General features: G+C 36.0%; 1 protein-coding gene across 1 annotated transcript; it reads left to right on the top strand.

Annotated features, from left to right (window-relative positions):
* The first annotated feature begins 134,714 nt into the window (after positions 1–134,714).
* Positions 134,715–135,182, top strand: LOC109120701 (uncharacterized). The gene has a single exon (XM_019214717.1). It carries the CDS (start codon positions 134,715–134,717, stop codon positions 135,180–135,182), a length of 468 nt encoding a protein of 155 aa, XP_019070262.1.
* Positions 135,183–144,179: the final 8,997 nt, after the last annotated feature.

The following is a 144,179-nucleotide window of genomic DNA, read 5'->3' as shown; positions in this document are numbered from 1 at the left end:
TGAGATCCGGTTGTCATCAATTGAAAATACGGGCAACGGATGTGCCAAAGATTACTTTTCGAACCAGGTATGGGCATTATAAATTTGTAGTAATGTCTTTTGGTCTTACGAATGCCCCTGCTGCTTTCATGAGCTTGATGAACGGGATTTTTAAGCCATATCTGGATCTCTTTGTGATCGTATTTATTGATGATATACTGATATACTCCAAGAGTAAGAAGGAACATGAGGAGCATTTGAGAATTGTGTTGGAAGTGTTAAGGGAGAAAAGGCTTTATGCCAAATTCTCCAAGTGTGAGTTTTGGCTAGATTTAGTGTCCTTTTTGGGGCACGTGGTTTCTAAGGATGGAGTGATGGTGAATCCTTCCAAGATTGAAGCAGTGAAGAATTGGGTAAGACCTACTAATGTTACAGAGGTAAGGAGCTTTGTTGGCCTAGCTAGCTACTACCGTCGATTTGTCAAGGGATTTTCTTTCATTGCTTTCCAATTGACAAACTTGACTAAGCAGAGTGTTCCATTTGTATGGTCGGACGAGTGTGAAGAAAGCTTTCAGAAGCTCAAGACCTTGTTGACTACTGCACCAATCCTTACCTTGCCAGTGGAAGATAAGAATTTCATTGTTTATTGTGATGCATCCTATTCGGGTTTGGATGCAGTGCTAATGCAAGAGAAGAATGTAATTGCTTATGCTTCGAGGCAATTAAAGGTGCACGAACATAATTATCCAACCCACGATTTGGAGTTAGCGGCAGTAGTGTTTGCATTAAAGCAATGGAGACATTATCTATATGGGGTTAAGTGTGAAGTCTACACGGATCATCGTAGCCTACATTATGTCTTTACTTAGAAAGATTTGAATCTGAGACAGAGGAGATGGATGGAACTACTGAAGGACTATGATATTACTATCTTGTATCACCGAGGAAAGGCTAATGTTATGGCAGACGCGTTAAGTAGAAAAGCAGGGAGCATGGGAAGCCTAGCTCACTTACAGGTTTCTAGACGCCCATTGGCTAGAGAGATTCTGACTCTGGCTAACGACTTTATAAGGTTAGAAGTAAATGAGAAGGGAGGATTTTTGGCCAGTGTGGAGGCGAGATCTTCTTTTCTTGACAAGATCAAGGGAAAACAGTTTGATGATGAGAAACTAAGCCGAATTCGGGATATAGTGTTGCGAGGAGAGTCTAAAGAAGCAATAATGTATGAGGAAGGTGTTTTGAGAATTACGGGAAGGGTATGTGTTCCCCGTGTTGATGATTTGATCCACACTATTCTTACAGAGGCTCATGGTTCCGGATATTCTATACATCCTGGTGCAACCAAGATGTACCGTGACCTAAAGCAATGGAGTAGAATGAAGCGCGGCATTGTTGATTTTGTTGCCAAATGTCTAAATTGTCAGCAAGTAAAGTATGAACACCAGAGGCCCGGAGGAACACTTCAGAGAATGCCCATTCCTGAATGGAAGTGGGAGAGAATTGCAATGGACTTCGTGGTTGGTCTTCCAAAGACATTGGGGAAGTTTGACTCTATTTGGGTAATTGTGGACAGATTAACTAAGTCTGCTCACTTCATCCCGGTCAAGGTGACCTACAATTCAGAGAAGTTAGCCAGACTCTACATCTCAAAAATTGTTCGATTGCATGGAGTTCCACTTTTCATCATATCAGATAGAGGTACGCAGTTTACTTCTAAGTTTTGGAGAACATTGCATGTTGAAAATTAGGTACTAGGTTGGACCTTAGTACTGCATTTCACCCTCAGACTGATGGTCAGTCTGAGCGAACAATTCAGGTGTTCGAAGATATGATTCGTGCATGTGTGATAGAATTTGGGGGTCATTGGGATAACTTCTTACCCTTACCGGAGTTTTCATATAATAATAGCTATCACTCAAGTATTGATATGGCTCCTTTCGAAGCATTGTATGGGAGGAGATGTAGGTCTCCCATATGTTGGTTTGATGCATTTGAGGTTAGACCTTGGGGTACTGATCTTTTAAGGGATTCATTAGAGAAGGTGAAATCTATTCAAGAAAAGCTTTTAGCGGCTCAAAGCAGGCAAAAGGAATATGCAGATAGAAAGGTTAAAGACTTAGAGTTCATGGAGGGTGAGCAAGTCTTGCTGAAGGTTTCGCCCATGAAAGGGGTGATGCGGTTTGGAAAAAGAGTTAAGCTAAGCCCAAGGTATATTGGACCATTTGAAGTACTTAAGCGAGTAGGGGAGGTGGCTTATGAATTAGCCTTGCCCCCAGGACTGTCAGGAGTGCATCTGGTATTTCATGTGTCCATGTTGAAAAGATACCATGGGGATGGAAACTACATTATTCGATGGGATTCAGTTCTGCTTAATGAGAATTTGACTTATGAGGAGGAGCCTGTTGCCATTCTAGATAGAGAAATTCGCAAGTTGAGATCAAGGGAGATTGCATCCATCAACGTTCAATGGAAGAATCGACCAATTGAAGAGTTCACTTGGGAGAAGGGGGCTGATATGCGAGAAAGAAACCCACACCTGTTTACAGATTCAGGTACTCCTTTTCGCCCTTATTTTTCTTCTTGTGAGCGTTCGAGGACGAACGATGAGTAAATTGGTATCTATTGTAACGACCTGTTTAGTCGTTTGGAGCAGCAGAGTTAATTTCTGAAAATCACTGTCTGGGTCGACGGATCCCACGACGGACCGTCATAGGCACGACGGACCGTCATAGGCACGACGGACCGTCGAGGGTGTCTCGTTCCAAAATACTTAGAATTTAGAAATTTGGGTACTGAGATCGACTCTCTGAACTTCACGACGAAATGGCAGGACGGACCGTTGAGGGCACGACGGACCGTCACAAATCCTTCCGCAGAATTAACTCTCTGAACTTTGTGACGGACGTGCAGGACGGACCGTCATAGTTGTGACAGACCGTCACAGGCTGCGTGACCCTGACTGGGTCGGATTTCTGTTAAATATTTTAAGGGGCGTTTTGGACTATTCCTGCTTATAATTATAAAGTTAGTGGTTTAATGTTAATAATTTAATTACTTGGGGGTTAAAAGAGAGAACCTTGAAACAAGTAGTGGAGTATTTTATCATCTTTTATACTTAATTATATGATAATTAGGGTAAAAGAAAGAGGGTTTGAATAAGAAAAAAAAATGAACAGAGAGAGAGGGAGAAACGATCGATTGAGAGAGAGGAAGAACGCAGCTTTGGGAAAGTAGATTGCTTGATCGCAATTCTTCGGTGGAGGTAGGTTATGGTTTATGCTATTTCATAGTAAACTCTTAATAGCGAATGATATGTATTGGGTAGTAATGTAAAGTCTCGTATATTGCTTAATTGTGTGTATGTATGATATGATTACATAATTTTGATGAATTAGCATGATAAGGCTGTTGAATCTTAAACCCTAAAATCTTTTTGTTAATAATGATGCCTTGGTATAAAAGAAGGCTTGACGAACTAAAAGATTGAGAATAGTAGATGGATCGGGAGTCACGTTCCGACACCAGGATAGTATATGGATTGGGTTTCACGTTCCGGCACCAGGATAGTATATGGATCGGGTGTCACGTTTCGGCACCAGGATAGTATATGGATCGGAGTGTCACGTTCCGACACCAAGATAGTATATGGATCGGAGTGTCATGTTCCGACACCAGGATAGTGGATGGATCGGAGTGTCACGCTCCAACACCAGGATTAGTAAAGAAAATGAATCTTGAAATATGTTAATATAATCAATCTAAAGAACCTGTTTCCCAAAAAGAGTATGATGTGGAGGCTTGAGTCCTCATAGATGTGTTTGGTGATGTTGTAAATGATTCTTATACTTGTTGCTATCACCTGTTAAGAATATTAGTTGATTTTATGTTATTATCTGAAATATATTGCTTTCTATTTTGAGTTGGCCGATGATACCTACTCAGTACTCACGTTTTGTACTGACCCCTACTTGTAATTGTTTTTCTTTGTTATTTGTGGAGTGCAGCAAACGTGCCATCGTCTTCAACTCAACCGCAACTCTAGCCAGTCTTCATCACGTCGGATCTCAGGGTGAGCTAATGCTTGTAGCTTGGACTGGATCTTCTTCTTCATGTCTTGAGGCCTTGAAGTTCTCGCATGGACTAGCTGTTTATTATTTTAGCTTCCTAGATATTCTTAGATTTAGTATCGTGAGGGTAGATGTTCTTGTGGTGATGACTTCCAGATTTTGGGAATAATAAGTATTGAGTTTTTAGAAGTTAATTAATCGATTTTCATTAATGAGTTTAAGTCTTACCGCATTATATTATGTTATTTCTGGTTGAAATGTTGGGGTTTAGATTGGTTGGTTCGCTCAAATAGTAGGATAAGTGTGGGTGCCACTCGCGACCCGTTATGGGTCGTGACAGTAATTGAAGATAAAATTATGGAGACAATATATCTATTTATAGATGTCATGTGGTGGGATAGAATCCTTCTCCTAGTTCAATTACAATTTCTTATTAGCTTGGACAATAAAACGTAATATGAATATGAAATTGAGTAGGATTACAATTCCTAGTTCAATTACAATTTCTTTTTGGCTTGGGCAATAAAACATAATATGAATATGAAATTGAGTAGGATTACAATTCCTAGTTCAATTACAATTTCTTTTTGGCTTGGGCAATAAAACACAATATGAATATGAAATTGAGTAGGATCACAATTCCTAGTTCAATTGCAATTTCTTTTTGGCTTGGGCAATAAAACATATATATATATATATGAAATTGAGTAGGATTACAATTGTTAATTAAATTATAATTCATTTTTTTAACTAAGGTGAATTTAGTAACCAGTTAATGCTGAAGCCTAGTCTCTAAAAGATAAAATATCTCGACAAGACTTGTAGCAGGGGACATTTGTAATCATTTAAAATTAATTAAATATAAATTTATAAAATGATTCGGATTATATTGAATTCTTTAATATATTAATCCAAATAAATATTGTGGATTGATATAATTGAGTTAAATATTTAAGTCCAATAAATATGGATTTAATTAAAGTCTAAATTAATTGATTTGGGCTACATTGGATGAACCCAATGTTAAACCCAATCTCATCTCATTCTAGAGCCCATCTTGGCGCCACGTGTGTAGATGATGTGACATGCCAAGTCAAATAAGAAAACCAATAGAATCATGACATGTGTCAAAGATGACAAGCCCGCTCCATAAAGCCCAAATGCCATGTCACTTTAATCTGATTGGCTGAATGGAATCCTTTTCCAATCGCAACTCCTCTATTCTAAAACTATAAATAGGGGTCCTCATAATTCAGAAAAGAGACAGAAAATTCTAAACAAGAAGCTAGAGAAACTCCGTGGTACAAACACCATTTAATTCTCTACAAAGCTACAAGTTTAAGAATTCAAGCATTCAAGTTCAAGAACGATCAAGATCAAGACTACCGAATTCAAGAACAAGCTCGAAGCCCTTGAGTTCAAATAAAAGTCAAGATGAAGATAAAGTTCAAGTTCAAGTTCATCATAGATTTAAGAAAAAGCTTTAAAGCCCTTGAATTTATATTTGAAAAGGCGAATTCAGAGGAATTATAGAGATAGTAACACTCGCACTTGAAATAATAAAATCGATTGTTGCTATGATTTTCCATTCTTGATTATTGTTTTCTCGACGCGAATTTTATTGTCTACAAGTACCTAATTACAAAGTCAAATATTAAAAAAATTATTTCTTCTTTTAGGATCTTTCAACTTTGTTTTTCATTGGTCTCTTTCTTCCGTTGTTGTTGCCTGTTGGCTTGCTGCTGTTGTTGGGAAGGACGATACTAATCTATTCCGTCTCCATTAATAGTTACCGCGATAAGTTCCTGCTTTTTTTTTAAATAGATTTTTATATATTTTATTTTATTATTTCTTTATGTGCTTTCTCTTATTTGGCAAATTTATTCGAGCTTTTATGCCGTTTTACATTTTTTATTTTTTCATAGAAAAGTTTTGACTTTATTTAGCAATGTGATTTCAATTATTTTACTGATTTTTATATATATATTTCTTAATCTAAAATTGGAGAGATACATAAATCTAATTTAATAATCAAATAACCACTGCTTAAACTTTTTTGGTAATAGTTTTATTATGTGTTTATATTTCTATTAAATTCTAGCTAAGTTCTTACTTTAGGTTTCAGTCTCAATATTCAAGAAAAAGTAATTTATCAAAGTATCGAAAGCAAATTTAACCTCTCATAATTACAGTCAATCTAACCAAGAAGGTGTTGAAGAAGAAGGAAGCTAACAATTGAAACATGTCAAAGGAATAGGTCCAACACAACTGACTTATGTATCTGCAACAAGTGCTGAAGAAAAAGTAAGTTGATGATTGGAACATATCAAAGGAAGAGGTCTATCACATCTGACTGACGTGTATTCAACAAATGTTGATGAAGAAAGAAGCTGACATTTGGAACATCTGAAAGGAATTAGAGTTGCACTAGGATTAAACTACTTATATTGATTAGGATTATATATAATTAGAATTATATTATGATTAGGATTAAATTATGACTAGGATTAGATTATTTATAATTGCATTATCATTATTATGATCGTAATAGGTATTGTAGTAGGTTATCTAAGTATAGTTAACTTTGGACTTCATAATTCTCTCCCTGTATAAGGATTCTGTACTTAACAATCTTAATCATCAATACAACCTTAATTTTGCTAATCTTAGACGTGAGATTTCTGCAAAAGAAAATGTCAATCTCTAATGACCCGAAAAATCACTTTTGAAAAATTACTAAAAATAATAAAATAAATTAAAGTAAAATAGGTTTTAATAAAATAAATTAGAGTAAAATAAAGTTTAATAAAATAAATTATTTAGGGTTTAATAAAACAAATTTCTTTTTCTTTTCATTATTTGCACGAGTTCATGCGACGTCCCACTATCAAAACTAAAATGGAGAAGAAGAAAGCATTTAGCAAAGATTGTTCACCCACAATCAAAACTAAAACGGAGAAGAAGAAAGCAGTTAACAAAGATTGTTCACCCACTATCGAAAATAAAACGGAGAAGAAGAAAGCAGTTAACAAAGATTGTTCATGTAAGGTTTAATTAGAATTCTCATCTTTGTATACGTGTTGGTATATTTATATAGTAGTTTCTTATAAAATTTTTAGAATCTTGAAGTCATACGTGGTTGTCACATGTGTTGGTCGGTTTGGTGGATTTACAGGTGATAATTATTACTACGAAAGGATTTGCTATACTATCTAGCTACTATTGAAATAGTTCTCTAGATTAGTAGTATTTTATTCATTGATTGCAACATTAGCTAAACGATTTTGGGGATAACTGTTTTGGATAATTATGACATAGGGGAGGACATAATGAAAAATAATTAAGGATAGTATATATGAATGGAGATGGTAGATTAGGATGGGAAATTGGTATAGTTCTTGAATCCTGGAAGTTATTTGGAGGCTAGGTGAGACAAATTAGAGGCTGACATTAGAGAAGGTAATGAAAGATTAAAATTATTCGATATAAGTATTGGATGAGAGAATAAGGTATATTGTTGTATGTTTGTACAGTGAGCTTGTTCTGGAAATTTAAAGGTAAGTATTGGGAGTTAAATGAATAGGTAATGGTGGACCAATGATTGGCCATCATGAGCCAATCATTGGTTGGAATAAAGGGTGTCAAAAAAAGAAAAAAAATATATGATGATGAAATGTTAATTGGAATCAAGAGTTATGAACTTGATTTTATAAAGTCTAGCGAATTTTTAGGTCAAGGCTAAACACATAATAATGTGAGTATTGTTATTTTCAAAATCTTATTGTGAATATGTACTTGAAAGATTGAATTGATTTGGAAGCTCAACGAAAAGGGAAGGCTCACGTCCCAGAGTGATTGTTCGGTTATTTGAGGCAAGTGAATTTTCTAAACCCTTGTTAAGTATATAAAATTCGTGTATTTCCTTGTGATATATGTTTGGGAGTAACGAAACTTGATGATGGGCTGACTTGTCCATGTTGAATATTTCTTATTATAGAAAAAGGGTAATAAAAAGGTAATGTTAATAAATTATTGTTGTGTGATGTTTGGGAATGATTTGAAAGACTTATTGTTTAATTGTTAATGTTATATCAAAGTTGTATTGTTGTGAATTGTGCATTGATATTAAAATGACCATCTTTCATTATTTGTGTGAACATGTCATTTGCATCGGTTATGAGACATGGTTGTGATATGTGTTATATGAAAAGAGGATGTACCATTTCAAGGGACATATCGCGGGCCACGATGGATACTATATTTCAAGGGACATATCACGCGCCGCGATAGATACTATATTTTGAGGAACGTATTGCGTGCCACGATGTATTCATGGACAGATAAATCCCCTATGGGTCCCAGAATGAGAAAAAATAGGTGTTTATCATTAGGTTAGACATGCATCACTATACTTGATATTACATTTCATCGCATTGCACATTTTTATCATTGATTAACTTGATCTTATGTGTTTCTGATCTTCTGAGTGTCTTTCTTTGAAACATCTTATTTATGAATATTGAGTTGTTATTTAGAATATGTAATCTGTTATAGTGTTGTTGTTGAGGTGTGTACTTTGAAAATGGTGAACTGTTAGGTAGGACTAGTTTTATGCAAGTTGTAGTTATGGAGGTTCGGATAGGGTGTAAGGAGTACTCGTATTCTGTTCCCTTAGCTTGTGTTTAGAATTTTTTTATTTGAGTACCGTGTAGTTTGGTACTCATCCATTGCTTCTACAATTTTTTTTGTTACATGCACAGATCTTCGTGATACCTTCTATTCTCTTCGTTTTTGAGGCTTTCTGTGGAGATTTGTAAGGTAGTTGTTTGTCATCTCATCTGACCTTCTTACTCTTATTTATGATTTTGTTTTTGAGACTTGCATATTTTATTTCAATTATAATATTTATACTAGAGGTTTGTGCACATGACAATCAAATTTTGGGGATTGAATTAAGTTGAGTAGTTGACTTGTTATTCGCATTAGTAATTTTTATTGGACTTCTATTTTATATCAACACTTTATCGAAATGATTGAGTTTTAGGATTACTTGTCTTAGTGGGATAAAAAGAGTGCCATCACATTCAGTTTTGGTTGTGACAAAATGATATTAGAGTTCCAGGTTCATAGGTCTCACGTGTATACGAGTTGATTCTATATAGAGTCTCAAATATCGATACTAATATGTCTATAATTATCTCTGAGAGTCTATGTAGACTATTACGAAACTTATTTTTGTTCATTATTTCTCATCGTGCGTGGTAAATTTCATTAGTACTGAGCTATCATATATTCTTTTGACAAATGACGAGGACTAGAGCTATTGTTATTGGTGTTAAAGGAGAGGCACTTTCCAAGGCAGTTGTTAGGGCACCAACTAGAGGTAGGAGTAGAGAACGAGCTAGAGGTCGTTCTTATGGAATGACACTAGCCAAAGGTCATGCCCATGGAGCAGCACCAAAGCACCAGAAGGCTACAGTTACTCAGGATGCGGTGAGGCAGCCACCATTTGATCCCGTGGTTGAGAATGATCTTGCAACAGTTGTTGGGGGTCAATTTGCACCATTGGTTGCTCTAACAGACATTTTGGGAGATTTCGAAAGGTGTAACCACCTCAATTTCAGGGTGGGAAGAGTGAGGACGCTCACAAGCCAAGAGTTACTAGCGTTGGTTGTGTTGGTGAGTCATATAGGGTTTAGTATGCTACCCTTCAACCTCGTGGGACAGTGAGATAATGATAAAGAACTTATTCAGGGTCCTTTCCAGTTGGATCTCCTCTAGTTACTTGGTAGATACTTTACAGTACATTCCATGATTGATTTATCCCTTGGAACGTGATAGAGGAGATTCGTTTGAGATTTGAGAATTTGAGAAAGGATCCTTATCTGTGACAGAGTATGAGTCCCGTTTTAGCCAATTGTCTAGGCATGATTTGACCATTATTCTAGATGAGATAGAGAGGATCTATAGGTTTGTGAGGGGCTTGACTTTCTCAATTAGATCAACCATGTTTAGAGCATCCATAGAGGGGGCTTCCTACCTGTTCATTGTGAACGCCATCAAAGAGGTTGAATTGATGGAGAGAGAGAGGAGTTTGGGGACCTTAAGAGGGTCTGTACATCAAGTCAATTTCATGGTGCCTTATAAGGAGGCAGTGCATCTTATAAATGGAGTGGTTTATTTCAGCACCCGGAACCCGTTCATTCGTCTATGCCAATATTTGAGGTGGTCAGATACCTTGGGATTCCTATAGTGCGGGTCAGGGCTCATACGGTTCACAGTAGTGGCCTTCAGGGAGAGGAAATTCAGGGTCTTCACAACAGCTCCCGGGTCAGAGATTTTGCTTTACTTGTTGATATCCTGATCACCTAATGCAAAAGTGTACTTCCTAGAGGGGTCGTAGAGGACCCTAACCTAATTCTTCATTTCATACTAGACCAAACTGGTACAACAGAGTTGAAGCTGGGACAGAGTTCAGTCAAGTAAAGGCGGTAGAGCTTCTACTAGCGTTGCTTAGCAAAATAGGGGTAGAGGTACCATCTAGACTGGAGGTGGCAGAGGGGGCCACTGTTATGCTTTCTCATGGATACCCGAGACATAGACTTTTGATGTTGTTATTACAGGTATCATCCTAGTATTCCATCAACCTACGTCTATATTGTTTGATCGTGGTCTACATTGTCTTATGTGTCTACCTATTTTGCTGCTGAATTTGATATGAAATATGATAGCATGATTGTACCTATTTGTGTTTCTACACCCGTGGGTGAGCCCTTAGCGGTGGATCAAATGTATTGATGTCTTGATTTTTGGCGGGGGTATGACACTTATTTAGACTTGAGCATTCTGGGGATGGTAGACTTTGATGTTATCTTGGATATGAACTGAGTTTCTCCTTATGATGTTGTCCATTGTACTGCTAAGACTGGGACCTTAGCAATGCTTGGTGTTCCGAGGGTTGGGTGGATGGATGTAAGTTACTCTTATTTATCCATGATCAGAGATTGGTGGAGAGAGGGTGTTTTTCTTACTTAACTTTAATTCAAGACACTAGTGTTGAACCACCTTCCATGGATTCTATTCCCGTGGTTTAGGAGTTTCTAGATGTATTTCCTTCTGATCTTCTTGGTGTTCTTCCAATAAGAATTATAATTTTACTATTGATTTGGAGCCGGACACTAACCATATTTCTATTCCTCCTTACTATGTGGCTCCAGCAAAGTTGAAAGAGTTGAAGGATCAGTTTAGTTTCAGTATTTGTTGAGTAAAGGGTTCATTCACCCAAGTGTATCACCTTGGGGTGCCCTTGTCTTGTTTGGGAAGAAAAATGATAGGAATATTAGGATATGTATTAATTACAAACAGTTGAACAAGGTAACACTGAAGAATAAATATCATCTTCCACATATTCATGACTTATTTGATCAACTACATTGAGCATCATTATTCTGTAAAATTGATTTGAGGTCGGGGCATCATCAATTGAGGATTAGGGTATTAGATATCCCTAAGACATTTTTGAAACTCGGTATGAGAATTATGAATTTCAGGTAATGTCTTTTGGGTTGACTCATGCCCCTACAATATTCATGAAGTTGATAAACGAGGTGTTTCGACCATACCTTGATTCTTTTGTGATTGTGTATTTTGGTTTACTCAAAAAATGAGGAGGACTATGTCTGACACTAGAGCATTGTACTTTAGAGGTTGAGGGAAAAATAGTTGTATGCTAAGTTCTCAAAGTGAGAGTTTGGGATTAATTTTGTGGCATTCTTGGGACATGTGGTGTCCAAGGTGGATATTAGAGTAGATATGACCAAGATCAAGAAAGTTAGAGGATGGACGCGACCTACTTCTACTACCGAGATTTGGAGTTTTGTGGGATTGGCAGGTTATTATCGACGATTTGTTAAGAGTTTCTCTACTATTTTAACTCCATTATCCAGATTGAATCAACATAGGTGGGTTTTCTGTGGTCTTTATGAGTGTGAGGAGAGCTATGAAGAGCTCAAGACCTTGTTGACTTCAACTCCTATGTTGGCTCTACTTGAGGAGGGTGTGGACTTTACTATGCATTATGATGTTTTCAGAGTCATTTTGGGTGGTGTATTGATTCAGAAGGGGAAGGTAACTTCTTATGCTTCTAGGAAGTTGAAGACCCATGCGAAGAACTAGCCTACTCATGATTTGGTGCTGGTATTCGTGGTCTTTGTACTTAAGTTATGATGTCACTATTTGTATAGGGTGCATTGCGAGATGTCCACCTATCATTAGAGTTTTCACTACATCTTCGGTTAGAGGGATCAAAACTTAAGGCAACGTAGTTAGTTAGAGTTGTTGAAAGACTATGACATGACCATTCTATATCATCCGGGAGAGGCCAATGTTGTGGCCGATGCTTCAGACTCCCAACATGGGGAGTCTTGCAGCGCTTAGTATTGAGGAGATACCGTTGTCTAGAGATGTTCAGATTTTAGCTAACAGTCTTGTTTGGTGACAAATTTCAGAAGAGAGTGATGGTTGATTGCTTTTATTGAGGCGCGGTCTTCCTTAATTGAGCAAATCCGTGAGCACCAATTTGACGATGAGAGAATATTTATTATTCTAAACAAAGTGTTGAGAGGGGAAGACAAGGAGGTTGTACTTGATTTTGATGGTCTCTTGAGGATTGGAGGCAAAATTTGTGTGATCAATATGGACGAGTTGATTCTTCAGGAGGCTCATTGTTCTTGATATTCCATCCATCTGGGAGAAGCGAACTTGTATCCTGATTTGATTCACCATTACTGGTGGTGTGGGATAAAAAGGGATATTTCAGACTTCATTTCGAGGTGTTTGAGTTGCCAACAGACCAAGTGTGAGCATCTTTGTCGTGGGTGTGTATCTCGTAGTATGCCTATTTCTACTTGGAGGTGGGAGATGATCATTATGGACTTTGTTGTGGGTTTTCCTAGCACAGGAGAGGAATGTAATTGCTTATGCTTTGAGGCAATTGAAAGTGCAAAAACGTAACTATCCGACCCGTGATTTGGAGTTGGTTGCAGTTGTATTTGCATTAAAGCAATGGAGACATTATCTATATGGGGTTAAGTGTGAAGTTTATACAGATCATTGTAGTTTACAATATGTCTTTACGTAGAAAGATTTGAATTTGAGGTAGAGGAGGTGGATGGAACTATTGAAAGACTATGATATTACTATTTTGCATCACCCAGGAAAAGCTAATGTTGTGGAAGATGCTTTAAGTAGAAAAGCAGGGAGCATGGGTAGTTTAGCCCACTTACAAGTTTCTAGACGCCCATTGGCTAGAGAGGTTCAGACTCTAGATAATGACTTTATGAGGCTGGAAGTACTGGACAAAAGAGAATTTTTGGCACGTGCGGAGGCAAGATGTTCATTTCTTGACAAGATTAAGGGAAATCAGTTTGTTGATGAGAAGCTGAGCCGAATTCGAGATATGGTATTGCGAGGAGAGGCTAAAGAGGCAGAAATTGATGAAAAAGGCGTCTTAAGGATTAGGGGAAGGGTATGTGTACCCCGTGTTGATGATCTGATTCACACTATTCTTATAGAGTCTCATAGTTCAAGGTTTTCTATACATCCTGGTGCAACCAAAATGTATCGTGATATAAAGCAACATTTTTGGTAGAATAGAATGAAGCGTGACATTGTTGATTTTGTTGCCCAATGCCCAAATTTTCAGTAGGTAAAGTATGAACACTAGAGGCCTGGAGGGACACTTCGGAGAATGCCTATTCCTGAATGGAAGTGGGAAAGAATTGCAATGGATTTCGTAGTTGGTCTTCTAAAGACATTAGGTAAGTTTGATTCTATTTGGGTAATTGTTGACATGTTAACTAAGTCTGCTCACTTTATTCCGATTAAGATAACTTACAATGCCGAGAAGTTAGGCAAACTCTATGTCTCTGAGATTGTTCGATAGCATGGAGTTCTACTTTCCATAATATTAGATAGAGGTACGCAATTTAATTTTATGTTTTGGAGGACATTTAATGCTGAATTAGGTACTAGACTGGATCTTAGTACTGCATTTCACCCTCAGACCGATGGTCAGTCTGAGCGAACGATTCAGGTGTTGGAGGATATGCTTTGTGCATGTGTGATAGAATTTGTTGGTCATTGGGATAAATTTTACCTTTAGCAGAGTTTTCATACAACAATAGCTATCACTCGAGTATTAAAATGACTCCATTTGATGCATTGTATGGGAGGAGATGTAGGTCCCCCATTTGTTGGTTTGATGCATTTGAGGTTAGACCTTGGGGTACCGATCTTCTGAGAAAATCATTAGAGAAAGTGAGGTTTATTCAAGAAAAGCTTTTAGGAGCTCAGAGTAGGCAGAAGGAATATGCAAATCGAAAGGTTAGAGACTTGGATTTTCTTGAGGGCAAACAAGTCTTGCTGAATGTTTCACCAACGAAAGGTGTGATGCGGTTTGGTAAGCGAGGTCAGCTTAGTCCGAGGTATATTGGACCATTTGAAGTTATTAAGCATGTGGGGGAGGTGGCCTATGAATTGGCCTTGCCTCCAGGGTTGTCAGAAGTGTACCCGGTATTTCATGTGTCTATGCTAAAAAAATACCACAGTGATGGAAATTACATTATTCGTTGGGATTCAGTTCTTCTTGATGAGAATCTGTCTTATGAGTAGGAGCGTGTTGCTATTCTAGATAGGGAGGTCTGCAAGTTGAGATAAAAGGAGATTGCATCTATCAAGGTTCAGTGGAAGAATCGGCGAGTTGAAGAGTCCACTTGGGAGAGTGAGGTTGATATGTAAGAAAGATATCCACATCTTTTTACAGACTCAGGTACTCTTTCTCGCCCCTGCCTTTCTTTCATGATCGTTCGAGGTCGAACGATGGGTAAATTGGTATCTATTGTAATGACCATTTTCGATCGTTTTGAGCAGTAGAACTTTTTATGTCAAAAAATACTTTCTGATATATTTAAATGGGTGTTTTGGACTATTCATAATTATAATTGGTGGTTAAAGAAGATAATAGTGAAAGAAATAGTGGGTTACTTTTATCACTTTTTATAATTTATTATATGAAAATTAGGGTAATAAGTAGTGCAGAAAATAAAAAGAGCGGACAAGGGTAGTTTGTCGCATCTCAAGAAGGAACACTATAGGTACATAATCTATGCAATTTCCCTACATATTGGTTACAAAGATTTTGTCCTTAAATCATGATTAAGCTTTCAAGATTATTTTTCACATATTAATGGTTGGGAGAGGGGAATTTCCATTATTTTAATATGAGATTGATGATTATTAAAATGTTAATAATTACAAAAGAAAAAGGCGAATTGAAATTCCTCTCTGCAACCACGTGAGGATTGATTGGAAAATTTAGGCCAAACATTAATTGTCTGACAGAAGGGAGGTTTGATTATTTAATTAGTAGGTTAGTATTTAGTGTGTATAGATTTCATGTATAATTGTCATATATGGTCATATGAGTGGCATCAAATTTCTATTGGGTTCTGTTTGAAATTTGTGTCAACCAATATATGCATTAATATTGATAAATGCCAAGCTGGATTAAGGTAAGGGTCATATTATTATTATTAATATTATTATTATTTGTATTAGTATTATTGAGTTTAGACGAGAGAGAGAGGAAATTGGCTTCAAGGTGTTGCTATTCTGCCATTGGTTTCGTAACCAGTGGCCTAATTTTAACATTATAATTTTGTTATGATATAAGAAATCAAAGTTTGATATATTGAGATAGGTAATTAAATATTTGGTGTATTATATTATATTATTATTATTAAAATTGTGCTAAGTGGAGGAATTAAGACTTAATCTTAGGTTTGAATTTTAGGAAATATATATATAAAGTTAGGTGAATTTTGGGTCTAGTCTAGACATAGAGTAATATGATGTCTGTAGACTCGTTAACTTATGAATATGCATATATATTTGATAGATTGGAAAGGTTCAGAAGCATTGAGGAAAGGAAAAGTATTGTAAAAGTAGCTTGCGTGACTTTGGTTCTTCAGTGGAGGTAGGTTATGGTTTATTTCTATTTGATAGATAAACTCTAAATAGCGATTGATATGTATTGAGTGATATTGTAAAGTCTCCAATGTACTTGATTGTGTGGTTGTATGTTTTGATTGTGGCTTGTGGTTGGCCTAAAATTATGAGAGTGTTGAATTTCTAATATTGAACCCTCTGTATTAAAATGACGCCTTGAATAAAGAAGACTTGTTGAAATAAAATAATGAGATAATTGGATCGGAGTGTCATGTTCCAACACGATATTATGGGACCGGAGTGTCACATTCCAATACGGTATTATAAGATCGGAGTGTCACGTTCCGACACAATAACATTAAAGGCAAGGAATCTTGAAGTAACTTAATATACTTAATCTCAAGGAACCTATTTTCCAAATTAGTATGGTGTGGAGGCATGAGTCCTCATAGGTGTGTTTGATGTTGTGATTGATGGTGTACCTAGTATGGTGTTGTTGTCAATGGTTCATGTGTTTGTTGCTTGCCACCTGTCAAGTATTGTAGTTGATTTTATGATATATTCAATATATATTGGTTTCTATTTTGAGTTGGCCGATGATACCTACTTAGTACGTGTTCCTTGTACTGACCCCTACATGTATTTCTTCTCTGTTCTTTTATGGAGTGCAGCAAGTGTACCATCGAATTCGATTCACCCTCAGCTCTAACCAGTCTCCAACACATCAGAGTTCAGGGTGAGCTATTAATTCTAGCTCGTGCTGAATTCTCTTATTCACGTCTTTATGTCTTTAAATTTGGACATGGACCATCTTTTTGCTTATTTTGGTTTTCTTAAACACTCTTAGACTTGATAATTTTAAAATAAATGTCCTTGACGTGATGACTTTCATATTTTGGGATGATAAGTATTAAACTTTAGAAACTTATTTAAATCGGTTGCTTAGTATCTTTTGGAGCTTCCGCATTATTTATATTATTTATAGTTGAACTATTGGTATATGTTGGGGTTTAGATGTGTTGGTTCGCCCACCTAAGGAGGTAAGTGTGGTTGCCACTCACGAATCATTTTGGGTCGTGACAGAATGACATGATGACATAGAAAGATTTGGAATAAGGCTTTATATTGCTTGGAAAATTGCTTGCAACTTGTTGGATGATTTACAAATAAGACTCCCTCTATTTATACTACTTCTTAGGAGCTAAAGTGTAATTTATAATTACTTACAAGTCCCTAAGTTATTTACACTTTGATCCCCTTTCTAGAGAATTCTACACTTTTTGATTCTCTAAAGTTTTCCTAGAAAATATCTAGCCTTTCTTGTAGAACTCTCCAAAGCCTTTTAGAAAAATCTTGGGGCTTCTAGGCTTTTCTATAAACCTCTCCAAAATTCTAGACTTTTCCGCCCCTATCCCAATGCAAAATCTTACTGAGAATTGGTGGGATGTGACACAATGCTGTAATGAATTAGCCGACGGGAAAATTAAATTTCTTGGCCATAGAGATTTCAAGAAACTAATTCAAGAATATCAAGAAAGGTTTTTTTGATCATTTACCTTCAACATAGGGTTTGAAGGTTTCTATTCAAGTTATTATCCAAGTTCTTTCAAGATTCTTCAAGAAGCTTGTTGTTTCTATCTAAAACTAGTCCTAGAAATCATGAGATGTTTCCTGTCACAAATTATTATCTTCGAATCCATAATTCAATTTAAGGAAATTCAAGAGTGAAGTTAACAAGTTAAAATTGAATCTAAGAAGTTAAGAGTTAGGTTAAGATAAATTCTTAAAGTTCTTTAAAAGTCTTTTACAAACATTTAAACTTGTTATAAGACTTACGTTTCAAAGTTAAGTAAAAAGTTCAGATTTGAAGTTCTTTTCTTCAAAGAAATATATTGGAACTGTGTATTCCCGAGATGTTTTAAATATTTTTCACATTTAAATAAGAACGAAAATTGATACTTTCAAAGAGCCTTTGAACTAGTTTTTAGCAAAGAGTAAATGCTTTCACAATAAAGCAAGAGGAAAAACTTTGATTTCCAAGATAGCCTTTGAGCTACGTTTTTGAGCAATTATCTCAAATTACATCAAGAATTATGTTTTTAAACATACGAGCTAGATTATATTTTGGGAGTAGTATTGAGAACCGATATGGGGGAGAGTTAAAATAACTCACAACCTCCATATACTATGTAGCCATCATGGGTAGAAAGGATCATTCTTTTTAGATTATTTGTTAGTTCCTTTTAGCATAGAGTAGTGGATCCACTTAGTAGTTAGGTCTTATACCCTTGGAAAGGTATATGATAATTTGTCAGCATGAGAAAAATCGATGTATCATAACAATAGCTCTTACGTGATGGTTTTTGGTTAGAGAAACTCCCACATTAGAATTTTGCATTTTGTTATACATCAGAAGTATTTTATTTTTATATACAAACATAGTTCATATTGTATCTTTGCGTACATACAAAGTTATTATTGTATTTCTAAATACACAGAGTTAAAAATCATATTTGAAAGTTTTTCTTTAGAGTTTAGTTGAGTTAAGTAAATCCCATGTAAGTATTTTTTTCAGAATCTTTTCAAGCCTATGTTATGTTTAGCATTCCAACTCGCATACTCGTACGTTCAATTTATTGATGACAGTTCGTCTGCATTGTCTTATGATGCAGGCACATGTAACCATCTAGCACATTGTTGATCTAGTGAGAAGTTCATAGTCTGTTGGTGAGCCTCTTTGCAGTCCGGAGGACTCCCTTTATTACTTGTAGTTTTATTTTCAGGTCACTAGGATATTTTGGGGTTTGTCCCAACATATATCTTAGTTGTTTTAGAGGCTTCATAATAGTTAGAAAATTAGTTATGAGTCTTTTAGCTTTGTATTCCAGATGTTTTTATGCGAGACTTCAGTAGACTTTTTTGCCAGTTGAATGTTTCTTTTAAGACATTCTTAGTTTGTTTTACCAATTCTTTAATTAGACTATTCATGTGTTTTAAAGTCTTCAGTTGAGTAAGTAAGTGGGATCAAGGTTTTGCTAGGGGCCAACAATGGTTCTTGAGTGCCTGTTCCACCCATGGTGTAGGCTCGGGGTGTTACATGATGGTGACTAAACCTTAAATCAATCTTACATAAAAATGATGCACCTTGCAATTGGTCGAAAAGATCATCTACTCGAGGCAAAGGGTACTTGTTTCGAATAGTGACCTTATTTAATCACCGGTAATCTATACACATTGTCATACTACCATAATTTTCTTAACAATTAAAACTGGAGCACCCAACGAGGAAGAACTAGAACTAATAAATCCTTTATCAAGAAGCTCTTGGATTTGAGCCTTAAGCTCTGTTAATTCGGCTTGGACCATGTGACATGGAGGGATAGAAATGGGACAAGTACCAGGTTCTAAGTCAATGCAAAAATCTATATCCCTATCCTAAGGCATACCACACTATTCGATAGGAAAGACTTCTCTAAATTGTAAACCACAGAAATAGACTTAGTAGATGGAGTAGAAATGGGACAAGTACCAGGTTCTAAGTCAATGCAAAAATCTATATCCCTATCCTAAGGCATACCACACTATTCGATAGGAAAGACTTCTCTAAATTGTAAACCACAGAAATAGACTTAGTAGATGGAGTCTCAACCTCAACATCCCTAATATGAGCAAAATAAGTCAAACAACTCTGCCCAATTAAATTTTTAGCCCGAATGGAGGATATGATCTTAGCTTTCTTAGACATGTACATTCCTTCCCACTCTAACTTTTTCCTTTATGGAATTTCTAAAGTTACAAACTTAATATTAGAATTAACCACAACATAATAGGGAACAAACAAGTCATCCCTAAGATTATAGAAAAGTCTGTCATATCCAATCACCAAATCAGCCAAAGTCTATAAACCCTTAAATAAAATAAACCAAGCACGATAGACATGAGTGACTATGACAGACTTTCCAACTGGGTAGAAACATGAATGGGGGCATAAAATATACAGAAATCATAGCAAATGTTGCGGCGAATCACATGAATACATAACAAGTAGTTACTAGATCAAGTAACACATTAGTAATCCGGTCATAGATAAGAATAGTACATGTGATCACTACGTCAGATGTATCTGGTTCATTTTTACACGAAAAAGTGTAACATTGAGCCATATGCTCATGTCGAGCGTCTTCACTATATAATTGCACGTTATCTTGATTACCTCCACGGCCTCAATGATTACCTTTTCGTCCACATTGTGGATGCCCTTGACCATTATCACAGTTTCTCGCGGGTACCATTGGTCTAGACGACTGTTGTGCGAAATATAACACTCATGGGTGGGGAAAATATCTCCTTATATGCCCAGGTTTTCCAAAATTTTAGCAAGTACGATCAATAAATTGCATTCTTCCTGTCGAAGGTGTGACTCCCTAGCTATCCTGAATCAAATTATGAGGTGGAATTCCCGAGTAATTACTTGTAAAGGTGGGCATAGCAGACTAAATTGGTCTAGCTGCAAGCGTTTGTCTCCCAGCCTCTTTGGAGTAAGAACCTTGAAAGTTACCCGAGTTTTTGGCCTTTTCTGGCAATGTCATAGCCTGACCGTCTCGCCTAAGCCCCTACCGTTTCATAAAAAAGTTTGCTACCTCATTAAAATTCCTCTCTGCAGAGGTCATATGAACAGATAATACGTGCAACTCAGAATTCAGTCCCTTAATAAATAAACGGATCCTCTCTGTCTCAGTAGTCATCAATTGAGTAGCATATCTAGACAAAGCATGAAACTTAGCCTCATAAGCAACCACAATCATACTACCTTGATCCAAACCCATGTACTCATGCTTCATTCGATACCTCAAAGTCCTCTGCACATATTTCTCAAAAACAAAGAATAAAATTGGGTCCAACTAAGTGGAGGTAAAATTGAAGACTTGCATCCCATATAAGCCCTCCACTTATATTTGGCCTCACCTTGAAGCTGAAAAATTACAAGCTCAACCCCCATGTTGATGGACAATTCCCAACTTAAGAATCCTCTCATAGAAATCTAGGATGAACTCATATGCATCTTCACTCTCAAAACCATGGAACATAGGCGGTTTCAACTTCAAAAAGTTGATCAACATCTCATGTTCATTAGAAGTCATCATAGAACCCAATAAAAGATGTAAGAGAGCATCATTACCTTGAGTTCCACCTACCTTAGGGAAAGTGATAACAATAGGAGGATTGACGGGAGCTTGAGTTGCTTGAGTAGAAGGAAGCACTCCAGGACCAAACCATTTCAAGAATGACATGAGTTGTTGAGCTAGCACTGAGTCTATGGGAGGAATACATGTAGTCCCAACCCCTAGCTCTTCCTCTACCTCTGCCTCAACCACAACCTCTCATTGTAGATTCCTTAGCTTGAGCATTGATGGGAGCTATGAGCCTGATGCTGCTGAATCTAGTGTTAGTCATCTGCAGATAAAACAGTGAAAGAGGTTAGATACCAATTCAAAATTATAGATAACAATTGGAATCAAGTTACAACATAAAAAGAGACGAATCGAGACAAGAGAAAATCAAGAGATTTCCTTAAGTCTTATAGCCTCTCGAAGAAAAGTATAGACGTCTTTGCACCATTCCGCAAAACTCTGCTAGACTCATTTTGGTTCATCGAGATCAACGAACCTATGCTCTAATACAAACTTTGTCACGACCCAAACCATCGTGAGCGGCAGTCACACTAACTCTATTGTGGGAGAACCATTTATAATAATTACCTAAACATTTAATCAAAAATACTGAGACAGTAAAGTTAAAGAAGTAAGTTAAATTCTAATGAAAGAAATAGAGTTCCCATAAATTCCAAACTAAATTTTATTAACAGACTGACATTGTGGAAATAATTTATAGAAACTAAAATTCAATGTACTAAAACATTTAACAACATCCAAAATTCTAACGAGAAGGGTTACAACCCCACTCTAATGATACCAACTAACTAGAAAAGCCTAAGTCCCAAAATATGGACATAGACAAAAGGAGAACTCATGGCAGCCCATAAGAGCTATCTCACCGTTGAATTCAATCGTCGATCACCAATCTTCTAAATGAGGTTGTCAATATCCGCCTGAAAATGCTTTGTACTCAATAAAAAAAGAGAAAATGCAGTATCAGTACACAACCACAGTGTACTGGTAGGATCACGTGGCTGTCCCTCTAAGTGCAACATAAATAAGTCATTATAACAATATAATCACATTTATATACCGAACATATAAAATATTATCAACATATACGAATAAGTTACAAGTTTCAACATTTCTCAAGATACACAAATTTAGAAAATCATTGGTCCTCTCATGAAATCCAAAACCAAGCTATTAGCATACCGAAACATGGTACCCGTTGAAACTAAATTTTGGTCTAATATTTCTAAAGTTAATACTTTTAAAAGTATTTTATTTTTAAATAGTTCACAATAAATGTTTTGTCATTTTAATGAAATTTGTTGATAATTATCTTTATTCTCAAAGTATTAAGATCTTTATCGGTTAATTTTTTTTATATTATTTTATGACAAGATTGAATACATTTGAATATTTATTCAGTTTTTTTATAAAATCATTAGTTTTGTTAAATTGCATTTTTTACATGTCATTAGTTACGTTGATTAATTTCTTTATATTCATTTTATCTGTTACATTTGTTAATATTCATTTTGATATTTTGTACAGTCAAGAAATTCATTCTGATAGAATGGTATTTCACACACAAATACTTTATTAACCAGTGATTTAACCCACGGTTTAAGATAATGGTATTGTACATTTAGTGGTTTTCAATTCCCCATTTAAAGAATAGTTTGTTCATTACGTTAAGAGGTGGTGAATAAGCTTTTAGGGGTAATTTAATCTTTTAGTATTTTTTTAGTGTTCATAATTTTTCGGTGACAGTCTTAGCGGAGTTTCGCCGGAATCTGGCGAGTCCACCGCCATAACCCCTTTCATTTTTCTCCTTTTTTTCCAATGAAATTGTCATCATAAGCAACTCTAAAACAAAAATTAAACAACCCCATTTTATGCCTCTCTTTCCATCGCTACTATCTGTCAGCCCTCACCTTCTCCGACCAACCCAAACCAGATGGAATTCGGCGAAACCCGAAGACCCAACCTTAGTGTCTTCTTCACAAGTGAACACCACCACAATAGCTTTCCACAAGAGAAACTAATATAAATCAGCCTGTTTTGTTCATGTTTGAAACTGCCCAGACCTCGCAAAAGATAACCAGACTCAACAGCCATTCTTGTTGTAACTCATTGAAACAACAACCACTACAACCGAAACCCCACCATCAAAACCACCAGAACAACAAGCAAACAACCTCCAAGCACATTTAGATCCACCACAAAACAACCCCTATAAAAAAACAGCTATTAATGGTGAGTTCGAAGCTAAGTCATTTCAAGCATGAGCGCTAAGCTCCAGGAACACAAGAAACAATCACCACAGCCAAATGAACCCAACATCTAGTAAGCTCTAACTTGAGAGTCAAGCTCCCCCAGAAAAAGAATAATGAGCTCCAAGATCTAGTTCAGATCAACAAACCAACCCCTTCTCTCTCTCTTTTATGATTTATTTTTTTGAAGATCTAATCCAACAACCCTCTTTCTTTTCCGAAACTCGTGAAGCTCAAGCAAACAAATAGTCTGCAAAACCCCATCAAAGTTCCAACAACACATCCTTGTTCCAACCGCAAATCATAGTGTCATATTGAAAAAAAATAAGATTTAGAGCTCGTTTGGATATGCTTTTAAGTTGGTCAAACTGACTTAAAAGTCATTTTTTGACTTATTAAAGTATTCGGCAATTATCAAGTGACTTGGTGTAAGTAACTTATTTTAAGCCAAACGTTAAAAGATAGGTTAGGGGTACTTTTATAAAAAAAAAAACTTAAAATCCCTTTTATGTTGACCAAGTATATTGCATTTTTGCCCTTAATGTTTTTATACAGTTTCCAAATTGGCCATGTTGTTTTAATTCTAACATCTCTTTCTCCCATTTTTTACTTGTGGCTGTTGGCTGACCTTTTCTTTCTTTTCTCTGAATTTTAAAGGTGTAGATCTAAAGCTTGAAGTAAGTTTCTTTTGATTATATTTTCATTAGATTTTTTCCTTTTATCTCGATTGATAGCAATAATATCTAACGTAGGGAAAAATAAATCAACGTGAAACTTTAAGTTTTATTGATTATCTTTTGATTTTTTTATTATTATGTATTTTTGTGAAACTTTAAGTTTTCTTGATTATCTTTTGATTTTTTTATTATTATGTATTTTTGTGCATCCTCTGTAGTTGATATCGTTTTGTGTATTTTGTGTTTTAGGTATTTTCTTGGATTATGTATATATAAGTTGATTGTGTGTAGTATATATTTGTCATCTATATAAAATTATGGAAGATTTATTTTTAATTTTCTTATCAATTCTAATCTTCAGATCAATTACACCATGTCGGAAACACAAACTAGTTCTAAGTGGAATGATGATGCTCGTCTCAAATTTATTGTTTTATGTGAATTAGAGATTAGGAGAGGAAATAGATCAAACACTCATCTATCTAAGGTTGAACCTATTGACAAGCCCTTAAGTTGACACCAATTTTCACTTAAACATCTCAAGTAGATTTTGTTCATTATAAAACCTCATGTAGGGGTTCGCTATGTTATTTTTACACCTTTGTGTCAATCACCTAAAATTACAAACTGTGCATAATAAATTAAAAGCTAACATGTGACATCTGAATGTAATAATAACTTTAAAATAAATTATTAAGAAATATCTAATTTTTCAGTAAAAATAAATAAATAAAACTATCTATTTTCTACCCTCCCACCCCACCTTACATCACCCCACCCCTATCCATCTGTCTTTCGTCCCTTTTTCCTCCCCAACTCTACAACCATTTTTTGGTTCTTCTACCAATTTTATTATTTTTTAAAAAACTTAGATTTTAGTTTTTCTTTTTAATTTTTTTGTTGTGAATTTATTTTGAAAAATTATATATGTCATCTTCTTCTACTTTTTTGAAGAAAAAATGTATTTGCTCTATAATAATCTTTTCAAAATTAGTGTGATGATTTTTTTTCCTTATAAACATTTTAAAAGTTAGTGTTATAGTTTTTCTTTCTTCATATTTTGTAAGTTTTATTTTTCATGAATTTTCATGGTGTAAGGTGGAATAAGTGATAGGAATAAAAAGTGAAGAAGAAGAAGAAAAAAAAATTAAAATCCAAAAAAATACCCTTACACACTCAAAACGGGTGCAACATAAAAAATATATCAAGTCGGCAAAAACAGTCAAAATAACACAGCGGGACTCAAGTCTAAAATGAACAAAGTTAATTGAGGTGTTTAAGTAAAAGTTGATGCCAACTTTAGGGGGCTATTGATAGGTTCAACCTTTACCTAAAGATGGATGAAAAAATATGATTAAAGCATTCTATGAAAAAAATGGGAATAAGCAATAAAAAAAAGACAAATTAAAAATCATTGGGATGACATGAAAGCCGAGTGACTCTTTTTAAACAATTGATGAGAGAATATACAACTATCGGATGGAATACCACCAAATATACAATTATGGCAGATGATGATTGGAGGAAACAAAAAATTAAGGTACATTTGTTATATTGTTTTATGCCTTTTTATTTCTTTTATTGTTATAATTTTACTTACTGAATTTGTTGTTTCATCTTTTGTTAACAAAGGATGTTCGATATAGAAAATTTAGGAATAAGGATCTTTTACTCATATGGTTTTGTTATGATGCATTATTTTCTGATATTGTTGCTATAGGGGAAAGATCACGTGCCTCAAATCAATCCCAATTTTTTTTAAAAAGTGAGATACATTCTAATGAAGAAATACCAAACTATAACGATAATGATGACATGGAGTGGAGCACTTCTTTAATAATAATATTAATGAAGGGGGGAGGGTGCTGAAGTGGTGATCCACAAGATATGGATCCTACTATGTTTCCTAAACCATCATTATAAAGACCAAATTCAACTGATTGTATTGGAACTACTAATCAAGTGAAAGAAAAGATAAGACAAAATCTACAGCTACATCAATGAAAGAAGATATTAACTCTTTAATAAAGTTAATGTCTAACAAAAGTACTACTAGATCTCATGTGGTAGATGTTCCCACCATTAATAAGTGTATGGATTTTTTGGCAGACATTTTTGGTATTTTTGAAAGGGATGAAATGTACAATTATTTTGTGAAACATATTTCTTAAAAAAGACATTCGACAAGTGTCTCTTTAGATGCCTATGGATGAAGCTTGAAAGTTTTGGTTGGAATATAACTATGTGTTATACATTAAGAAAGTGTGAAGAATGTGTTGTTATGAAAAAAATAATTTTATTATTTTATGTTTGACATTATGCTTGTAAGCATGAACTTTATTTATTATCTTGAATTTTGTTTAGACATTATCATTGTATGACTATTTTTTTTTAATTTAAGTCCTAATTTATACAAATTTTTTTGTTGTGTTGAATTTATGTAAATATATTTGTTGTATTGAATTTATATATAGGTATTTATTTTGTTGAATGTATACATATGCGCTTGTTGTGTTGAATTTTATAGATGTGTTTGTTGTGTTGAATCTAGGTAAAAGCATATGTTAGTGTTGAATTTACATATAGCTGTTTGTTATGTTGAGTTTATATCTATGTTTTTATTGTTTAAATTTATATAAAAGTGTTTATTGTGTAGGGTTTATATAAAAATGTATGTTTTGATTAAATTTATACAAATGTCTTTACTAATATAAAGTAATAGAATTAAAATATTTATTATGAATTCAAAAATGTTGTAAGTAAAATATGTGTCATTACTTCTGAAATAATGAAACGTTTATACTTTTGACTTTTATTAATTAGAGATATTTTTATTTCTAGTTAAATGGAGGATTTGGACTTTACCATATCACCCCATTCAAGTTATTTGTTAGATGAAGAAGATGAAAAACTAGAAGAATGTAGGAGAGAGTAAAATGAGAAAGAACTGATGACTCTATGCCAGATAGCAAGTAAATACATTTTAATATATTATGAAAAATACATATTCAAAGAAACTTGCCGTACATCAAGGCGTTCTGAATATATATTTATTGAAGCGATATTGCAAGGAAATGAAAATCGTTGTTATGAAAATTTTTGATTAAAGAAGGTGGTATTTGTTAATCTATCCAAAGATTCAAATGAAAAAATGGACTTAAGCCCACACGTGAAATTTCTATACATGAAATGTTAGGCATGTTCTTAATGACTTGTGCACATGGAGCGGGAAGCCGAATGAAATACGATATCTTTCAACATTCGGGAGAGACGATTCATAAATACTTTCATAGTGTTTTAAAAGACATTTATAAATTTGATAGAGACATTATTAAACCACATTTAACTATAATGATGGTGTTGGAGCTCACAAGCCATGTAATGAACAATATTTGCCTTTCTTTTAAGGTAAGTAACAACCTTTTAGGATATTGATTCCTATATTTTTTTAGTATTACTTGTTATACTCATTTAGCTTACATGCCTATATTATTAGGATTATATTGGAACACTTGATGGAACACATGTCAAAGCTAGATTGTCACAAGGTCAATAAATACCTTATATTTGACATAAAAGTTATTCTTGCCATTGTGAATTTTAATATGTGTTTTATATTTGCATGGGATGGGTTGGAAAGAGAGGCTCATAATAGTCCTAAATTTGGCGAGGCTCTTCGTAGAAGTGAACTTAACTTTCCACATTCTTTAGAAAACAAATATTATTTAGTGGATGCAAAATATGAACATATGAAGGGACTTATGGCTCCATACAAAGGAGACAATGTGAAATATCATCTTTGTGACTTTCGTCGTGGTACAACAAGATGATTGCGTTAGCCAAGAGGACACAATGAAAATTTTAATTATATGTATTATTCATGTAGAAATATAGTAGAGCTCACATTTGGTGCTTGGAAAATTAAACAAGGTGGTCTATTTTGCGAGATATGTCTTGTTATAACATTGACACTCAAAGGGACATCGTACTTGCTACTATGGGCATTCATAATTATATTAAAAAAAAATGCAACGTGGATGTTATATTTCAAACGGCTAAGGATGATATATATATATATATATATATATATATATATATATAGATCGATTGACTCAAAATTTGGTACAAGTTCAAGAACTAACAATATAGAGAAAAAAATATGGAAGAACAAAGTGATACTTATTGGATGGGGCTTCATGACATGATTGCTATTGAAATTGATATCGTTTGATGTATGTATTATTTTAGTATTTCCACTTTTATATTAGTGAAGTGTTCTCTGTCATTTTGATATTTGTATTTGAATCAAACAACTTCATTTCGAAATATGAATTTATATTCCTCTTATAAGTAATTTGTGGTGATAAAGAAGTATGTGAATGATAGAAAATTATTATTAATAATGAATGAGATTAAAATAAATCTTAAATTTTTCAAGTGATCTATTCAAATTATATACTTTTAAAATGTAAATTAAATTGCACATTTAAAATCAACTTACATAATAAATTTATATTCCTCTTATAAATAATTTCTGATGATAAAGAAATATGTGAATAATAGACAATTATTATTAGTTATGAATATAACTAAAATAAATCTTAAATTTTTCCTTTGATCTATTCAAATTATATATTTTAAAAATCTACAAATAAGTTGCGCATATAAAATTAACTTAAACAATATATTTATATTCCTCTTATAAATAAATTATAATGATAAAGAAATATGTGGATGTAGCAAAATATAATTACTTATGGATGTAAAATATAAATTAAGTTTGTTACACTTTTTTAAGTATAAAAATCTTAAGTCAATCAACTTTTATCTTATTACGATCTTTATGGGTATTTCAGACATTTTGATTAGAAATAAGTGTTTAACACTTATTCGCCAAATACATCAACAATTTTTGTTAAAATTGCAACACTTTCATCTAAACACATAACTACTTATTTTAAAAATAAGTTTCAACACTTTAAAAAATTATTTTTTAAAAGTTACTTTTTTGAGCCAATCCAAATGGAATCTTAATGCTCCTCCAAGGTGACATTTTTTCCTTTTCAAATTTGTATATATGTGCGTATGTATTTTTTTAGTTGTTCGTTGTGATTATTGAGAAATATTTTACGATGTGTAGTCTGGTAGAATGTATTAAAAAAGTAATGTATGCATTAGTGTTGTGTATTATTTAGTAGTTTATTTGGTACTCTTTTTCTACCTAACTATAACTAATGATTGTGTTAGTTATAAACTCTGTTGTGTATTTAGGTGTGTATTGCTAATGTCATGAATTTCTAGGTATTACCAAGACAATGAATTTAATGCATGCACTAGCATAATTAAAGATCCAATTGTCCCTCGCAAATTTTTTACTTCTTTTCTACCATAATAGTGGAGGGTATCTTTGTAAATTAATTTTTATGCAATGCATGCTATTATTTTATGTATCAAACCAAAAAACGCATAAAAATAATCTTTGTACAATTAATACAAGCATATAACTAATACATGCATTGATAATGCAAGCATTACTAATACACTCTCTTTAACATTATTCTTATATATTCTACGATACAACCCTTTACTTTTCTGATTGGACCAAGTTGAGTCTTACTCTTAGCATGCATTATTTTTTTTTCCGATAAATGTGTGCGACTATTCGAATTTGATTTTTAATTTGTTGATCCCTTCATTTCTATTTAGTGACTTGAGAATATTAATTTGGACACTTCCATATAATTTTATATTGATGGTGTGCAAAATTTTTCATTATTGTGGTTATTAGCTCCTAATTTAGTTACTATTTCAACTTTCTTGATTTATTTTCATCATTTGTATATTTTAGTTTATCTTTATGTTTTTTCTCTTTTCGTTTGTAAGTGTTAAAATATTTCCACAAACTTCATTTTAATTTGTGATGACGCATGATGTTCTTATTTTTATTTTAACCATTAATGCTATTATCGAGTTACCCTTAGGGAATCTCCAATCCTAATTTTTATTTTGCCCTCTAAATATAAAGTTCTTGATTTCTTCACACAATTAACTCTAATCCAATTCTCTATTTTACTCTCTAACTATGAATATTTTTTCACCCTCCTTAATATTATATTATTAAATCTATTTCATTCTTATTTTCTTATTTCAAAATACACATTTTTTTCTTTTTTGTTTCAAATAATCACATTATGCAATATTCAAGTAACATAAAAATTTATTTTTTCAAATTCTTTGTTTATATAAAACTATATTTTTCTAAATTTATATATGACATAAATTACAAGTTAATAGTATATAATATACAAACTAATGGACAATTTAGATAAAAAGTGAAATTATTAGTGAAATGTAATTATATAATACTGTTATTTCAAGATTATTACATTGCTTTCATAAATTCTCTATTAATGCGTTACGAAGTTCAAAATAATATTTTTATCCTTAATCATTTAATGTCTAGCTAAAGATTGTTCAAATCCGATATTTAAATTCAACAAGAACTACGAATAAATGAAAAAAAATCAACAAGCACAATCGAAATTACAATTACACTAATTATGTGGATCATACACTATTTTTTCCCCTAATATTCTTAAATCTGAAAAATGACCTACCAAATTACTAAATTATTAATGTTTTAAATTATTATGTCATGCATTGTCATCTTGTATTTAAATTAGTATGTCATATATTATATTTTTTAAATTAAAATTTTCTATTTATCATTTTAATTTGTGCATTCTTCATAGTGAAAATTAATAATGATATCAAACTATATTAAAAAACATAAAACTTTATTAATTCGGAATGAAAGTAGTATATATTAAATAATATATTTTAAAAAATGTTATATTACATTTAAATGAGTTACCAATACTAAAGATATAATTAATGGTCTTATAAGAAAAATAATACTTTAACCACAAAATAATAGAAATAATAATAAAATAATGAAAAAGTGAAATAAAGAGGTGAATAGTAGTTCTCCAAATTGGAGAACTATTATTCACCTCTCTTTCATTTCGAGGGTGGTTGGAAAGCCCATTTTCTGTTTTACTCTCCAAATATAGAGAATAAAGAGTAAAATAGAGTGAGGTTGGAAATGATTTATTTTGCCATTTTTATTTTTGTTGTTATTGCTATTAGTATTAATTTTATTGGCCAATGAGAAAATCTCCCCGTCAGTTTTGGAGGCCTCTCTAATGTTAAAAGACGGAAATTTAATTTATGTTCATATATTTTGTTAGTTTAATTGACCCCGATGAAGAAGTACAGCCGATTTACATGCCTCCCATGTTAATAAGACATATTTTTATTTTTTCAATTAATATTCGATTCATTTATTTTTCTTCATATTTATTCATTACAAATACTTTTACTAAGTGTCTTTACAGGTACTGGAGTTTCTTCTCAATGAAGTCATTTGAATAAAGTACGAATTACACTCTGTATTCATTTATTGTGTATATTATTAACGTTACAAACTTAGGCCGTTTCTTATATTTATTGTTTTATTTTAGTATTATTTTTATATATCACATGTTTCTTATGCTTGTATATTGTTTCTATCTCCTTCTCAATTTGAAAACAAATGAACTCAGTTGGGAACCATAGTTGTGGATTTCGAAGGATGCTGAACACTTTTTCTTCGAAATAACATGAACCCCTTGCATAGAATCAACTGATTTCGTATACATTCTTTTAAGTTAATTAATTGGTTTCCTAAAATTAGGTGGCGGCACCCTTATTTTAGTGAGTCACCGTGACGTCGCACCCTCTCACGGAATGTCAATAGTACCCGATTCAATGCTTATGGCGGAATGCGAAAATGGATCCCATAATTATGTCAGAACGTGGCAACAGATCCAAGTTAGTGTGTCGAAACACAACACCCGATCCATTCAACAACCACAATCACAATCATAAGTATATTTTCAAGTTCATACGATTAAGTCATGATTCATTACATTCATCATTCACCTATCTCATTTACAATAAGTGTGATCAATAATGCAAAATTCACATACATACACGTATTACAATCAGGCAATAACAAATATACATCACACAATCATAGAATCACAACCATCACCTACCTCGAAATGTAGCTTGTATCCCCTAAAAAACTTGATTCTTTCCTTTCAAGATTCCTTCCGCTTGTTCTTGGTCTACAGACGATCAATATAACACGAGACTCAATAAACAATAACTAATGACCTGAATTAAAAACAATTCTATCAACCCTAGATCATACCCTTGATCCCCATATCCAAATTAGGGTTTTCTTCACCGTAATTTTCAAATCAAAATTCTTCTCGATCGATAATTACCTATTAGATTACATTCTACAGATTGAAAAATAAATTCCGCGAGTGAAAATCTTACCTTCAGCCTCAAGAATGGTGGAAAACAATCAAGCAAAGACCTGACTTCATTCCTTAACTCTCAAGTTCAAAAATTATAAATAAAACATTTGAAGGGTTTATTTACGACTTAAACTTTAAGTCGCATTTGACCCGCCATGGCAGCAAAAATTCCGCCTCAGTGGCTTGCACGAAACTAGTGAGCAAATTTAACAATTCCAAGACCCCATTTGTAACATCTCATAAATTGAAATAACTAGGAAGAAGTTTAAATTTGGAAACAGTTATTGCTGGAAAGAAATAAAAATTTGGAAATTTAGTTAAGTTAGAAAAAGTGAGTTTTTGGTTAACATTAACAACCATAACTTCTAGCTCAGGATGAGTTACATGTACTTCCATATATGGTTGAATAGCCCTTGGAACAATCTTCCCGACCCACCGAGTTTGCTAAATTTTGAGTTTGGATGAGTGAGTTATGCCCTTTGAAAATTGGACTGCTGGATTAAGAAAATGTCCAATCAGGAAATTAAAGGGGTAATATAGTCATTCATAAACCAATTAATTGGATCCATTTTTTAGTAATTAATAGGGGTCAAAAACTGAGTTATTTTGGTTTACGCGCTAAGAAAAAGAGTGGAGCTTTTGGGGAATGAATGTAAGAAAAAGAGAAGGGAAAAATAAGAATTTTTAAGAATGATTGGTTTGGGTTGCGGATTTCTTCAATATTTTGATCCTACCATTTATGTGACTCTCATAGTATTGGGTTTATTCACCCACGAGTCAAACATGTTTAGTTTAGCGCAATTTGTCCTTAAAGAGTTTGAAAGTTTATGTTCTTGACATGATTTCTTGAAATTGAATGTTGTTCCTGAATTGGGTTGAATTCTGGAGTTTTTGAGATCTTTAAGTTGAGTTTTGTTGTTGCTTTTGGTTAGATTCGTGAGTACTAATGCTGGATATCGGGATCTAAAATTAATTTGAGGAATACATTTGAGTGTCAATCACGTCCGGGGTGTAGGATCGGGGAATCATACACTTGGTATCAGAACATAAAGTTCAAGTGTCCTAGGGAGTCTATGAATTTGGGTCTGTAGAGTCCTATTTATCGGTGTGAAGTGCTCTACATCTACAATTAGGAGGCTGCAACATCTAGAAATTTCTTCACTTCTTTCATAATGTTTACGTGTGCTAGAGTTTAATCTCTATAAGGTTTCTCTCTAATTCATGCTTGCACGTGTTTTTAGATAACCATGCCTCCAAGAAGAGCAGAAAGAGGTCGTCCAACTAGGAGAAATGTAGAGGAACAAGGGTAACTAACGCACCTGAAGTGTAACCCCAAGGAAAATTTACAAATATTGAGTTCCGTGAGGCTATAAAGATGTTTAGTCAAATTTAGACCAGTCAAACTGGTCAACAGAGAGGATATCGACAAAAGGAGGTTGACTTATCAAGGATCGTGAATTTTTGAGGATGAACCCCCCAAGTTTCACTGGTTTGAACACTACTGAGGACGCAGCGAACTTCATTAAGGAACTGAAAAATGTGTTCGAGGTGATGCATGTTGCTGACACTGAGAGAGTTTATCTAGCTTCTTATAAACTCAAAGGTGTTGGTAGAACTATGTTTCATAAGTAGAAAGGGGGTACACATGAAAATGCACCATATGCAAGTTCGTCTTGATTTTATGAGGCCTTCTTGGGATGTTTCTTTCCCCGAGAACTGAAAGAGGCTAAGGTACATGAGTTCCTGACACTTAAGAAGGATTCTCGAAGAGTGTATGAGTATGGGTTGAATTCCACATAACTATCTCGTTATGTTCTGGAAATGTTTAAGGACATGAAGTGTAGGATGAGTTTGTTTGTTTCTGGATTGGGTCGCCCTTCAAGCAAATAAGGTCGGCAAGCAACACTTGTTAGGGACATGGACAATTCGAGGTTGATGATCTATGTGCATCAGGTAGAGGAAAAAAATATAAGAGATGGGGAGGACTTCAAGAACAAGAGACCTAAGAAAGGGAATGAGTCCAGGCAGCAAAAGAGTAATGTCAACCAGTCATCCTTCGAATAGAAATGAAAGGGTCCTAATCTATCATCTGCTAGTGCACCTGCACATAAAAAAAGGGTGAGTATTATGCTCAGAATTCCAGAGTTAAATTTGCATATTCACATTGTAATGTAGCGTAAGGGGGTAGTAAGCCTCCTACATGCGCCAAGTGTAGTAGAAACCACTCCGGTGTTTGTCGTGAGGGCTCCAATTGTTGTTTGAACCGTGGTCAAACTAGAAATTTCATGCGAGAGTACCCAAGGAACGAGAAGGGAAATGGTAATGGTGGAAATAGAGCCAGTCTCCATCAGTTTCTCAACTAGAAGGGCTGCCTAAAGGATCTAATTTCGATACTGGCGGAGGACCAAATAGTTGGTATGCTTTGAATAATTGCCAAGAGCAAGAGGATTCACCAAATGTTATCACTGGTATGATTCAAGTCTTCGACTTTACTTTTTATGCATCGCTAGATCCAAAACCGAGTTTATATTTTGTAGCTCCATATGTTGCTATGAACTTTGATATTTCTGAGCAACTTACTAAACCATTCAGTGTTTCTACACAAGTTGGTGAGTCCATTCTAGTAGAGATAGTCTATCATGATTTTCCCATTGTTGTCAATCACAAGAGTACCATGGTTGATTTAATTGAGTTAGACATGGTAGACTTTGATGTCATTCTTGGTTGGATTGGGTTTATACCTGTTATGCCTCAGTTGATTATAAAACTTGATTTCACAAGTTGTAGTTTCCAAATGAGCCAGTCTTAGAGTGTAAAGGCGGTTCAATAATTCCTAAGGGTCATTTCATTTTGTACCTTATGGAAGGAAGTTAGTTTCTAAGGGGTGTATTTAACACTTTGTCAAAGTTAATGAATCAAATCTTGAGATGCCTCCTATTTGGTCAGTTTCAATAGTACTCGTTTTTCGTTGTTCAAGACTACAGATTCAATAGAGGACTATGCCAAGATTTACATTAATGAAATTGTGAGGTTGCATGGGGTTCCTTTTGCTACCATCTCAGATAGAGGTTCTCAGTTTGCCTCTCATTTTTGGAAGTCATTTCAGAAGGGTCTTGGTATCAAGTTAACCTTAGCACATCATTTCATTCGCAGACGGATGGACAGGTAGAGCGTACTATTCAGACCCCAGAGTATATTATGAGAGCTTGTGTGATCGATTTCACGGGTAGTTGGGATGATCACCTTCATTTTATTGAGTTCTCCTACAATAATAGCCACCATTCCTACATTCACATGGCCCCTTATGATGCACTGTTTGGGCATAGATTAGATCTCTTACTGGTTGATTTGATGTAGGTGAAACAACTTTAATAGGGCCATATTTAGTCCTTTAAGCTATGAACAAAGTGCAACTCATTCGAGATAGACTTAAGATAGCCAAGAGTTTTCAAAAATCTTATGTAGATGTAAAGAGAAGGGAACTAGAGTTCCAAGTTGATGATTGGGTTTTCCTGAAAGTGTCACGTATGAAGGGGGTGATGAGATTTAGCAAGAAAGGGAAGTTCGGTCCTAGATATGTAGGACCTTACAATATCTTGAAAAGGGTTGACAAGGTTGCATATGAGTTCGTGTTAACAGCAGAACTAGCAGCAGTGCATCCAGTCTTCCACATCTCGCTCTGGAAGAAGTGTGTGGGTGATCCAGCCTCTATAGTGGTATTAGAGAACATGGTGGTGAAAGATAGTCTTTCTATGAGAATGTACCAGTTGAGTTTTTTGACCGTTACACTAGAAGGTTGAAAAACAAAGAAGTCGTTTCACTCAATGTTCTATTGAGGAATCAATCCGTAGAGGGAGTTACATGGGAAGCAGAAGAAGCCATGAAAGCCAAGTATCACCACCTCTTTCCTTCCGATTCCACTCCATCTTGAAGTAATAGTTCTTCTTCAGTTTTTCAGTCGTACATGTGTGAATTAAACCTTAGAATCATGTTCCCTCAGTTTGTACTTGCATTTTTAGCGTATTTGCATGTTCTTCAAACTCCATTTAGTCAGAAATTCAGTTCTTAGTGTTAAGTGGTAGGTATTGTAGCTCTCTCCCTCTATTTTCAGCTAGTTTAGTCTTCATTCGATGACGAATGTTCCCCAGAGGAAGATAATGTAACACCTCATATCCAAAACAGACCAGAAATTACCTTTTCCAAAAAATTGCAGGTGCAATTGACGGTCACCATCTACGGACCTTAATCTGATCTACATCCCGTACTGCGGGTCCGTGGTTCACCACTGTAGCCCTTCCAAACACATATCAAAAAATCAAATAAGTCTCGATGCACGAAAAGACCTACGACACATAAGTCATACTACAAACCATGGTCTGTATCCATTGATCAAAACCCTATTACCCAGCCTCTAACATGAACTACAAATGACTTGCACGGACCGTTGTTCTAACTACGTTTCGTAAGTCTGACCGTAGGTGAAGGTTAGAAGTCAGTTAAGGGGAAAATGTTGTTTGCTTAGTTTCAAATGGTCATAAATTTTAGTACAAAATGAATTAGGTTTCTTGTTACCTATGTTATCATAGATAATTGAATTATCTTTCCAAGGCCACCAAGTTTGATAAATTTTGACCTCTGATTAAAATGTTATGCCCATTTAGTGAAGATTTGTCGAATAGACTCAAACTACGGTCCGTCAATCCGGGTCGTCGATTGCTCTGAAATTAATTATTTCAGGGGTCTTTTGGTCTTGTCCTAGTTCGTTTAACACTAATATACCTTTTTTAAACCCTAAATTGTGAGATTTTAATCAATTTAAGCCTAGAAACGTAACTAAAACTTACCTAAGTCAAATCATTAATAAAAAATTAGAAAATTAAGCAAGAGAAAAGAAAAAGGTCAAGAACCCTAGTTCAAGAATACAACAAGTTTCCATCAGTTCCAGCCCCGAAATCTAAAACAAATTCTCCTTGGATTTCATCACTAGGTATGTGAGATTTCACTAGTGGGTTCCTTTCATCCATTAGATCCCTAGTTTTCAGTCAGTTTCTTGATTCCCATATCATGACTAGACTTAGAGTTTCTAGAAATTCATCAGATTACCATGAATTAGTTAGTCATATGTTCCAAATTAGATTACCATGTTATTTTTAGTTACTTCAGATATACAAGGCTCAGTTATTAATGCATCATTATCACATTAATTATTGTACTCTCATTTTGCATGTTCAGTTTTGAGCTGTCACGAGTGGAATCTAGACCCAGATGAGACCAGCGTCATTGACCTCTCAGAGGTCACAAACAGGCCTATGTACGTCATCCTTACTTTACATAGGTTAATTTTAGGGCAAAATTTGAAACTTTTGATTCTGTAAACATATTTGATAAACATTCTTAACATTTCATAATCATTCATCATCAGCCATCTAACATTAAAGAGATAAGCAACTGAGAGAAATAGTTCATTAAGTCTTAATTGTATAATTGCCAAAATGGCACAAATACAAAGTCTAAATTAAAACGAGAAAGAAACGCTAGTGGAACATGCTCCGCTAGCTCAATTATAAAACTACAAAAGAATGTAATACAATAGCATCCTCGAAAGCATGAGGACCTACCAAACTCTGGATGAATGCTGACGTCCGGATAGCTGCAACAACGAACCTGTAGCTCTATCGCCCACCTGTGCCTGCACCTAAAAGTAGATATTTGTATGGAATTAGTACACACTTGTACTAAGTATGGGTATATGCAATTACACACCAAGGACATGCATGAGAAGAAATAACTCTTTCATAACAACATTATTTTTGGAAGGTCAAGTTAGTGGAGTTGCCAAGTTGAGATTAGGAAAGTCACTGAACTTTTCAAGTTGAGTTAGGAAGGTTATGCCATGAGAGTAACATGCATCACATAAATATCGTAGTGCGTACAACACATAACATCTTCATATAGCACATAACATATTACACATAGCTTCTTTCATATCATTCATGCATATGCAATGAGACCTAGGAGTCATGGACTTGACATTAAAACTCGAGAAAATGAGGGCTCAACATATGGGACCTCAACTAGGAAGCCTTCTTCAGCAAACACAGAGCCTGCTTCATTCATTCATGCGTACTTCATATTTCACTTTTTCATATACTAGTCTAATCACCAATCATACCTAGGATGTATTTTAAGACTCTCATCGGGTTTGCTGTGCAATGACCAAGAATAACCTAGAGTCATTACTTAAGTCTACCTCACCTCTTGATTATCCTATCCTTACACCTTTGGTATCGCTCATTTCATTATGTGCTTCATTTGAGGCTGGCCTCAATCATTCATTGGAACTTTAACTTTAAACGACATAGATCATGTGAGAATCATGAAATCTAGTGTCTTCCCCACACCAAAAAGAGGTGGAATCACCGGCCAAAGTGACTCAATAACATGCTAGCGTATATGGGAATTTAACCCCGCCATATCCCAATATTTGAAGTATAGGTTCAAAGACTAGGAGATGTATGGAGACCCATACCTGGCTAGACAAACAGTCTCATCTCATGAGAGTTACATGAACCTTTGCCCTTCCCGAAAGAAGGCATCACCACTCATAGCTAACCTATCGGTGCTCAGTATAAAGTTCCATTACATTCAAACTCATACGATATGGAAGTTGGCTTCTAGTATGAGAACAACATAGATCATTAGATCATTTCTCATATCACCATTAACATTAAGTGTGTTAAACTCAATAATTTCATTAGAGTTCTCATAGACACTGGTCTTATCATTATATTACACTCTCATTGGTGAGTACGTATGGGTAACATTTAGGTTCATTTGAGATTGCTCTCATCATATACATTAGCCTCATATCATGTTGTGAGCACATTCTTCATTATTAGCACCTTTGTTTTTCATAGTTACTCACCTCTTATTAAGTGAATGTTCATTTCTTCATTTCATAGTTCATCTCATCATATGCCAATGCACTTGAACATTTAATGTGTCTTACACACATACTTAACCCTCCTAGGGTTCATCATTTCATTACGTACATCTTAGGTTCACTTTCTTTTGAACGTATGTTAGACTTATGTGTCTAAACATACAAGTCATGGGGCTTTATTAATAGTTTGCTAAGTGATTCTTACTTTCCTAAGATTATGTAGTATAAGACTTATGTATCTTGTATATATGCTAAGATCTTGATTTTTAATGTAAGTAGATGGCATTACTCTTGGATATTTTACTCCCGTATGACTTATGTATCAATACGGAAGTTTGGGCATGGGAACCCAAATCTTGAATCACTTGGATATCATTTATAATTTTCATTGATTTTATTTATAATATTCATAACATTAGAACTCTAAATTAAATCTCAACATTAACATGGAAGGATTAATTTTCTATTTTAATAAGAACTCTAAATTAAATCTCAACATTTACAAGAAAGGATTAATTTCTATTTTAATTAGAACTCTAAATTAAATATCAAAATTTACATGAAAGGATTAATTTTCTATTTAATTAGAACTCTAAAATAAATCTCAACATTTACATGATAGGATTAATTTTCTATTTTAATTATAACTCTAAATTAAATCTCAACATTTACATGAAAGGAATTAATTTTCTATTTTAATTTTACTCTTAGTTGACCGAAGGGTTGGGGGTTCGAACCTCCACAATTCCTTTTTAAATATTTTTACTAGTCTCCTGTTGCCCATTTTTTCCTAAACCAAGAGGTTGTGGGTTCAAACCCCCACAGCCTCTTGATTTTTCCTTTAATTTTCGCTGGGGAAGGGAGGTTGTGGGTTCAAATCCCCACAACCCCCTTATATTTTTTCTTTTTTTAATTCGCTCGTTGCTTCAGTTCCTGAGGTCATGGGTTGGATTCCCATGCGTCACGTTTTCTTTCTTATTATTTTCCCTTTCATTCACGCGCACATGGAGGTCATGGGTTTGAATCCCATGCCTCCCATTTATTTGCTGGATAATTTCCTCCTCCTATTTCCCCAGGTCGCGAGTTCAATTCCCCCCCAACCCCATTTTCTTTTTAACTTTTACGCGAACACAGTGGCCAGGGGCTGGAGTACCCAGATTTCAACATTTTCATAGAGTACCCAAATCTTGAAAATTCTTTTCATTATAACTTATTTTTAGTCACATTGTTCATAAGTTTAGGTGGCTAAAAGGTTGTTATTTCAATCCACTATACATCATGGTAATGAATATCATATTGTACACATAAAATACACAAGAAATACATGATTCATACAACCCCAAAATAGTGGCCAAAGCCACTGCCCACATGCATACACACACACCGACTTTCCGATCACACTTTGAATATTAATTTTTCATGATTTCCTTCACTTAAACATGTCCACAATAAATATAAATACATCATTCATGCCTAAATCTAGAATCACAACATACCCATCCTACGAATTCGTTTGGGAGCAAATGACAAGGACATACAAAAGGGAATAACCTTAGTTTTCAAGACTTGAGAATCGTTCAAAGGAAAATACTCTTGGAGAAAGATTTCAAGGAGCGAAACCCATTCCTTTTGATGTTGTTCAAGTGTGAAGTTTCTTCCCGGAAACTCCTCCAAACCACGCCCAATTTACTTCAACGTACACCTCACTCGACGAACCTCTCTTAGCCTTGACGTTTTGATTACTTTGTCTTTTACTTGAAAATTCGTGTGAGTTCTTCAAGTGTGAAGAATTCTTGATGAATTTTATGGTTTTGGTTGTGTTTGGCAGAATAACGTGGGAGAGAGAGATTGAGAACGTGAGAGAGTTGAGGAATGTGAGGGAGATAGTTATTAGAATTAGGAGACTTATTTCAAGACTTAGTCAAAATAGGATTTAATTTAGTTAATACAAAATATAATTAATTTTAATTAATACGTGAAAGGACCATTATGCCCTTAAAATTTTAGATTTTTAAATAATAATTAAATCACCTTAAGTAATTATCTATTCGATTTTCAGGATCGTTACGTTACCCCCCCTTAGGAACATTTGTCCCCGAATGACACTACCATTACACATCGTAATGCCAATCAGATCATAACATAATCTCTATGCACAGTCAACCAATAGCAACAAAATACGAAGAGATGAGGAAACATAGGCTTAAGAGTGGCGAGTCTAACGTCAAGATCTTAAAAGATGAGGATAGCAGGGTCTTATGTCGGCCTCAGCCTCCTACGTAGCACCTCAACAAGATGATTTCTCCACAATACCTTCACTGTGGCAATCTCCTTGTTCCTCAGCCGCTTGACCTGTCTGTCTAAGATCTCAACAGGTACCTCCTTATATGACAAGTCTTCACCAACCCCCAAAACATCAACAGGTAGGATTGATGCTGGATCACTTAGGCACTTCTTCAACATAGAAACATGAAAGATTGGGTGAACAGAAGCTAGCTCCGCAGGCAATGCTAACTCATAGGCCACCTCACCAAAATGTTATAGGATCTCATACGGCCCTACATACCTCGGAATCAACTTCCGTTTTCTACCAAATCTCATTTCCATTTTCATAGGAGATATCTTCAAGTAAACCTGGTCACCAACGTTAAATTTTAAGGGTCGCTTTCTGTTGTCTGCATACGATCTCTGTCGGCATTAAGCAGTATCCAACCTGTAACTAATCACTCTAAATTTCTCCAAGTCCTCATGAATGATCTCTGGACCCAAAATAGATGACTCTCCAACCTTGAACCACCCAACTGGAGATCTACACCTCCTACCATACAATGCCTCAAATGGTATCATCCCAATGCTATAGTGATAGCTATTATTATACGAGAACTCTATCAAAGGAAGATGGTCATCCCAATTACCTCTGAATTCAATCACACACGCTCTCAACATGTCCTCCAATGTCTGAATGGTGCGCTCTGCCTGCCCATCTGTCTGAGGATGAAAGGCAGTGCTAAGTTTTACCAACGTGCCTAAGCTTTTATGGAAAGATCTCCAGAAATGTGAAGCAACCTGAGCTCTTCTATCTGAAATGATAAACAAAGGAATCCCATGCCATCTCACAATCTCATCATTGTAGAGTCTCGCATTATCCTCGGCTTTGTAAGTAGACTTCATAGGGATAAAGTGGGCAGACATAATCAATCTTTCCACATTAAATAACCATATGGATTCATGCTGCCTTCTAGTCCTCAGAAGACCAACCACAAATTCCATATTAATGGCCTCCAACTTCTATGTCGGAACCTCAATAATCTGAGCCAGACCACCAGGCTTAAGATGCTCTGCATTAACCTGCTGACAATTAGGACACTTAGCCACATATTCTGCAATTCCTTCTTCATGCCATCCCACCAATAATTCTGCTTAAGATCATGATACATTTTGGTGGAACCTGGATGTATGGAATACCTAGAACCATGGGCATCTGTCAAAATCCTGGTCCGTAAATCATCCATATCTGGTACACACAACCTATCATGGTATCTAAGTATTCCATCATCTCCCAAACCGAAAGACACATTCATTTTAACAACACTAAGTCCTTCAGCTTCATCAACACAAGATCAAGATGCTGACCCTTTTTGACTTCAACTATCAGGATGATTCAGAACTTGGGTGAACTAAAACACCCCTACTAGTAGAGTTAACCAACCGCACACCCAGTCTTGCCAGTCTGTGTACCTCTTTTTCCAACTCCTTCTTCTCGTCATCAATGTGGGCTGTACTCCTCATGCTCATCGTTCTCAAATCATCAACCACAACATTAGCCTTACCTTGATGGTAGTGTGCATTCATGTCATAATCCTTCAATAGCTCCAACCATCTGCGCTGACGTATATTCAACTCCCTCTGTGTGAACACGCACTGGAGACTCTTATAATCTATGAACACATCCACATGCACTCCATACAAATAAAGCCTCCATAGCTTCAATGTAAACACCTTACTAGCCTTCATAAGAACACATACCAGACCTACCCTAGATGCATCAGAATAAACTGTGTAATTCTCACCACACTTAGGTAGAGTAAGCACCGGGTCTGAAGTGAGTCTGTCCTTGAGCTCCTGGAAACTCTTCTCATAAGTCTCCGACCATTCAAACTTGTCCTTCATCTTCGTCAAAGCTGTAAGTGGGGTAGCAATGGAAGAAAATCCCTCCACAAACCTGCAGTAATAAACAGTCAATCCCAGAAAGCTACAGATATCAGTGGGAGTAAGAGGATTTAGCCAGTTCTTAACAGCTTCAGTCTTCTTGGGGTCCACCTCTACACCTTGATCGAAACACAACATGACCTAGGAAGGTCACTAATCTCAGCCAAAATTCACACTTGCTGAATTTGGCATACAACTGATGTTGTCTAAGTACCTGAAAGGTCAGTGTCAAATGTTGTTCATGCTCTTCCTTGGTCTTAGAGTATATGAGAATGTAATCAATGAATATTATGACAAAAGAGTCAAGGTATTCATGGAAAACTCTGTTTATGAGGTCCATAAATGCAGTGGGTGCATTTGTGAGACCAAATGACATGAGTAGAACTCATAGTGACCATAACGGGTACGAAAGGCTGTCTTTGGGATATCTCCATCCCAAACCCTAAGTTTATGGTACCCTAAATGAAGATCAATCTTAGAGAAGAAACTAGACCCTTGAAGTTGATCGAACAAATCATTTATTCTAGGGAGTGGATACTTATTCTTTATAGTGACTTTGTTGAGCTGCTGATAAATGATACACATTCTAAGGGTCCCATATTTCTTCTTTAAAAACACTGGAGAGCCCCAAGGGGATATGCTCGGCTTAATGAAACCCTTATAAGGGAGATCTTTTAAACTGCAACTTCAACTCTTTGAGTTCTGCTAGAGCCATTCGATAAGAAGGAATTGATATTGGTTTAGTATTGGGTTTTAAGTCGATAAAAAAGTCAATATCTCGAAGGGGAGGGACTCCAGGCAAATCTTGAGGAAACACATCTAGGAACTCATTCACTACGTACTCTAAGACTATGGAAGGAATATCATGATCTAAATCATTAACACTCAAAAGATGACATAATAACCCCTTGGACATCATTTTATTCGCCTTAAGATTTGCGAAAGTCTGTCTTTGGGATATCTCAATCCCTAACCATAAGTTGATGGTACCTTGAATGAAGATCAATCTTAGAGAATAAACTAGACCCTTGAAGTTGATCAAACAAATCATTTATTCTAGGGAGTGGATACTTATTCTTTATAATGACTTTGTTGAGATGCTGATAATTGATACACATTTTAAGGGTCCCATCTTTCTTCTTTAAAAACACTGGAGAGCCCCAAGAGGATATGCTCGGCTTAATGAAACCCTTATCAGTGCGATCTTTTAAACTGCAACTTCAACTCTTTGAGTTCTTCTAGAGTCATTCGATAAGGAGGAATTTATATTGGTTTAGTATTGGGTTCTAAGTCGATAAAAAAGTCAATCTCTCGAACGGGAGGGAATCCATGCAAATCTTCAGGAAACACATCTAGGAACTCATTCACTTCGTACACTGAGTCTATGGAAGTAATGTCATGATCTAAATCATTAACACTCACAAGATGACATAATAACTCTTTGGACATTATTTTATTCGCCTTAAGATTTGAAATCAAGGAATTAGGACGACTCGAATTGTACCCCTCCTAGACTAACTCTTCTTCATATGGGAAGCAAAATCTCACCACTCTACTAGGACAGTCCAGGCAAGCATAACAACGGTAAAGCCAATCCATGCCAAGAATAATATCAAAATCATACATGGGTAACTCAATCAAGTTTGCACACATAGTCTTACCACTTACAACTATTGGGCAGTCCTTGTATACCCTATTAGTTCTTACATTTTCTCCTAAAGGCGTACTAACCACTATAGGATCATGCAAGACTTCAAGTAGTATTTCAAAAGTAAGGGCAAGCAGAGGATTCACAAAGAAAAACGTAGCCCTGGATCAAGTAGAGCATGCACAGAAGTTGAGAATACTTGCAGCATACCTGTGACCACATTAGCGGATTTCTAGTGCTCCCCCTACCCTTCAGGGCATAGAATTTGTTCCTCTTGGGAGGCTTCTCTGCTGCTACACTCTGAGGGTTAGGCCTAGGCTGAGCATTACCTCCAGCGTGACCTCTGTTATGTGGAAAGTCTCTGACCATGTGTCCACTCACAAAACAACCGTAGCAGGCATTAGGGCCCTGTCTACACTATCCACTATGAGCTCGGCCACATTTAACACAGTTCTTCTTAGGATGTTGCATCTCACCTCCATTGCCCCTCTTGGGTTCGGGTCTACCTCCTCTAGGTGTTGTACTCCTCTGAAGGTTAGAATTACCAAAACTTTGTTGCCCCTTCTTGAACCTGGGATGCTCACGGACGCCAAAATTGGTTCTGTGGCCTCCATGACTGGGACCTCAAGATCTTGAGGCATAGGCCTCCTAACATTAGGAACACCTCTCCTCTTGAGGTTGTCCTCTACCTGCTGGACATGCACCATTAAACTTGAAAGGTCTATATTATCATGGAGCATCACAGACCGACGCTCCTACTCCAGGTCTCCATTGATTCCCGTTAGGAACCTGCTCATCTCATCCCTCCTATTCGAAACCAGGGAAGTAGCATACCTTGACAATTACAACAAAACTAAGTACTCTCCTTATTCTTGCTATTAAATATTAAGGAAAGTAAGATATCCTGGCCATCATAGATCCTTGTTTAAGGTTCATGAACTCCTCAACCTTGGCCTCCCACATATCTCAGGGGAAGAATCTCCAGAAATGTTGTCTTGAACAGCTCCCATGTGACTGGCACTCCACCTAAGACACGACTATCTTTGCCACATCTTGCACCAAGTATTTGCAACATACTTGAGCTGGTAGGAAGCTAGCTCAACCTTCTCAATATCAGTGGCCCCCCATAGCCACCAGGATCTTATGCACCTCGTCTACAAACTCTTGAGGATCCTCTTATGTTTTAGCCCCTATAAATATAGGAGGATTCATCCTCGTGAAGTCTCGCTGTCTGTCAGTCATGCTGCGAACCGGTGGGTTCTTCTTCTGAATATCATTCCAGTTGACTTGGGCAGTCATAGCCTGAGCCTGCATCATGATGGACTGTTCCATCTGGGCTAGAGATTCTCTCACCACAGCATTAGTTAACCAAGTTGGGTTGACTGGCATGGTCGCTCCTTCAACTATAGTTTTGGGTGGTTTCTGAATACACCTAGCTGCTGCTCCTCCCCTCTTCAGACCCTTAGTTCTCAAAATGTTCATTCTCTGAAAATAACAAGGATTGATATTATACACGTTCATAACACCAAGAATTCAGACATAAGGAAAAGCACAATAAGATCAGAAGAAGAGAAATTTTTCCTACACATCATACAGTCTGTAACCCACGATAGTGGTGCACTTCACTGCCATGACTAAGAAACTACTCAATGTGGTTGATACAAACTCATTATTCTCAGAATTTAACCTAGTGCTCTGATACCAACTTTGTCACGGCTGGAATCTAGACCCCAGATGAGACCGACGTTGTTGACCACTCAAAGGTCGCAAACAAGCCTACTTACGTCATCCTTACTTTACATAGGTTAATTTTAGCAGAAAATTTGAAACTTTTGATTCTTTAAACATACTTGCTAAACATTCTTAACATTACTTAATCGTTCATCATCAACCATCAAACATTGAAGAGAAAAGCAACTGAAAGAAATAGTTCAATGTCTTAATTGTATGATTGCCAAAATGGCACCAATACAAAGTCTGAATCAAAACAGGAAGGAAACACTTGTACAACATTCTCCGCTAGCTCAATTCTAGAACTATGCTAGAATGTAATACCGTAGCATCTTCAAAAGTATGAGGACCTACCAAACTCCAGATGAATGCAAACGTTCGGATAGCTACAACAACGAACCTGTAGCTCTATCGCCTACCTGTGTCTGCACCTATAAGTAAATATTTGTATGAAATTAGTACACACTTGTACTAAGTATGGGTATATGCAAGCACACACCAAATATATGCATGAAAAGGAATAGCTCTTTCTTAACTACATGATTCATAAAAGGTCAAGTGAGTGGACTTGCCAAATTGAGATCAGGAAAGTTAGTAAACTTTATAAATTGAGTTAGGAAGGTCATGCATCATTATAAATATTGTATTGCAGACAACACATAACATCTTCATATAGCACATATCATAGCACACAACATATAACACATAGCTTCTTTCATATCATTCATTTATATGCCATGAGACCTTGGAATCACGGACGTGACATAAAGACTCGACAAAATGAGGGCTCAAAATATGGGACCTCAACTAGGGAGCCTTCTTTAGCAAACACAGAGTCTGCTTCATTCATTCGTACGTACTTCATATTTCATTCTCTCATAAGTACTTCATATTTCTTTCTTTCATATACTAGTGTAATTACCAGTCATACCTAGGATGTAGTTTAAGACACTCATCAGATTTGATGTGCAATGACCAAGAATAACCTAGAGTCGTTACTTAAGTCTACCTCACCTCTTGTTTATCCTATCCTTACACCTTTGGTATCGCTCATCTCATTATGTGCTTCATTTGAGGCTGGCCTCAATCATTCATTAGGAATTTCATTACGTATATCTTAGGTTCACTTACTTTTAAACGTATATTAGACTTATGTGTCTATACATACAAGTCATGGGGCTTCATTCATAGTTCGCTAAGTGATTCTTATTTTCCTATGATTATGTAGTACAAGACTTATGTATATTGTATATATGCCAAGATCGTGATTTTTGATCTAAGTAGATGGCATTACTCTTGGATATTTTACTCACGTATGACTTATGTATCAATACAGAAGTTTGGGCACGGGAGCCGAAATCTTGATTCATTTGGATATCATTTATATTTTTCATTGATTTTATTTCTAATATTCATATTATTAGAACTCTAAATTAAAGCTCAACATTTACATGGAAGGATTAATTTTCTATTTTAATAAGAAATCTAAATTAAATCTCAACATTTACACGAAATGATTAATTTTCAATTTTAATTAGAAATCTAAATTAAATCTTAACATTTACATGAAAGGATTAATTTTCTTTTTTAATTAGAACTCTAAATTAAATATCAACTTTTACATGAAAGGATTAATTTTCTAGTTTAGTTATAACTCTACATTAAATCTCAACATTTACATAAAAGGATTTAATTTTCAATTTAAATTATACTCTTAGTTGACCGAAGGGTTGGCGGTTCGAACCTCCACAATCCCTTTTTAAATATTTTTTATTAGTCTCTTGTTGCCCATTCTTGCCTAAGCCAAGAGGTTGTGGGTTCAAACCCCCACAGCCTCTTGGATTTTCCTTTAATTTTCGCAGGGGAAGGGAGGTTGTGGGTTCGAACCCCCACATCCCCCTTATATTTTTTTTAATTCGCTCGGTACTTCAGCCTGTGAGGTTGTCGGTTCGATTTCCACTCCTCGCGTTTTCTTTCTTCTTATTTTCCCTTTCTCTCACCACGCACTTGGAGGTCATGGGTTCGAATTCCACACCTCCCATTTATTTGCTGGATTAATTTTCTCCTCCTCTTTCCCGAGGTCACGGGTTCAATACCCCCAACCCCATTTTCTTTTCCCCTTTTTCGCGAACACAGTGGCCAGGGACTCGATCCCCCCTTCCAGCCTTTTTTTTTTTATTTCTCTTCCGCCCTCGCGACAACCAATAGCTAAGGGGTTCGATTCCCCTTAGCCCCTTCTTTTTTTTTCTATTTTTCCAGTCATCTCAACCTGTAAGGTCTTGGGTTCAATTCCCATTGACCTCACTTATTTAATATTCCCTTTTAAACACAGATTTCAACATTTTCATAGAGTACCCAAATCTGAAAAATTCTTGTCATTATTCAACTCATTTTTAGTCACATTGTTCATAAGTTTAGTTGGCTAAAAGGTGGTTATTTCAATCCACTATACTTCATGGTAATGAACATCACATTGTACACACATTTAACCAATAAAATACACAAGAAATACATGATTCATACAATCAGTGGCAAAGCCACTGCCCACATGCACACACACACCAACTTCCCGATCACACTTTGAATATTATTTTTTTATAATTTCCTTCACATAAACATGTCCACAATTGATATGAATGCATCATTCATGCCTAAATCTAGCAGCACAACATACCCATCTTACGAATTCGTTTGGGAGCTAATGATAAGGACATATAAAGGGGAACAACCTTAGTCTTCAAGACTTGATAATCGTTCGAATGAAAATATTCTTGGAGAAAGAATTCAGGGAGATAAACACATACCTTTTGATGATGTTCAAGTGTGAAGTTGCTTCCCGGAAACTCCTCCAAACCACGCCCAATTTACATTAACGTACACCTCACTCGACGAAACTCTCTTAGCCTTGACGTTTTGATTACTTTGATTTTTACTTAAAAATTCTTGTGAGTTCTTCAAGTGTTAAGAACTCTTGATGAATTTTCTGTTTTTTGTTGTGTTTGACAGAATAACGTGAGAGAGAGATTGATAACGTGGGAGAGTTGAGAAACGTGAGGGAAGAGTTATTAGGATTAGGAGACTAAATTCAAGACTTAGTCAAAATAGAATTTAATTCAATTAATACAAAATCTGATTTATTTTAATTATTACGTTAAAGGACCATTATGCCCTTACAATTTTAGATTTTGAAATGTTAATTAAATCACCTTAAGTAATTATATTTTTTATTTGTAGGATCTTTACATGAGCTATCTAGTGTTTACTGAAATTTACTCATAATATGTTAATAACTTAATTCATTGGGAGTATAGGGTTGAGCGTACCCAAATAGTCCTAGAACTACTAGTCAACTAGGTTATAAGTCCCCTCTGTGGGCGTCCGTTTAGCGATCACGTACACATTAGACTCCACATTTAGCTCATGTGGTTGTATTATCGGTTATTATTAGCTCGCACAGTTCAGTCAGACTCTATTGCATTGACCATATTTACAGTTGAGTTAGTATTAAGTCTTAGTGTGTTATAAGTTTGGTCATTGCATGGAGTTAGCTCAGAGATCAGTATATCATGTTCAAAATATTATAATTGCTTTTGTGCTTGTTTAGTTATGTTTTATTTCAGCTTTACTCTATCTTACATGTTCAGTACCTTTTAAGTAATGATTCATACGTGTGATACATCTTCTCGTAATGTAGGTTCAAATTCTTAGTATCCAGATCACGCTTAGATCGATTCCTGATCTCCAGTTCAGCAAAATCAATGGTGAGTCCTCATTATCCTAGGACAATAGTCATGAGTTTATTTCAGTATTTTAGTCCATTAGTTTCAGTTTTTGCTACACTTAGCTGAGACCTGTCCCAACATTTCTAGTTAGTTAGAGGCTATTCTCAAATATAGTTAATTTCTGCTTAGTATTGAGTTAATATGTTCTTTCTATTAAACTCATTAGTTTCAACTATCTCAGTTATATTATATGGGTGTTCCACATCCTTTCATTTTAATTCTGATTTAGCTTCCGCATCAATTTATTATCTTTAGCATTCTCCTGATCATGCCAACACGGTTTGCTTGGTATACTTGTGGTCCTAGGTCCCGTGTCCCCTTCTCGGGGTAGCTTGAGGCGTGACAATTTTCAAGAACGATTGGTTTTGATTGCAGATATCTTCAAGATTTTGATCCTACCAAGTATGTGAGCCTCTCATAGCGTTGGGTTCATTCACCCACATGTCAAACACGTTTAGTTAAGCAATTTGTCCTTATAAAGAGCTTGAAAATTGATGTTCTTGAATGATTCTTGAAATTGAATGTTGTTCCTCAATTGGGTTGAATTCTTGAGTTTTTCATATCTTTAAGTTGAGTTTTAAGTTGCTTTAAGTTAGATTTTTGAGTACTCATGCAGGGTATCGTGATCTAAAATGAATTCGAGGAAAATATTCGAGTGTGACCATGTCCCTGGTGTAGGCTTGGGGCGTGACATCATTTCACAACAAACCTTCGACCAACGACATTCAGAAGCTACCTGTTCATATTAAGATCAATTTTGGTAGTTCTATTCACCTTAATTCAATTCAGTAAAGTAATAAGAGTTCCTTAACGACTTATCTATCCACTCATATGATCAAATTCATAATTAAATCACCCAACCGTTACCATATTTCCCTAGACTTTATTGGCTCCAATTTCGTCCAAATTTGAACTAGTTTGGAAAACACCAAGTTTCCATGAAAATTTTTTTCCATCCAAACCCCATTGGCTTCTATATAAACACGGGACCCGATTTTTACACTGTGTGACAAATGACTCTCTTTTTTGAGTGACACAGTCCATTAATTTTGTGTCTGTCATTTTTTAGCATTTTTAATAGTGTTTGGATGAACCATTATTATATATCATATCAAGGTGTAAGTTAACATGAAAATTAGAATAATAACCTCCTATAGAGTAAATTGAATTAATAGTGTATACTTGTTATCTTTTCATTTTTGATGAAGAAACATTTTAAGTTAAATACACACTTGTGAATTAAACTATTATAACATGTTACTTAAATACTTGCTGTGAATCAAAAATATTATAGCATGTTAGTAAACTACTTATCCAAAGTCACTTATCAAGGCTTTTGCTTTTTTTCTTTATTAAGCTATGACCAAACACATTGTCTTTCTTCTTTTTCTTTTTGTGTTTCATGGATTTATCAGTCGGACATGGAATTTCTTGTTGCATTGACTATTTTTAGCAATGTAAAGTCCAGCATAACATATATCCTTGTGTAACTTATCCAGCATACTAACCAACCCCCTAATCTCTAAGCTTGTATCAAACTTATATCAATCTGAATTTGTTATAGATGAAATATACAAAAATAATGGCGATTATCAGCAATTCCAGTAAGTTAGTGAGTTCTTCATTGCTTTTGAGGACTCCAATTTCACCATTTGAGTGATGGCTACCTAAGTTGCTCGAACTCGTTCCTTCCGTTGCCACATTCTTGTTGACACGACATGTGTGTGGGTGTGGGATTCATACCGTACTTCATCATCAAATTTGAGTACTTTGACAAAACTTGACCAAGAAATTTGAGACATGATAAGTCATTTCTGTTGTAAATTCATACCAAAAATACCTTTTTGACGAACACTTAAACGGAATTCACCGCAGCTTGTACTTCAACAATAACTCCTATAGGAAATTCTCATAGCACGACGCATGTCGAAAGACACTGTCCTTAAGGAATTTCACCCGATATGGGTGTATCCCCAAGGATGCAACAAGATCTTATAGTAAAAAACTAGGAACCAAAAATTAAAAAACATTTAAAGAACAAAACCCAGCACACCAATAGAATATAGACGGAAAGATTTACTCTAAAAATCTATATCATTCACTTCCTCTTTGTGATAGACGAAGACTAGATTTATATGGAAATATACATTAGGCTAAAGCCTCCAACATTTAGATAGTGAGATTAATGTCAACAATGAAGAATTAATGTTGATAATAATCACCTAACGATAAGAAAAGTTTTATAACAAAGAGTTTAATGATTATTATGAGGCTAGTTAAGGCTATTTAAGAGAGAAAATATTTAGGACATACAATAATATTCTTGTTGTTCATCTTGTATTTCAAACATACTGAGAAAAAAAACTTTGACATCTTTGTAAGATAACAAAGTTTAAGAACATTTTCACAACTAGAAAATTAAACTAGTAGCGAAACTAGAATCGAAAGCAGATTTTAAAAAAAATATACGAAATATTTTTCTTAAAGAAAAATTGTTGTTAATATGTGTCTAAAGAATCTTACTGATTCCAAAAAACTTTGCAGAAGCACTAAGTTACCAAGTTTATTGAACCAATGAAGAACAAAACAATAGAAGAATTTAAATTAATTCACAAATCTAATATTTGTAAAAACACGTACCAGAATCTGGAAAATTTTTATATAGAAAAAGATCAAGTCCATTGAACTCACAGTGTCCCCTTAAGGAAATTATTCCCCTCTAGTATCCGTTGTTTGATTTGGAATATGACCTTCTAGGGTTAAATGATCTCAATCACCAGAGTATAGATACCAAAAACTCTGGTGTCAGCGAACTACTCAACGACACTAAAGTACACTTAGAATACTAGATTTAGTAGTTGAAGAAGAAGTCCATGAATTCTATATTAAAATGAAGGTAAATCCCTCAATTTATAGAAAACAAATGGTAGTGAGAAAAGGTTCTTATTGTGCCTTACCGAAAAGGTCACAAACCTTTAGAAAAGTTAGAATCTTTAAGAAAGGTCGTCACCTTTCATAAAAGTCATAACTTTTCATAAAAGTCACAACTCTTCATAAAATTAACAACTTTTCATAGAAATTGCAACATTTCATAAAAGTCAGATGTCTTTATAAAAGTCGCAACTCTTCATTTTCCATTCACACCTTTTTACAACCCAACAGTCCCCCACATGAATGGGGAATGACTTGAAGACAAAGAAACGGACAAGTATGTGTACTTTATAAGCAACAATTAATTGCATCTGGATAAGTAGGTTTCCCCTTGGACTTTTCGTAGTGAACATATGTCGGATATACTTGGTCAATCGGTAGATGCGATATCTTTGAACCGTCGAACTTTGGTGTATACCTAGACAACCATATGTCACACAATTAACTCTTTACCGTTTATGGTTCTTACGGTTGTTTTCCTTTTAGCCATGAACACCTCCTGGTTTCATGAGTGTATAGAGAGATGGGCTTTTGAAAATCATCTTTTTTGGAGAGACTTACACTTGACACTCACATAGGTGATTCCTAACCGTGTTATCGCGTAGATAAACTATTTGTTCAACTTTGCCAAACTTAGCAAATTATTAAAACCATTAAGCTTTATTAACTCATTAACAAGCCTTAATATTGTATTCTTGTCCCTGAGCATTGTTTTCATCATGAGAATGGATTGAATTTGTTGACAATGTCGAACCGTCATTCACAACTTTATTTTTCTCCTTGAATCTAGCTCTTGGGATCTCCAGTCTGCTAGATAGAGTTACCGCCATGATGACTTGTCCTGAGCCGTAAATCCATTCCCTTAGATGATCTTTTAACTTCCTCTCTAGTTAGGCCTTTTTTAAGTGGATCCGACATATTATCCTTTAACTTTATATAGTCAATTATGATAATTCCACTAGAGAGTAGTTTTCTAACGGTATCATGTCTATGTCGTATATGACGAGACTTTCCATTATAAGTCATGTTCCATGCCCTACAGATTGCATCTTGACTATGAAAGTGTATGCATACTAATGCCAATGGTTTGGGCCAAAGTAGAATATCTATCAAGAAATTCTGGAGTATTTCAACTTATTCACCGACCTTATCTTGAGCACCAAAGATCATTGTAGAGCTAGTGATACATGTCTCTTTTGAAATATTTCTAAGGGACTGCTCCTCTACCAATAGTAAATACATATCAACTCGTGAATTTTACTTCACTTGTCCAATGATTCAATTTGCATCATTAATATGCATCATGCTTCCAAAAACTCTAGCACAATCCAGTTGTGAGTCACTTTTGTTTTAACTCTTTTGAAATGCAAAGCTCACACTTATTGGGGACTTGACAATATTAACATCAAAATATTTGAACTAGTTAAATACCTTTTCAATGTAATGAGACCGTGAAAATGCTAAACATTATGGAGTTTTACGAATTCTTATATCTAAGATCACATTAGAAACTCCAATAATTTTCATTTCACTTGCTTTATAGAATACATTTAGTAGCATTTATGTCATTAGTGTCTCTATTGATAATCAACATATCACCCATATACAAACAAACAATGACCTTAGGATTTTAATGTGAACATGTTTATCACTTCTATCATTCTTCAATCCATTTGCCAACATAGTTTGATCAAATTATGTCATTGTTTGGGGGCTTCTTTTAGTCCATAATGTTACTTAATAAGTTCACACACTTTTTTTTTATTTACCAAGAACCACAAAACCTTCGGGTTGTTCCATGTAAATTTATTCCTCCAATTCTACATTTAAGAAAGTTCTTTTCACATTCATTTAATGAATTTGGAGGTCATATACCACACTAATAACTTTTTGCATCCGAATGGATGTAATTCTAATTACTAACGAGTATATATATCGACAAGATCAAAACCTTTTTTTCTAAAGTCTTTGACACAAAGTCTTGCTTTATATTTTTTAACAGTTCCATCAACAGTTATTTTCCTTCTAAAGATTCATTTTGAACCCAAAGGTTTATTTTCTCGAAGAAGATCAATTAACTTTCAATATAGTATATTGACACCATTTTTCCAAAGGATGGGTCTACAGAAGACACAGAAAATGATACAAAATCATATTCCAAGGAAGTAAATGTCCTTTAACATTTACTAAGCCTCTGTATCTTTTTATGAAGTACATTATCCTTTTCATTTTCTAGGCCTTTTAGACCCTTCTCTAGACTACTCAAGTCTAATTTTACAGTCCAAAGTCACAAGTTCTATTTTAATTCTTTTATGAATAGGAACTTGGACTTTGACTAGATACCCCCACACTTTGAAATATTTCAAGTTGGATTTCCTTCCTTTCCATTTCTCATATGAAAAAGATTGTATTCTGATCAAACAGAATCTCTTTCTTTCTAAAAAGATAACTTTTTTGTTCTTCCTTTTTGCCAAAAAAGATAGTTTCTTCATACAAGTTTAAGAATAGTTCCTCCATACAAGTTTATTATAAACCCGAACTTATAAATAATTCATCCATCATTTCTTTCTACGTTTGTTTTTTCATTAGATTGAGGTGAATATGGCAGTAGTTTGATGTATATTCCACTTTCCAAACATATTTCTGCACAATAAGGTTTATACTCTCCATTGTTATCACTTCTTATATTTTTTTAATACTGATTTTCAACTTCGATATTACATTGTCTAGATATTTCTATTGCTTCATCCTTACCATTCAGCAAATACACATAGTTATTTATAATGCAATTCTCAATAAAAGTAGCAAATATTTTTTTCCACCATGAGATGGTGTTAACTTCATATCACAAATGTCAATGTAAATCAATTCTAAGGGATTAGAATTCCTTTCAATCCATTTATATGAATGCTCAACAAACTAGATCCACAAAAAACATGACATTTTTATTTATTGCGCTAAAAGTTAAGCAAAAACATGTAAGTTGATCAGTTTTCCTTACAAGGTTTTGTAATTGACATGCCCCAAGTGTGCATGTCACAAACATTGACTCAAGCAAATTAGAATAAATAAAAACATTGAGTTCAAAAAGCTCTTCGCAAGGTAGATTTTTATTATTTTGTTCCTATTTCTTACAAATTTTGTGTGATACAAACATTGTGGATTGTCAAATGTTCTTTTCAGGAGGACATTTCCATAACTTTCAATATGATTGTTATAGAACTACCCATGAACAAACTTTCATCGGGTTCAATAAAGACAATATAGTCTAAATGTTATTTTTACAAAAACATAACAAATGAATATTCACCAATATTCATGTCTATGCAAATATTTTTATTATAATAGACATATCTTTTCATGAAAAATCACAAAATTTTAAGTGATTTTTTCCATAAAATAACACAATTATTGTGAACAAGTATATATATAATTTGGATGTTTCATACTAGTCACACTATATACTAGTAATAGAGAAACTCAACAACCAGAATATCAAATATACTCCAAGAATTTTGTGGGTATAACATATTACAAAAGTATCATTGAATTTCATATTTTTTGCTCCAAAGTTAAATTGGACACCAAGTCTAATCATAAGCAAATAACCCCCACATTTCAAATGTGATCTCAAAAATATTTTTCAAGTATTTGAAAATAGTTTTTCCACATATTTTAATGTTGGAAACATTGTTCTACGAAAGAATTATAATGCTGCAATTCTCTTTGATAATGTTTACACAGTGTCAAAGTTCATTCCATAGAGACAGAAAATCACAAATTGTAAGTCACTAGTATTTTTCCTCTATCATAAATAGACATACCACTTAGTATTTTAAATGCTAACAATAAGAACAAAAAAATGTACAATTTATTTCTATATTACATTGAAGTTTATAGAAAATCAAAAGTACAACATTGACTTATTATGTGAAGTTTTCATATTCTTCAAACCAATTTCATAGTTCAATTTATCCAGAGTATAAAACCACAAAAGTTTTTAGTCTACAAAAATCAGACACACTAACGTTTCTCATGGAGTACAAAACTACAAAAGTCTTTTTTTTCTCCAAACAGAATAACACATATTCTTTATCACATAGAAATGCTTTTCTTATCAAATAGTCTTCCAACTATAACATTTTGACATATTATTCTATCAAACAAAAATATACATCTCTCATTTTTGCAAACTAAAGAATTTTAAAAGCAACAATATTTGCGAAGTAAAATTCATTCCACAACATATGATTTGCAGATCTTTTTCCAAAGATACACATAATAATAAACAATAAAAAATCAAAGATGATAACTTTTAGAAACTATTTTCCTCCTTAGATAATTTAATAAGAAGGTTACCTGGTAATATTTAAACGGGATATCATAAAAATTTTCTGTTACATTCTCAATTCGATCTTGCTAAACAAAGCAATGAATTATGAAGAAGTAATGCATTTATCTTCTACTTCTATGATCAGATTCTCACAATCAGTAGAATAAAAAAAACTAATAGTATAATAATTTCCTTAAGATTGTTGTTCATTTTGTATTCCCAACATAGTTAGAACAAAATTTTGAACATTTTTGTAAGACAACAAAGTTTAAGAACATTTTCACAACTAGAAAATTAAAACTCGTAGGGAAACTAGAATTAAAAACAGATTTAAAAAAAATATGAAATATTTTTCTTAAAGAAGAATTTTTGTTAATATGTGTCTAAAAAATCTTAATGATTCCAAAAAAACTTTGCAGAAGCGCGATGTTACCAAGTTTAATGAACCAATGAAGAACAAAAGAATAGAAGAACTGAAATTAATTCACAAATCTAATATTTGTAAAACACGTACCAGAATCTAGAAAATTTTTAATAGGAAAAAGATCAAGTCCACTGAACTCAGAGTGTCCCCTTAAGGAAATTATTCCCGTCTAGTATCCGAGGTTTGATTTGGAATATGACCTCTCACGATAAAATGATCTCAATCACCAGAGTATAGATATCAAAAACTAATATTTTTTAAATTGATTTTTTTGCCAAAAAATGTAATTTAAAGTTGGAGAAGAGTTTTGGAAAATGTTTTTCTTAATTTTTGAAGGGAAGTCATTTTCCTTAATTTTGAGGAAAATGAGTTTATTTGGAAAACATTTTTCAAGACTTTTGTCTCAACCAAACATGAGAAATTTAAAAACATTTTCCAGAAAAAGTTTTACTTCATACCAAAAACACTCTTAATGTAAATAAGCCCTTCAACTTGGTCTCATTTCACATTTATGCCCTCCAACTTTGGGTATGCATAAGTAGACATAAAGTTGTATAAAGTTGAACAAGTAAAAACATGAGTGATATGTGGCACAATAAACGTAGAACACCATGCAGGACAAAAAAATACATGTACGATGTCATGTAGGACATGTGTGTCTTTTTGAGAAACTTTATACATATTTAAGTTTCTACTTGTGTACAACTAAAGTTGAAGGACATAAATGTTATTTAAAGACAAGTTAAAGGACATAAATATTTATTCTACATATTTTATTCTAAATATACTTCTACAAGTTCATGGACCAGTATCAATATGATATGGAAGCCACTTTCCAATTAATTAGGACTCAAATATTGGTGATGTCCATGAAGTTATTTTTTAAAGATATTTTAATACAAATACTTAGTAAAAATCTTCATTAAGATAAACACACATCCACAAGTACACCACCAGCATACATATTAATTAAGATATTCTAAACAAAAAGAAAGACTCAACAGAGACTTCACCAATAAGTCTAAGAATTACTGTATAATATTTCATCAGAAGAAAGCAAAGGACTTACCAATATCATAATTTTGGAGTTTTTTAATAATCGCCAAAAGAATGATAGGAGAATTCAATGTGCAACTTGCCGGGTGTGGTGCAATTGTATTTCTCTTGCGGATTCCATCTGCGATATGAGTAATGATGATGGTGGTACCCAGAGGCAGAGCCAGAATTTTATGTATATGGGTTCTAAATTTTAAAACATAACAACAAATTAGTCTAATTTAACAATAGTCTAATATTATTTTTTTATGCTCTGCTTGGTCTTGACCAGAACCTATAATCTAAACAAATGTTAGAAACGTGCATCCATTGCGTGATAAGAATATTTCATTGTTCTAAACATACAACAATATGTTTTATAAAATTATTGTGTGGAGAAGAAAATTATAGGCTATGATCAATTATATCTCTTTGTCATCTTCACATTGATGAAGTGCCTGCATAAATGTACTTATGTAGGACATTACTTGTGCCTAGAGAATTTTTTTCAGTATTAGATGACATTGAACTTATTCCCTAGAGTATACATTCTCTAAAAAGGTTTGCCTAGCTAAATTAAGTCGTTTTACTTACGGCTACTTTGGAAAAAAAAAATTCATGGGCAAAAATCAAAGAACATCAGAAAATAGTGGCAGTCCGTGCAAAAACTTGTAAAAGAAGACACAACTCTGTATACAAGTTCAATAGAATGTTCGAGATCAGAAAGGCTAATATTCTTTATGGAATTGAACACATAAGATACAATTTTTCATAGGTGGAAATTATGCAAGATCAAACACATTGTAGGTTGATCTTTAGAATGATGAAATATTATTGTCACACAATGGATCTGTTCAGATTTTTGCTAGGCTTTGATTAAGTAAGAAGAATCATAAAGCTGACGAGATAGTAAGAGATGCCATTCATAACACATACAGTAAATGCAAGACCAACTGAATGTGCTAAAGTAGCATAGATACCAGTTGTAAATGCAATTAGACCTGCTTCCATCGCCAGAAGCTTCAACATAGTTGCATTACTATAAAGTTGGACAATAACTTGTAACTCCACTGATGATACTATTGTTATTGTTTCAATGCAAAAGTAGGTGAATACAGCAGCAGAGAGCATCCAAAGGCGATGACATCTGAAATGACAAACGCATGGAATCTGTTCTCCTTAATAGAATTGCCATCCCTTTGTAGGGCTATTAGTATCGCTTTCAAAACTAGCGGTGAGGATCACTGTTATTATCATAGTTGCCACAAGTAAATGCATTTGAGTTGCATTCATAATGTTTTGACTATTCTTTCATCTTGCGTAGCTCTGTCGCCATCCCTACCCTCCGACTCTGACGATTCAGGTACCACCACCACCATCCTTCTTATCTAGAGGCGGATCCAGGATTTGGAGATTCTGGGTGCCATATCGTTGTGTTCATCAAATTGATCAAATACTAATCTATTTTGGCCTTGTAAAAAGCGACTTGGGATGAATTAGTTCAGTTATTCATCATTTCAATCTATGACGATAAATAAATTTAAAAAAAAGAAGCTATGATGATTTGTACAAATAATTTTCCCCCCAATAATATTATTATAATAAAAAATAAGTAAATAAATATATCATTCGTTTATAGTTGCACTTGGCAAGTTTTCTTATTCTAAAAACACTTATCGGTGATATAATTATTTATACTTACAAATACTTCATGTTCTAGGTAACAAACAAAATATAAAGCGGTCAAAGAATTTCACATACATAATTTCAATAACTGAGACTAAGTATTTACTCACACTAACTGACAATTTAAAAAGCTATGATTTTTATGTTAGCATTTATTATAATATGTATTTTATTTATAATTCAAAACCTATGGATATAAATTATCATAATCCAAATTATTTTTTTATTTGCATCGAAATGTTTTGACTAATAAAACAAAGAGTATAAAAAACTTATTATCGAGTTTCTGAAATTTGGACAAAGAGAGGAGCTAGAAAGAATTAGTTGAAAGAAGGAAATACTACTCCCTGTACTAATTACCACGTTCAAAATTTATCGTCTAAATTTTTTGTGAATATGAATAATTCATTAGGATAAAAATAATAGTTAACCTAAATAGTTTTAATAATAAAAAGATAACATATTCCGGAACAGACTAAAAAGAAAGTATATCACATAAATTTCAAATAAAGAAAATACTTAATAATTTATGCTTGAAATAGAAAAGGAAGGGAAAAAATCACTAAAATTTACAAAATGTTTTTTAGCAAAAAACAAGTTAATTACTTTTACAACTTGATACCAGTTGATTTCAGATGGCCTTATAAAATTTTTTGTGCTGCAAATTTTGATATAAAATTTTTACAGCCGCATTTTTAGCAAAAGAAACGGAAATGCAACACAAAATTTTTTTAATAAAAATTTGCACTATTCTAGGATTGAACACACAACAATTATGCCAAAAACTTGATTTCTCACCACTGGCACCAAGCACATACTTTTTACAAGGGGTGGAAAATTTAATATATATAGTATATATTATGTATATACCCATACATACGAAGTTTCAACTGAATTCACTGGGTGCTGTGGAACCCCCTCCCTTAGACATTACATCTGCCTTTTTAGCAAAAGAAACGGAAATGCAGCACAAAAAAATTTATATAAAAATTTGCACTATTCTGGGATTGAACACAAAACAATTATGCCAAAAACTTGACCACTCACCACTGGCACCAAGCACATACTTGTTACAAGGGGTGGAAAATTTAATATATATCGTATATATTATGTATATGCCCATACATACGAAGTTTCAACTGAATTCACTGGGTGCCGTGGAACCCTCTCCCTTCCACATAGGTCCTCCCCGTGTCTTATCACAGATATCATGGGCAGGATTCCATGTCTAATGATGTCGACCAACTTTTTGATGATGATATTGCGTGCAACATGGAAGAGGTTATCCATATTTAGGCTATTATCCAAATTTATGATTTTTGGTAAGTCCTTTGTTTTCTCTCGTTGAAACATTATATCAGAAAACTATTAGACTCTTAGGGTGTGTTTGGTATGAAGAAAATGTTGAAATTAAAAACATTATATATGTTACTTAGAGTGATTGTTGTAGTTTAATTTGAGTTTTACCTTTATAAATATGAATATTACTAATTATTTTTTATACTTATAGTAGAAAAAACAGAAATATACACCACAACATATAAAAATATACATAAATATATATAGATTTTTGAGTTGATGGAAGAGCATCAACGAGAGTTGGACAGTGACAGAGAGAGAGAGAGAGAGTGCTTCAACACCGAAAATAAAATAATAATAATATAAAAAACACAAAAAGAAAAAGATTGATGGGAAGGTCGTCACCGAGAGTTGGAGAGAGAGTGCTCCAACACAAAAACAAAAAAAATAAAATAAAAGGTGTTGGTGGAAAGGGTATCAACCTTGGAAGTTGGAGAGAAGTTCTCCAACACGACCAAGAGAAATAATATAAAAAAAAGAAAAAAGAAAAGGCTTTGGTGGAAGAGCATCAACCTTGAAAGTGTGAAATCCCATGAACATGATAGGGCAAGCAATATAAACATGGTTGACTTCGACTGACGCGCGAACCAGTGTAGAAATACATATAAGATTATCAAGAATATCACACAATATCTCAAAATCAGAGGTGAATCTCATAGATACATAATAATTTGAACCCTAATCAAATAACACATTAACAATTAAGTTGTTGACAAAAATAGTACTTGTGATCACTACATCAAACGCCTCTGCCTCATTCTTGCCCGGGAAGGCACATTGAGCCCTATCATCCACTCGAGCTACCTCCCTACCTGGTTCCGTGTTACCTCTACCTCCATTAACATTTCCTCTACCTTCACAACCTTTTTTATTTCCTCGTCCTCCTACTTGTGGACATTCCTAACCATTATTACCATTTTCCACGGGTACAATTGTTCGAGAAGGTTGTTGTCAGACTCAAGAGGTCACGGCTATGGGCAGCTCCTCATCATATGTCAAAGTTCTCCACAACTAAAGAAAGTGAGACCTCAAGATGGTCTGCTGCCCGTTACGTGCCCAACACTCTTATCAGCTAAAAAATCAGTAGAAGGAGTTCCTGAGTAGTTACCGGTAGAGGCGGGCTTAGCAGCTTAAATTAGCTAGGCACGAGTGTAGGTCGAACGGATCCTCTAGATAGGATCCCTAAAAATTTTGAAAATTCTTGGCTTTTTTAGCCAACGTTTTAGCTTTACCATCTCATTTCACCCCCTCACTTTGTTAAAATAATCGATCACTTCATTAAAACTCCTTACCACAGAAGTCATGTGCATAGATAAAACTTGTACCTCATAACCAAAAACTGTAATGAACAATTGGATCCTCTTATGTTCCATTGTAACACACATTTTAGCATATCTACATAAAGCGTGGAACTTGGCTTCATAAGCAGCCACATACATACTACCCTGCTCTAGTACCATGAACTAATCCTTCTTGCAATATCTAACAGTCCTAAGCACATATTTCTCTAAGAATAAGGCATAAAATTGGGTCCAAGTAAGTGCAGGTAATGTAGAGGCTCTGTATTTCATGTAAGCTCTCCACTATTGCTTGGACTCACCTTGAAGTTGAAAGGACACAAACTCAACCTCATTTTGGTGTAAGATACCCAACTTATGCAACCTCTCATAAAAATCCAATATGAAGTCATAGGCGTCCTCTGTCTATGAACCAAGAAATACCGGGGGCTTGAACTTCAAGAACTTCTTCAACATATCATGATCATAACAGTTCATCATAGAACCCAACAAGTGATGGAAGAAGGCATCATTACCTCTCTCCCCAACTGGCTTGGCCATATTGTAAGAATGATTGGGATTCGCGGGGGCTTCAGTAGGTGGAATTGTCCTTAGACTAGCCAACCCTTTAAAAAAGGTCATGATATGTTGAGACAACACCGGATAAATGGAAGGGATTCTTATGGCTTTAGATTTCCCTCCTTCTTCTTGTTCAAGCTATTCAACATTCTTAACGTCACCTCCTTATGTGCCGATGGGTTCTCATTCACCGGAAAATGGTAATTTGGTACCTCAATCACAATAGGTGCTACTCTCCTATGGACTCTACCCCTAGCTCTTCCTCTACCCTTACCTCAACCGCGACCTCTCACTAGGGGTTCCTCAGCTGGAGCATTAATAGGAACTACATGCCTAACATTGTTATACCTAGTATTAACCATTTGCGAATAAACGAGTGAAAGAAGTTAGATACTAATTTGAATCACCAGATGCCAATTTGAATCAAGCCATATCACGAAGAATACAAGAGAAAATGGAGATTTCCATAGGCATCCCTGTACCGTTTCATAAGACTTTAATAGACTCGTTTTGGTACGTTGAGATTAGCGAACCTAGCATGTGGTACAAACATTGTAATGACCCAGACCATCGTGATTGACACCCACACTATAACTCGGTGGGAAACAATTACTAGAGACCAACTAAAGAAATATACCAAAAAAACTGAAGGCATTTAAGTTACGAAAGAAAGTTAAAGAACTAAGACAAGTTTCCATTACTAAATTAAGATCTAACAACTAAGTAACAATGCGAAAGATAAACCTAGAATCTGAAAGTCAATGTACCCAAACTAGAAATAATAACCAAGTCTAACAAGAATATCTAATGATAACCATGACAGCCCAAACGATGTGGTTCACCCTCTGAACTCGAAGTGATCAGCAATATCATAAGTGATCTCTGTCAATAAGCGCGTGAATATGCCCTATACTCAACAAAAATAAGATTAAGTGCAAAATAAGTACAAAACCACCTACTAGTATGATAACGCGACTATACGACTAGTATAGCATAAGCAAGCAATTACAACATAAAACAAACACAAATATCAACATATTCAATACTATTATAAGAATCAATATCACAATTCACATGTTTCATGACAAAGTTGGTCCTCTTACGGAACCCAAAGTCAAACTGTTAGCATGCTGAAACATGGCAATCCAATCCCATTTTTATGCCAGAATGTGGAAAACGATCCCAGTTAGCATGTTAGAACGTGGCCATTTGATCAAAGTCAGAGTGCTGAACATGGCAGCTGATATACAAGTATCACACCGAGGCAAACCAAGTGTATATCACACAATCATAGAATCACAACTATCGCCTACCTAGAAACAGGCTTGAAACCCTATACAACTTGATTCTTTCCTTTCTAGATTCACTTCGTTTGTTCGTGGTCTACAAGCAACAATTTATGTAAGGGAATCTATTAAAAAATAATAATTTTCTGTTATACTAACAAATTATGAACCTTAGTTGAAACCCATGACCCCAATAGTCAATTTAGAGTTAATTCAAGCATAGGTTTTTTTAAGACTCATTGTTTTAACCTTTTATTAGTCAAGAAATTTGTTTAGGGTTTTCTTGGAGGTAAAAAACAAAATTTATCTTTTTTAATGTTTCCTGTCGGCTAATTTGTAACAACATTGTATAGCTTAATAAAATAGTCATAACTTTTTACTCAAAAATTGGATTGACCGCAAAAAAGGTTAAGTTGGAAAGTAGATTCAATTAAGTTTATTGTATAGAATATTTTTCACATACCTATTAATATTCTAAGAATATGGTCGTCTAAAGTTGACCCAAGTAGTATCTTCACATCAAAACTTAATCGATCAGGAAACTTCGAGAAAATTTATCTAGAACTTAAATCCGTAAATTTCAAGAATGAAATTATGCGAATAAATCATTATTGGCATGTGGATGAATGAACCCAATACTATGGAAGCTCACATACCTCGTAGGGAAAACCCCTAGAATCAATCGATAAGTGATTATTGAATGCCCTTGACGAATCTTGAACTTTCTTCCCTTTCTCCTCTTTTCTCTTCTCTCCAAGACCTAGCCTGGCATTCACTTTTTGAAACTCACTAATATAAATTTAACCCAATTAAAATCCTAAAAATAAATTAATTAAGTTGAGTAAGGAAAACACCAAACTACCCTTCTAATATTAGGTTTTCAGACATTCCATATTCTAACTACAATTTCCATAGCTCGTACTTCACTCATATGAACTAAGAATTGCGCAAACTCAGTGGCGTTTGAAAGATCATTCGAAGATATTTCCTATCATATATTGAAATACACCTATGTAATCCTTATTTAGGAGTAAAGGCTGTTTGAAGTTACCTAAAAACTCATTTTTTCGAACTAAAGTAAATTTGCAGATTTCCAATCTTTCCAAAAAATCACTATTTCCAATTACTAGCTTCTTCCTAGTTATATCAAATTGCGAGATTTTACAATATCTCCCCGTTTAGATCATTCGTCCTCAAATGAGATTACTCCTACTAGGCTAAAGGGTGTAATATGCAATCATTTATTTCAAATATCCAACAAGCAACACAAATATAACATTCCAACACATTATTAAAGGGTAATAGGAAGAAAATTATTTCCTTGATCTAGAGTTTTTTCAGATCTGTAGAAATGTTGATATCTCTTCTTCATATCCTCTTCAACTTCCCAAGTGGATTCTTCAACAAATTGGTTCCTCTAAAAGAATTTGACAGATGCAGCCTCCTTTGTACTAACTTACTAACTTGGCGATCTAGAGTCTGAACCGGAATCTCCTCATAGATAGATTATCCTTGATTTCAATATTTTCAATTGGTATGATCAATGAAGGATTTCCCATGTACTTTTTAATATGGAGATGTGAAATATCAGATATATTGCTACAAACTCTTGTGGTTGCTCCAACTCATAAGCTATATTGCCATCATCTTGGATATGCTATAAGGTCCAATATGCCTGGTACTAATTTCCCCATTTTTACAGAACCTCATAACACCCTTCATGGGTGAAACCTTTAAATATACCCAATAATCTACTTCAAACTCTAAATCCCTCCTCCTAACATCAGGGTAAAATATCTGATGACTCTATGCCATTTTCAACCTCTTTTGAATGACTTTCACCTTCTCCATAGCTTGATGACCAAAATTTTGTTCTATCAACCCTACTTCACCAACTTTAAACTATTTAATAGAGGATCTGCATTATTTAGATGATAGAGTGGTAACTATTTTTGTAAATAAACTCAACCATATGTAGGTGATCATCCAATTACCCATAAAATCAATCACACAATCTACCTTGATACCTCGAAATCCTATCTCTCCCTTGTTCAAAAGCCATCACTTTTTATTTATGAATACTTGCATTTAATTCAAGCAGTAAAGTATCTTTGTCTTACTTCTGTTTTACCTCTGACACTAATTATTATTCAACCCTATTCATGACCATTACTCCTTCATCTATGGAATCCGATAATTGAACTCCAAGTCGTGAAAGTCTATATACCTCTTTTGCTAAGTCTTTCCTATCTTCCTAAATGTTAGTGGTACAAAACATAGAAAATCTACTCAAGGTATAAACAATGACATTAGCCTTAACTTGGTGATAAGGAAAACTCATGTCATAATCCTCGAGTAATTCTAACCATCGCCTCTGTGTGAGATTAAGCTCCCTTTGGGTGAACACATACTGCATGATCTTATGATCAATGAGTGTATCAATATGAACACCCTGCAAATAATGCAGCCATATCTTTTAAGAGAATACTAGAGCAACCAACTCTAAGTCATGGGTTGGGTAATTCTTCTCATGAACTTTTTAGTGTTTAAAGGCATAATCTATAACGTTTCCCTTCTAAATTAACATACAACCCAACAATTCTTGATGTATCGCAATACACCACAAGAGTCAAACCATTGAAACTTAATTGTCATCTGAGTGAACTAGGTCAAATGAGACGAAGTAGATGAAAACCCCTCTACGAATCTTCTATAATAGCTAACCAAACTCAAGAAACTCCTAATATCAGTTGGAGATGTGGGTCTAAGACAACTCTAAACTACGTATATCTTTTGGGTGTCAGCTCTAATTCCCTCTCCAGATACTATGTGTCCTAAGACCCACAGATTCAATTCAAACTCACACTTAGAGAACTTGACATACATATCTTTATCCTTCTAAGTCTCATGAACTGTTATGAGATAACTAGTATGATCTTCTTCATTCCTTGAACAGATTAGTTTCTCATCATTGAAGATGGTAACAAACAAATCTAAATAAGGCTTGAAGACTCTATTCAAAAGGTCCATGAATACAACACACATATTGGTTAACCCAAAGGACATGACCAAAAACTCATAATGCCCATATTTAGTTTTGAAAGTTGTCTTTTAATATCCTATTCTCTTACTTTTAATTGATGTTAGTTAGATTTGAGATCTATCTTAGAAAAAATTCTAGGCCTTGAAGTTGGTCGAATAAATCATCAATTCTTGGGAGAGGATACTTATTATTGATGGTAACCTTGCTCAATTGATTGTAATATGTACTCATTCTAAGGGAACCATCATTCTTTTTCACAAACAAGAACGGAGCAACCGAAGATGACACACTTGGTCGAATAAAACCATTCTCTAAAAGGTCATTCAACTACACCTTAAATTTCGTCAACTCTGCTGGTGTCATTCTATCAAGAGAAATAGATATATGTATGAGTACATGGAAGAATATCTATACCCAAGTCTACCTCTCTTAGGAGAGACTATAGAAAGATCATCTCGAAAGACTTCTGGAAACTGTTTTACCACCTCACTTAATAGGAGGTACCTCAACACTTAAGTCATTAACTTGGACTAGAAACTAACTTTCTTGCCTTAGAAACTAACTTTGTTGCCTTAGAGTACGAAATGGAACGACCCCTAGACTCTTCTAAATTTTTTTTCCACTCTAAGACTTACTCATTGGGAAACTAAAACTTGACTACTCAAGTTCTACAATCAACTGAGGCATAACAGGCATGAAGCCAATCCATACTAAGAATGACATCAAACTCTACCAAGTTTAGGTCGATTAAATCAGTCATAACACTTTTTGATTGACGAAAATGATACAATCACGATAGAATCTCTCTTGTAGAATGAAATCAACAACAGATGTAGAAATATTCAATGGTTCACTAAGTTGCTCAAGAATAATATCAAAGTTCATAGAAACATATGGTGTTAGAAAAGATAAACTCGCTTCTTCCTCTAGCAATGCATAAGAACTAAAGTTGAAGACTTGAATCATACTAGTAACAACATCTGATGAATCCTCTTTCTCGTGGTGACTAGTTATAGCACAAAGATGGTTTCCCCTCCACATGCACTTAAAGTAGCTTATCTAGATGCAATTTTTATTTGGTGAAGCTAATGAAGAAGATTGGGCTCTATTGCTCTCTTTACCATTACATTACTTGTTCTTAATCTCTTGTAAAATGATCGTTTTAGCCACACTTGAAGCAACCAGTAGAGCCAGCACGACACACCCTTGATTTGATACTACCAAACTTAACACATGCGGGAATCTTTTTACTCCCTTGTACCATACTTTCTTGAAAATACGCAAGTCTAACTCTGATGTTATAAGGACACTTAATATTTTACCCACATTTTTTCCTTGGTGAAGGTGCACTTAGCAGATGATGGAGTAGGTCCTCTCTACTTCTATTAAAGAAGAATCATTCACGTTATTCTTTTGCTGCCTAGACTCATTCCTTATCTCTTAGCCCTCTTATTCTTGATATCTTCTCTATCTCTCAACTTTTTCCTCCTCAACTTGTTGCACATAGGTAAATATACAATTTTTTTATAAATGAACAAGTCTGAATGTATACATTCCTAGAATAATAGAAAGACATAGTCAATAGTAAGAAACACCTTCCGCGAGGTGGTACCTCACAAAATCCTCAAAATCAAGACACGAACATTAATGGAAGAGGTGGATCAAAATGAATGGGACACATAAACTAAATAAGTGTAGAAAACAAGGGAGTGAGTGATGAGTTGTTGATTTCCACTCATTTAAGGATCTTTCATAGTTACTTTCACTTGATTTAGTTTAGAATTGATGCTTTTAATGTGGTTTGCTCAAAATTTATAGGTAAATGAAATGGAGTTGATGAAGAATATGGATGAAAAAATTAAGTGGAATTGAATCAAGAAGAGGCCAATTAGAAGAAAGTGGAACTGAGAGAAGTTTAGTTATCACGACCGTATGAAGTACAGGTCGTGATTGCATTGCCCATGTGTTATGCCTCGTATTTTTTTATATGTAGTGCGCATCGTGATCTGTGGACGTAAGTCCGGGGAATGAGATTTTATTTTAAGTTCCTAGTGATTAAAGAAATATTAGGCAAGGATGTTATTTCCAAATGTCATATTAAGTATGAGTTGGCTAATGTAAGTGTCATTAACTTTAAGTGAGGGATTAATTAGTGGCTAATTTGGATTGATTTAATCCAATGGGCCCCACCACTCATAATTGGTGGCTGATTAGGATTAATTTAATCCAGTGGACCCCACCACTCAAGGCAAAAAATTAAAAAAGGATCATATTGTGAGCTGGCCTTAGTGGACAGGTGTAGAGGGGGGCTGCCTCCACTTCATACTATTAAATGAGGTGGAGAAATCCACTCCATGTTAAAGAAGTGGTGAAATGCATTGCTGCATATCATCTTCTTCTTCACCACTTGTCTTAGGCAGCCATGGAAATGGAGAAACCAACCCTGCAACTCTTGGCCAGCAGCTGCAAATAATTTGGTTAGTAATCTCCTTGTTTGGTGTGTTAATTCTTTAGAATACCTTTGTTAATTATCCTTTAATTTTAAGAAGGGGGCGTGACCAGTAGCTTAGGAAGTTTGTTTTAGTAATTGAATGTGCTAAGTATGAACGGAAACCATAATCGGATTATTAGTGGTGTCGTGTTGGTGCTTGGACTGTTTTGATGAAAGCAAACTGTAGGAAAATTCTGTTTTGGCATTATGTATATGTTGAATGTGATTATGATTATATACTCCAAAGAATGAATACGATAAGGTAGATGTGTTGCGAATTATAAAATGAGTTATCGCTCGGTGTGTCGTTGCTTCGCTGCTATGGTTGCCGAGATGAAACTGTTTTGGGGAGGGGGCTGTTTAATATGATTCGTTGGGTTATATGTTTTATTGGTATTGCTATGGATAATTTGGGTTGTTGTCGGATTGGGACGAAATAAGGAAAATATGAGAAGTGCTGGCGAATTTTCGTTAGATTATTAGCTAGCTTACAAGAAAGTAAAGCGCGATGTTTATCTAACTGTGGCACGATTGTTGCTTGTTATAGATTAATAGCTTGAGCAGTAAATATTGGACGTGCGGCTCGATTATACGGTATGTAACGCTGTCCCTTCTTTCTTTGTTTGGCATGACTTTTAAAAATAAGCGAATAACGGACAGGTTTGATACTTACCTCTAGAGCATCTAGGTGACGTATATTCTTGCTTCCACAATTATTCCTCTATATATTAGCTATGTCTAAGGCTATGATAATCTCTAATATCTATGGTAGTGCTTCTTAGAGTCATTGAGATTTTATGTTTCCATATCGTATTAAAGGTTCATAATCTTGATAAAACATTAATCTTTGGTAATACTCCTTGCTGGTTCACATTGATTGTTCTATTGGGTTATAAGAAATGATTTTAATTGCATATGGTTGCTCATAATATTCTGCTCGTGCATAGAGTCATTTATCATTTTACCGAGTCCCGGGCCGAGTAATGTTCGTGCGGAGTTTCTTGCATATGTCACCGAGTTCCTCACTAGAGGGCCGGGTATGTATATTATATATATGATTGGTGATGAGGATGAATATGATGATGATGATGACGGAGATGATGTGATGATTATTTTGTCGAGCCCCTTACTAGGGAAGCTGGGCACCTTATATGTTAAAGATATGCATGATTTTCACTTAAAAGGGTGCATATGTAGCGATATTTTGTTTCAACTTGCCATATTGGTATCCTGTCATCTTTACCTTATGCTTTACATACTCAGTACATTGTCCGTACTGACCCCCCTTTCCTCGGGGGGCTGCGTTTCATGCCCGCAGGTGTAGACGCACAGTTCGGTGATCCTCCCGCCTAGGATATCTACTGTGCTGATTGGGAGAGCTCCACTGTTCCGGAGCCCAGTCGTTTTGGTACATTACTTTTTGTGTAGTCTTTTGCTCGTCTATGGATATGGCGGGGCCCTGTCCCGTCGAGTTTCACTACTGTACTCTTAGAGGTCTGTGGACATTATGTGGGTTGTATATATATGTTTTGGATAATGGTCTGGACATGGTTTGTTTGGGATGTCCTCTTGTACAGGGGTAGCCTTGTCGGCTGCGTACATCATTGTGTATTGTGTAGTGGCAGCCTTGTCGGCTTACGTATGTTATTATGCTTTGAATAGTGGCGGCCTTGTCGGCTCGCGTATGCTGTTATGGTTATGACTCCTTATGAGATAGGTCCTTTTTATATATATATATATATGTGTGTGTGTGTGACGTTGGGGTTGGCTTGATTTGATTAAATTCCATATTGTCTTAGTTTCAGTTGGTTATACTTAGCAGGTTTGTATGTGGGTGTCCAAAACGGGCACTAGTCACGGCCCACCGGGTCGGGTCGTGACAAAGAGTGGTATCAGAGCAGTTTTTCCTCGGAAATGTCTACAGACCGTGTCTAGTAGAGTCTTGTTTATCGGTGTGTTGTGCACCACATCTATAAACAGGAAGCTACAGGACATTTAGGATGTCATTCTTTCTTCTTATTCTAGATCATGCGATAGAGCTATATTAAAAGGATAATCCCTCTCTAACGAATCCGTGTGTTTTCAGCTATGCCTCCAAAGAAAGCGACAGCCGCCCAGAAGGGAAAATCGGTAGCAGAAGGTACTAGTCAGACCCAGAGAGTTACTAGGGCCCATGCCCAGTCTATGCCTGGTATTATGCTCCAGTCGGAGAGCTCTGCTACACTGCCACCGCCAGAGGAGCTAAGAGCAGCAGCAGCTCCAGTTCGAGGGACACCACCAGCCCCCGAGGCCTTTGCAACATATCCAAATCAATAAGAGTCCAACAAGCTAGAAAAAATGTGATTATACTAAAGTTGCATAAAAGAACCAAAAATATTAAATATGGCAACTTTAGTTCATATGGAATCAATAGTGTCAGTTGATTGGGGGCCAACAATAATGAAAAACAATTCTCAAATATCCTAGTGACTCTCTAAACTCTAACCAAAGGATATGAAATTGAAGTATGATGCAATATTGGGAAGGAGGTGCATTTTCTCAAACTGTACTCTTAGAGGTCTGTGGACATTTTGTGGGTTGTATATATATGTTTTGGATAATGGTCCGGACATGGTTTTTTTGGGATGTCCGCTTGTACAGGGGTAGCCTTGTCGGCTGCCTACATCATTGTGTATTGTGTAGTGGCAGCCTTGTCGGCTTATGTATGTTATTATGCTTTGAATAGTGGCGGCCTTGTCGGCTCGCGTATGCTGTTATGGTATTCTTAAAGTTAATGACACTTACATTAGCCAACTCATACTTAATATCACATTTGGAAATAACATCCTTGCCTAATATTTCTTTAATCACTTGGAACTTAAAATAAAATCTCATTCCCCGGACTTACGTCCACTAGATCACGATGCACACTACATATAAAAAAAATACGAGGCATAACATCCTCCCCCCCTTAGGAACATTCGTCCTCGAATGTTAAGTTAGCGTCTTGCAAAAACAAATTCCAGCGAGGTCTCTCTAAAAGATATACCTGTCAACCTGCATTCCGTAACTTACAGATGCCTCACAACTACATAATCTCATTATCTATCAATATAGTCATACTAGGAATTGAATTACCTGCAGGTACGGGGAACAAGTAAGGATACTTATTCTTCATTTCGTCTTCCGCTTCCCAAGTCATCTCCTCCCTATTGTTATTTTGCCACAACACTTTGACGGAAGCCACATCCTTAGTACGTAACCTTCTAACCTGACGATCAAGTATAGCCACGGGTTTCTCCTCATATGACAACTCCTCTATTACCTAAATATCATCTACGGGGAATACTCTAGAAGGATCACCAATACATTTACGTAGCATCGATACATGGAAGATTGGATGTACCGCCTCCAAATAAGATGGTAGATCCAACTCATAGGAAACCTTGCCTATCCTACGAACAATCTGATAAGTCCCAATGTATCTCGGACTGAGCTTCCCCTTCGTGCCGAATCTTATCACACCCCTTATAGGTGATACCTTCAGGAATACCCAGTCACCAATCTGAAACTCCAAATCTCGACGCGGATTATCTGCATATGACTTCTGTCGACTCAGGGCCGCTAATAATCTTTCTTGAATAAGCTTCACCTTGTCAACAGCTTGCTGAATCACATCCGGGCCTATTAACTTAGTCTCGCCAACATCAAACCAACCAATAGGTGATCTGCACTTCCTCCCATATAAGGCCTCGTATGGTGCCATCTGGTGCGATTCTGTATTCAGATGTCGTGATGACATGTCCAAGATACACTATTCCCCGCGACCGCATGAGTTAGTTTTCGTGATTACAAAGGGTAAATACCTATCACCCGGGAAGATTGGGAATTCACCAAATTGATCCCAAAACCCCTTTGCACACTTGCCAACAATCATTTTTCATCTATCCATCTTGTACGCAATAATCCTAGAAAGAGAAAATTCCATATTTTTAGTTTAGATTAGAATACTTGTTGATTTCAATTTGGATTGAGACTTCCAAGTTTCCTCACAAATCATATTTGGATTTGACAATCGTGTTCTTACTACTAAAATCTCTTAATTCTTTATTTATTTCATTTCTTTAAATTTCTAGAACTATGGATGAAATTGTCTAATTTAGTTTGGGGTTTTATGCAAAAAATAGACAACTTGTTTGGATTTTTATTGCTCACTCTAATGCTTGTTTTTGTGATAGTGTGCTTTCATGATGAGGGTTTAATCTTATTTTCATGCTTTAATCTATGATTTGAGAGTGCATGCTGGAATCTAGCTTCCGATTTGTGTGGATTGCTCGAATAAGAATTCCTGATGTGGAGTATTAGATTAATAGTCGTGTTTGACTTTGATTCCTAAATTTGAGACAAGGAGATAATTTTGATTTACTTTGTTGAACGCTAGAAATATGGATTCAGATTAATGTATTCGATTGCTTGTTGTTGAAGTCAATTGAACCCGAAGGAGATTTTGTGATAAAACACTTTGAGACATAAATCAGATAAGTGTTGATTGATAATTATCTAGTCAAATTTAAATCGATTTGAGATGTCAATGGATTGTTGAATAAGGATTGAGTTCCAAATTTCCTAATCTATCCTTTTTTAATATTGTATTTTCCTAAATCCTTTATTTTCTTAAAAAACTCGCTTTCTATTTGATAGTCTTGTAGATTGCATGTTCAAATTCAAACCAATATCTATTTACCCTTTAACATATCGATTGCTGATAAATTGTTCCTTGTGCGATTTGTCCCTAACTCTTCGTTGGGTATTTTTATTAATGACAAATACTCACTCTTACAATATTTAGGGTAATTTCGTAATATAGAAAACGGGCGCCATTGTCGGTTAGAAATTAGACATATTGAATTGATTTAGGATTTCTAGTTTACTTGTTTCTCTCTAAATTGTGAATAGCTGTCTTTATAGTTTTTTGTGACCATATGTTTGACAGTGGTTTGCCTATACCGATCCATTTCCATGTCGTGAATCGAATGTGATAAGATAATTTTGGCTTAAGGTCGTAGCAGAAAAGCACAATTTGGGGGAAAAGGAACTACTCTGATTCTCCTATGAAAAGGAAAACCTTCTCAAAATCCACTTCACTTGGTGCCAATGAGCTGTCAATTTCAAGTTTGAACTCACAACTCTTAGGACCATATTAGGAACAAGATATGAGGTAGATACTACTCCTTATCCAATAGTCGAAAGGAGCGAAGAGGAGTCTCATGCCTTGCACCTAGCTAGGTGCTATGAGATGGTACTATTCGATTTTGAGATCTCTACTTTGGAAGCTAATGTGGAGACAACAAAAGGGACGGTGGTTTGCATTGAGAATACCTTAGGACTTTTGCAACATATCCAAATCAATAAGAGTCCAACAAGCTGGAAAAAATGTGATTATACTAAAGTTGCATAAAAGAACCAAAAATATTAAATATGGCAACTTTAGTTCATATGGAATCAATAGTGTCAGTTGATTGAGGGCCAACAATAATGAAAAACAATTCTCAAATGGCCTAGTGACTCTCTAAACCCTAACCAAAGGATATGAAATGCATGTATGATGCAATATTGGGAAGGAGGTGCATTTTCTCAAACTTGAAACACAAAGGGTGATATACCTGGTGTCGTGTCGCGATGTTCAATTTTGTGCTTAATGGGAGGCAACCCATCGATATCTTAATTGGTTTGATGTCTCATCTTTTACTTGTAGTATAGGTTTGATATTTTTTTTAATTAACCCTCATAATTTCAATGTTGGTGGTGGTGTTTAGAACATGTTTAAATGTATAAAACTGACTAGAATTGAAGTTTGGGGTGAAACACCTTCAAAAACAAGAGTTGACAATTTTTTTGATGCTCATATGAGCCTAAATATTGTGTGGATCATCATTTTTGCTATGCCATCACCCAAATTGAAAGTATTTTTAGCAAGTCTAACACCATTTTTTCATAACACTTTCGAGAGCATCTAGCCTCGATCACAAATAACAGGTGTCACATTCATGGAAGGTAAAAAAACTTCGTGTTGTGATTGTGAGAAGAGGGGTCCCGACCATAATGATTCACGTGAATTTCAAAAGGCAGTAGTTTTGAAATCCATTTTAATGTCCCATAAACTTCCAAAAACTTCTCCCGTATAAAATAAATTACTCTAATCAATTATGGACAAGAATTCCCTTCAAGCTTTTGTTTAACTTATGGTATGTCTTCTTCCCCCTTTCTTGATCTTTCCTTGAAATTGGTGAGTTATTTATAAATGGGTAGATTCTTGTCCTTAGTTTTTTTCAATCATGATTTGTGTTGAAAACTTTATTGTGTAGACAAGTATTTTAGTTTAATGTATTGTAATGGGTGTTAATTGAATAAGGATTGATTTGAGGCTTGAAGTCGGTTGAAAATGGCACGAGAACAGGTTACAACTTGTTTGATGCAATGCCGAAGTGAAAAATATTTTCTAGGCTGAAGTTTTCTATGCGATCGCGGTCTCATCCCGTGATCACGGTAACTCATCCCACGATCACGGCGTATTAAAATTTTAAATTCCATGATTGTGATGTCTAATCCGCAATTACAATGACTTGAAAAGGTGAGGCTCAGGATCACAACGTCTTATCCCGTGATTGCGATGAGTCGTGTGCTTGCTATTGAAAACTACCAAAAATAGTAACTTCGCCTCCATTCACTCGATTCTTTTTTGAATCATTTCATTGGCCTAATTTTTTTCATAATACATGTATTTACCTGCCTTTGCATTAATTTTACATGTTTGTATATTGTAGAGGTATACTTTCTTCAAAAGCATGGACAACGACGTCGTCAACCACATGGAGGAAAAAATGGAAGAAAATATCATGGGAGAGGAAATCTTTAGTCATGAGCGTTTAATGTTTGCTAAATTCTAGCGAGTGGATGTCCACCTCCACAAAAGAATATAATAAATGAGAGTGGTCTTCTTTTAAAACGCCTCCATGGGAACATATCATACTTCTATGGGAGATTCGAGGCAGTGCATAGATGTATTTTGTTATAAACTTAACATTTCTAAACACATGGTGGATCATGATTTGTATGCCAATATCGCCGAAGGTAATTTCTCTAGTGACTTGGGAGTCACGGTCTGGGGCAACCAAGTTTGTTTTGACTTCATGAGGATCACTAATTATTATGGTATTAATGATGTTAATAATGATATGCACATGAGCAGTGCAACGGAAGAGGTCCAAGAGTGGTTTGTGAGATACTTTTATGATGGTCATATGCCTAAATAGATTGAGAACAACCAGTGGATTGATTCCTCGAAATTCCAAGCTAAAAATACAAAACTTCGGTGTCCATCATTTTTATTTGGGTTATACCAATTTTTCTTTTTATTCAGAACTTTTAATTTTTCCCATCATGGATGGGATTCCTATTAATGTTGGTTATATCATTGTGCAACACATTCACTGTAACAACACTAAAATAATATACCAAAATTTGCATGTCAATACATCATTGCCTAATTAATATAATATGTTTTATTCTGATTTTGGGAACTTAAAATTTTGTGATAATTATAACCTTGCTTATGTAAGACCCCGAAAATGAAATAGGTTAACTATAGACTAACATGTTGGTATTGAAGTTCTAAGGTCATAAATATGTCTAAAATATAGTATATAGGCTGTAACGAAAATATTAGAGGATTTGGAAGTCAAACGTCAAAGGACGACCAAGACGTTCAACGACTAAGTCACCTAAATGTCGAAAATGTGGTTCTATGTGTTTATGTGTGTTTCATGGTGTTTTAATGTTATTAATTGACTTAATATAGTATTTATAGGCATTATTTAAAGTTTTGTGATGTTTGGAGGTCAAATAACCAAAAATGTCCAAGGCGTTCGAAAGATATGCCTTGAGTCGACCTTGTACGTCTAGGAAAGTTTCATCGAGTTTTACGTGTTCGTTTTGGATGAAATTCATTTGAGAGGTGTTAAACTTATAGATGATCGTATTTGGGTTGGAAACGTCCGGGAAATTATCCCCAAGGACCATCTAAAGGGTCCTTGAGGAAGGACCCAAAATTAGTGTGTAGGCTGTCCCGGGCAGACCTAGCCGATAGAGAAGTCAACAGCCCGTCGTGTCAGTGCCGCCCCTTCAAAGGGTCCCGTCATGAATACTTAGACAAGGGTGAATATATGAAGCTTGAACAGCTACTTCAACCGACGACGGAGGACTGTGACACCACATCGTGGCTGTGATGGCCTGTCAAGGGCAGGCATCGCACGCAACTGCCTTCATGCGCAGGCTACTGCCAAGTCAAGTGGTAAATTGGTAAATTCACCCCACTTCTAAATTAATTCATGGAAGTTTTATTAATGGTATTTTGGGTATTTTAATTAATTATATAAAGGGATATCACATGTAAAGTAGTTATGAAACCCTTTTATATAAACCTTATTTTATAGGGTAAATGTGATTTGGTTAAAAACTAGTTATGGAATTCTTTTATGTAAACCTAATGTATGATTTACTCTATGAGAATGAAGTCTATCACCGAGTGAGTATGGTATGGGAAAGTAGTTCTAGTTAAGTATGAGACAAGAGTACAAAGAAGCCCTTCATATTCCTTAACAATGTGCCGACATGGGATGTGTCCAAGTTCTACAATTGACAAGTAGAACAACCTCATCAGAGTAGGATAGAACTTTGGATTTCATGTCTTGCTAACATGGTGTATATCGGTTATTTCCTATTCTCATCATATGGAATATTTATTAGCATTTGAGGAGTTTATGGAGTTTAGATCGTGTTATGGGATATCTAGACATTGAACAATTGACTTTGAAGGTGTTTTATCGAGTTCCTAGGTCTTGTTGAAGACCATTATTTGAGTGTCCTTTATGTGATGTATGAGTCTTAATGAACTAAGGAACTAATGATTTATTTAAGGAGTATGTAAATAAATGAGTACCTAATCTAATGTAACTTAAGGATTTATTAGCTAAAGTGTGAAGAGGGCATAAGAGATAATCTCTTCATGTATTATCTTTTGAAGTCTTGAGTATGACTCTAGTTAGGGAAGTTGGTTGATTTTGTGGTCATGATCTAAGCCTTAGGTAGTTTTAAGGACTATTTATGAAATCTTGAAGAGGTCACTATGGACTTTATGTTCTTGATTTACTTAAGTAGGTCGTTTGATAGTCTTTGGGAAGAGAATGTCATATCATCTATGTGTTGGTGATTTATGTGAGCATGATCCAATGTTAGGGAGTCTATTGGATCTCTTAAGTGTGTCTGTAAGGGATTGTGTGGGCGGTCTCTTCACAACTAACATAAGTGTGACTTACAGTTTACTTGGTAGAAGAATCTTACCTTGATATTTTTTATTGCTTTGTAAAATGTATGTAAATCATTAAAGGTAATATTAAGGGTCTTTTAGGAACGTCTAGAGAGGGTGTATACGCGGTCTCTCTTTGTGTGATTTAAGTGAATCTTAGGATGACTTTAAGTAAGGTAATTACATGCTAGAATTATCTTATGTGTTTATAAATTGATTTATGATGTTATTATGATTATAATATGAATTTAAATTAAAAGATGCATATTTCCAATAACGTCCATTTTCATGATTTATATGCATAAGTCATACTTAGTACATGTGGTTGATCTAATTCCATGTTTTTATGTATATATATAGTTCTTGGTAGGTGAAGAGCTTTGAGAAGTGAGGACTTGGACTTAGAAGACCGTTCGAGAGAAGTTGAAGTATGTCCTCATTTGACTCGAGGGAATATATATGTCTTTTATGTTTTCATTCAAAGTATTGCAATAGACTATGTATTTCTATATTCGTATTTTAAAGTGTGGGTCATGTCCCAAGTTTTCTTTTGTCTTAAGATGATGTCATTGAGACTTAGTATTTCCTATTACTTTTGTATGAATGAGATTTTGAAGACAATATTATGTTTTGTGAAAAGTTTTAATTCCGCACTACTTTTCACTATGTATATGCAATGAATGATATGAAAGGGCTTGTCTAAGAACTTTGAGAGTTCGATGACGCCGTTCCACAATCCAAGATTGTGCCCTAACTTCTAGGGTGTGGTTTTGGGTTGTGACAAATCTTGGTATTAGAGAATAGGGTGGTGAAAGTAGTGTTAGGAATCAAGAAGTCTCATCAAGTCACGTCTAGTAGAGTCTTTACTTCAGGGTGAGTCAAGACATATCTATGGGCGAGACGTTATAGGGCGATAGAGTTTCCCTTCTTTTCTACCCCTATGTCGTGTGGTAGAGTAAATGTTATAATTATCCTTCTTATGAGTTTCCTTGTGTTTTCTAGGATATGAATACAAGAAGGATGGCCGCTAGAAGGTTGGAATAGGAGAGGGTGAATGAGGAGGTTCCCCATCAAATTGAGCAAGTTAAACAAGTTCCTCAAGGTGGGCAAGGAGTTCAAGGTGCTAAAGATGCCCAAGTGCCTCCCCAATGTGATCCTATACCTAATGTAGAAGGAAGTATTGAGGTTCCGGAGATGTCTAATAGGGAGATTAGAAAGGCTTTGATTGCTATTGCCTGAACCGTGACTATGCAAGCTAATTTGAATATGATGCCTAGAGTTGTGGAGAGCACTATGACATCTAGGTTGACAGATTTTTTGAGGATGAATCCTCCTATCTTTCTTGGTTCTAAGGTGAATGAGGATCCCCAACAGTTTCTTGATGGATTGTACAAAATTTTGAGTGCTATGGGGGTTACATCTAGGGAGAAGGCGGAGTTGGCTTCGTACCAATTGAGGGATGTTTCTCAAATTTGGTACACTCAATGGAAGGATAATAGGCCAGAAGGACCGGGTCTTGTTGAATGGGAAGAATTTATGGAAGCTTTTCTTGGTATGAACTTTCCCCGATATAGGATAGAAATTAAGGTAGACAAGTTTATCAATCTCAACAAAGGCAATATGGGTGTTTCTGAGTACTCTTTGAAATTCTCAACTTTGTATAGGTATGCCCCTTCTCTTTTGTCAAATCCAAGAGATGAAATGAGTCATTTTGTGACAGGGGTAGCCGGTTTAGTGGTGGAAGAGTGTGGTACTGCTATGTTGCATGATGATATGACCCTAGCTAGACTAATGGTTTATGCACAATCAATAGAAGATTCTAAACTTAGGAGGACGACAGGAAGTTTGAAAAGGAGTGGTGCTAGCGATCAAGCGCAAACTAGGTTTAAGAAGAAGGTTCAATCCCAATGAGAATCTAGGAGTGCTAAATTGAAGGTTGATAAAGGAGGTGGTTCCAAGGATGGCAACCCTACTTGTGTAAATTGTGGCAAGAAACATTATGGTAAGTGTCTATTCAGTACCAGGAGTTGCTTTACCTGTGGTAAAGATGGGCACAAAATTAAAGATTGTCCTATGATTGCTTTTACAGAAAGATAGGGTAAGAAAGTTTCTCCTAGTGTTCCAAAGGATGATGCTTTGACTAAGAGGCGTTTCTATGCACTCCGTTCTAGCGTGGAGAAGCCACATCTGACGGAGAGTGATGATGATGTTGGGACGTTCTCTTTCTTTTGTTAAGATATGAGTTCCTTCTATGTGGGGGAGTATGGTTTGTAGATGGGATAGACGTCCTTGAAATTGTTTCTTGTGCACGATGTTTAGGAGTTTGGTTGAAATTGAATTTCATTGACTTTTTGCATTGTGTGTTTTATGAAGCCATGATTATGTCGTAAGATGCATTTATATTATGTTGTTTTGCATATTTGCATTTTTATATCATGGATTTCTTAAAATATGTGAATTTTTGAAAAGTTGTTTAAAAAAAGTCATTGTTTCCTTAAGAACTGCATGCTGCCATATTTTTGAGAAAATAACTAATTCATTTGTTTGCCAAAAAAATATTGCAATGTGGTTAGAACTGATGTATATGAGTAGGGTATTGATTATAAAATGATTTTTGGCCATTCAAATTGAAGAATGTAAAGTTGATGTTTTCTTCTATGAAAGGTGTTTTATGGTTTGCTTATGAGCTGCTAGTTGAGTCTCTAATCTTGGAAGTGTTCAGAGAGTGGCAAGTGTTATTCGAGGACACATGCTGTCCAACTCGGGGAGATTGTTGATACACTCAAACTTACTTCTCAAATAAGAAGTAAAGCGGTCGTATCAAGTAAAGAACCCAACTAATGAGGTTGGGATCGTTCCCACGAGGAAAATAGTTCAGACTTAACTTCAATCTATTATTACTACTATTTAGTCAATTATTTACTTGGAACGCAAATACAATAAAGGGTTTTTTTTACTTCTAAATAAATGAAAATAACTAGCTAAATTAAAGGAGACAAACTAACAACTTCAAAATGTTGGAGTTTTATCAATTAATAAATGTTTCTAGGGTTTACGTGTTCCCCAAAGGTTCATAACTTGATAATTCTAACTATAACAATTCTTTCCTAGTATCTTGCATGCAAAGTGATAAGTTATGTATTTCTAAATCCTTGGTCCGGCATCTAGAAAATTTCACTCCGCACCTTGGTCCGACTACGTGTGGTTCTATGCTAACCCTTACCTTTACCTAATATTATGCATCGTATTCGATATTTGACTAAGTTATTACCTTGTACCAATCAATACTAGCCTATTAGATAGTATACACTAAATTTATGATGATAATTCTTTTCCTATCATCTACCTCCTTGGTCTAGCAAGTAGCATTAAAGTGAGTTCTAACGTTGGCCATTCGTTAAAAAGACTTCTAAGAGAAACAAATATCAATACATGCAAGACACTATTCTAGAATTGTTATTTCAGTTAGGTTTTACCTCATTATTCGCCTATGGCTCCCACAACCCTAGTTATGGAGTTTAGTTACCCATAGTCATAATCACAATATTAAATTATGTAATATAAGAATTCATGCATTTACTTCAATGAGAAAGAATAAAATCTAGAAGTTCACTTGATTAATCAACAAAAATCATCAACAATCAATTGCTGAAATTAATTAAAGACTAAAGATTCTCCAAAAGTGCAATAATAATCAACAAGTCACAAAATAAGCTCAAATAAGCAAGAGTCTAACCCAAAAAACGCGATTTTTCAAACTATTTATAAAAAAACCTAATTAAATAAGGACTCTATTTGATGGAAATCAGTCAAAACGCGGATGGGTCGAAGGACCTCGTGACGGATCGTCATGGTCACGATGGGTCATCATGGACTCCGTCATCCCATACTTGTGCAATTTCTTCTGTTGCTCTCTTCATTACCCTCGACGACAGGTATGACGGATCTTCACAGGCACAACGGTCCGTTGGGGGTCTCCGTTCCATAACACTTGAACTCTTGGAATTTAGGTACTGGGACTACTTCTCTGATCTTCATGACGAACAAGCAGGATGGACCGTAATGTCTACGAAGGTCCGTCACGCACTCCGTAACCCCATACTTGGTCAGATTTCCCCATCTTCCTTTAGAAGCTGCACTACGATGCTACCTACAATCGTCACAGGCATGACGAACCGTCACAAGCTCCGTAGGTGGTACTTTTATGCATTTCTTGCTCAAAAGTCTCCGCATTCATCTTTTAGACAGATTTCCTGCAAGTAAAGGGAAACTTACATAAATACTAATACAAAAAATCTTTTGGACACATTAAACTTAAGGAAAAGGCATTAAAAATACCGTGAAACCACGGTATATCAACACCCTCAACTTAAATTCGTTGTTTGTCCTCAAGCGACGCACTATGAATCAATACAAAATCTTTGTACAATAGTATCCACGTTTTATCTTTCGCAATCATTTATCTATCAATACCGATAAGTCTCATCATATTTATGCATGCTATCACTATTAGGCTTGAATTATGTGGAATTAGACCATGACACACACACACACCATGCGCTAACACCTATCCTCTTCATTTTCTCACAGAGGTGCTAATATTTACGGTATTGTAACTAGTGTCTTCACTTCAAAACCATATACTCATTTATCACACAATGATATCAGTTTGACTATAAGGATTACTTTTCAAGACTCACTGTCAGAACAAATTCACACTCATTCATACATATTGCCATAAGTTTGCCCTTATTTTCACTGCTTTAAGTTCGCTATACAACTCTTTGGATCACGATAGGAATTTCTTAGCTTGTAACATAGGCTCAGGGTAAGATAAGGTATATTTAGGTATACTTTAGTGACTTTTTGACCTCTTTAGACATATCATCTAAACATACCAATTTTTATCATTTTATTTCGCCCAGTTTTTCACATTCTGTCACCTTGATATTTTCCCTTCTTTCATCATTTGTGTAAGTCACTCTCTTATTTTCTTGCTTGTATTTCTTGTATCTTCTATTGATTTTTTCACTTTTCTTTCAAATGATTTTGAGTCACTTTACTTTTGTTGTTTCTCTCTCTTTGTTCTTTCAACCCTACTTTCAAGATCATTTCTCATAATAGCCACCCTCAACTCATGGCTTTGCGATGAGTCAAATTACACAGTACCTAAAGTTGGGTCAGGACCATAAAAAGGGTTGATTAGTGCATTAGCCACCCTCAACTTACGCTTTTGGCATAAGCTGAGGTGCACATGACCAAGGAAGAACGAGGGCCACCACATTATTCTCGGAAAAGATCAGTTGGGGTGAAAAAGAAAGGTCTAGTTTAAGCTCAAATCATTTAGATCAAAGAAGCATTAATTTCATTTGGTGTTCTTTTATTTAGGCTAAAAATGGGCTACATTGAACAAGGGCCTATGATCCTTTCCTAATTGTCTATTACATCTTACTTTTAGTTAGACAAACTAGGCAAGCTCTAGCTCAGTACAAATAGTGAACTATTCAAATCTTCCTCACACTCACTTGACATCTCATTACTATACAAGATTATCAGAAACCTAGTTCGAATTTTAGACTAAGGGTCATGTAGTGGTGTACCTCTATGTCATGTTTAGAGCCACACATTTATCAATTACTATGCTTAGTCATGCATAATTTTTAATTCATGAAGATATAATTTTAGACATCATTCTTCAGAATTAAACTATGTACAAAAGATATAGACATGTCGGTTCAACAGTTAAAATAATCAGTTTCTTGGAGAAAAAGAACACAGGCAAGAAAACCCTAAAAGAGGATAGTGAATTGGGATACTCAGACTTCAACCTAGCACTCACTTTTCATTTACGACACCCCCAACAAAAAGACATGAAATTGTCCCCAATGCATAAAAAAATTTGAAATACAAGAGTGGTAGGTGAAGCAAACTGGGGCGCAAAGCACCGACGATCAGCAAGCTGGTCGGTCCACTTCCCCGGAACCCACTACCTCTGTAGTATGGACACCCTCAGAAGTGTCTTCAGCATCAACAACACTATCAGCAGTGCCTCTTTCTATCTCCACATTTCTGGAGCTCAATGTCCTAGTAGCTGACTTTACGGTCCTCGTCCGACGTGCCTCCTCATCAGCAAGCGAGGCTCTCCTCGCAGCCTCCATATCACGACTCTCCTTCTTTCGTGCTCGAGCCTCATCCTCCTCTTGACCCCTATGCCCCTTGGCATGCTGTCGAGGGGGAGGTGATGGAATCTTAGAAGTGGCGAATAAGGCTGCCATCACTGTGTCTTCAGCAGGCTCTGCAGAAGGGGCCTCAAACTCAGGCACCCTAGCCTCTAAGATCATATCGATGTCTGCACGAAGACTGTCAACCACAGCTTGAAGGGTCGACACATTAACTTAAGGGTCTGGACGGTCTAGGACCCGCAACTCAAAAGCGTCCAAGCGCTGATGAACCTCAACGATCATCTTCTCTGTGTGCTGGACTATTCTCAGCTGTAAGGGCTCTTTTGCCTCAGCAATAGACCTCTACATCCAAGGCTGGATGTGATGCAGAAGTGTAGCCATCTGTGCCTCTAATTTCTGGACCCTAGTAAGCGGGACCAGGGCAGGGAAAAGGGCTGAGCGAGAGGAGCTCGGAGTAGTGCTATTACCCGGGATAGATTCGACAGGGGTAGTGTCAGTGGAAGCCTCATGGGTAGACGTGCTGAACTGTGCTACCGTATGAGCCAGATTGTCACAAAGTGGAGGTAATTCTGGAAGGGGCCCTCTGCGTGGAGCCAACTCATTGGCCATCTTTGACAAGTTTTCATCGATAGTAAAACTCGATGGTGAGAGGGGTCCGGTTGGCATCAACATCCTCGCCGTTTAGATACCGACGCATGGCAGTCAGTGAGATATCAACCTGAATGCCACATACTCAGACATGCTCCAGTGGGGCCTTTTTTGCGGGGGCAGACCGCCTATAAATCTGTGATATGAGAGTATCCACATTGGAGTCGTAGAACTCTCGGACCAACTCTTCACTATAACGGCCCAACGAATGCGCTGTCCACTCTAGTCGATGTCAGGTGAAGAGATTGTGGATCTCTGGCATAGTCGGGAGACTTCCCGTAAGGACCCGCCGCTCCAATGTAATGGTCCGTGTCATGACTCCTTTCTTATTCAGAAACTTTGCGTCTGAATAAACATGATACTGCCCGTCAACACACCACTGGTTGGGATTGTCGGCGACCGGGGTGAGAGCATGAGTTGGTGAGCCGGGTGTGGATTCAGAACTGTTAGCCTCATCAGATGAGGCAGAATGTGCAGCTGTGGTGGGTATATGGACCTCAATAGATGCGGAGTCTTCCTCAGACCATGAAACTCTTAAGGAGCCAGATGCTATCCTTCGTGAGTAGCTTACCCAGAAGGTATGTCGGTGAGTTTGCGCTCCTCATCAGACTGGGAGGTAATGACTATGTCGTATGCCACCTTTTTGGGTGTGGCTCTAGCAGCACATGCATCTCGGGATTGGGTGGAAGTGCCTGAGGGAATGTACTTGAGGTCACGCTCATCATCAGAGCCAATGACCAGGCGGGCAGACGGCGCAACAAATTTCGATCTCCCACATGCGTTGACTCGATCTTGTTTTGGTGTCATAATAGATAGTACATGTAAAGAATCACTATTACTACTAGAAGGAGCAAACAAGACAAGCAAAACGACACAAAATAAAAAAAACAGTTAAGATGTAATGACATTTCTATAGTAACAGAGAAACACGACGGACCAGGGGACGACTCATCGTGAGTACGATGGACCTTCATGGGGTCCGTCATGTATTACTCTAAACTATGATTATGTGGAAACCCCTGAAGGAAAGTCTCTGACAAGTATGACTGATAAGCAGGACGGACCGTTGTGATTATGATGGTCCGTCGTGGGAAACATAGAAAAAAGTATAGATACCCTTAGGAGAGCTGTCTCTCACTGTCATGACGGTTATGCAGGAGAGACGTCAAGGGTATGATGGTTTATCGTAGAAGTCCGTCGTGGAACACATGAAAAAAGTTGTAGACACATACGAGAAGGGTCTGTGTCCGTCATGATGGTTATGCAGGACGGACCATCGAGGGTATTACAATCCGTTGTATATGTCCGTAAGAGGACACTTTGAAAAAGTTGGAGACCCTTAGGAATAGAGTCTCTGACAACTAGAACGGTTATGTAGGACGGACCGTCGTGGAAAAGACAGTCCGTCGTATGTGCCCGTTGGTGGACACTTGGTGAAATTTGCACAGTGGGGTGTTGGGGATGTTGGGACGGACCCTGTAATGGTCCATCGTGGGTACGACGGTCCGTCATCAGGGTCTCGTTCTGTCATTCAGTTATAAAACTTGGGATGCCACAATCATCCCCTATGACCCAAATGGAATTTTTAGTGTTTTAACCTACATGTGTTTAACCCAAATACCTAGTAAACTAGCAATGCTAAAGCAACTATTTCTAGAGTTTTAACAAGGCAACTATGAGGATTCTCAACCTAGGTCAGACCGAATATGTATTAAAGAACAACCCATCAATAAGAAATAGGCTAATACAAATTGATAAAAAAAACACAATGTAAATGGGTACAAATTAGAGACGCATACTTGAGAATTTGAGAAAAACAAGTGAGCAAGGTACTTGGTGATCAAGTAGAAAAATACAGCAGCAGACTCCAACAAGTAGAGAGTGGATTTTAGAAATAGGGGAATTTTGGAAAATGATCGGTTGAAAGAAAGAGAGGTAGGAAATTAGAAGTTGAAAAGGGAGGGAAATGGGGAAAGAGGGAAGGAAATGGGTGAAATGAAGGGGGTGGGGTTTTTAAATGTTAAGAATTTTTAAAACCCCTAACCGGGTCAGGTCGGGTACTCTTCATTAATAACGTGACGAGTCCCCGACAAGGGTCCGTCGCAATTTTGGCGGTCCATAATTGTTTCCGTCGTGTGTGCCCTAGTTTTGAAAATAACAGAAAGATGTACCTGGCATGATGGATTTATGCGACGGTCCATCACATGCATGACCATACGTCAATGTATCCGTTAGTAAATGCTGCAGAGTGATTTTCTGCCGAATTTCCTAGTGATGTGCCTGCAATTTTAAAACACATTAGTAGAAAATGGTACCATTACTAAAAAGAAAAACTATAGGTATTGGATTGCCTCCCAACAAGCGCCTGATTTAACGTCGCGACACGACTGAGGACACTTGATTACTCAGCCTTCATCAAGATTGTATGCCTCTATCACTTCTTTCACCGATGCAGTATGCTCAAAATAGAGTTTTATTCGTTCTCCATTAACCTTAAACCGCACTCCCTCCTTTGTTTCTAACTGAACTGCTCCATGAGGGAATACTTGGGTAATCAAGTAAGGGCTAGTCAGTTTGGACTTGAGCATGACCGGAAGACAAAGAAACCTAGAACTGTCTAAAAGAACAATATCCCCAACCATAAACTATTGTTTTTCTCTTTTTAGGTCATTATCCTTCTTCATCTTTTCTTTGTAGGATGGAGCAGATACAGATTGGAGCTCACAAATGTGCCTCATGGACCTACAAATGTTAAAGGTCGCTTTTTCATTCTTCAACTAAAATTTCATCTGTCCCTTTTCCATATCAACTAAGGCTCTATCCGTAGCAAGGAATGGCCTCCCAAGAATAATAGGCACTTCAAAATCGACTTCACAATCAAGAATAACAAAATATTCTGGAAATATTAATGATTCCACTTTTACTAGAACATCGTGGAGTATCCCTATAAGCCTTTTCACTGTTCGATCAACCATAAGTAGCCGCATCGCAGTGGGCTTTGGGTAACCCAAACCCAACTTCTTGCAAATCGATAGGGGCATGAGATTTATGCTTTCCCCTAGATCACATAATGCTTTCACAAAATGTAATGACCCGACTGTACAAAAAAATAGTGAACGCACTCAGATCTTCTTTCTTTTGTACGAGAGATCTTTTAGCAATATCACTACAATATGGCATTCTATTATCATCATCGAAAGTGACCGATCTTTTCTTAGTAACCAGATCTTTCATAAACTTGGTATAACCGGGCATTTGTTCTAGAGCTTCTACCAAAGGGACATTGATAGAAAGCAGCTTCAACATTGTTATAAAACGCTGATATTTACCATCATAGGTCTTGTTCACTAATCTGTTAGGAAGGGGGGGGGGTCTAGGCATTGTAATTACTTTATAGGGACTTCTGCATCTTTTCCAGTGCTATCTTCCACTTCACCACTACCTCTACCCCCTTATCATTATCCTTTCTCACTTTTTCCTTATTATACGGCACAGCTGGGTCAATGGTTTGCTTACCACCCCGAGTAGTGATTTCCATGAAGTGTGCATCATTTTTCAGATTTTGGACAGTGTTGCTAGGAAGAGTGACCGGTTGGCGTGTGTTCTGAGTCGCAAATAATTGGGCCATTTGCAACTCGATCTGCTTAATCGATATTGCATGTGTATCGACTTTCTGCCTTATACCTGCTAAATCACTCTTTAACTCTTTAATATGCTTATGATTAACATCAAACCTATCATTTTTGTTAGCATAGTTACCCCTGTTGAAGTTTTTTTAGTGGTTATAGTTTCCATCTCGGACATAATGACCTTCACGGTTATAGTTACCATAGATTCGACCTTGGTTCCCTTTATCTTGGCACCAATTATCCTGATTTGAGCCTTAGTCACTCGGTCAAAAACCCCTCATTTGCTCATTTACTGCATAGGAATCCTCCGTATAATAGCATTCATCATTTGGTGGTGGTGGTTTAGACAAGTAGTTAACTCCATTTATCTATCTTGCACCCAGTGATATGTTTTAATACCAACCGAAGCTCAGTTCTCATCTGAGCTATCTCTTCACGAATTTCATCTGTGGCTGGGTTGTGAGTGGATTGCACTGCGAAGGTGTTTCTCCCACTATCTGACTTCCTAGTACTCCAAGCTTTATTGTTCTGGAAGATTTTGTCTAATTTTTCAGCAATCTCAGCATAAAGACACTCCCCATAAGAACCACCCGCTAAAGTATCCAACACCGCTTTATTATTATCATCCTTTCCCCGATAGAAGTACTCAGTGACTCATCATCTATGCGATGATTGGGGAAGCTTCTAAAAAATGAGGTGAATCTATCCCAAGAACTACTAATTCACTCTCCTGGTAGTGCCACAAAGTTGTTCATTCTGTCTTTGTCGTTTAGTTTCTTGGAGATAGGGTAGTAGCGTGCTAAGAAAACGTCCCTTAGTTGGTTCAAAGTGAAAATTGAGTTGTAAGGGAGCTCAATTAACCAAATAGCAGCCTCTCCCGGCAGTGAGAGAGGAAACACTCTTAGCCCTATTACAACCAAGACCAAGTCAGGCCTCCCTACACAGCTTTTACAGATAGCCCTTACCTTAACGTTATGGGCATGTGGATCCTCAAAAGGTAGCCCTGAAAATAAACCTCTGGAAGTGAGCATATTAATCAGGCAACTAGTTACCACAATGGTGTGGCCTGGTGGTAAAGGGGGTAAGACAAGCCGCCCATTGGAGTCTGCTATGTTGTCATATCCTCTGTAGTATTCTTGGGGTCGTGGAGCGGGATTTTTTCCCCTCTATTGGTTTTCACCCGGAGCATCGGGTAACAACTGACCATGAACATAAACCAAAGCTGGGATATTCTGGTTTGAATCATCATCATAAATTTCCATGTTTCAATTCATGTTGCATAGTGTACGCTCTAATTCGTGATCGTAGGGATACAAGGGTTCTCTTCCTCTGCGTGTTTTTGGAATACAAGTAAAATGATTCTGCAAGAATCAAAAATAATAAAACATAGTACAATCAAGAAAATATTGACTAAACTATAGTAATAAGTTTAAGTTAATCTAAAAGCGACTTTTCCTGGCAGCGGCGCCAAAATTTGATATGCTCAAACTTACTTCTCAAATAAGAAGTAAAGCGATCGTATCAAGTAAAGAACCCAACAAACGAGGTTGGGATCGTTCCCACGAGGAAAATAGTTTCGACTTAACTTCAATCTATTATTACTACTATTTAGTAAATTATTTTCTTGGAAAGCAAAGATAATAAAAAGTTTTTTTTTACTTCTAAATGAATGAAAATAACTAGCTAAATTAAAGTAGACAACTAACAGCTTCAAATGTTGCAGTTTAATCAATTAATAATAGTAACCAGGGTTTACGTGTTCCCCAAAGGTTCATAACTTGATAATTCTGAATATAAAAATTCTTTCCTAGTATCTTGCATGCAAAGTGATAAGTTATGTATTTCTAAATCCTTGGTCCGGCATCTAGAAAATTTCACTCCGCACCTTGGTCCGGCTACGTGTGTTGCTATACTAACCCTTACATTTACCTAATATTAAGCATCATATTCGATATTTGACTAAGTTATTTCCTCGTACCAATCAATACTAGCCTATTAGATAGTATACACTAAATCTATGTTGATAATTCTTTTCCTATCATCTACCTCCTTGGTCCGGCAAGTAGCATTTAGGTGAATTCTAACGTTGGCCATCCGTTAAAAAGACTTCTAAGTGAAGAATTATCAATACATGCAAGACACTATTCAAGAATTGTTATTTTAGTTAGATTTTATCTCATTATTCACCTATGGTTCCCACAACCCTAGTTATGGAGTTTAGTTACCCATAGTCATAATCACAATATTCAAATATGTAATATAATAATTCATGTACTTACTTCAATGAGAAAGAATAAAATCCAAAAGTTCACTTGATTAATCAACAAAAATCACCAACAATCAATTACTGAAATTAATTGAAGACTAAAGATTCTCCAAAAGTGTAATAATAATCACCAAGTCTAATCAACAAAATAGCTCAAATAACCAAGAGTCTAACGCCAAAAATGAGGTTTTTCGAACTATTTATAAAAAAAATAAAATCATAATTAAATAATGACTCTATTTGTTGGAAATCTGTCAAAACGCGTATGGGTCGACAGACCTCGCCACGGATCGTCGTTGTCACGACTGGCCGTCATGGACTATGTCGTCCCATACTTTTGAAATTCCTTCTGTTGCTCTCTTCATTACCCTCGACGGAAGGTATGACAAGTTGTCACAGGTACAACAGTCCGTCGGGGTCTCTCTTCCATAACACTTGAACTCTTGGAATTTGGGTACTAGGACTACTTATTTGATCTTCATGACGAACCAGCAGGACGGACCGTAATGGCTACGGTGGTCCGTCACGCACTCCGTAACCTCACACATGGTCAGAATTCCCCATCTTCCTTTAGAAGCTGCACTACGATGCTACCTACGGACCGTCACAGGCACGACGGATTGTCACAATCTCCGTAAGTGCTACTTTTATGCATTTGTTGCTCAAAAACCTCCGCATTCATCCTTTAGACAGATTTCCTGAATACAAAGAGAGACTTACATAAAAATTAATACAAAAAAGCTTTTGGACGCACTAAACTTAAGGAAAAAACATTAAAAATACCGTGAAACCACGGTATAAATCAATTGTAGGACCCCCAAAATTTCCTAGTTTAAATAGATACTTACATGTTGGTATTGATGTTCTAAGGTCCTAAATATGTATAAAATATAGTATATAGGCAGTATCTAAAATATTAAAGGTGTTGGAGGTCAAACGTTAAGGGACAACCAAGACTTTCAACGACTAAGTCACCTAAATGTCTAAAATGTGGGTCGATGCGTTTATCTATGTTTCATGGTGATTTAACGTTCTTAATTTAGTAAATATAGAATGTATATGCAGTGGTTAAATTTTCGTGAAGTTTTGAGGTCGAACGACCAAGAACGTCCAAGGCGTTCGAAAGATATGCCTTGAGTCGACCTTGTACGTCTGAGTGAGTATAAGTGAGTTTTATGTGTTCGTTGTGGATGAAACTTATGTGAGAGGTTTTAAACTTATATAGGATCGTATTTGGTTTGGAAATGTCTGGGAAATTATCCTTAAGGACCATCTAAGGGTCCTTGAGGAAGGACCCAAAATTAGTTTGAAGGCTGTCCCAGGCAGACCTTGGCGACAAACGGAACGTCATGGCTGTGATGCCCGTCGTGGCTGTGACGACCCGTCAAGAGCAGGGGTTGCACGCAACTTCCTTTGTGTGCAGGATGCTGCCAAGTCAAGGGGTGAATTGGTAAATTCACCCCACTTCTATATTAAGTCTTGGAAGTTTTATTAAGGGTGTTTTTGTTATTTTAATTAAATATATAAATGGTAATCACATAGAAGACCTCATTCTTTAAAATCATAAACCCAAAACTCTTAGAAAAAATTCCAAAACCTCCATTGAACTCCAACTTGAAGAGGCAGCTTGGTGAGCGGCTTTTGTGTAGAAATTCTTTATCAAAGTGAAGTATTATCATTCTTGAGGTATGAATTTTGATCCTTGAAACTCGTATCATCAAGTAGCCTTACTCTCAACATGTTTTTCAATGTTTTCTAAGTGAAATATCCAATTTCGTGATTCTACCATGGGTTCTTGCATAAATGATTTCTAAACATTGAATTATGATCTAATTGTTATTGTATTGATGATTTCAATATAAATTACCTATGAACCCATAAATTTGGATGTACCCTAATTTTTTACTATAATGTGGGTTACTTGATAATAAGCTAATATTCTTGAATTGTGATGTAGTTTCTTATGGGCTTTCTAATCATATTAGAATTGTATTCAATTGTTATCTAATTGATCCTATATTGTTAAACCTAAATTTAATTGATATAGATTTCATTGGTTTATGATTATTGCTTGAATTGTTTGTTATGGCCATGTGTAAGGGCCTTCTGATGTTGAATTGGACAATTTAGCATTGAATTGAAGTATGAATAGGGGGATGAAGGTATGATGCCCGGACTTCTTTAATTTTATATTAATTATACTTTGATTCTATTGTGATTGGTATTGTCCACTTATGGTGGTGGTGTTATGTGTTTTACTTGCAATTGACGTGGCCTTATCGGCGTAACTTTATGCAATATTTTGAGCATGGTCTTATTGGCAACTACTTGAAGTTATTTGGCTATTTGTTTAGTTTTATTATGTGAAGCATGAGGCTATCTATCTACATGTGAAGTTATATAGTCGTATATGTTTTCTTCTAGTTATGTTGCCTTAAGTGATCATGTTAGACTTTGACTTGACATTATGATTATAGTGTTAGGTTAAGACTTGGTTGTTTCTATTTGACTTTATGAGTCTATGTGGAGTATATTAATGATGTTAAGATGGTATATAGGATGACTTGAATATGTATAGTTGTTTTAGAGGTGTTTCTAGAATGATTTGTATTATGTATTAAAATCTAAGTATGTGATGTCTTGACTTGATTGACTTGTATATCTTGCTTGATGTATATATGATTATGAATATAATATGTCTTTATTAGAGTGTTATAGATTTTAGTCTTGAATGTATGATTGACATGTGAATTTAAAAGATGTTATGAGAGTCTCTTATGTGTAAACCTTGACTTAAGGGTAAGGTTAAGAATGATTGAAGTGTAAGCTGTAATGGTATCCTTCAAAGTAAAGGAATGATTGAGTTAAGGTTAGTTGGCTTGAACGACATTATATTAATCTTTAGGAAAGTCACCAAGAGCTTCTTTTCGCCATTGTGAGGTATCCTAGTGGACCTTCTTTTGTAGGGTAAATGTGATTGGGTTATGAACTAGTTATGTAACCCTTTTATGTGAACATCATGTATGAATTACTGTATGAGAACGAAGACTTGCACCAAGTGAGTATGGTAAGGGAAAGTAGTTCTAGTTAAGTATGAGACTAGAATACAAAGAAGTTCTTCATATTCAATAACCATGTGTCTACATGGGATGTGTCCAAGTTTTACCATTGGCAAGTAGAACACCCTCATAGGAGTAGGATAGAACTCTAGATAACTTGTCTTTCTATCATGGTCTATGTTGGTTATTGACTATTATCATTATATGGAATACATATTAGCATTTGAGGAGTTTATGGAGTTTAGATGGTGGTATAGGACGCTATCTAGACATGTTACAGTAGACTTTGAAGGTGTTATGTGGAGTTCCTAGGTCTTGTTCAAGACTATTATTTGAATGTTCTTTATGTGATGTATGAGTCTTAATGAACTAATGCACTAGTGACTTATGTTAAGGATTATGTAAATGAATTAGTACCTAATCTAAAGTGACTTAAGGATTTCTTAGCTAAAGTATGAAGAGGGCATAAGGGATGATCTCTTCATGTCTTATCATTGGAAGTCTTGAGGATGACTCTAGTTAGGGAAGTTAGTTGATTTTGTGGACATGATATAAGCCTTAGGTAGTCTTAAGGAATATTTACTTATTCTTGAAGAGGTACCCATCGACGTTATGTTCTTGATTTACTTAAGTAGGTCTTTTGATAGAACTTGGGAAGAGAATGTGATATCATCTACGTGTTGGTGATTTATGTGAGTATGATTCTATCTTAGAGAGTCTATAGGATCTCTTAAGTGTGTGTGTAAGAGATTGTATGGGTGGTCTCTTCACAACTCACTCAAGTGAGACTTAGAGTTCACCTTTGATAGAAGAATCTTACCTTGATGTTTATGATTGCTTTGTAAGTATTTATGTGAATATTAAAATTAGTCTTAAGGGTCGTTTAGGCACATCTAGAGAGGGTGTATGGGCGGTCTCTCTTTGTGTGACTTAAGTAAATCTTAGGATGACTTTAAGTGAGGAAATTACATGTTAGAAGTATCTTATGTGTTTCTAAATTGATTTATGATGTTATTATGAAATTAATATAATTTTAAATGAAAAGATTCATATTTCCAATAAAGTTTGTTTTCATGATTTTTATACATAATCGATACTTAGTACATGTGGTTGTACTAATTTCATGCTTTTATCTATCTATATTGTTCTTGGTAGGTGAGGAGCTTTGAGAAGTGAGAACTTGGACTTAGAAGATCATTCAAGAGAAATTGAAGTATGTCCTCGCTTGACTCGAGTGCATATATATGTCTTTTATGTTTTCATTCAAAGTATTGTAATAGAATATGTATTTCTATATTTGTATTTGGAAGTATGGTCTGTGTCCCATGTATTCTTGTGTCTTAAGATGATGAGATTGAGACTTAGTATTTCCTATTACTTTTATATGAAAGAGATTTGGAAGACTATATTAAGTTTTGTGAAAATTTTTAATTCCGCACTGCTTTTCACTATGTATATGCAAATAATGATATGAAAGGGCTTATCTAGGAACTCAAGAGTTCGACGACGCCGTGCCACAATCCAAGATTGTGCCCCTAACTTCTAGGGTGTGGTTTCAGGTTGTGACAGCTTAACATTAGTGTTAGCGTAAATTAAGGTATTGCATGGGGATATTTGCATAATTTTCTTATTGTATTTGCATATACACTGGAAGTGTGATAATAAGGTACATAAATATAGGTAGCCTAGGTTTGTGGTTCTAGGTCTTCTGGTGTGAATTACTTGTATTGTTGTTTGCTTTTGAAGGTTTTATTAGAGTCCACTTTGACTTACATGGTTTTCCATATTCTTATTGCATATAGAGTGCACATGCATCATGTACATGTCCCTAATGCAATGTGATCTTCCCTTTTGAAGGAATTAAGTTATGACAACTTCTTCTGACCGACCTATGGAAGCTGCTTGTTAAGGTTTAGGTGCCTCTGTTTCCTAACCTCATTCAATGAAAGGGGTTAGAGAACATATCTTGAATGAGTTTGTTCCCAACACTAGCAGATCTGAAGTGGGAAACCATCAACATGTAAGAGCTGGTTCACATCCTCATATGAGTCATGGTACTCGAGCCATGAATCATCCTTTTCAATAAATGGATGAATTCTTCCACCACATGGTTTAATCGATGCATTATCCCAATGGGATTTACTTTTTGAAAATAAGGAAAATGGGTGGAGTGGGTTTGAAGTCACTATTGATCCCATTGATGCTGAACAATGGCCAGATTGCATGGAGAGGGTGTTTGAGTAGTTGGAGTGTTCAAATGTTGCAAAACTTAAGTATGCTATTTCACTATTATAATAGGATGCTTAGATTGGTGGTTACGTGTTCCAAATGCCAAGGTAAAACCTCCTACTTTTAATTGGGATGATTTTCTAAAGGAATTTCGTGTGAAGTATGTACCAAATGTTTATTATGATGCAAAGAAAAAGGAGTTTTTGAATCTAAGGAAGTGAGGCATGTCTATTGCTGAATATGAACAAAAGTTTCTACGCCTGTCTCGCTGCTAGAGGTATTATTGAAAAGGAAAAAGACTAGTGTAGGAAATTTGAAGATGGTTTAAATGATTTCATTTAGGAAGAATGTGGAAATCCGGCAACATGAGAAATTTTGTAAGCTTGTGTCTACTACTTTTACTTTGGAATGGCTTGATAAAGAACAAGCTAGTAGAAATGAAAACAAATTTTGAAATCCTTGACAAAATTTTGGAGGTCCATTAAAAAGGGAAATATTTGATTGTTCTAAGGCTAGTAGTGATAACATGCCAGCACAACAAAAGCAAAAAAAATCAGATTTTTCTACAGCTAAAACTCCAAATTATGGTCAAGGCAAGCCTTGCATTCCCACTTGTCCTCAATATGGAAAGAATCATTATGGCACTCGTAGGAGAGCCTCTGTTGCATGTTTTAATTGTGGGAGTTTGATCATAAAGTGAAGGACTGGCGTAATTCTAATAATGGTCGTTCCTTGAAAACTAAAGGTTCAGTTCATAAGCCTCCTGTTAATCCTCCTCAAACTAATAAAGGTGCAAGGCCTAGAAAAAACAAAGCAGCAGGTGCAAGTGGAGATAATCAAGCTAGTGGACAAAGGTGTACTGCACGCTCTTATGCTATGAGGATGAGGGATGATCAAGATGGTCAAGACGTGGTTGTCGATAAATTTCATTTATTTGGCTTAAGTGTGTTTGCATTGGTTGATCGTCGTTCTACACATTACTATATTTATTAATCACTTGTTCTTCCTAAAAATGTGAAATCTATGAGACTTAATTATGATATGCTAGTTGAAAGTCCTCTGGGTTATTAGGTTGTGTGTAGTCGAATTTATTGTGATTGTCTCTTTGTGATTCAAAACGTAGTCTGCCTTGCTGATTTGATTGAAATGTCTTTCAAGGATTTTGATGTTATTATAGGGATGGACTATCTTTATAAATATCATGAAGTCATAGATTGGAGGTCAAAGCATGTTACTTTTAAAGATCCTACACGTTCACACATCATCGTACAAGGTTAAAGACCAATGACTTCTAGTATTATTTTTGCGGCCTTGGCAAGAAAGTTGATGCATCAAGGTTGTGGGGAATACCATGCTCACATAGTTGATACACAGTAGGAGAGTCCTTCTATCAAGGATATACAGTTATATGTGATTTTCCAAAAGTCTTCCTGAAAACCTTCCTGGATTGCCCTCAAGAAGAGAGGTTGAATTTATATCGAGCTTATTCCTGGATCTACCCCTATTTCCATTACTCCTTATAGAATGTCTCTGGCAAAATAGAGAGAATTGAAATCTCAATTGCAAGAAATTCTTGAGAAATGTTTTATTCGACCTAGTGTTTCTGCTTAGGGAGCCCCTGTTTTATTTGTAAAGAATAGAGGTGTCACTCTTAGGCTTTTTATTGACTATAGATAATTGGAGAGAATAACAATAAATTATAGATATCCACTACCAAGGATTGATGATTTGTTTGACCAAATGAAGGGTGTTAAAGTATTCTAAAAGATCAATTTAAGGTTCGGATATCACCAACTACGTAATAGAGAGAATGATGTTCCTACAACTGCTTTTAGAACTCAGTATGGTTATTATAAATTTTTTGTGATGTCATTCAGACTGATCAATGCTCCAGCGGTATTCATGATCGAATGAATCGAGTATTCAATACTTATCTTGATCATTTTGTGGTTGTTTTTATAGATGATATATCAATATTTCTAAGAAGTAATGAAGACCATGATAAACACCTCCGGATTATTTTGCAGATTTTGCAAGAGAAAGAACTTTATGCTAAACTTTGTAAGTTTGAATTTTGACTTGATGAACTGTCATTTCTAGGACATGTTGTATCAAGTGAAGGCGTAAAGGTGGATCCTAGTAAGATACAAGCAGTTGTTTATTCGAGACCTCCCAAAAGTCCGACTGAGGTAAGAAGTTTGTTGGTCTTAGCAACATACTATAGAAGATTCATGAAATGCTTCTCCAATATTGCCTCCCCTTTGTCTAGACTCTTGCATAAGGAACTAAAGTTTATATGGGATGAAAAATATCAAAAGAGCTTTGGAACTCTCAAATCCTTGTTGACTCAAATGCCTACACCTACTCTACCAATTGAAGGAAAAGAATATGTAGTGTACAGTGATGCTTCTCACAATTTTTAAGGATGCATTTTGATGCAAGAAAGGAAGGTAATGTATTATGCCTCTAAGAAATTAAAACCGCATGAATTGAATTATGCACTTTTGATGTTTAACTGCTACTATGGTGTTTGCTTTAAAAACATGACGACATTATTTATATGGAGAGATATATCAAATATACTTTGATCATAAGAGCTTAAAGTACTTGGCTACTCAAAAGGAGCTAAATCTAAGAAAGTGTATATGTCTTGAACTCATAAAGAATTACGGTTGCACGATTGATTATCATCCAGGTGTAGCTAATGTGGTTGACAATGCCATAAGTCGAAAATCCATGGCAAGCATTTCTTTGAGTACTTTGACATTGCTCCTTAAGTTAAGAGCCATGAATGTTTGTTTTACACCGGATTTGAATGGTTTAGTTATTGCTAATTTGCAAGTAAAGTCAATATTACTTGAACAGGTGAATTAGGCACAAAAGTTAGATGAGAAACTTGTAAATTGACCAGAGAACTCTAAACTAGGGAAATGCTTGACTTTACATTAACAAAGGATGGTGTCTTAATTTATCAAAACAGGTTATGCATCCTAATGATGACAAAGTGAGGATAGAAATATTAAAAGAAGCACATACTTCACCATATGCAATGAATCCTAGAGGTACAAAGATGTATCAGACCATCAAAGAAAATTATTCATGGAGTGGAATAAAGAGAGACATTTTGGAGTTCATTTCAAATTATTATTTTGTCAATAAGTAAAGGAAGAACATCAAGTCTCAGTTTGTCTACTACTCCCCTTGTCGATGTCAGAATGGAAATGGGAGAGAATAACTAGACATTGTTTCTTGATATCCTCGCAGTGAAAGAAATTATGATGCAATATGTGTGATTGTAGATACGCTAACAAAGAGTGATCACTTCTTATCAATCACGATGGATTACTCACTTGAGCGTATACCCGAGTTTTACATTAATGAGATAGTAAGATTACATGGGATCCCGATGTCTATTGTATCTGACTGAGACCCAAGTTTTACATCTAGATTTTGGGGCATCTTGCAAGAACCTTTGGGTACAAAATTTAAATTTTGCACTTCGTTCCATTTTCAGGTAGATGGCTAGCCGGAAAGAGTTATACAAATTTTGGAGGATATGTTTCGAGCTTGAATTATTGAGTTTGAGGGAAGTTGGGGAAAATGTCTTCGATCGAATTTTCTTACAGTAATCGCTACCAATAAAGTATTTGAATGCCTCTATGAAGCCTTATATGGAAGAAAATGTCAAACCCTTCTTTGTTGGAGTAAAATTGGTGAAAGAAAGCTGATTGGTTTTGAAATGGTGCAGCAAACAGAGGACAAGGTAAAAATTATCAAGGATAATTTAAAGATTTCTTTGGATAGACAAAAGTAGTATGCTAATCTAAAAATGTGTGATATTAAATATCATGTTGGAGATAAAGTATTCTTAAAGGTGTCTCTATGGAAAAAAATTATAAGATTTAGCCAAAAAGGAAAACTTTGTGCCCAACTTATTGGACCTTATGAGATACATGGAAGGGTTGGACTAGTTGCATATAAATTGGCGTTACCACCTGAGTTAGACAAGATCCACAATGTCTTCCATGTTTCTATGCTCAGAAGATACCGTTCTAATCCATCTCATGCTCTTCTACTTTAACTATTGAGGTTAATCGATGAGTTGATGCATAATGAAGAACCAATCCTAATTCAAGATCGGGAAGTAAAGCAGCTTTGAAACAAGAAAATATCCTTAGTAAAGGTACTTTGGATGTCCGTTCTGGAAAAAAAGCTACCTCGGAGTGGGAAGAAGACATGAGGACCCAATGTCCGCACTTGTTTTCTGACTATTCTAAGGTAAATTTCGAGAAGAAATTTCTTTAAGGGGGAGAGATCTGTAACACCCCTAAAATAAAAGACCAAGATTCACATGTCTATACATCATAACTTAATTACTATAATATATTTTCCTCATTTTTAGGACTTGAAATTTTGTGTTATTTACACCTCCCTTAACATAAGTATTAGCATATATTAAGGTATTGAATGGGGGTATTTGTGTAATTTTACAATTATAATTACAAAAAAATTGGAAGTGTGAGTATATGATATATAAATATAAGTATATATGTATGGTTTTTGGGAATCCCCTTTTGGTGACATCTGTCCATGTGATGAGGATCATTTGTGTGGCTATATATTTCACACCTCTTCTAGTAATTTTCATCTCACTTGAAGAATAGGAACCTTAGGACATTAATTAACTAGTTGTTGTTCAAACTTAAGATAAAAACTAGGTCGTTTCGGCTGGACTTAGAGATACACACTTCATTTTGGTAGGTAATGAAAAATTTGTTTCTTAGATTGCTAATGTGTTGTATTTTTGAGCATATCGTGACTTATTGAACTTCCTTAGCTGTGAATAAATATTATTCCGAAAGATAATTTGTAATTCTACAACTCTAATGTTTATGGAAAACTCCAATTTTTCTGTTTTGGATTCGAAATATACGATGTGATATAGGACCAGTTCTGTCAGACTTCTAGAATTAAAAATCATGTATGTTCAACTGTTACTTTTGATTGGATCTTTTTGTGCAAAACGTATTTTACTGTTATTCTTGATTATTTGCAAGATTAAGATATGCAACTAAATCATTCATGGAGGTTATAAAGTCCATTTATGTCGTGATCCTTTTCGAATCAATGTACGAAATGAGATATTAGGCTGGCCAGAATCACTGTCTGGAACCATAATCGTATTTGTAAAGGCTAAGAAAATTTGTTATGATTATCCTCTTTTACTTCGAAAATATTAAGACACTAGGAATTATTAAGTTATTTAATTGTATTTTTTAGGTTGTATATACTCGTGAATAAGTTGAGGGCCTTCATACATTAGTTTGTCTACGGTTTGAATTCTTCAAGTTGTGTTGAACTGTTTCTTTTCTAATGAACTGGGGTTTGGGAATAAAATTGTACTAGTACTATTTTAACCAACTTGTATATATGAAAATTTATCCTGGTACCTTGGTTACCTTTTGTCACTATTCATTGTGATGTTATTTTCGTTTACGACGTTAAAGACTCTTGTGTATTTCGCCCACTTGTATGGATTGTTTGATGACTTGACACTCTTGTTGGGACCTTGTCCTTCTTGTTGTTGTGACTTTGTAACTATGGGCATGCTTCTTGATTTGGATCATTTTCCATCTTGACTCTAATTTTTAGTTCGTCCTAAGTATGGGAGTTGTCCTTTTTAAGTACGATCTTGAAAGCCACTTTTAATATGTTTCTTGATTCTCTTTATTATGGGTTTTGAACTTTCTCTATACAGGGCATCGACCCTTCTTGACACCTGCTCGTTCTTGGTGTTACGACATGATGTATATATTGGGCGAGTCTTGTTATTCTACCTCTTGGAAAATGTTGCTATTAGCGTTATTGACATTTGGAGCTTTAAATATCAACAATGATACTCTTTGTATATTATTTAGTTGATTTACTAATTCTGTTTCAATTGTGATGTCGTTGACTTGAGAATTATAAATTGGTGAACCTGAGGGCTCTGGATCATAGTCTTTGCACCACTGAGCTATATGCTTAGTGATAGTTGTTTCTATCGTAGGGAATGTTCGAGAGGATGCATGAAGCTCACCATTAGAGATGGAGATTTTAAGATCCTTAAGGATGATAACATTTTCAGATAGGCATCTATATGTTGTATAAAACTTTGGACTTGTACATAATTTATATGTTTCATATTTATATTAAATTTTTAGGAATAGTTCTGTCATGTCACCATGGATTGTAACATGAGTATGCTATACGTTTGTATCTTTTGGGGTGTGTAAGCCCAAGTATTGTAATATACTAATTTACTATATGTTTTGAAAGTTTGTGTAAAGCATGACCGGCTAATTTCGCTACATGGAAGTTGGTATTATCCTTGTTATTTCGTCCTTAAGTCTGAGGATAATATATGCATGAAAAGATTGTTGATTATTTGCTTAAAAGATTATGGGAGAGTTTTTTGTTATAAGTTAAAATTCTGTGTGATATCAATTTTGACCTCAAATAGACATTTAAATGGGAAATATGCACATCCGTAACTTAATTATTCAAACCTAATCTCTCAACTAGATTAAAATCAGTACCCATCTTTAATCTCTTTGAAATGTCGTAAATATTAAATTAGGTTTCTATCAAGTTGTAGTATCTCTCGAAAAGGGTCGCCACATTCAATAGTTTTATTGGAAGGTACAAGATTCTTTCTCATCCTTCTTTGATCACTTATCTATTCCACACATATAAGATTGAAAAATCTGAGAAAGATAGCATGAGGTGTCCCAAAGGACCTATTGATCCACTTAAAAAAGAAGGGTTTAGGGCATGTGACTAAGAAGAGAAAGATTGATGTGCATGATATAGTATTTAACACATTTATTTAGGGAACCGATTCACCTAGTTAAATCTCTATCCCCTTCTCCAGTAGAATTGGTACCGACATTAGTCCACTAATGAGGACAAATGCAGGTTGCAGATACTTGTATTCACTTGCAGATTTAGGGGTTGACTCGACGTCTTCCTATAGGGCCATGAAATATCTCCTTGGCAGCTACTGCTACTTCTACCCTTTCCACTCTTGTGAAGGATTAGAAGATTCCCACCAACATGCTAGAAAAAATGGAGAGGAGCCCGAAAAAGATGAAGGAACAAGAAAAGAAAAAGGCCAAGTTTTTGAACAAGATGCTGAGTACACTCCAGAAATTCTATGGCTCAGGTGATGAGGTTTATGACGATGTTCTTTCATATCGAGATAACTCTTTCATAAGTGATGATATTTGCAGTGAATCCCTCTTAACCTCTTTTTGATTGTTGTACTATGAGGACACAATTACAGTTTTTTGTTAGGGAGTGCCTCCGTTGTTCGCATTATTTTAGATTGGTTTTTGCATATGATTGTACCCTTGTTGAACTTGTATTATTTTGATTTGTTGATGATGTGACCTTGTACTTCTTGTTTTATTTTGATTTGTGGATTATGTGCCCTCATTGGGATTTTTAATATATTATGTTGGGTTGGTTTTTTTCTATTATTTCTTTTTGTAGGAAACTTCTTTGTCTTTGTTTGATAATAAATATGCATTGAGAATCCCCAGCAATGGATAAAGTGACGATTTTGAAAGAGAAAATCACTGATTATTTGTAAGTGTTTGATTGGTTGTGGATGTATTGTAGTCTGAGTAGTCGACCTCGAATAGAAGTATGAGTCTTACTGATGATGGATTGGATGGCGACCTTCTTAAGGGAATAATCATCTTCCTTTAAGAGGTTGTGACTTGGTTGGTACTAAGAACATAGTCTTGCATGTGAAAGACATTGAGAATACCCCTCCATTTTTGAATTTTAAGCATGTTGTAAATGCTTATGTACAAATCTTACATCTTATTTTTAGTGTTTTGATTCTCTAGAGATATAAATGTTTGATTATTTAAAAGGAAACATGATTTTGAGTTGCATACCATGTGTGGTGAATTGTTGTGTAATGCTCTGTGGTTCACTTTCATCACTTAGAACCTCCCCAATTTATGTAGAAATGTTGGTCTTGACTAAGTTTTGTCAAGGAAATGATCTTAGGATTTATTTGATGTTCTTGAAGTCCACTTGTCCTACAAATTCCATCTTTTCACTAAATGTTTTGAAAAAGAAAGTGAATAAAGAGACATGAGTTCGCCAAAAGTTGAAAATGGTTGCATGTGGGCCTCTTGAGTAAAAATAAGAAATATATGGAAGAAAATATTGTGAAATGTTCAGTAAGTTCAGTAAGTAAAAATGAAGAAGACTAGAGTCATTCTTAAGACTTATCTAGGTAAAATAAGAAGTGACCATTCCTATGCACCCTTAACAGCTTAACTAGACAACCCTTAATTACTCTAGATAAGTACTACTTCTTTTAACATACTTTCTTAACTTAAGTCATTATATTCATTAGTTCATTTAAGAATCATTCATCAAATAAAGGAAATTTAAGTAATGGTCTTGGACAAGACCTAGGGACTCCAAATAACATCGTAAAAGTCTATTGTGCAATGTCAAGATAGCGTCCCATACCACAAGCTAAACTTCATAGATTTTCTCAAATGCTAATCGGTATCCCACAAGATGATAAATAGATAATAATTGACATATACCATGGTAGAAAATTATGGAATCCGGAGTTCAAAATACTCCGATGAGGGTATTCTACTTGCCAAGGGTATAACTAGAAAACATCCCATGTAGGCGTATGGTTAAGGAATATGAAGGGCGTGCATTGTATTCTAGTTTCATTCTTAAATAGAACACTTCCCTTACCATACTCAGTCGGTGCTAGCTTTCGTTCTCATATAGTAATTCACATTAAAGGTTCATAAAATTAGGTTTCATATCTAGTTCATAATCTAATCACATTTACCCCACCAAAGAGGTCCTCTAGGGCTACCTTCCAATGGCGACAAGAAGCTCATGATGACTTTAATAAGGAATAATATGATGTCATTCCATCCAATTAACCTTAAGTCCATCATTCCTTTACTTGAAGGATATCATTACGACTTTTAACTTCAATATTTATAACCTTACCACTATGTACAAGGTTTCACATAAAAGACCCTCTTAACATCACTCAAGGTCACATATCATTCACAAATTCAAGACTAAGATACATTAACATCCTAAGTAAAGAAATCACATATTCACTTTGATACAAGCATCAAGCAAGGGATACAAGTCAACCAGGACAAGACACCACATACTTTTCCTTAAGACAAACTACTAAACATTGTACAAGCACATAGGAATAACCATTATGATCTTTATGTCATCCTAAAAACATCCATATCACCATCAATATAACTATTTTAGACTCATACAGTCAAGCAGGAACAATCATACATCAACCGTAAGACTTAATATTGAAGCACATAGTCATAGTTTACACGATTTCCTAACATACATAGAAACAACATATACTTTCATATTGCTTCACAATAGATAGATATACTCATACATCACATAAAACAACTATACAAAACATCATAGTACTTCAAGTAGTGCCGACAATGCCATGATCATCATATTGCATAAAGTAACGCCAACAAGGATACATCAATTAACATAGCACGACCACCATCAGTGGACCATATCAATCACAATATAATTGAAGTCTAATTAACATAAAATAATAAGAAATATGGAAGCATACCCTACTCCATCTTACCACTTTGATTTCAATGCTAAAACATCAAATTCGGTATCATAAGATCCCTTACCCAAGTCCATAACCAACCATTCAAAATAATTATATCAATAATCAATGAGACTAGGTAAATTAATTACATACTTATCAATTTTATACAATCTATATAGCAATTTAATATAATTATTGCATCAATAGATAGCCCCTAAAAGATTACATTAGAAATCATAAGCTTTAAGTCAATATCAATTCAATAAGTCTAACATTCAATAGATATAATAATATTAAATACTCAATTGATCAAATTTAAACATACTATAAACCAACTAACCATAATCTATACATGAATCAAAAGCCCATAACAATCTAAATATAAATTTATCAATCTCAAAGCATGATCACTTAACCCATGTTTTAGTCAAATTGAGAGATTTGTGAATGTCAAGTGTTCATGGACAATTTTATTGGAAAATATAAATTATACATCAATTCATCATATATAAAAATTTGATAACCATTTATGCAAGAACCCATGACTTAGAGTAGAAATTGGACTTTTTCAAAAAAAATTGAAATCTTTGAAAATCATCTTTGAAATTGGATATAAGGTGATAGCAAGCCTTATATGAATAAATATCATACCTTATTGAATAATCAAAAGCTTATTGAATAATAAAATCCATTGAATACCCATTTTCAAGCTCCATCTTCACTTTAAACTCACATGTAGGTTTCCGGAGAAACTTTTTTGGGGGAATATGTTTTAATTTAGGTTTCAGGGTTATAATTAGAGTTTAATGACTTATGTACTCTTAAAATACCCATAAACACTCAAAACAACCATCATCACATTTAATAAGACCTGGGGTGAACTTACGACTTCACCCCTCAAGTTAACAGAAAGCTGGCAGAAAACAAGCAGCTCATCGATGCATGCATTGATGGGACGTGGTCTCTCCCACGTCCCATCGATGGAGGTCTCGTAGGTTGCTCCTGCAACTCCCCAACCTTCAGGATAAGTGGATCGATCGACATGAACCACCAACGAGACATTTCCTGGTTGACTGGCCGTTGTTTGGTTCGTCGATTGCTACTGCTTGGCAGTGTTGAGCTCCAATGTTGGGATCCTCCTTTAGGGACCCTTGCGGGTCTTACATGGATTTGTACCCGGATGATTTTATTCAAAATATGTTGGTATACGAGTTTAGGACTTACTATATATGTTTCATTCATAACGAATACGTAAAACTCAACAAAACATACATAGACATACAAGGTGGTTTCTATGCAAACCTTTCAAATGTCATAGACGTTCTTGGATGTTTGACCTCCAAACTTCACGAAACATGACAGACTGATTATATACTCTTGGTCGTCCATGAAGTTTGACTTCCAATGCACTTAAACTCTTAGACATATTCTCAAACCCACTTATAAAACATTTTAGAACTTTATACCATCATGAAAATCATGTTAGGATCTAGTTTTACTTAAGTCAATTATGGGGCCTTATAGAGATAATTTGACGTGAGGGATTTGAGCAGTGTGAGGGAAAGAGGACTTTATATTCAGGTGACTATTGTGGTGCTTAGCCTAGGAGTCGAGGTTACTTAGGAAAAGGTATTCATTCTCAGTCCATCAGACCCATTCATGCTGCTATACCTGCGTTTGAGGCTGGTTATTGTGGGCATAGTTCTTCAAGCTCAGTGCATACTTCACATGGTTAATTTTCTAGACTTGTAGTTCATGGAGGGAATTCTAGTCATTCAGGTTGACCTCATAAGACTGTGTCTCATAGGTGTTGTTTTGAGTGAGGATATATGTGAAAATTTGTGAGAGAGTGTCCTAGGACAAGGCATGGTGGCTAACATCAAGGTTCTCAGGCTTCGACTTTTGGGGCTGTACAACCTCCATCTAGGGGTGGTACACAGAGTGGTGGAGGTGGTTCTCATTCAGGTAGAGGTGGTCTTCCTTCTGGTCGAGGCAGTGGTCGTGGAGGTTCACCATATGAGGAACTCACTGTTATGCTTTTCCGAGTAGGGTAGAGGCAGAGGCTTCAGATTCTTTTATCACATGTATTTTTCTGGGCTTTCATCGACCAACTACTATTTTATTTGATCCAGTATCTACTTATTCTTATGTGTCCACATATTTTTCTCCTAGTCTAGATATATTATTTGAGTATCTTGATTTGTCGATACATGTTTCTACTCGTGTCGGGGATTCTGTAGTGGTAGACCGTGTGTATCAATTATGTATTGTTACCTTGATAGGGTATAACAGTCATGTAGATTAAAAGGTCTAAAATATGGTATATTTTGATGTTATTCTTGGTATGTATTGGTTATCTTCTTAACACGCTGTTTGAAATTGCCATGCCAAGAAAATCACTTTAGCTATGCCTGAAATACCTATAGGAGAATGGAGAGGCTCCTTTAGTCACCATCCTCAGGGTGAGATATCATTTCTTAAGGCTCGTCAATTTGTAGAGAGAGAATGTTTTGCTTACATGGCACACATTAAAGATACTAGTGTTAAGACTCATATGCTTGAGTCTATTCCAGTGGTGAGTGAACTTTTGGAGGTATTCCTGAAAGATTTGCAAGGTCTTCCACCAGAGCGTGATATCAATTTTTGTATATATGTGGAGCCAGGAACTCATACTTTTTTTATTGATTCAATACAATAGGGGAAAAGATCGTACAGTTCATTCCATTCCTCCTTATCGTATGGAACTAACTTAATTGAAAGAGTTGAAGGACCAGTTGCAGTATTTGTAAAGCAAGGGATTTAAGTGACGGTCCAAAACGAGTCGTGAGTGGCACCCACACTTAACCTTCTAAGTGGGCGAATAACAAAAATAATGTGGAAGCTCCAAAATCTTACTAAATATCATTTTCCAAAACTTGAAAGTCATAAAATCAAGGAAATCTAAACTCGAAATACTAAGTCAAAGAGTATCAAATACAAAAAAAATAAAAGAATAACATTGTATGTGTCTAAAAACGTAGGACATCATGTCATGATCGAGAGAATATAGAATGAGCTTGAATGAATAGCGTACCCTGCAACCTGATATGCGGGAGACTGGCTAGAGCTGAAGGCAATTCTAAGTCCTTGGTACACTCTCTACACTTCATAAAAGGAAAAAAAAATCCTTGGTCCGGAATCTAGAAAATCTCACTCCGCACCTTGGTTTGACTACGTGTGTTGCTATCTTAACCCTTATCTTTACCTCATATTAAGAATCGAATTCGATATTTTACTAAGTTATTACCTCGTACCAATCAATACTAGCCTATTAGATAGTATACACTAAATCTATGTTGATAATTCTTTTCCTATTATCTACCTCCTTGGTCCGGCAAGTAGCATTAAGGCGAGTTCTAACGTTGTCCATCCGTTAAAAAGACTTCTAAGCGAAAGAATTATTAATAAATGCATGATATTATTCTAGAATTGTTATTTTAGTTAGGTTTTACCTCATTATTTGCCTATGGTTCCCACAACCTTAGTTACGGATTTTAGTTACCCACAGTCATAATCACAATATTCAAATATATTATATAAGAATTCATGTACTTACTTCAATGAGAAAGAGTAAAATCAAAAAGTTTTCTTGATTAATCACCAAAAAAACACTTGCAAGAATCTCAAAGTAATCAAAAATATCACAAAAAAATCTAATGATAATCCAAAGTCTCACAATACAGAGTCTACTAATAAGGTGTCTAATAATACGGAGTCTAACCTCAAAAACGAGGTTTTTTGAACTATTTATAGAAAATAAAAACCTAATTAAACAAGGAATTTATTTGCTGGAAATCTGTCAAAACGCGGCTGGTTCGACGGACCTCGCGACGGATCGTCGTGGTCACGACGGACCGTCATGGACTCCATCATCCCATACTTGTGCAATTTCTTCTGCTGCTCTCTTCATTACCCTCGACAAAAAGTATGACGGACCGTCATAGGCACAACAGTCCGTCGAGGATTTTCATTCAAAAACACTTAAACTCTTGGAATATGGGTACATGGACTACTTCTCTGAACTTCATGACGAACCTACAGGACGGACCGTCATAGACACGACGGACCGTCATGGACTCTGTAACCCCACACTTGGTCAGACATCCCCATTTTCCTTCAGTAGCTGCACTACGCTGCCACTTACGGACTGTCACAAGCACGAAGGACCGTCAAAAGCTCCGTAGATGGTCTCTTCTGCATTTCTTTGCTCAAAATCTCCGCATTCATCTTTGGACAGAATTCCTGCAAATAAAGAGAAACTTATATAAAAATTATCACAAAAAGGCTTTTGGACACACTAAATTTTAAGGAAAATTATTAATAATACCATGAAAACATGGTATATCAACACCCTCAACTTAAATTCGTTGTTTGTCCTCAAGCGACGCACTATGACTCAATACAAAATCTTTGTACAATAGTATCCATGTTTTATCATTTCCAATCATTTGGCTATCTATCCCGATTAATCTCATCATATCTATGCATGCTATCACTATGAGTCTTGAATTATGTGGGATCAGAACATGACACAGACTCACCATGCACTAACACCTATCCTCTTCAATTTCTCACTGAGGTGCTAACAATTCCTGTATTGCAACTAGTGTCCTCACTTTAAAACAAAATCCTCAATTTTCACACAATGATTTCAGTTTGAGTATAAGGATTACTTTTCAACAATCATTCTCAGAACAAATTCACACTCATTCATACCTATTGCCATAAGATTGCCCTAATTTTCACTGCCTTAAGTTCACTATACAACCCTTAGGATTACGATAGGACTTTATTAGCTTGTAAAATAGGCTTAGGGTCAGGTAGGGTATATTTAGGTATAGTTTAGTGAATTTTTGTTCTCCTTGACATATCAGCTAAACCTACCACTTTCTATCATTTTATCTAGCCCAGTTTCTCATATTCTTTCACCTTGCTATTTTCTTTTCTTTCTTAATTTGTGTAAGTGATTCTCTTCTTTTCTTGCTTGTATTTCATGTATTTTTTTCTTTTTCTTTACTTTTGTTTCAACTAATTCTTGAGTCACTTTAGTTTTGTTTTTTCTTTCTCTTTGTTCTTTCAACCCTACTCTCCAGAGCATTCCTCATAATAGCCACCCTCAACTCATGGCTTTGCCATGAGTCAAGGTACACAATACCCAAAGTTGGGTCAAGGACATAATGAAGGTTGTTTACTGCATTAGCCACCTTCAACTTATGCTTTTGGCATAAGGTGAGGTGAACATGTCCAAGGAGGGACCAGGGCCAACATATTATTTCCAGAAAAGATCAGTTTGGGTGAAAAAGAAAGGTCTAATTTAAGCTCAGATCATTTGGATCAAAGAAGGATAAATTTCATTTGTTTTTCTTTTATTTAGGCTAAAAATGGTCTACATTGAATAAGGACCTATGATCCTTTCCTAATTGTCTATTACAACTTACTTTTAGTAGGACTAACCAAGCAAGTTCTAGCTCACTACAAATAGTGGACTACTCAAATCTTCCTCACACTCACTTGACATCTCATCACTCTACCAAATTATCAGACACCTAGTTGGAATTTTAGACTTAGGGTAATGCAATGGTGTACCTCTATGTCATGTTTAGAGCCACAAATTTATCAGTTACTATGCCTAGTCGTGGATCATTTTCCAGTTTATCACGATATCATTTTAGCCATCATGCTCCAGAATTAAACTATGTACACAAGATATAGACATGCCGGTTCAACAGAAAGAGTAAATAGTCTTTTGGGGAAAAAGAACATAGACAAGAAAACCGCAAAAAAGGATAGTGAATTGGGATACTCAGACTTCACCCTAGCACTCACTTTCCATTTACCCCACCCCCAACAAAAAAACATGCAATTTTCCCCAATGCATAAAAAATTTAAATACTAGTGTGGTAGGTGAAGCAAATCTGTGGCGCATAGCGCCGTCGATCAGCAAGCTGGTGTGTCCGGTTCCCCGGAACCGACGTCCTCTACAATCTGGAAACCCTCAGTGGTGTCCTCAGCAACAATCTCGCTATCAGCATAGCCTCCTGCTATCTCCACAGTTCGAGAGCTAGACTCCCCAACAACTAACTCTCCTACTCTCAAATTGTGCGCCACCTCCTCAGCAAGTGAAGCTCTCCTCGCAGCCTCCATCTCACGGCGCTCCTTTTTCCGTGCTCACGCCTCGTCCTCTGCTATACTTCTACGCCTCTTGGTATGATCTCGAGGGGGAGGTGGTGGAATCTCTGAGGTGGCGAGTAGGACCGCCAACACTGTATCTTCCGCAGGCTCGATAGAAGGGGCCTTAGACTGAGGAACCCTAGCCTCTAAGATCACATCGATATCTGCACGAAAACTGTCGACCACAGCCTAAAGAGTCGACACATCAACCGGAGGGGCTGTCCGGGCTAGCACGCTCAACTCAAAGGCATCCAGGTGCTGGTGAACCTCAGTGATCTTCCGCTCTATATACTGGACAATTTTCCGCTCCAGGCACTCTTCTGCCTCGGTAATAAACCTCTGCATCCACGGCTGGATATGATGCAGAAGTGTAGCCATTTGCACCTCTAATTTTTGGACCCTAGCAAGCGGGACAAACGCGGGTAGAGGGGCTGTGCGAGAGGAGCTCGGGGCAGTGCTACTACCCGGGATAGACTCAACCAGGGTAGTGTCAGTGGACGCCCCCTGCGTAGCCGTGCGGGCCTGGGCTACTGTATAAGCAAGATCGCCAGCAAGTGGGGGCAGCTCTGGACAGGGACCTCTGCGTGGAGCCAACTCATTTGCTTCATCTCTGATGAGGCCGACATCAACACTGCCCTTGGGGGTATGGAGCTGATCTACGTGCCATATAGTCACACCTGCGGACCTGCAGAGAGAAAAGATCATGCACGGGAAAGGGTAAGTAGTTGTGACCTTGAAAACCCTCTCGTGCACGACTGCCTATAGAAGCCACGCGAAATCCCCCTCGAACCAGACTATCCTCGCCGCCATCAATACTGCGCGATCCCATGAAACTATATTATCAGCGGTTGTGGGGGAAAGGCAGTGGCGGACAATCAGCCACAAGAACTTCACCGTGAAAGTTAGGTTGGCCTTCTTGATGGCGCCCTTTGGCTCTGTCACCCTGTCGGGACCCTCTCCATCAACTGACAGGTGCAGGGCCAACCACCTCTTGGTGGTCTCTCTCAGCGATGGCTCGTGTAGGAACTGTCCATCTTTAACAAGCTGCCATCGGTATTCAAACTCAGTAGTGAAAGGGGTCCGAGTAGCATCAACACGCTCGCCGTATAGAAACCAGCGTATGGCAGGCTGGGAAATGTCGACCGTCACGCCCCGTACTCGGACCTGCTCCAGTGGGGCCTGTTTGGCGGGGGCAGCCCGCCTATCAATCTGAGATCAGAGAGTCGCTACGTAGGATGCGTAGAACTCTTGGACCATTTTTTCACTGTAACGTCCTAACGGACGTGCTGTCCACTCAAGGCGATGCCTAGTGAAGAGATTATGGATCTCAGGCATCGTCGGGATACTCTCTAAAAGGACATGCCGCTCTAATGTGAGTGTTCGATTCATAACTCCTTTGTCGATCCGGAACTTGGTGTCGGAGTAGACTTGAAATTGCCTGTCGACACACCAACGGTTGGGCTGGTCAGTAGCCCGGGTGGGGGCATGAGCTGGAGATCTTGGTGTGGATTCAGAACTGTCAGCCTCAACATACGAGGCTGACGCTGCAGCGGTGGCGGGTGCGGGTGCTGGAACCTCGGTAGAGCCAGAAGCTTCCCCCGACCATGAAACTCCTAAGGAGCCAGACGCTCTTTCTTCGTTGGTGGCTGACCCAGAAGGTGTACCGGTCAGTGTGCGCTCCTCATCAGACTAGGAGGTAGTGACTACGCCATACGCCACCTTAGTGGGTGTGGCTCTAGTGGCACGTGAAGCACGTGAAGGGGTGGAAGTGCCTGGGGGCACGTACTCGGGGTCACGCTCATCATCAGAGCCAATGACCATGCGGGCAGACGGGGCGACAGACTTAGATCGCCCGCGTGCATAGATTCGATCGTATTTGGGTGCCATAGGAGATAGTACCTGTAAAGGATCAATATTAGTAAGAGTAGTGGTAAACAAGACAAGCAACACCGCACAAAAAAATTTAAAATAATACGATATTTCTATAGTAATAGTGACACACGACGGGCCTAGTGACGGCTCGTCGTGACTATGACGGACTGTCATGGGGTCTGTCGTGTCTTTCTTAGACTATGTATATATGGAGAACCCTGAAGGAGAGTCTCAGACAAGTATGACAGTATGTGCAGGATGGACCGTCACAGGTATGACGGTCCGTCGTAGGTGTCCGTCAGAGGACTCTTGAAAAAAAATACAGACCTTTAGGACAGGGGTCTATGACCGTCATAACGGTCATGCAGGACGGACCGTCGTAGGTATGACGATCTGTCGTACTCGTCCGTTTGAAGACACTTGAAAAAAAATGGAGAGACACCCTAAGAAACAGGGTCTCTGACAACCAGAACGGTTGTGCAGGACGGACTGTCGTGAAGACGACCGTCCCTCACATGTGACCATTGGAGGACATTTAAAAAAAATGAGAGACCCTCAGGAAGAGGGTCTGTGACAACCAGGACGGTTGTGCAGGACGGACCGTCGTGAAGACGATGGTCCGTCACATGTGTCCGTTCGAAGACACTTAGAAAAAAATTAGAGACCCTCAGGAACAGGTTCTCTGACAACCATAACGGTTGTGCAGGACGGACCATCGTGTAGACGACGGTCCGTGACTTGTGTCCGTTAGAGAACACTTAAAAAAATGGGGAGTGGGGTGTTAGTGCTTTTGGAACGGACCCTGTGATGGTACGTCGTTGGTACGATGGTCCGTCATCGGTGTCTCGTTCTGTAGATCAGTGAAAGAACCGGGGGTACTCCATTCATCCCCAATGACCCAAATCGAATTTGTAGTGTTTTGGACCTAAATTTGTCTAACCCAAATGCCTAGTAAACTAGTAATTTCAAATGGACATATGTCTTGGGTTGTAAACACGATAATTTCGGAGATTTTTAACCTAGGTTAGACAAAATTTTATATAAAAGAAATGAATATATCAATAAAAACTAGGATAAAATTAATTGATAAGCAAAATTACAAGATAAATGAGTAGAAATTAGAGACACATACCTGAGAATTGGCGAAAAACAAGATGTAAAACTATTTGGTGACCGCGAAGACACCCATAACAGCAACTCCGACTAGTAGATGATAACATTTAGGGCATTGGAGGATTTTGGGGGAACAATGATTGGTTGGTAAAAGGAGAGATTTTAGAAGTTCAAAAGAGAGGGAAATAGGCAGAATAATGAAGTAATGGGGGTGAAATGAGGGGTTGGAAGTTTAAACAGTATGATTTTGAAAATGACTCCAACTGGGTCGGGTCGGGTACTCCTTATTAATGACGCGACGACTCCTCGACGACGGTCCGTCTCAGTTGTGACGATCCGTCGTTGGGTCCGTCGTGTGTGCCCTAGTTTGAGAATAAGAGAAAGACCCACCTGGCACAACGGATTCATGCAACGCTCCGTCGCAGGCGCAACGGTCCGTCACTTTATCTGTCAGCGACTACTGCAGAGTAATTTTCAGCTGAATTTCCTGGTGATGTGCCTGCAAATTTAAAATTCATTAGTTGAAAAATGCTACAATTACTAAAAAGACTATAAGTATTGGGTTGCCTCCCACCAAGCGCCTGATTTAATGTTGCGGCACGACTGAGGACACTTGATTACTCAGACTTCATCAAGATGGTATGCCTCGATCACTTCATTCGCCGATTTAGCATGCCCGAAATAGATTTTTATGCGTTGTCCATTCACCTTGAACCGCACACCCTCCATAGTTTCCAACTAAACTACTCCATGAGGGAATAGTTGGGTAAACAAGTAAGCACAAGTCTATTTGGACTTGAGCTTGCCCGGAAACAAGTGCAACCTGGAATTAAATAAAAGCACCAAATCTCCGACCATAAACTCTTGTTTTTCAATTTTGTTGTCATTGTAATTCTTCATATTTTCTTTGTATAGGGCTGAGCTTTCATAAGCTTTCAGGCGAAATTCATCGAGTTCATTCAACCCATTTAACCATTGTTCTGCAGCTTCGCTCCAATCCATTTTCAACTTCTTCATAGCCCACATGACTTTATGCTCTAACTCAACTGGAAGATGACAAGGTTTCCCATATACAAGTTGGTATGGAGACATACCTATAGGAGTCTAATATGCTGTCCGGTAGGCCCAAAGAGCATCAATAGGCCTCCTTGACCAATCCATTCAACTAGCGTTCACTGTTTTTGAAAATATCTTTTTGATCTCCCAATTCGACACTTAAACTTGCCTACTAGTTTGAGGGTGGTAAGGAGTGGCCACATTATAGCGAACCCCATATTTCTCCAATAACCCCTTGAACAATCTGTTGCAGAAGTGGGAGCCCCCATCACTAATAATTTCCCTTGGGGTGCCAAAACGAGAGAATATATTCTTTTTTAAGAATGTAGTGACACTCTTCCCTTCATTGTTTGCGAGGGTGATGACATCGACCCATTTAGATACATAATCAATTTCTACGAGAATGTACTTCATTCCATGAGAACTCGCAAAAGGGCCCATAAAGTCAATACACCAAACATCAAATAACTCAATCACAAGAATGGGGTTTATAGGGATCTCTTGCTTTCTTGAAATACCGTCATCTCGTTTGCTTCTGTCACATGCTTTAGCAATTTCATTAGCATCTTGATGAAGAGTTGGCCAATAGTAACCACATTGTTATATCTTATGAGCAGTTTGGATACCGCTGTGATGTCCACCAACGGGTGAGGAATGGCATGCCTCCAACATACTCAGCATCTCACATACTGGCACACAACGCCGAATAAGACCGTCGGCACAACTCCTATATAAGTATGGTTCATCGCAAAGGAACTTCTTCACATCGTACATGAATTTTTTTCTTTGATGAAAGGACAAGTCCGATGGAACAATATCACTAGCCAGATAGTTCGCAAAATCTGCGAACCATGGGATCAAGTCTTGTGAAGCAGCCAATACATGCTCATCGGGGAAAGTATCATCAATGTCAGTCTTATCCCCTAACTCTCTCATAGCTTCATCCTCTAGACAAGACAAGTGATCAGAAACTTGATTTTCAGTTCCTTTTCTATTTATCACTTCAAAGTCAAATTCTTGTAGCAGTAATACCCAACGAATCAACCTAGGTTTCAAATCCTTCTTTGCCATCAAATATCTCAATGCTGAGTGGTCAGTATGCACTATAACTCTAGTACCTAGCGAATAGGAGCGAAATTTCTCAAAAGCAAAGACTACTGCAAGGAGTTCTTGCTCGGTTACTATGTAGTTCTTCTGAGCTTCATTTAGGGCTTTACTAGCATAGTAAATGGGGTGAAGGATTTTGTTATTTCTCTGTCCCAATACTATACCAAGCGCCACCCCACTAGCATCGCACATCACCTCAAATGGACTTCTCCAATCTGGAGAAATAATGATAGGCGCATATACCAATTTTTCTTTTAGCTCACTGAATGCTTTAAGACAGGATTCATCAAAACAAAATTTACAATCTTTCTCCAGCAGTTTGCACAATGGATGTGCAATCCTTTAAACGTCTTTGATGAATCTCCGGTAAAAACCTACATGCCCAAGAAATCTTCTCACACTTTTCACAGAGATCAGTGGGGGAAGTCTCTCTATTACCTCGACTGTAGCTCGATCAACCTCTATGCCCTTTTCTGAAATGCGATGACCCAAAACAATACCCTCTTTCACAATAAAATGACATTTTTCCCAATTTAGTACTAAATTTCAGTCTTCACATCTCTTAAGGACATCAGATAAATTGGTCAAACACAGCTCAAATGAATCACCAACCAAAGAAAAATCAGCATAAAAAACTTCTATAGTTTCCTCCACCATGTCAGAAAATATTGACATCATACATCTTTGAAATGTGACGGGTGCATTGCACAAACCAAACAACATTCTTTTGAACGCAAAGGTCCCATATGGACAAGTAAATGTGGTTTTCTCTTGATCTTCTAGTGCAATAGAAATCTAATTATACCCCGAATATCCATCAAGAAAACAGTACCACCCTTTTTCGGCAAGTCTATCCAACATCTGATCCATGAAGGGCATAGGAAAGTGGTCTTTTTCAGTCCATGAATTTAATTTGCGGTAATCCATACACATCCTCCATCAAGTAACCGGTCTCATTGGAACAAGTTCATTTTTTTGTTGGGGACCACAATCATTCCCCCATTCTTAGGTACACACTGAACAGGGCATACCCAACTACTATCGGCGATTTGATAGATTACTCCAACGTTCAACCACTTAATGATTTCCTTCTTCACGACCTCTTGCATATGAGGATTTAAGCATCTCTGGTGCTCAATACTTGGCCTATGATCAGGCATGAGTTGGATTTTATAAGAACAAATACCAGGAGGAATCCCAATAATATCCGCAATAGTCCACCCAATATCTCTTTTTAACCTTTTTAGCACCGTCACCAAACTCTCAACTTGTTGTTCATTCAGGTCTGATGCAATGATTACCGGCAAAAAGGTCACCATTTCCTAAGAATTCATACCTGAGATGAGGTGGGAGAGCTTTTAGTTCTAATTTTGGAGCGTCCTCTATAGATGGTTTCGAGGGTGGGTTTTCTTCATATCTAGCTCATATTTCATCGGTTTAAACCGAACATCACCTCGGTCAAGAGCTGCGAGTAATGACTCATACTTTTCAATGCAATCGCTATCAAAATTCATTATCACTGCCGCTAATGCTTCTACACCTAGAGGTTGTTCTATTTGTGTCTCAGATGTCTCACCCATGTTGTAGGATATAGCGTAAACCGATTGGAGCTCACCACTCTGCCTCATGGACCTACAAATGTCAAAGGTCACTTCCTCATTATTCAATCAAAATTTCATCTACCCCTTTTTCATTTCTACTAAGGCTCTTCCTTTAGCAAGGAATGGCCTCCCATGAATAAGGGGCACTTCAAAGTCGACTTCACAATAAATAATAAAAAAATCTGCCGGAAATATGAACAACTCCACTTTTACAAGAACATCGTGGAGTATCCCTATAGGCCTTTTTACTGTTCGATCAACCATTACTAGCCGCATCGCAGTGGTCTTCGGATCACCCAAACCCAACTTCTTGTAAATCAAAAGGGGCATGAGATTTATGCTTGCCCCCGGATCACATAATGCTTTTGAAAAATATAATAGCTCAATTGTACAAGGAATAGTGAACGCACCCGAATATTTTTTCTTTAGTACCAGAGATCTTGTAGAAATAGCACTACAATGGTGCATTCTACCATCATCCTCAATAGTGACTGATGTTTTCTTTGTAACCAGATCTTTCATAAACATGGCGTAACCGGTTATGCAGACCTTTAGGAGAGGGGTCTCTGACCGTCATGACGGTTATGCAGGACGGAACATCAATGGTAGGATGGTTTGGCATAGAAGTCCGTCGTGGGACACTTGGAAAAAGTTGGAGACACATAGGAGAAGGGTCTGTGCCGGTCATGACGGTTATGTAGGACGGGCCATCGAGGGTATTACAGTCCATTGTATATGTCTGTAAGAGGACACTTTGAAAAAGTTGGAGACCCTTAGGAATAAGGTCTCTGACAACCAGAACGGTTATGAAGGATGGACCGTTATGGGAAAGACAGTCCTTCGTATGTGCCCGTTGGTGGACACTTGGTTAAATTTGGACAGTGGGGTGTTGGGGATGTTGGGATGGAACCAATGACGTTCCATCGTGGGTACGATGGTCCGTCATCAGGGTCTCGTTCTGTCATTCAGTGATAGAACTTGGGATGCTACAATCATCCCCTATGACCCAAATGTAATTTTTCGTGTTTTTACCTACATGTGTTTAACCCAAATACCTAGTAAAATAGCAATGCTAAAGAAACTATTTCAAGAGTTTTAACAAGGCAACTGTGAGGATTGTCAACCTAGGTAAGACCGAATATGTATTAAATCACAACCCATCAATATGAAATAGGATAATACAAATTGATAAACAAAAATGCAATGTAAATGGTAGAAATCAAAGACGCATACCTGAGAATTTGAGAAAAACAAGCGAGGAAGGTACTTGGTGATCATGTAGAAAACCACAGCAGCAGACTCCGACAAGTAGAGAGTGGATTTTAGAAATTGGGGAATTTAGGAAAATGATCGGTTGAAAGAAAGAGAGGTAGGAAGTTATAAGTTGAAAAAGGAGGGAAATGGAAGGAAGAGGGAATGAAATTGATGAAATGAAGGGGGTGGGGTTTTTAAATGTTATTAATTTTTAAAATGCCTAGACGGGTCGGGTCGGTACGCTTCATTAATAACATGACAATTCCCCAACGACGGTCCGTCGCTATTGTGACGGTCCATCATTGTTTCCGTCGTGTGTGCCCTAGTTTTGAAAATAACTGAAAGACGTACCTGGCACGACGGATTCATGCGACGGTCCGTCGCATGCATGACGATCCTTCGATGTATTCGTCAGTGACTGCGACAGTGTGACTTTCTGGAGAATTTCCTAGTGATGTGCCTGCAAATTTAAAACCCATTAGTAGAAAATGCTACCATTACAAAAAAGAAAAACTATAAGTATTGGGTTGCCACCCAACAAGCGCTTGATTTAACGTCGCGGCACGACTGAGGACACTTGATTACTCAGCCTTCATCAAGATTGTATGCCTCTATCACTTCATTCACTGATGCAGTTTGCCCAAAATAGAGTTTTATTCGTTCTACATTTACCTTAAACCGCACTCCCTCCTTGGTTTCTAACTGAACTGCTCCATGAGGGAATACTTGGGTAATCAAGTAAGGGCAAGTCAATTTCGACTTCAGCTTGCCCGGAAGACAAAGCAACCTAGAATTTTCTAAAAGAAGCAAATCCCCAATAAACTATCATTTTTCTCTTTTTAGGTCATTATCCTTCTTCATATTTTATTTGTAGGATATAGCATGTACCGATTGGAGCTCACCACTCTTCCTCATGAACCTACAAATGTTGAAGGTCGCTTCTTCATTGTTCAACCAAAATTTCATCTGCCCCTTTTGCATATCAACTAAGGCTCTACCCGTAGCAAGGAATGAGCGTAACAATAATAATAGGCACTTCAAAATTGACTTCATAATCAAGAGTTACAAAATATGCCGTAAATATTAATGATTCCACTTTTACTAGAACATCGTGGAGTATCCCTATAGGCCTTTTTACTGTTCGACCAGCCATCAGTAGCCGCATCGTAGTGGGCTTTGGGTCACCCAAACCCACTTTGTAAATAGATAGGGGCATGAGATTTATGCTTGCCCCCAGATCACATAATGCTTTCGCAAAATGTAATGACCAGACTATACAAATAATAGTGAACGCACCCGGATCATCTTTCTTTTGTACGAGAGATCTTGTAGCAATATCACTACAATGTTGCATTGTATTATCATTCTCGAAAGTGATCAATCTTTTCTTAGTAACCAGATCTTTCGTAAACTTGGCATAACCAGGCAGTTGTTCCAGAGCTTCTACCGAAGGGATATTGATAAAAAGATGCTTCAACATTGTTATAAAACGCCGATATTTACCATCCTCGGTCTTGTTCACTAATCTCTTAGAAAGGGGGGTGGTGGTCTAGGCTTTGGAATTAACTTTATAGGGACTTCTGCATCTTTTCCAGTGTTATCTTCTGCTTTACCACTACCCTCTTCCACCTTATTATAATCATTTCTCACCTTTTCCTCATTAGCCGGCATAGGTGGGTCAATTGTTTGCTTACCACCCCGAGTGATTTCCAAGCAGTGTGCCTCATTTTTTTGATATTGGACAGTGTTGCAAGGAAAAGAGCCCGGTTGCCGTGTGTTCACAGTCGCAGATAATTGGGCCATTTGCAACTCGATTTGCTTAATCGATATTGCATGTGTATCTACTTTCTACCTAATACCCGTTAAATCACTCCTTAACTATTAAATGTGCTCATCATTAGCATAGAACCTTCACATCTTTTGTGCAACATATCCTCAACTCGCTCCATACTATCTCCACCATCCCTAGGAGTAACTTCACAATTTTGAGGAGGGACATAGGGACCATTCCTATCATTTTTGTTTCCATAGTTACCCCTATCGAAGTTATTGTCGCGGTTATATTTTACATCTAGGACATAATGACCCTCACGACTATAGTTACCATAAATCCGACCTTGGTTCCCTTTACCTTGGCGCCAATTATCCTGATTTGAGCCTTAGGCACTCAGTTTAAAACCCCTTGTCTACTCATTTACTGCATATGAATCCTCCGCATAATAGAATTAATCATTTGGTGGTGGTGGTTTAGACAAGTAGTTAACTGCATTTATCTTTTCTGCACCCCAGTGATATGTTTTAATACCAACCCAAGCTCTATTCTCATCTGAGCTATCTCTTCATGAATCTCATCTGTTGCTGGGTTGTGAGTGGATTGCACTGCGAAGGTGTTTCTCCCAGTATCTGACTTCCTAGTACTACAAGATTTATTGTTCCTGAAGATTTTCTCTATCTTTTCAGCAAACTCAGCGTAAGGACACTCCCCATAAGAACCACTCTCTATAGTATCCAACACCGCTTTATTATTATCATCATGTCCCCGATAGAAGTATTCCTTGAGTGACTCATCATCTATGTGATGATTTGGACGCTTCTAAAAAACGAGGTGAATCTATCCCAAGAACTACTAACTGACTCTCCTAGTAGTGCCACAAAGTTGTTCACTCTGTCTTTGAGGCTTAGTTTCTTGGAGACCGGGTTGTAGCGTGCTAAGAAAATGTTCCTTAGTTGGTCCCAAGTGAAAATTGAGTTGTAAAGGAGCTCAGTGAATAAAATAGCATCCTATCCCTTAAGTGAGAGAGGAAACACTCTTATCCCTATTACATTCAAGCCCAAGTCAGGCCTCCCTACAAAGCTTTTACACACTGCCCTTAACTTAACTATATGGGCATGTGGATCCTCAAAAGGTAGCCTGAAAACAAATCTATGGCAGTGAGCATTTGAATAAGGCTACTAGTTACCACAAAGGTGTGGCCTGGTGGTAAAGGGGGCAAGACAAGCGGCCCATCGGAGTCTGCTATATTGTCATATCCTCTATAGTATTTTTGGGGTCGTGGAGCAGGATTTTGTCCCCTCTATTGGTTTTCACCTGGAGAATAAGGTAACAACTGTCCATGAACAAAAAAATAAGTTGGGATGTTCTGGTTTGGATCATCATCATGAATTCTCAAGTTTCGATTCATGTTGCACAGTGTACGCTCTAATTCGTGATCGTAGGGAAACAAGGGTTCTCTTCCTCTCCGTGTATTTAGCATAAAACTAAGATGGTTCTGTAAGTATCAAAAATAATAAAACAGAGTAAAATCAAGAAAATATTGACTAAACTATAGTAATAAGTTTAAATTAATCCAAAAGCTACTTTCCCCGGCAGCGGCGCCAATATTTGATATGCTCAATATTACTTCTCAGATAAGAAATAAAGAGGTAGTATCAAGTAAAGAACCCAACTAATGAGGTTGGGATCGTTCCCACGAGAAAAATAGTTTAGACCTAACTTTAATCTATTATTACTACTATTTAGTCAATTATTTACTTGGAAAGAAACGACAATAAAATGGTTTCTTTTTTAATTCTAAATGAATGAAAATAACAAGCTAAATTAATGTACACAACTAACAGCTTCAAATGTTGGAGTTTAATCAATTAATAAAAGTAACCAGGGTTTTATTTTTCCCCAAAGGTTCATAACCTTATAATTCTAACTATAACAATTCTTTCCTAGTATCTTGCATGCAAAGTAATAAGTTATGTATTTCTAAATCCATGATCCGGCATGTAGAAAATTTCACTCCGCACCTTGGTCCGCTTACGTTTGTTGCTATAATAACCACTACATTTACCAAATATTAAGCATCGTATTCGATATTCGACTAAGTTATTCCCTCGTACCAATCAATACTAGCCTTTTAGATAGTATAAACTAAATCTATGTTGATAATTCTTTTCCTATCATCTAGCTCCTTGTTACGGCAATAAGCATTAAGGTGAATTCTAACATTGGTCATCCGTTTAAAAGACTTCTAACTGAAAGAATTATCAATACATGCAAGACACTATTCTAGAATTGTTATATTAGTTAGATTTTATCTCATTATTCGCCTATGGTTCCCACAGCCCTAGTTATGGAGTTTAGTTACCCATAGTCATAATCACAATATTCAAATATGTAATATAATAATTCATGCACTTACTTCAATGAGAAAGAATAAAATCCAAAAGTTCACTTGATTAATCAACAAAAATCACCAACAATCAATTACTGAAATTAATTGAAGACTAAAGATTCTCCAAAACTGTAATAATAATCACCAAATCTAATCCACAAAAGAAGCTCAAATAACAAATTATAAAAAATAAAAACCTAACTAAATAAGGACTCTATTTGCTGGAAATCTGTCAATACGCGGATGTGTCGACGAATCGTCATGGTCACGATGGGCCGTCATGGACTCTGTCATCTCATACTTTTGGAATTTGTTCTGCTGCTCTCTTCATTACCCTCGACGGGAGGTATGACGGATCTTTAGAGGCATAACGGTCCGTCGGGGTCTCCATTCCATAACACTTGAACTCTTCGAATTGGGGTACTAGGACTACTTCTCTGATCTTCTTGAGAAACTAGAAGGATGGACTGTAATTTCTAAAACGGTCCGTCACGCACTCCGTAACCCCACACATGGTAAGACTTCCCCATCTTCCTTAAGCAGCTGCACTACGATGCCACCTACGGACCATCACAGGCACGACGGACTGTCACAAGCTCCGTAAGTGGTACTTTTCTGCATTTCTTGATCAAAAACCTTCTCATTCATCTTTTATACAGATTTCCTGCAAACAAAGAGAAACTTACATAAAAATTAATACAAAAAGTCTTTTGAACAAACTAAACTTAAGGAATAAGCATTAAAAATACTGTGAAACCACGGTATAAATTAATTATAAGACACCCAAAATGGCCTAGTTTAAGTAGAGCCTAACATGTTGGTATTGATGTTCTAAGGTCCTAAATATGTCCAAAATATAGTATATAGGCAGTAGCTAAAATATTAGAGGTGTTGGAAGTCCAACGTTAAGGGACGACCAAGACGTTCATCGACTAAGTCACCTAAATGTCTAAAATGTGGGTCAATGTGTTTATCTTTGTTTCATAGTGTTTTAAGGTTCTTAATTCAGTAAATATAAAATGTATATGCAGTGGTTAAATTTTCGTGAAGTTTTGAGGTCGAACGGCCAAGAACGTCCAAGGCTTTCGAAAGATATGCCTTGAGTCGACCTTGTACGTCTAGGCGAGTATAAGCGAGTTTTACGTGTTCATTGTGGATGAAATACATGTGAGAGGTTTTAAACTTATATAGGATCGTATTTTGTTTTGAAATGTTCAAAAAATTATCCTTAAGGACCATCTAATGGTCCATGAGGAAAGACCCAGAATTTGTATGCAGGCTGTCCCAGGCAGACCTTGGCGACAGATCAGTTAACGGACCGTCGTGGCCGTGACACCCGTCAAAGGGTCCCGTCGTGAGAAACATAGTAAATGGTGACTATATGAATCTTGGACAACTACTGTAGCCAACGACGGAGGGTTCTGATGCCCCGTCGTGGCTGTGACGACCCGTCAAGAGCAGGCGTCGCACGCAACTGCCTTCCTTTGCAGGCTGCTGCCAAGTCAAGGGGTGAATTGGTAAATCCACCCCACTTATAAATTAAGTAATGGACATTTTATTAAGTGTCTTTTGGGTATTTCAATTAAATATATAAAGGGTAATCACATAGAAGCCTTCATTCTTAAAAATCATAAACCCAAAACTCTTAGAAAATATTCCAAAATCTCCATTGAAGTCCAACTTGAAGAGGCAGCTTGTTGAGGGGATTTTGTGTAGAAATTATTCATCAAAGTTAAGTACTATCATTCTTGAGGTATGACTTTTGATCCTTGAAACTCGTATCATTAATTAGCCCTACTCTCAACATGTTTTTTAAAGTTTTCTAAAGGGAAATGTCCAATTTCATAATTCTACCATGGGTTCTTGCATAAATGATTTCTAAACATTTAATTATGATTTAATTCTTATTGTATTGACGATTTCAATATAAATTACCTATGAACCCATGAATTTGGATGAACCCTAATTTTTGACTATAATTTGGGTTACTTGATATTAAGCTAATATTGTTGAATTGTGATGTAGTTTCTTATGGGCTCTTCTAATGATATTAGAATTGTATTCAATTGTTATATAATTGATCCTATATTTTAAAAACCTAATTTTAATTTATAGAGATTTCATTGGTTTTTATGATTATTGCTTGAATTGTTTGGTATGGCCATGGGTAAGGGCCTTGTGATGTTGAATTGGACAATTTTGCATTGAATTGAAGTGTGAATAAGGGGATGAAGGTATTCTGCCCGTACTTCTTTAATTTTTTATTAATTAATACTTCGATTCTATTGTGATTGGTATTGTACACTTATGGTGGCAGTGTTATGTGTTTTACTTGCAATAGACGTGGCCTTATTGGCGTTACTTTAAGCAATATTTTGAGCATGGCCTTCTTGGCAACTACTTGATGTTATTTGTCTATTTTTTTAGTTTTATTATGTGAAGCATGATGCTATCTATCTACATGTGAAGTTATATAGTCACATATGTATTCTAGTTATGTTGCCTTAAGGGATCATGTTAGACTTTGACGTGACATTATGAGTATAGTGTTAGGTTAAGTCTTGGTTATTTCTATTTGACTTTATGAGTCTATGTGAAGTATATTAATGATGTTAAGATGATATATAGGATGACTTGAATATGTATAGTTTTTTTAGAGGTGTTTCTAGAATGATTTGTATTATGTGTTAAAATTGAAGTATGTGATGTCTTATCTTAATTGACTTGTACATATTTATTGATGTATATATAATTATGAATATGAGATGTATTTATTTAGAGTGTTAGATCTTTTAGTCTTGAATGTATGATTGACATGTGAATTTAAAAGATGTTATGACAGTCTCTTATGTGCAAACCTTGACTTAAGGGTAAGGTTAAGAATGATTGAAGTGTAAGCCATAATGGTATCCTTCAAAGTAAAGGAATGATTGAGTTAAGATTAGCTAGCTTGAACGTCATCATATTAATCTTTAGGAAAGTCATCATGAGCTTATTCTCGCCATTGTGAGGAATCCCTAGTGGACCTTCTTTGGTAGTATAAATGTGATTGGGTTATAAACTAGTTATGAAACCCTTTTATGTGAACCTAATGTATGAATTACTCTATGAGAACGAAGGCTAGAACCAAGTGAGTATGGTAAGGGAAAGTAGTTCTAGTTAAGCATGAGACTAGAATACAAAGAAGCTCTTCATATTCCTTAACCGTGTGTCTACATGGGATGTGTCCAAGTTTTACCATTAGCAAGTAGAACAACCTCATAGGAGTAGGATAGAACTCCGGATTCCTTGTCTTTCTATCATGGTCTATGTTGGTTATTGCCTATTATCATAATATGGAATACCTTGTAGCATTTGAGGAGTTTATGGAGTTTAGATGGTGGTATGGGACGCTATCGAGACATTGCACAATAGACTTTGAAGGTGTTATGTAGAGTTCCTAGGTCTTGTTCAAGACCATTATTTGAATGTCCTTTATGTGATGTATGAATCATAATGAACTAAGGAACTAATGACTTATGTTAAGGATTATGCAAATAAATGAGTACCTAATCTAAAGTAACTTAAGGATTTCTTAGCTAAAGTGTGAAGAGAGCAAAAGGGATGATCTCTTCATGTCTTATCATTGGAAGTCTTGAGTATGACTCTAGTTAGGGAAGTTAGTTGATTTTGTGGACATTATATAAGCCTTAGGTAGTCTTAAGGAATATTTAGGAAATCTTGAAGAAGGAACTATGGACGTTATGTTCTTGATTTTTTTAAGTAGGTCTTTTGATAGCCTTTGGGAAGATAATGTCATATAATCTACGTGTTGGTGATTTCAGTGAGTATGATTCTATCATAGAGAGTCTATAGGATCTCGTAAGTGTGTGTGTAAGAGATTGTATGGGCGGTCGCTTCACAACTCACTCAAGTGAGACTTAGAGTTCACCTTTGGTAGAAGAATCTTACCTTGAAGTTTTTGATTGCTTTGTAAGTATTTATGTGAATCATTAAAAGTAATCTTAAGGGTCGTTTAGGCACATCTAGAGAGTGCGTATGGGCTGTCTCTCTTTTTGTGTGACTTAAGTATATCTTAGGATGACTTTAAGTGAGGAAATTACATGCTAGAAGTATCTTATGTGTTTCTAAATCGATTTATGATGTTATTATGAATTTAATATGACTTTAAATGAAAAGATGCATATTTCCAATAAAGTTTGTTTTCATGATTTTTATATATAATCCATACTTAGTACATGTGGTTGTACTAATTTCATGCTTTTATTTATCTATATAGTTCTTGGTAGGTGAGGAGCTTTGAGAAATGAGAACTTGGACTTAGAAGACCGTTCAAGAGAAATTTAAGTATGTCCTCGCTCGAGGGCATATATAGCTTTTTTGTTTTCATTCAAAGTATTTTAATCGAATATGTATTTCTATATTCATATTTTGAAGTATGGACCGTGTCCCAAGTATTCTTGTGTCTTAAGATGATGAGATTGAGAATTAGTATTTCCTATTACTTTTATATGAAAAAGATTTTGAAGACTATATTAAGTTATTTGAAAAATTTTCATTCCACACTTTTCACTATGTATATGCAAAGAATGATATCAAAGGGATTGTCTAAGAAATCGAGAGTTCGACGACGCCGTGCCTCAATCCAAGATCGTGCCGTAACTTCTAGGGTGTGGTTTCAGGTTGTGACAGCTTAAGATAAGTGTTAGTGTAAATTAAGGTATTGTATGGGGATATTTGCATAATATTCTTATTGTATTTACATATACACTAGAAGTGTGGGAATAAGGTATATAAATATAGGTATATATATACTTTTTTGGCAGCCAAATGTTTATTTGGGCAACCCTTTTTAGTGACATCTGACCATGTGATGAGGATCATTTGTGTAGCTATGTATTTCACACCTCCTCTTCTGATTTTCGTTTTACTTGAAGAATAGGAACCTTAGGACATTATCTGACAAGTTGTTCTTCAAACTCGAGAGGAAAACTAGGTCTTTTTGGCTGGAATTCGAGACACACACTTCTTTTTGGTATGTGGTGAAAACAACTTGTTTCTTAGCTGGGTAGTGTTTTGTATTTTAAGCATATCTTGTCTTATAGAACTTCATTTACAGTGAATAAATATGATTTGGAAAGATACTTTGTAATTATTCAACTCTTATGCTTATGAAAACTCTAATTTTGCTCTTATGGATTCGAAATATGCGACCCAACATAGGACCAGTTCTGTCCAGTTTTTGGAATTAGAAATCCTATATGTTCAACTTCTAGTGTTTTGATTATATCTTTTTGTACATAATGTTTTTTGCGATTATTCTTGATTATTTGCAAGCCTAAGAGATATACATACATATTTCATGAAGGTTATTAAGTGTAGTTAAGTCATTTTCCTTTTCAAAACAAAGTTGCAAAATAAGATATTAGGATGGCGGAGTCATTGTTCTTGGAGCGTAGTCGTATTTGTAAAGGCTAAGAAAACTTGTGCTGATCATACTGTTTTATTTCGACATTATTGAGATACTAGGAATTAAACAAGTTATTTAATTGTATTTTGAAGGTTGTATATACTCCTGAACAAGTTGAGGACCTTCATACGTTGGTTGGTCTATAGTTTGAACTCTTGAAGTGGTGTTGAACTTTTTCTTGTCTAAAGAACTGAGCTTTGTGCTTAAACTTGTACTTGTACTATTTTTACCTGCTGGTATATCAGAAAGTTTATCGTGGTATGTTGGTTACCTCTTCACACTTTGCATTTTCGTATTGTTGTCGTTTAAGACGTTACAAAATCTTTTGTAACTCGCTAACTTGTACGGATTGTTTCATCACTTATCTCTCTCATTGGGAACTTGTCTTTCTTCTGGGTGTGACATTGTCACTATTCTCATGACTCTTAATTTGGATCATTTTCCATCATGACACTGGATTTTTAGTTCGTCTTAAGTATGGGAGTTGTCTATTTTAAGCACGAACAAGAAAACAACTTTTAATATGTTCCTTTGTTCTCTTGATTATTGGGCTTTGAATCTTCTTGATCTAGGGCGTCGACCCTTCTTCACACTTGCTCTTCCTTGGTGTTATGACATGATGTATATAATGGGTGAGTCTTGTTATTTAACCTCTTGGAAAATGGTGCTATGAGTGTTATTGCCATTTGAAGCTTTAAATATCAAACTTTATATTCTTTTTATATTGTTTACTTAATCTACTGATTCTATTTCAATTGTGCTGCCCTTGACATAAGAATGATAACTTAGTAAATCAGAGGGCTCTGGATCTTAGTTTTTACACCACTAAGTTATATGCTTAACGATATTTGTTTCTATCATAGGGAATGTTAGAGAAGATGCATGAAGCTGGCAATTGGAGATGGAGATTTTGAGAGCCTTAAGGAAGATCACATATGCATATAGGCATCTTTATTTTGTATAAACCTTGGGACTTGTACACAATCTATGTGTTGCATATTTACATTAAATTTTGAGGGCTGATTTGGTCATGTAACCATGGGTTGTAACATAAGAATGGCTATACATTTTTATCGTTTGGGGTGTGTAAACCATGTTTGGTAATATAATAATTTATTATATATTTTGAAAAGTTTGTGCAAAGCATGCATCGACTGATTTCACTACATAGAAGTTGGTGATATCCTTGTTATTTCGTTCTTATGTGTGAGGATAATAAATGCATGCAAATATCATAAATTATTTGCTTTACAGATTTTGGGAGGGTTTTTTTTCATGAGTTAATATTCTGTGCCATATCAATTTTGACCTTAAATGAATGTTTAAATGGGCAACATGCACATCCATATCTAAATTATTCAAACCTAATACCTCAACTAGATTAAAATCGGTATGCCTTCATTGATCTCTTTTAAATGTCAAAAATATTAAATTATGTTTCTTGTAAAGTTGTAGTATCTCTCGGTAAGGGTCACTGCAAGTGTTGGTAACAGATCCTAGGTTTGTGGTTCTAGGTATTTTGGTGTGAATTACTTGTATAGTTGTTTGCTTTCGAAAAGGTTCTATTAGAGTCCACGTTGACTTACATGGTTTTACATATTCTTATTGCATGTAGAGTGCACATGCATCATGTACGTGTCCCTAATGAAATGTGATCTTCCCTTTTGAAGGAATTAAGTTATGACCACTTCTTCTGACCGACTTATGGAAGCTGCTTGTTAAGGTTTAGGTGCCTCTGTTTCCTAACCTCATTCAATGAAAGGGGTTGGAGAACATATCTCGAATGAGTTTGTTCCCAACACTAGCGGATCTGAAGTGGGAACCATCAACATGTAAGAGCTGGTTCACATCCTCATATGTGTCTTGGTACTCGAGCCATGAATCATCCTTTTCAATAAATGGCCGAATTCTTCCACCACATGGTTTAATCGATGCATGATCCCAATGGGATTTACTTTCAGAAAATAATGAAAATGGGTGGAGTGGAGTTTGAAGACACTATTAATCCCATTGATGCTGAACAATAGCCATATCGCATGGAGAGGGTGTTTGAGCAGTTGGAGTGTTCAAATGTTGCAAAACTTAAGTATGCTATTTCACTATTACAATAGGATGCATAGATTGGTGGGTATGTGTCCCAAATACCAAGGTAAAACCTCCTATTTTTAATTGGGATGATTTTCTTAAGGAATTTCGTGTGAAGTATGTACCACATGCTTATTGTGATGCAAAGAAAAAGGAGTTTTTGAATCTAAGGAAGTGAGGCATGTCTATTGCTGAATATGAACAAAAGTTTCTAGACCTCTCTCGCTACTGGAGGTATTATTAAAAAGGAAAAAGACTAGTGTAGGAAATTTGAAGATGGTTTAAATGATTTCATTAGGAAGAATGTGGAAATCCGGCAACATGAGAACTTTTGTAAGTTAGTGTCTACTACTTTTACTTGGGAACGACTTGATAAAGAACAAGATAGTAGAAATGAAAACAAATTTTGAAATCCTTGACAAAATTTTGGAGGTCCATCAAAAAGGGAAATATTTGATAGTTCTAAGGCTAGTAGTGATAACATGCCAGCACAACAAAAGAAAAATAAATCAGATTTTTCTAGAGATAACACTCAAAATTATGGTCAAGGCAAGCCTCGCATTCCCACTTGTCAACAATATGGAAAGAATCATTATGGTACCCGTACGAGAGCCTCTGTTGCATGTTTTAATTGTGGGAGCTTTGATCATAAAGTGAACGACTGGCCTAATCATAATAATATTCCTTCCTTGAAAATTGAAGGTTCAGTTCATAAGCCTCCTGTTAATCCTCCTCAAACTAATAAAAGTGCAAGGCCTAGAAAAAAGCAAGCAGCAGGTGCAAGTGGAGATAATCAAGCTAGTGGACAAAGGGGTACTGCACGCGCTTATGCTATGAGGATGAGGGATGATCAAGATGGACAAGACGTGGTTGTCGGTAAATTTCACTTATTTGGCTTAAGTGTGTTTACATTGGTTGATCCTGGTTCTACACATTCCTATATTTGTTGATCACTTGTTCTTCCTAAAAATGTTAAATCTATAAGACTTAATTATGATATGCTGGTTCAAAGTCCTTTGGGTTATTAGGTTCTGTATAGTCGAATTTATTGTGATTGTCTCTTCGCGATTCAAAACGTAGTCTCCCCTGCTGATTTGATTCAAATATATTTCAAGGATTTTAATATTATTATAGGGATGGATTTTCTTTATAAATATCATGAATTCAAAGATTGGAGGTCAAAGCATGTTACTTTTAAAGATCCTACATGTTCACACATCATCGTACAAGGTTAAAGGCTAATGACTTCTAGTATTATTTTTGCGGCCTTGGCAAGAAAGTTGATGTGTCAAGGTTGTGGGGAATACCTTGCTTACATAGTTGATACACTGTTGGAGAGTCCTTCTATCAAGGACATACCTGTTATATGTGATTTTCCAAAAGTATTCCCTGAAAACCTTCCTGGATTGCCCCCGAGAAGAGAGGTTAAATTTATATCGAGCTTACTCCTGGATCTACCCCTATTTCAATTACTCCTTATAGAATGTCTCTAGCAGAAAAAAGAGAATTGAAATCTAAATTGCAAGAAATTCTTGAGAAATGTTTTATTCGACCTAGTGTTTTTGCCTGGGGAGCCCCTGTTTTATTTTCAAAGAATAGAGATGTCACTCTTAGGCTTTTTATTGACTATAGATAATTGGAGAGAATAACAATAAATTATAAATATCCACTACCAAGGATTGATGATTTGTTTGACCAAATGAAGGGTGCTAAACTATTCTCAAAAGATCAACTTAAGGTTTGGATATCACCAAATACGTGTTAAAGAGAATGATGTTCCTACAATTGCTTTTAGAACTCAGTATGGTCATTGTAAATTTTTTGTGATGTCATTCAGACTGATCAATGCTTCTGCGGTATTCATGATCTAATTAATTGAGTATTCAATCCTTATCTTGATCCATTTGTTGTTGTTTTTATAGATGTTATATCAATATTTTTGAGATGAAGACCATGATAAACACCTCCAGATTATTTTGCAGATTTTGCAGGAGAAAGAACTTTATGCTAAACTTTATAAGTGTGAATTTTTCCTTGATGAAGTTTAATTTCTTGGACATGTTTTATCAAGTGAAGGCGTGAAGGTGGATCCTAGTAAGATACAAGCAGTTGTTTATTGGAGACCTGCCAATAGTCCGATTGAGGTAAGAAGTTTGTTGGGCTTAGAAACATACTCTAGAATATTCGTGAAATGGTTCTCCATTATTTCCTCCCCTTTGTCTAGACTCTTGCATAAGGAACTAAAGTTTATTTGGGATGAAAAATGTCAAAAGAGCTTTGGAACTCTCAAATCCTTGTTGACTTAAACGCCTACACCTACTCTACCAATTGAAGGAAAATAATATGTAGTGTACAGTGATGCTTCTAACAATTGTCAAGGATGCATTTTGATGCAATAAAGGAAGGTAATATATTATGCCTCTCAGAAATTAAAACCGCATGAATTGAATTATGCAACTTTTGATGTTAACTGCTACTATGGTGTTTGCTTTAAAAATATGGCGACATTATTTATATGGAGAGATATATCATATATTCACTGATCACAAGAGCATAAAGTACTTGGATACTCAAAAGGAGCTAAATCTAAGAAAGTATAGATGGCTTGAACTCATCAAGGATTATGGATGCACGATTGATTATCATCCAGGTGTAGCTAATGTGGTTGACAATGCCTTAAGTCGAAAATCATTGGCAAGCATTTATTTGAGTACTTTGACATTGCTCCTTAAGTTAAGAACCATGAATGTTTATTTTACACTGGATTTGAATTGTTTATTTATTTCTAATTTTCAAGTAAAGTCAATATTACTTGAACAGGTAAAGGAAGCACAAAAGTTAGATGAGAAACTTCTAAATTGACCAGAGAACTCTAAAATGGGGAAACACTTGATTTTACATTAACAAAGGATGATGTCTTAATTTATCAAAACAGGTTATGCATCATAATGATAAAAAATTGAGGAGAGAAATATTAAAAGAAGCACATACTTCACCATATGCAATGAATCCTAGAGGTACAAAGATGTATCAGACCATCAAAGAAAATTATTCATGGAGTGGTATAAAGAGAGACATTTTGGAGTTCATTTCAAATTATTTTTTTTGTCAATAAGTAAAGACAGAACATCAAGTCTCAGTTTGTCTACTACAGCCCTTGTTGATGTCATAATGGAAATGGGAGAGAATAACTAGACTTTGTTTCTTGACGTCCTCGCACTCAAAGAAATTATGATGCAATATGGGTGATTGTAGATACTCTAACAAAGACTGATCACTTCTTATCAATCAGGATGGATTACTCCTTGAGTGTATACCCGAGTTTTACATTAATGAGATAGTAAGACTACTAGGGATCCCGATGTCTATTGTATCTGACTGAGACCCATGTTTTACATCTAGATTTTGGGGCATCTTGCAAGAATCTTTAAGTACAAAATTTAAATTTAGCACTTCGTTCCATTCTCAGGCAGATGGCCAGCCGGAAAGAGTTATACAAATTTTGGAGGATATGTTTCGAGCTTGAATTATCGAGTTTGACGGAAGTTGGGGAAAATGGCTTTGATCGAATTTTCTTACAGTAATATCTACCAATAAAGCATTGAATGCCTCTATGAAGCCTTATATTGAAGAAAATTTCAAACCCTTCTTCGTTGGAGTGAAATTGGTGAAAGAAAGCTGATTGATCCTGAAATGGTGCAGCTAACAAAGGACAAGGTAAAAATTATCAAGGATCATTTAAACATTTCTTTGGATAGACAAAAGTAGTATGCTAATCTAAAAATGTGTGATATTCAATATCATGTTGGAGTTAATGTATTCTTAAAGGTGTCGCCATGGAAAAAAATTATAAGATTTGGCCAAAAAGGAAAATTTTATGCCCAACTTATTGGACCTTATGAGATACATGAAAGGCTTGGACCAGTTGCATATAAATTGGCGTTACCACCTGAGTTAGAAAATATCCACAATGCCTTCCATGTTTCTATACTCAGAAGATATCGTTCTAATCCATCTCATGTTCTTCTAGTTGAACTATTGAGGTTAATCGATGACTTGATGCATAATGAAGAACCAAACCTAATTCATAATCGGGAAGTAAAGAAACTTTGGAACTAGAAAATACCCTTAGTAAAGGTACTTTGGATGTCCATTCTTGAAAAAAAGCTACCTCGGAGAGGGAACAAGACATGAGGACCCAATGTCCGCACTTGTTTTGTGACTATTCTTAGGTAAATTTTGAGAAGAAATTTCTTTAAGAGGGAGAGATTTGTAACACCCCTAAAATACAAGACCAAGATTCATATTTCGATACATCATAACTTAATTACTATAATATATTTTTCTCATTTTTGGGACTTGAAATTTTGTGATATTTACACCTCGCTTAACATAAGTATTAGCATATATTAAGTTATTGTTTGGGGGTATTTGTGTAATTTTATAATTATCATTACAAAAATATTGGAAGTCTGAGTATAAGATATATAAATATAAGTATATATGTATGGTTTTTGGGCATCCCCTTTTGGTGACATCTGTCCATGTGATGAGGATCATTTGTGTGGCTATATATTTCACACCTCTTCTTGCGATGTTCATCTCACTCAAAGAATAGGAACCTTAGGAAATTGACTAACAAGTTGTTCTTCAAACTTGAAGTATAGGAACCTTAGAGACACACACTTCATTTTGGTAGGTGATGAAAAAATTGTATCTTAGATTGCTAGTGTGTTGTATTTTTGAGCATATCATGACTTATAGAACTTCCTTTGCAGTGAATAAATATTATTCCAAAAGATAATTTGTAATTCTACAACTCGTATGTTTATGGAAAACTCTAATTTTTCTGTTATGGATTCAAAATATACAATGCGATATAGGACCAATTCTGTCGGACTTCTGGAATTAAAAATCATGTATGTTCCACTGTTAGTTTTGATTGGATCTTTTTGTGCGAAAAGTATTTTACTGTTATTCTTTATTATTTTCAAGCTTAAGATATGCAACTAAATCTTCATGAAGGTTATAAAGTCCATTTATGTTGTTTTCCTTTTCGAATCAAAGTGCGAAATGAGATATTAGGCAGGCTAGAATCACTGCTCTGGAACAATAGTTGTATTTGTAAAGGATAAGAAAATTTGTTATGATTATTTTCTTTTACTTCGAAAATATTAAGACACTACGAATTACTATGTTATTTAATAGTATTTTTTAGGTTGTATATACTCGTGAATAAGTTGAGGGCCTTCATACATTAGTTGGTCTACGGTTTGAATTTTTCAAGTTGTGTTGAACTGTTTCTTTTCTAAAGAACTGATGTTTGTGCATAAACTTGGACTTGTAATATTTTAACCTGCTCGTATATCTGGAAATTTATCCTGGTACCTTTGTTACCTCTTGTAACTTTGCATTGTCATGTTATTTTCGTTTAAGACATTAAAGACTCTTGTGTAACTCGCCCACTTGTATGGATTGTTTGATGACTTTAGACTCTTGTTGGGACCTTGTCCTTCTTGTTGTTGTGACTTTGTAACTATGGGCATGCCTCTTGATTTGGATCATTTTCCATCTTGACTCTTATTTTTTAGTTCGTATTAAGTATGGGAGTTGTCCATTTTAGGTACGATCTGGAAAGCCACTTTTAATATGTTTCTTGATTCTCTTGATTATTGGGTTTTGAACTTTCTTGATACAGGGCATCGAACCTTCTTGACACCTGCTCGTTCTTGGTGTGATGACATGATTTGTGACTCGATCGGTACTAAGAACATAATCTTGCATGTGAAAAGCATTGGGCATACCCCTCCATTATTGAAATTAAAGCATGTTGTAAATGCTTATGTACAAATCTTACATCTCTTTTTGAGAGTTTTGATTCTCTAGAGATATAAATGTTTGATTATTTAAAAGGAAATAAGATTTTGAGTTTGTCTTAATTAATTTGCATACCATGTGTGGTGAATGGTTGCGTAATGCTCTGTGGTTCACTTTCATCACTTAGAACTTGCCCAATTTATGTAGAAAAGTTGGTGTTGATTAAGTTTTGTCAAGGAAATGATCTTCGGATTTATTTGATGTTCTTGAAGTCCACTTGGCCTAGAAATTCCATCTTTGCACTAAATGTTTTGAAAAAGAAAGTGAATAAAGAGACATGATTCCGCCAAAAGTTGAAAATGGTTGCATGTGGGTCCTCTTGAGTAAAAATAAGAAATATATGGAAAAAAATATTGTGAAATGTTCAGTAAGTTTAAAAGTGAAGAAGACTGGAAAAGTTGGTGAATGGTGAGTTGTTGTGTAGTGTTGAAGAAGGGTGTAGTCACTTCCATATATTACATCTTAAGCTTTTGCAAGCCTATATTGCAAGCGTAACAAAGTAATCTAATATCCCTTATCAAATAAAGTTGAGTCAACGTTGACTAAATATATGGACAAGCCTATACAATCCCTTACACAAACACTTAAGAGATTCTATTGAATCCCTAAGATAGAATTATTCTCACTTAACACATCAACATATAGATGATATGAAATTCTCCTTCCGAAGGCTATCGAAAGACTTACTTAAGTAAATCAAGAAGATAACGTCCATAGTGACCTCTTCAAGATTACCTGAGTAATCCTTAAGTATACCTAAGGCTTAGATCATGTCTACATAATCAACAAAATTCCCTAACTAGAGTCATTCTTAAGACTTATGTAGGTAAAATAACAAGTGACCATTCCTATGCCCCATTCACACCTTAACTAGACAACCCTTAATTACTCTAGATAAGCACTACTTCTTTTAACATACTTTCTTAACTTAAGTCATTACATTCATTAGTTCATTTAAGACTCATCTATAAAATAAAGGAAATTCAATTAATGGTCTTGGACAAGAACTAGGGACTCCAAATAACTTCTTAAAAGTCTATTGTGCAATGTCTAGATAGTGTCCCATACAACAACCTAAATTTCATAGATTTTCTCAAATGCTAATTGGTATCCCACAAGATGATAAATAGACAATAATTTACATATACCATGGTAGAAAATCATGGAATCCGAAGTTCAAACTTAGTTTGATAAGGGTAGTCTACTTTCCAAGGGTATAACTAGGAAACATCCCATGTAGGCATATGGTTAAGGAATATGAAGGGCGTGCATTGTATTCTAGTCTCATGCTGAACTAGAACACTTCCCTTACCATACTCACTTGGTGCTAGCCTTCATTCTCATACAGTAATTCAAATTAAAGGTTCATACAATTGGGTTCCATATCTAGTTCATTACCTAATCACATTTACCCTACCAAAGAGGTCCTCTAGGGCTACCTTCCAATGGCGACAAGAAGCTCATGATTACTTTACTAAGGAATAATATGATTTCATTCCATCCAATTAATCTTAAGTCCATCATTACTTTACTTGAAGGATACCATTATAACTTTCGACTTCAATATTTATAACCTTAGCACAATATGCATGGTTTCACATAAAAGTCCCTCTTAACATCATTCAAGGTCACATATCATTCATAAATTCAAGACTAAGAGACTTCATCATCCTAAGTAAAGAAATCACATATTCACTTTCATACAAGCATCAAGCAAGGAATATAAATCAACAAAGATAAGACACCACATACTTTACCTTAACACATACTACTAATCATTGCACAAGCACATAGGAATAACCATTATCATCTTTAATTCATCCTAAACACTTCCATATCATCATCACTATAACTATTTTAGACTCAAATAGTCAAGCAAGAACAATCATGCATCAACCGTAAGACTACATATAGAAGCACATAGTCATAGTTTACACGATTTTCTAACATACATAGAAAGAACATATACTTTCACATTGCTTCACAATAGATAGATATACTCATACTTCACATAAAACAACTATACAAAATATCATAGTACTTCAAGTAGTGCCGAAAAGGCCATGATCATCATATTGCATAATCTAATGCCGACAAGGCCACATCAATTCACATAGCACCACCACCATAAGTGGTCCATATCAATCACAATATAATTGAAGTCTAATTAACATAAAATAAAAATAAATATGGCAGCATACCCCAGTCCATCTTACCACTTTGATTTCAATGCTAAAACAGGCAATTCCGTATCATAGGGTCCCTTACCCAAGTCCATAACCAACCATTCAAAATAATTATATCAATAATCAATGAAAGTAGGTCAATTCATTACATACTTATTTATCTAATACAATCTATATATCAATTGAATATAAATATTGCATCATTAGATAGCCCCTAGAAGATTACATTAGAAATAATAAGCCTTAAGTCAATATCAATTCAATAAGTCTAACATTCAATAGATATAAGAATATTCAATACTCAATTAATAAAATTGAAACAGACTATAAACAAACTAACCATAATATGTACATGAATCAAAAGCCCATAACAATCTACATATAAATTCATCAATCTCAAAGCATGATCACTTAACCCATGTTTTAGTCAAATTGAGAGATTTGTGAATGTCAAGGGCTCATGGAAAATTTCATTGGAAAAAATAAATTATACATCAATTTAATCATATATAAAAATTTGGAAACCATTTATGCAAGATCCCAAGAATTAGAGTAGAAATTGAACTTTTTCAATTTTTTTAAAAATCTTTGAAATTGGCTATAAGGTGATAGGAAGCCTTATATGAAGAAATATCATACCTTATTTTAATAATACAAATCTTTTTGGATAAGAAACTCCATTGAAGACCCATCTTCAAGCTCCATCTTCACTTTAAACTTACATGGAGGTTTCTGGAGAAACTTTTTGGGGGAATATGTTTTGATTTAGGTGTGAGGGTTATAATGAGAGTCTAATGACTTATGTAATGTTAAAATACCCATAAAAACTCAAAACAACCATCGTCACATTTAATAAGACTTGGGGTGAACTTACGATTTCACCCCTCAAGTAAACAGGAAGCTGGAAGAAAAAGGCAGCTCATCGACGGATGCATCGACGGGACGTGGGTGAGACCAAGTCCCGTTGGTAGGGGTCTCATGGGTTGCACCTGCAACTCCCAAACCTTCAATAAAAGTGGATCCATCAACATTAACCACCAACGTTCCGTTTCCTGGTTGACTGGTCGTTGTTTGGTTCGTCGATTGCCACTGCCTGGCAGTGTTGAGCTCCAATGTTGGGCTCCTCCTTTAGGGCCCCTTGCGGGTCCTAGATGGATTCATACCCGGACGTTTTTATCCCAAATATGTTCGTATACAAGTTTAGAACTTAACATATAAGTTTCATCCATAAAGAATACGTAAAACTCAATGAAACATACATAGACATACAAGGTGGTTGCAAGGCAAACCTTTCGAACGTCATAGAGGTTCTTGGATGTTTGACCTCCAAACATCACGAAGCATGACACACTTACTATATACTCTATAATAACTCATTTAAGGACCTTATATACTTACGACCAACACAAAAAAACATTAAACCACATACGAGGCACATAGGTCACTTATTCGTCGAACATCTTGGTCGTCCAATGAAGTTTGACTTCCAATGCACTTAAACTCTTACAGACTTTCTTAAACCACATTATAACCCATTTTATAACATCATACCATCACAACAACCATGTTAGTATCTAGTTTTACCTAAATCATTTTGGGGGCCTTACATAGATAATTTGATGTGAGGGATTTGAGCAGTGTGAGGGCAAGAGGACTCGATATTCAGGTAACTATTGTGGTGCTCTGCCTATGAAGTCAAGGTTACTTAGGAAAATCTATTCATTAGCAGTCCATCAGACCCATTCATGCTGCTATACCTGCATTTGAGACTGGTTATGGTGGGCATAGTTCTTCAATCTCAGTGCATACTTCACAGGGTTCATCTTCTAGACTTGTAGTTTATGGAGGGAATTCAGGTCATTCAGGTTGCCCTCATAAGAGTGT

This window comes from Solanum lycopersicum, chromosome 7, assembly GCF_036512215.1.
Source record: "Solanum lycopersicum chromosome 7, SLM_r2.1".
Classification (NCBI taxonomy): Eukaryota; Viridiplantae; Streptophyta; class Magnoliopsida; order Solanales; family Solanaceae; genus Solanum; species Solanum lycopersicum.
The sequence above is the reverse complement of the archived record's forward strand: the minus strand, read 5'-3'. Positions and strand labels throughout refer to the sequence as shown.

Bases quoted from the DNA above. Each gene is read 5' to 3' on its own strand.
- LOC109120701 (XM_019214717.1), top strand. From the start codon at position 134,715: ATGCCAGCACAACAAAAGAAAAATAAATCAGATTTTTCTAGAGATAAC.